The sequence below is a fragment of the Acomys russatus genome, chromosome 21 (assembly GCF_903995435.1).
Source record: "Acomys russatus chromosome 21, mAcoRus1.1, whole genome shotgun sequence".
Taxonomy (NCBI): Eukaryota; Metazoa; Chordata; class Mammalia; order Rodentia; family Muridae; genus Acomys; species Acomys russatus.
The window spans coordinates 48,346,648-48,490,826 of NC_067157.1; the positions used below are offsets into that span (position 1 = coordinate 48,346,648).

Below are 144,179 nucleotides of genomic sequence, written 5' to 3' on the forward strand. Positions count from 1 at the left end.
GCTCAAATGCACTCTCCTTACAAGAGCATAGTTGCGTTGGATTGAGCCAACAGTAATGGCTTCATTTTGATGTAAGTACCTCTTTAAAGACCCAATTTCCAAGTTTCCCCCGGGGTGACTGGGTAGGACATCTGTTCAGTTCAGGCCCCATAACATGCTGTGTGTCTGGTTTTTGGCTTCTCTTCTTTATTTCTCACCCGAGGTGTCCTGGGGTTGAATCTTCAAAATGAAGCATCAGTGGCTCAGCTTTCTGAGGCTGGCATGATGCTATCGATAGTTTCGAAGCTGTGGATCCGTCCCTCTGCTGCATCGTCAGCAAAGGCCGCCTTCCTATCAAGGTTAGCCATGCTGTATATAAACAATCTGTCAGTTTTGAAAGTTTAAAGGACATTGTCTTGTATATCATATCGCTTTCTGATGCTTACTTTTGTGCTTGTCCCATTGTTATCCTCTGGCCTCCATAGGTACTACACACACATGGTGCACAGACTTAGCTGCAATCCAAACACCCACCTATGCACATGGAAATAGGTAAGCAAATAAATAAATCATTTCTTGACATGTTGGTATTTTTATTTTGGGTAGTCTGCATAATACTCTCTAACACATATACTCTGGTATAAGGATATTGAATACTAATTTAACTGCACCTGCATACCAGGTCACAATACACACACACACACACAGAGAGAGAGAGAGAGAGAGAGAGAGAGAGAGAGAGAGAGAGAGAGAGAGAGAGAGATTCCAAGTGACTGTAGTGAATCAATTGAGTGGCTAACAGTTGCCAGCATCTCCCTGTGGTCTCCCTCCAGGCCATTTTATTAAATGCCCTTTGGATACTTTTATGTTTATCATCCTCTTGTTTGATCATTTATGAGAATTACTCCTATATTTTCCCTCTAATTTGTAGCTTTTATCTTATTTTCATTAAGGGTTTTTGCTGTGTTTTGTTTTTATGCAAAGAGGTTCCTCACTTTAAGGTAGGTGACTGAAGCAGTGTTTTCTTTTATAGCTACCCATTTTACTAGAGTCCTCATTTTTATTATAGTACTCTATAATACATACGTGTATGTATTTAAGTATGTATATAAAATCCTTTCCTATACGAGGGTAATAAAGAATACACCAACTTTGAAGTGGTATATAAATATAAGAATAAATAATAACAGGATCTTAAAATTAGTTAGATTGGAAAGATAATGGAAACATTGCAAACCAAACCTTGGGAAATATGGCAAAAGTAACAATTCAAGGAAAATGTACAGTCGCGACCATTATTTTAAAACTACATAGTATGACGTAAGTATTCAAGGTGAGAAATATGGGAGACACCACTGATCTAACCAGTGTCCCTCTCTTGCCCTTCTGTGCACGTTCAGTAGCTCATGACACTAATTACTGAGCCAATGGGATTGTGTGTCCTTCCTTATGGCCTGGTCCCCCAGCCCACCATAGAGATAAGGCTTCAAGTTGGAGAAACAATAAGTCAGAATACCCAAGCCCCCCAAGTTAAAGAAAGGCCACTGTAGAGTGTCACTCAATTTGAGACATCCACGTAGACTTCAAGTGAGGATAATATACTTTCAATGTGGGGAGAAAACTGATATTTTGAAACTATTTATCATAGCATGACCCAGCACAAGTAAAAAAGGAAGAGAAGGAGAAGAAAAAAAGGAGGAGGAAGGAGGAGTAGGAAGAGGAAAATGGGGTGACAATTGTCACCAAAGGGAGTAGAATAAAGGAGAAAGTAAAGAGCAGAAACAAGTGAAACACAAAACCACGAAGGCCCAACAAGAGGGGCTCTTCCCTAGCCCTTAGGAAAGCTATCAGCCATTGCCAACTCTGTTCCAAGCCCTCTTGTCAAATCTACTTACACCTCCCCATGTGGTTCAAAACATAGCAAGAGCTTGCAAACAGCGAGCTCTATGGATGGCTGCACTGTTTCTTTATTCCTCCAACAGCCCAGGAAATTCGTCCCCTTCCTGGGAACAGACCCCAGTGGATGCTGTGGATAACTCTGGGGTAACCTGGAAGCCTCAAGCTGGAGAAACCATAGGATCTCCTTAGCTGCCCCACAAAGCCTAAAGAACAGAACAGTAGGCCGGAAGCCAAGAACTACAGGTGCAAAGTCCAGCGGAAGAAAGCCGCCCAGGGTGAAGGGCGGGGCTTACAGCAGCGCTCCAGGAGAAGGTTCTCTAGGCAGGGAAAGAGCAACACAGTGTTCTCATTAGCATGCATGCGCTATTTTCCCCTTCCAAGAATAGAATTCAATCGCAGTCCCCGGGAAAAGAATGAGGAGTCATCTCCATTCTCAGCTAGTTCTACAGAGTGCTTTTGATAACGGCACTCCAAAGAATTAATTGGGGAAAAAACTAAGCGGGACCCCAGCAATAATCAACATCTTTAAACACTATTTGCAAGCAGCTCCGTTTAATTGTCTTCCTTTAAATTTTCTTTTTCTTTGTTCAACTGCATCATAGCTGAGCCTCTCCTGGTGTCTGTCGTCTGTTTAGAGTCTAGGGTTCATGGGTGCAGAATTTCTGATGACTTATAGCCATAAAGTAGTAGATTAGCACCATTCAGAGACGAGTGGTTGTTAAAACTAAAATTTTGGTCTAAGGCAATTTCAACAGTGCAATTTGTTGTATCCAAAATATAAGTGACAATATTTTACATGGCCATATCACTCAATATGTCAAGGTCAAAGTTCCCAAAAACATTTCATATAGAATCAACAAGCTTTGAGAGTTTTAAATTTTTTAGTGTGAGGTGTGTGTGTGAGAGAGGGGGGGGGTGGGTGGAGGGAGGGAAAGAGGGAGAGAGAGAGAGAGAGAGAGAGAGAGAGAGAGAGAGAGAGAGAGAGAACGGAGGTCAAAGGAAACTTTTTGGACTTTTTGCTTTCCTTCCTCCTTTTTATGAGTTCTGAGGCTCAATACCAGCTTGCCAGGTTTGTGTAGCAAGTGCCTTCGCCCACGGAGCCATCTCACCAACTTAGTGCTTATATGTATACTTGTATTTCTTGGACCCAAATTACCCTCCTTCAAGATTCAGATTAAGAGTAAATCTGAAAACGCAAGGTCAAGGATTTAAGGAAAACATGTCTGCTAAATTTAACTAGTTCCTCCTTAGAACTAATATACAAAGCAAATGCACAACCTAGCATTCACATTTACTTGTCAGTTCAAGCCACTGAATGCTCCCTCGGGGCAGCATCCTTGGCACTCCTACAATGAGGGAAATCTGAAGACGGTGGAGTCACGCTTTGAAGTAAAGTGCAGTACTACAAACTCTCTTAGCCTAAATCTTTCTCCATCCACTTAAGAGTGCCCGAGGAGTAAAGGCTCTGCACAATCTTGGCTTTAGCTTCTTCTTAAGAGTCCTCTTCGTTTCTGGTCTAAGTGTCAACTGATCCTAGCTGGTCCTTGGGATAAGCACAGATCGCACAAGCAAGACATATCGTGACGTCATCATTGCCTTTCCTGACTGGTAGAGATTAGCAGTGGCTGATCTGGAGAACTGATACACAGACCTGAGAGGTCCTCAGCCGGGTGAGAGGTCCAGGGAAGCAATCAGTACAAAATGCACCTGTGATACGGAACAAAGAACAGTCTTGGGTTTTACTGGGGTGGGGGTGTAGATATTATTTTGGTTTAGGGGTATTTGTAACTTATTAGGCTGCATCTATAAGCTGTGGATTTGTACCGGTGAAATATGGCTAAATACCCAGCAAGTCGTCTTGTTCTGCCTAACAGATGAGGGGGCACAAATGCAGCCTTCTAACAATGAAGGAACAGGCAAAGTTACCATAAAAGGCATAGCCACAACCCTGCCCCAGTCTAATGGCACGGATAATTAAACTGATTTACAGGCGGTCGCCATATTCAAGACTTGTTCCAGGGTCAGCAGAAGGGCCCAGCATCTGCGCTAGCTAAGCTGCTGAGTGGTCGCTCAGAGTGGTTGAAACTGCGCATGCCCAGACTCTTGACTCTCACAGAGTGCTCAACAAACCAAACCAAAGAACCCAGACCAACAACCGCTCTTCGGTTCCTTTATTGGCCCCAGGGTTTCTTTTCCCCTTTGCCTTTCACATCACTCCTTAACAAAAACAAAGCAAAACAAAAAAAACCATAAAAATGGGGTGCCATTTTAAGACAGAGATGGTTAGCAAGAGTGATTATAGCCTCTAGGACTGGGAACCAGGCTCAGATTTCCGTTGTTTTCATCTATAATTGATGAAGGAATTTTGGGTGCAGGGGGGCGGGAGGAGATAAACTGAGGATAAGCCAAGCCCATGATTCAAACAGAACTCCAGTGTTCACAGTGTGTCCGATCATAAACGGCCATCCTTTCTTGGGTTCTGACTCAGCCAAGTATCTGAGAGACAAAGATACGTACCAGTGACAACCACACTGCCAAGCCACAGACTCCACGGCAGCCTCTGACAGTGGACAAGGGTATTATTTTGTGGGTTATAGACAAAATGGTGAGTAATTCCCCGTTGGCTGGCCCTGAATGCTTTATTTATTAGAGGCTAACATTAAAAAAAAAAAAAAAGAAAGAAAGAAAGAAAGAAAAAGAAAAAGAAAAAAAAAGCACTGCTGTTAAAGCAGACAAGTGTGAGCATCTAGATGCTCCGGAGAAGGGGCCTTACGTGCTCTCGGGCAACCAAAGAAAGCCTAGGCCGTGGATTCTAGCATCACTTCCACATCGTAGGTAATTGCAGGGCAGAGGTAAACAACGTGTTTCAAGACCAAAGCCTATAAATGGTCTGACTCCAAAAGCTAATTCCACAACTATTTCTGGTTCTTTGATGCCAATTTCCAAAAGTCAAAGCTTTCTGTGTCCATGTCGACTCCCCACACACTTCCTCTCTTACCCTGGCACAGCCTCCTTTGAGGAAATGGGATGCAGGCAGCTCTTAAACAAAGCCTGACATCTGCGAAATCAAAGGAACAATTTCTTACTTCACAGACAATATTGCTTTATATTAAACTTAATTTTTAAAGCTATGATGCTTCTTAAATCATCAAAATGATCCAACCAAGATATGTCAAAATGGTGAAGAAATATCTTCAACTAAAACGCCTTTCATCCCCCAAAAGCAAAGTTAAATTATAAACCCATTTAAACAAGTCTACTCAGCAGAATAACATTCCTCCTCTCCTTTTAATTACTTTTCTCTTGATATTTTTTTCTCCTTCATATCAGTCCTTACCAGGTACACCCTTGCTTATGATGCTCCAGGCAGGGGCTGGGGCTGGGGTTGGGGCTCTGGGGGACTCTGGTGGGGGGTGGGGGGGATGGGTAGGTGGGGGGGGGGGACAGTGAGATTCTCATTACTCTGAGGTGTCAGGACTTATTGCCTTTCCTCACTTTGTAAAATCCCTTCAGGTTTCTTTTTTAATCTTCTCCCATGACTTCAGTTCCACAACTTTTCAAAGAAACGTGACACTCAGGAAAGAGAGCTAGCCTCAAAACAAGCCTGTCTTCCTCATAGCACACAGGCCAACATACTCAATAACAAAAATGTAAGGTTGGCACCCACCACCCTTCACTGCGTCACCTCACGACAGTCCTATGTAAACAACATAAGCACACAGGACCCACTCAAAAGATGAGCTTCAGGAATATCCATGCCCTTTTACAACTGTGCACAGGCTTGTCAGGAGACAGCCTGTCCCTGGGCCTCAGGAAACCTAAACATGATGCACATGTTCACAGAGAGCCCCAAAGCTTTCAATAGACTACACAACAGGCAGGCCCCTGGATGTGTGGCATTATTTTGTTAGTTCCAGACAGAATTTAGTCTCTGTTCTCCAAATAGGTAGGACATTGACCATTATTTGAGAAGGAATGTAGCAGAAAAATTTCCTCCATAGGGATGGCGAACTACAGAACAAAAGAAATTAAGATAGGTTACACTGCCTAAAATTGGAGATAAATGAGACTTTTTGGCAAACCTCAATGTGACTTATCTTTTTTTTTCCTTTACTTACATTAAATTTCACACTGTGATATCAGCCCACTTCTAAAAATACTTCTAAACCCAAATAAATAGAACCCCTGTGGAACAGAGACTGAGAGCTACAGAGTCCATTTCATAATTCCCTGTAGGTTACCAAATCTGCGCTGGGTTCTGATAGGCCCGGATCATCCCACAAGGCTTTCCAAGTCCTGGAAGACACGCTGAAAAGGCCAGGCTTAAGGTACTCTTCAAGCTAGTCTTCAATCAAAAGATGTTAAAAATGTTCCTTTAGCTAAGTATGAAATACACAAAATGTCCTGCCCCCTCCCAAACTTCCTACACAGAGGCCTTGAGCCTCGTTAGGAACATTCTAGAAGGCAAGGCTTTGAGGTAAGCCCTTGAAAGTACCCTTGTAAGAAGGTTGCGGTGTGCTCTTTCCTCTCTTCTCCCTCAGCTGCTCTTGATCTTTCTCCTCACTCCTTTCCCCTCTCCTTCCTTCTCTCTTCTCTCCCCACTTCTTGCTCTCTCTCTCTCCTCACTCCTCTCTCCTCGACCACCCCGAGTTGCCTTTGTGCAAACCAGATCTGAAACTGTCAGCACCTTGGACTTGACCTCTGATTCTATACTTGGTTATAGGCAAAACCCAACCTAACTAAGACACACTAATTCACAAAATGAATATCAGAAACATTGGCCAAGCTAGAGCAGCTGTACCAAAGCATATGAATTCTTTTTAAGATAGTCACTTACATATAATCTAGGAAACAGCCTGGGTTCGCCCCATCCCAAAGCAATGAGGCAGCTTCCTATTAACAGTCTAGGAAAAAATATGAGCCAGTTATCTGTGCAAATGAAATACATATACAGCAGATGAAATATCTAAGCTAGGAGGCCTACATCTCTACTTAATATACCCTAGTCTGGCAAAGGCAGTAAGACGCTTCTTCATTGCTGGTAATATTTGAACTTTAAATAAGGTTTCAACTCTTGGGGGTTGTGGTGGTATGAAAGAAAATGGCTCCCATGGGTCCACAGGGTGTGGCACTATTAGATGTGGCTTTGTTGGAAGTATGTCACTGAGGACGGGCTTTGAGGTCTCAGATGCTCAAGCCAGGCCTAATGGTTCACTCTCTCTTCCTGTTGTCTGCCAATCCAAACACAGAACTCTCAGCTACCTCTCAGCACTCTGCCTACCTGTGTGCCACCATGTTTCCTCCCATGACGACAATGGACTAAACCAGCCATAGTTAAATGCTTCCTTTTATAAGAGTTGCGGTGGTCGTGGCATTTCTTCACTGCGGTAGAAAACATAACTAGGACAGGGATGAGAGACTCTGTCTCTGCAAATAAACCATAGAAGCTTGTGGAAAAGAAAATTAGGTGTGTTTAAGTGTATTGTTTTAGGGGGTGATATAAAAATAAAACAAAAAGCCCGCAAAATAGATAATAAAACATCAGCTTGGGCAGAGAAAGAAATGCACAGAAAACAGCAGGCAGAAAATGGATAAATACATCAACTGAAAACGCTACTTAACAACCCAGGACTTCCTTCAAAGCATTCGCTCTGAATGGGTGGTGCTGCCCCCTAGAGGCAGTCCTCCTAAATATACATGTTGACGGGAGTCTACTTAGCATTTACCAGGGTGGCATCACGAACATTGCAGGTAACCAATGGGTCCGGCCCTTCACAATGAAGATTTAGCCCCACAGCACAACTTTTAGTTGCCTTCTCAATACTCATTTCACTGCAAAGCCACTTCACAACGATCTGTGTAACTTCATTTTTCTGTTTCAATGCACAGAGGACTTTTAGTTCAGGCTTAACGTGCCTTGGATTTTTTTTTTTCAGGAATGCCAATTATTCCGTACATTGAAGTTCACTTGCACGGCAGTGATGACGAATGAGGATTCTGGAGCCAGGCCATCTTGATTTCCATCCCAGCTCTGCCACCACCAATGGCACATTCTTGGATAACTCCCTCAGAGGAAAACCGCAAGTGGCCATGGCACTCAGCTCATAAAAGCGTTACTCAGAACAGTGCCAGGGGCAGGGCCAGCTCTGTACAATGGCATCATGGACAGGCTCCATGGAACTTCATTGGGAAGCTTCTACGTTTTAGAAAATTGTACTGCTGACATCATTTTGGGTACCTAGTACTCAATGGCCAATGTAGCAGGCTGCACTGAGCTCCAGTAGTAACTTCCATAATCACATTTTTTTTTCTTTTTGAAAACTTTTATGTGTCTGTGTTTTGCCTGTATGCATGTAAGTGCCCAAGGAGGTCAGAACAGAGTTATCAGATTCTCTAAGACTAGTTATAGATGGTTGTGAGATACCATGTAGGTGCTAGGAACAGAGCCCAGGTCCTCTGAAAGAACAGCCTAACTGCTGAGCCATCTCTCCACACCGGTGATGAAGACTTGATACTGTGTATGTGTGCACATCGGGAACTGTTTTACTATTTAATTACAACATAATACAGTCATGGTAGCTAGAGCATTTACATACTGAAATATTTACGGTTTATTTCTTTACATTTTAGCTGTGCCAAATGCACCTGTGTGAGTATCGTCTTGTGACTTTCATTTGGTAAGTGTAGCAGTGTTATAAAACAGACACCCCCAAGAAAACAAGAGCATGAACAAAGCTGACGTGGCGTGGGAGTCTACAGGGGTCCGCACTGATCCTCTGCACCCCTGTAATGGCTCCCAATTTAGTGTTCTTATGGGACTCCTGGAAATGTGAGGGGGATTGCCGTGCCTCCTCTTGGGCATTTTTCCTTGTTGCTTTGTCTTTGCAACTTTACTGTGATAAAATTTTGTTTCTTCTTATTTTGTTATATATTTTTTAAAATGAGTGAATGAATGAAAACCTAGTCACTAACTGAGACTTATACCTGCTGTGAGAGGGAAAATCAGTTTTCTCCAATAGAGTGACACTAAGTATATAAACCACTGCAGGACAGGCCTCATGATCAGGAGCTGGCCAACATAGTGGACTCCACGGGTTTGGGGTGTGTGTGTGTGAGGTGTGTGTGTGTGTGTGTTATGTGTGTGGTGTGTGTGGTGTATGTGTGTGTGGTGTGTGTGAGGTGTGTGTGGTGTGTGTGTGTTATGTGTGTGAGGTGTGTGTGGTGTGTGTGCGCGCGTGCGCGCATGTGTGTGGTGTGTGTGGTGTGTGTGTGTGTGGTGTGTGTGGTGTGTGTGTGTGTGGTGTGTGTGTGTGCGCGCGTGTTATGTGTGTGGTGTGTGTGTGCGCGTGTGTGTTGTGTGTGTGGTGTGTGTGCGTGTGTGGTGTGTGTGTGGTGTGTGTGTGGTGTGTGTGTGTGTGTGGTGTGTGTGTGTGTGCGCGCGTGTGTGTTATGTGTGTGGTGTGTGTGGTGTGTGTGGTGTGTGTGTGTGTGTGCGCGCGCGCACTCGTGCTCTTATTTGACTACAGTATGGTGGGTTGGGTTTGTTTTTTGTTTCTTGGGTGTTTTTAGTCTTTGTTGGTTTGGAGCTTTTTTTTAAAGAAAGAACTTAAGAGTTGGGTGGGTAGGAAGGGAGGGAGAGAGGATTTGGAAGGAATTGGGGGGAAAAGACTATGATCAAACATTTACATTTAAAATGTGTATTAAATAATACAAAACAAAATATAGTTAAAAATTTTTAAGACAACATTTCTTAAGAAAGGGATGGTGTTGGGTGGGTACAACAGGACTAGGAGTCAGCATTAAGCTGCTATCCCATCCTTCCCCTTTCCGTGTTAAACCATTCCCACCACCGAACAGGGTAAGTGTGGAGCCCAGGAGTTTCCATTCATTCTGAAGAAATTATTTTTCTACTGTATGTATGCATGTCTTCATGTGTGTGTGCACATGCATGCACATGAAGACCAGAGGCTGACACTGGGTTTCTTCCTTGACTGCCATCCATCTTACATGTTGAAAATGATCTCTCACTGGACCCAGGACTTGAGCCTCCAGCTCGTCTAGCTAGCCAGCCTGCTCCAGAGTGCTGGAATTATAGTCACCACAGCTGCAAGGATCTGAGCAGGGACTGGGGAGCCACACTCTGGTGTTGACCTCGTGCAGCAAGCTCTTTCCCCTCCGAATTGTCTCCATGGTCCCATTTTGAGGAATTACTATTAGCTTTTGTTATATATTTCAAAAGTAGAGGTTTACACAATATTTTAGCAGCCATAGAGTTTTCAAACACAATTCAGGTAAAAAGCCTCAGATAAAGCACAAAGAAAAACAAATTTGTGGAGGCTGTAGAGGAAGCCAGAACTTTCCCTGGACTTCCTACAGAGTTTCCAGGAAGAACGTGGGAGGTACCATCTGCTGCAAGCATTTGATTTGAGCGCCGCCAAGAGTTAAGTCTGAGTTCTGAGAATCCATTCTTAGGACAGTCACTCGATTTGGAAGAGACACTTGTGCACACGAGAGAGCCACCCCACTATCCATGGCATCTGAAGCATTGTACACCATTAAGCAGTGCGACTGTCCCATGAAGAACCATCTTCCAGATCAGGGAGTGAGAGCACAGAGCACCCCAGACCAGCAGGAAACCGGCAGGGGCCAGCTCCCCTTGCGCGAAGCTCCTCCCTTGCCTCCGGAGGCCCTTTCCTATACTTTGCCTACATGTTGTGGGTTATGTACCAGACAAATCACCATGCAAGCCTCTTCTGTCCTGTTTGTGGCATCAGCTGGGGCCTGCACCCAATACAGTAGCTTCTTAAAGTCGCCCAGATGTTAATGGGGAAATGCCAATGTGAACCTAACCACACTAAGTGTGAACCCAATGACACTAACAGAACTGGCTGCTGGGTCCCTTAACACCACCAGAGGCATTTAAGATAGAGGGAGGGTGGGCCTTACTAACTCCAGGGACCTCTTGCGAACTGCATTTCAGGCAGGCCAGTAGATAATCCCAGTGGTATAAGAGGGTACGTGGGGGTCGTGCTACAGTTCTACCTAAGAATACTTTAGAATATTCCTTTTCTGTAGTTCCATTTCTGTCTGCTTCTTTAGCCCCACTACCACAAATTCATAAAATCTCAAAATGCTCAGGAGGGTTTATTTCAGCTTTTAATATTAGTGTCCATGCTGGCAATGGCCAGAGTGGTCACTTGTAAATCTGAAAACACTCTGAATGTTCCTTTTCTTGGGTTTCACGTATGACGCAAAACAGAAACATCTCAATTACGTGCGACTAAGAGTAAGAAAAATATACAACTCTATTTAAAACACTTAAATTAACAAGATAGCACTTTTTCCATTCTAGCAAAATATTGTACATTCGGTTTAAACAAGAATTAATATGAAGACACACATTTTCAAAATACCTGATGCTAGTTGAAAAATCAGTGACCATGAGACTTTCTTTTCCAACATATTTCTAATTAGCAAAAACATGTACACCTGGGAAGGGCTGTAGCCTTTCCCCGCCTCCACAGAAGATGGACATCAAAACAGGTCAGTAACGCAAACTGACCAACGTCTCATAACCCCAAATCTTGTTGCTTCGTTTTCCTGAATGATATACTTTGGCTCTCAGCAAATCTTATAGCTTCTTTCCCTCGCTGAACCAGCACATATAACTGCAACACCTCTCACGAAAAGCACACAGTTCTATGCATATACTGAGCCCCACCAAAGCGTGCTCCTGAGTTTGTGTCTGGGTGCGCCTACTCGGAAGCTGTTACAGAAAACGGTGGGGCAAGTACCTGTAACAGCTGATCCACAGGTAAGCCCTGCTCCAAAGAGCCTCACACACACACCACGCCATCCTGCAATGAACACTGCCAGTTATAAATATGGCCTATAGCTTTAAAAAATAAAAAATCAAAACAAACATTTTTCTCCTTCGGCTTTTTCAGATAACAGAAGTTGGACCACAAACCAATACATCTATGCAACAAAAGCCATCAATTCTAGTCCCCACTGCCCAAGAAAACAAATGTGAAAAATGCTGCCAATTCCTGACATTAAGTTGTTTGGCCAACACACAATTTACAGAGTATGTCGCCATGGTCCCACAATGGGGAGGCAAAAATAAGCAGGCTGTGCCGTGTCTGTCCTTCCTTCTGCCTCCACAAACAGCACCTAAGATCCTCTGGATTCGATGCCCTCCGCTGACTTCTAAGTTCCAGGATCGGCAGTATACAACCTTAAAAAAAAAACAAAAAATGGAATGACGTAAGGTTGTGGAGCACTGTGGGTGGAGTCTGAAGAAGCTGTCCACTGAGGAAGAAGGCACTTGCTAGCAGGAGACAGGCAGGAGGCTGGTGGAGCAGCCTCAGTGAGTCAACAGCTTGAGGCGAGTCAGCCAGCTAACCAAGAGTGATGGCTCCGCGGAGGACGCCTTGGCAGATGTGGAGGCTGATTTCTTCTTGTGCCCTTCCTCCTGGAACGGAATGGTGGCGCTGTTGTGCAGATCAGAGTTGATAAAGCACCTGCTCCCCCGGATGTAGTCCGCACCTCGCACCAGGTGCCGCTCAGTCGCAGGTCTAGAGAACCGGTAGACAGAAGAGCTTTCCTCTACGATGGGTGTAAGCCTCTCATTACTGAAGTACCGGCAGAGGGCGTCTTCCCCTGTTTCCAAACAAAGCACACGAGTCTATTAGAGCGAGAACCCCCAGATCTAATAAGTAAACACACAGCCAGCTCTCTGCCCTGCTGTGAAGGGCTTGGACTACCCCTACCCCGGGGTGTCTGCAGAGAGAACCGCAGAGGTTCGCCATCAGTGTTATGGTTCGATCAGAAATGCCAGTACTTCCTCACGGCCAATTCGTGTACTGAATGTGTCTCCTCAGCCCTGCACTGTGCTGGGGAGCCTGAGGAGCCTTTGGGACATGGGGTCTGGCTGGCAGACACAGCTCACAGTGGGAGGTCCTCAGTCCGTCCAAGTTGGCTACCTCATACTCCTCTGCCGCAGACAGAATCAGAATCAAAATCAACCTCCCTCCCTCCCGCCCGCCCGCCCTCCCTCTCCCTCTCTCTGCCACGCCTCCCCAGCTATGATTAACTAAATCCTCCGAAACCATGAGCCAAAACAAAGTCTGCCTCCCTGAGGCTGTGTCTGTCAGGTTACAGCAACAACAACAAATTCCGGACCAGAGAAGTGGTGTTTCTAACTACAACCTGACGGTGTGTTTCTTAGGTGTTTGGGACTTGAGAGAAAAAAAGTTTAAGAGTCTGGAAATGTGGGACAGCAAAGTCCCTTAGCAGGTGACCTGAGTGGGCGTTCAAAGAGCAGAATGCTGACAGGAAGGTTGGCAGCACTCGCGCCCATGAGGCGTTAGGTGAGAACATGCTCTGTAAAGACTTGGGCGATGGGCCCCTTCGGTTATGATTTGGTGAATAATTTCTCTATGCTCCGCCTGTGTCCTGGGGACTAACCCAAAATTGAGAGACTCAGTAAACTGGCAGAGGAACTTTGAAGACAGCGTAGCACTCAGGCTGGGGGGCTGCTCTTGCTGGCTGCTTCCAGCCTTGTTTACAGGGAGAGCGAGGGCTAAAGCAGAACAAAGACTTGAAAAAAATAAGCAAAAAAGAAAAATAAAAGCATCTGTCAGGGAAGGAGCATGTGCGCAGTTGCACAGAGCCTCCTGGTAGTTAAGACAGATAGCACCACAGAAAGAAGCTGTGCACTGTGCACTAGGATCATGAGCTCCTTGAGAACATCTCGAGGTACACTGAGCTCCCCATGAAAGGCTTTGAAGTGTCAAGCTGACAACCCATTTTTAAAAACTTTCCTTTAGATAAAAGAGCTCAGGACTGGTGAAATGATGGCTTACCAGATAAGGACGCGTGCCACCAAGACTGATGACACCGGCTCAACTCCTGAAACCCACATGGTGGAAGGAGAGAACAAACTCCTGAAAGCTGCCTTCTGATCTCAACATGTTCTGGCATGAATGCATGTGCGCGTGTACACACACGCGCGCACACACACACTTTTAAGAAAGAAAGCTAGCTTGCCTCTAAGGCACCCTTTGGAAAAGGGGCTGCCTAAGATAATGTTTTCCTGGTACTCAAGAGGTTGCTGCAACTGGGGTCCAAACAGGGCAAGGCAGTTCTCCAGACGCACAACTCAGCGTTGTCCACACAGAACTAGTTTTGCAGGCGCACAGGCAAACAGCATGTATGAATTATGGGGTCATGATTTTTTACACACAGACTGTTTTTTAAGGAAAGACCGTGAAGACAGCTGGTGTATAATATCATTGAATTCCCTGCAAGGAGCCCCCAAGATGCCCATATGTGAAGCTATGAATGTAGAACCTAAGTTGTACTGGAGACCCCAGGATGCTAAGGACATCTGCCACAGAAAGCTGCAAGGAGCAAACAGAGCCCTAAGAGATGCCCCGTGCCTGCAATCAGCAGGGCTGTGGAGCAAGGCGTCTGAGACCCTTGAAGCTTACATCATGTTATTACGCTTCTACAGTGATAGGCGGAGTCGGCCATGTTTGACTGGCTGGGTGTTAGTCTTGTGTTGTCCTGGACAAGTTTGCCCTGTAATTGTATACTGAAAGCACATAACTTCCCTTTTGGTTTCAACAGGGGCTCACAGTTAAGAGAGTTGTCCTTGGGTCTCACAATACTTTGAACTTCTGAACAGTACTGGACTACTGAGACGATGGGTTGGCACAGACACCTTGTGTGCTGTGTGGTGGGAAATGAGCCCCAGGAAGACAGGGACAGAATGCTGTGGTGAGACTGGGCCATGTTCCCCAGGGGCTCGTGTTCTTAGTACTGGTGTCCTGGCTTGTGATGTCGCTCTGAGGGACTGAGGAGCTTTAGGAGACAGGACGGTCATTAGGGGTGAGCTTTTGAGGAGTACAGTCCAGCTTCTGCATCCCAGTCTGTCACCATGTAGACAGCTTCCACCTCAAGCTCGGCCTGCCATGTCCGGAGCCTTGCCTCCCCAACGTGACCAGCTGAAACTGTGACCCACGTAAGCATTTCCCTCTAAAGCTGTTTCTGTCAGTTTTTTCAGTCACACGACATGAGTGAAACGGCCAGTACATTCAGGCTCCTTTAGCACCCAGAGGTAACTCAATGGCTCAGCAGGACTAGAGAGCCATCATCAGAGAGGCTTCCTCTGCAACAGACGGAACAGGTACAGAGGTTCACAGCCAGACACTGCACAGAGAGCGAGAGACCTTAGACCCCTTAGCACTATGTGCGACGTCTCCATCAAATCTCTCCCCTCAGAGCTCAGGGACCTCTATAGAAGAGGAAACTCAAAGAGTGTAAGAGCAGAGGAGACAGAGGACTCCAAGACAAGGTCCTCTAATTCAACATGAGCAAAGCAAGCACGAATTCAGAAAGAAGCAGCAGGCGCAGGCCTGCACCAGGTCCGCTGCATACAGATAACGGCTGTCAGTTGAGCATCTCTATGGGATGCCTGAGTGTGCTAGTGAGCGGCCCCTGACTCTTGCACCTTCTCTTGGGCTGTTTCCTTCTGTTGGTTTGTCTCCTTCTACTTCAATGTGATAGTGTTTTTTTTAACTTTATGTGTGCTTTTATTTCATTACAGTCTGGTGTGTGTTTTCACCTTTTGAGTGTGGTTTTGTTTTCTTGGCTGGGGGTGGTTGTTGTTGTTGTTGTTGCATTAGGTTTTTGTTTTGTGAGAAAGAACGTAAAGTTGGATGGGTAGAAAGGAGGAGAGGAGCTGAGGGAGGGGAAAAAGAATAATCAAAATATATTTAAATTTAAAAGTTGTTTAAAATAATAAAAGGAAGATATGATTTAAAAAGAAAAGCTTTAAAAAAAAAAAAAACTCCATTTAAAGGGGAAAGCCAGTATATGATGGTTCTAAATAACAGTTTCTTTGCTAGAAATAAAAACCATTTAAAAGTCAAGTGTTTCAGACTGAGAAGAAAACATGGCCACACAAAAGAACTCTCAGGTATGTCCCTGGGCTAGCAAACATCATGATTAAAACTGCCACTATAAAGCTGGGCATGGTGGCACATGCCTTTAATCCCAGCACTTGTGAGGCAGAGGCAGGTGAATCCCTGTGAGTTCGAGGCCATCCTGGTCTACATGGTGAGTCCAGGACAGCCAAGGATACAGAGAAACCCTGTCTGGGGGTGGGGTGGGGGGAATTTGCTACTGTTGAGCAGGAAGTTCTTAGTGAAAGCCTGTTTCCCAGCTCTTCTGACTAAAATCTTTTCACCTTGATATATTCTTACTGCCAGTTTGTCCCTTGCTCAAGTCTGAGAAATATCCTCTGCTACCATCACACGCACATGCATACACACATACACACACACACACCGCCATATGCTGTATGTGTCTATTTATAAAATTGGCAAGCTTGTGAACCAGCAGCTCTCCGGGGGTGCTAAGGAAGTTGCATTCCCAGGTACAGAATGCTTTAGAGGGTGATGGAAATATTCTAGAATTAGGCTGTGGTGTTGCGAATAGGTTAAAACCATCAAGTTTTACAGAGGATGTAGGCTCCAACCCAGGAACACTGCGATGTTGCTTCCTATGTAGCCGTGTTTGGAGAGACACCCTTACTTCTAAAGCAGCCCCAATCCCTGCGAGCCACCTCTGCATACGTGAAAGACAACAGGCTAGATTCACGCTGGCTCGGGAACGCCAAGGAAGATGCTAGAGTTGAAATCCAAACAAGGCCCAGGCCTGCCACCTGCTGACTGCTGCAGACTTTCCTCTGTGCATCTGAGGCCAGAGACTGGCATCTTGTCCCTTTGTTGTGTTGGCATAATCCAGGTGACCCATGCACACAAAAGCCAGGAGCCACTCACTAGGAAGGTTAGGCTTTCGGTTTATTCTGCTCTCTTTTAAAAATTTTTTAATTTAAGTAATTTATTCAGATTACATCTTATTTGTTATCCCCTCACTTGTATCTTCCCATTCCCCTTCCCTCCCTCTTTTCCTCTCCCCTAGGTCTGTGACAGAAGGGGACTCTGACCCGCACTAGAAGATCACAGCCTATCAAGTCTCTTCCTGGGAGCCTGCTTACTCATCCTCTGAGTGTCACCAGGACTTCCCACGAAGTAGAAGTGATGAAATAGGGGGCACCAGAGTCCATGTCCGAGTCAGTCCCTGCTCTCCACACAATTGTTTTTTTGTTTGTTTTGTTTTGTTTCCGAGACAGGGTTTCTTGTATTATCTTGACTGTCCTGGACTTGCTTTGTAGACCAGGCTGGCTCGAACTACCAGCAATCTGTCTCTGCCTCCTGAGTGCTGGGATTAAAGGCATGCACCACCACGCCTGGCTCTCCACACAATTGTGCAGAATGTGGTGTCCATTGGCTAGATCTGGATAGGGGTTCTAGGTTTACTGCACGCATTGACCTTGGTTGGTACAGCAGTTTGAGCTGACCTGCCTGGGTCCAGATCTGCCAGCCCTAATTGTCTTCTTGTACGTTTCTAGGACCCTCTGTATCCTTCTATTTCCCCATTCTTCCTGACCTCTCTCATCTAGAGTCCCAATAGGAAGTCCCAGTATGTATGCTAATCTCTGGGTACGTGAAGACTTTCAGGGGACATCTCTTGTTGGGCTAGTGTCCAATTATAAGTGAGTATATGCCATTTGTATCTTTTTGGGTCTGGAAAAAGGATAGCATCTTCATTAAATGGTGCTGGTCTAACTGGATGTCTATTTGCAGAAAGATGCAACTAGATCCATATTTAGCACCATGCACAAAACTCAAGTCCAAGTGGATTAAAGACCTCAACATAAAACCAGAGACACTAAATCGGTTAGAAGAAAAAGTGGGGAAGAGCCTGGAACTCATTGGCACAGGAAACAACTTCCTGAACAGAACACCAACAGCCCAGGCTCTAAGGTCAACAATTATTCTTCTCTCTCACAGCCCAAAACCCATATTACTTTGCCTCTCACTTGTTCTCTGTTTCAACATTACAAAAAAAGTGATGCTACAATGTCCACCCAATTTTGGTATTCAGAGCCTTTCTGACACACACACACACACACACACACACACACACACACACACACACACACACACACACACCCCACCCCACCCCAAAAAACAGGTAAAAGTTTTGGGTTTTGTTTTGTTTCAATACAGGGTTTCTCTGTGTAGCCTTTGACTATCCTGGACTTGCTTTATAGACCAAGCTGGCCTCGAACTCACAGAGATTCGCATGCCTCTGCCTTCCAAGTGCTGGGATTAAAGGCAGGTACCATCATTGCCTGGCAAAGTTTTGTTTTTGTGACAGGGTCTCAATATGTAGATCAGGCTGGCCTCAAACTCAAGAGATTTGCCTGTCCTTGCCTCTCAAGTGCTGGGATTAAAGGCATAGACAACTGTGCCCAGAAAATAAAAATATTTTTAAATATTTCCTTCAAGATAAGTGTAATAACTAGTAGCTGATTACAGGGTGAATCAAAACAACTTTCAGACAGTAACTATCCTTTAATAATTTAAAGAGGACGGGTTTGCTCATCAAAAGTCAAGTTAAAAAAAACGCTGTTCAATGAACGATTTGTTTAAAAAGTGGATCATTTGTGTCCAGAGCCTTTTAAAACGCCACAATGCTGACTAGATTTACAATTGCTAAGTAGGAAGATACAGTTTTTCCACTCTTCAACAGACCCGATGCCAAGCTGCGCCTCAGAAGAGCTAAGTGGGGTCTCCAGTTAGGACTACCACCTTCAGGAATAGAGCATGGGGGGGCCCGGGTCTGCTGACACCCTTCAGTGCTTTTGCTTCGCTGAGGTGAAACCTACCTTTCCTCCCATGACCTCGAGGTCTAGCAAAAGGGTCCACAATCCCCATCCAGTTCGCGTCTGCAGGCATGGACAGAGGCCGGGGCTTGCCTTCGGAGAGAGCAGATGGTGAGGCAAGGGTAGTGGTACTTCTCAACTCTAGACAGTACCTCCCTTCACCTATAGCCTAGGTCCCAACCACGCCCAGTTAAATAGAAGAGGTGACAAGGAGTAAAGGATTTTAAAAATAAGACTATTTTCAAGGCCCAGGTTGACATAAAAAAAAAAAAAACATCAGAGCAGAGGCATGCTGAAGCTGAGCCTTCTGAGTCTCCAACAGCAAAGTTAAAACTGTAATGTGAGCTCAGCCCAGTTGGGCTTTGATGCCAGGCAGAGCAATGACTCAAGGCTTTGCTTTAGCCAGATGAATAAAGAGCTCATACTTAGAATTTCATTGAGGTTTATGTTTTCCCCGGATCACCTTCAGAGTCTGCCAAGTTCATGCCAGAGCCCCAAATAAGGACGGGGTGGGGAAGAGCAGTGAAAAGAAAGAGCAGGACAAGACGCTCACTGAAGACCTTACCATAGGATGGCGTCTTCCCTCGCAGCTTGGTGGGCAGAACACTGGTTCCCACCGAATACGCCGGCAGCTGATCAGAATCAGTGATGGTGAATCTGCGTCTCTGGCTCTCCTGGTCCAGGAAGGAGTTAGGGGACTCGGAACCTTTGCGCCCGGACAATGGCTGTTTATTCTTACTGAGTCCTCCACAGGCAAAACTCCCGTTCTCTTCCCTGGAAGACAGTGTGCAGCCATTAGGGTGCTCACAGAGCAGCTCTCCTGCTGACGGATGAACGACAGGAGCCCAGCTATGCTGGGCACACATGACTTTCAGTCCTTCCCACTAGAGCAAAAGCCTTATTCAACTCAAGCTGCCCCTTCAAGTACATTCAGACTCCCCCGCGGAAGAACAAATGCCATGTCTGTAAACACAGCTCTCGTTTCCCCCACGTTCGGCCCGCTGGGTCAATCTGGCGCTCACGGCAATAGTCTGCAGGTGAGGTGTGAGCCACTACGCCAGTCTTCTCAAGCCAAGAGTAGGTAGCATCGTTGTCTGGATCCAGCAAAGAGACTCTTGACGTGTTTGGAGGATGTTAGATTTGAAAATTACGCTCTCAAACTCAGTACAAAACTAAGTTAACCAGCAATTCCACCCTAATCCTGCCGAAATTTCAACATATGGCAGAGCTCAGTTCTTTACCTGAGCCCAAGTTACCAGCAGAACAACTTCCTTTCTTTGCATTTGGCAAGTTTTGTGAGGCAATCAGTAGAAGCCAAGTGGGCAAAATACAGAATTAAAGAGGGTCATGGAGCCTGTTGCGTGGCATCCCTGGGAGAGCCTGCTACCCATGTGCCCTTGCCTTTTCGGAATTTGTTTTCTACATTTTAAACCTACCCTATAAGCTCCTCACTCACAAGCTTCTGTGCCACCTGACATGTTTATCTGACCCCCTGGCATTTCTCACACCTCAGAGAAGGTGCTCATCAGCAGCCTGTGTATCAATGTACAACCACGTGTATCCCTCACAGGGATTTCAAAGTCCTAGCTCCCTTCCTTCCTCTGTACTCAGGCCCTGCCAGAACTTCAGTGACAATCTCACTGAAGCCCAGAGAACACGATGGCTCAGGGGCTGCGGGATCTACCTCCCTACACTTCCTGACACAATGACCCACACCTTGGGTTCTGGGGTCCCCATATGTAGAGACAATACCCCCTGCAGCTTTAACCCACTCCAGATCTGTGCCACAGAACCCTGGGAACTGGGCAAGAGGCCCACCTGTGACCAGACGCCTCTGATCACCACGCCTGAGGTAAATCTCTACATGCTTTCCTTCATTCTGGGCAAGCCACGGGAAACCACAGGGCAACTTCTCTGTCCCCAGGCAAGAAACACAAAAGTAGCAAAAACTCCCATAACTAAAGAGAAATAAGCAAGGAACATTCACTACAACTGTTGTTCCAACTCTGCCTTGTGACACAGATGACTCTGCTCTCAGTTTGTGTTTGCTCAGATGAGTGAGACATCGGCGGTACTGGAGGCAGTACCCAGTCTGTTTTGTGCCGAGGGGTAACCTGTCCCTTCACTGTATATTCTGAATAAAAGTGACATCCTCTAATGCCACTGGCATATGCCGGTATGCGAGCCCACACGGGTAGGCCTGGAACACACACCTCAATCACCACTGTCCTCCCTGTGAACACTCTACCACATCACATCACGGGGAAGACCCAAAGCAAGAGTTGGTAACACAGGTACACACGCACCTTGTGCAGACATTTCAACTCATATCACCCCACAGTTTTTCAGAGTGCTATGGTGTGTGTGTGTGTGTGTGTGCATCTGTGTGAATATGTATATGTTTGTGTGTATGTGTCTGTGTGTGTGTCTATGTATATATTTGTATACATGAATGTGTGTGTCTATGTGTATATTTGTGGACATGTATGTATGTGTGTATGTGTCTGTATTTGTGTCTGCGTGTTTGTGTACATATATGTATGTGTGTGTGTCTGTATACGTCTCTGTGTGTATATGTTTGTATACATGTCTGTGTGTATTTATGTGTGTGCATGTATGTTTATGCCTGAGTTATATGTATATTTATGTGTCTAAGTATTCTTCTGTGTGTGTATGTATATGTGCATGTGTGTACATCGTTCTTGGTAAAATCAGGCTACAACTTTAATGATTCTCACACAAATACTTTTAGTGTCTTCCCTACAAATGAATTTATCATGAAGCTGGGACCCTCAGGCAGGCCCTCTCAAGGCCCCAAAAGCATAGACTTATAAATTTTTCACAAGTAAGATACGTTGGCATTCTTTTCTTAGAGGTCTGTCATTACCAAATGCGTAACTGTCAAGCCCCATGAAGCAAGACCCAGCCCTGCAGCTCCCACACAGTGAGCCATATCTCCTTATTTAAAGTGGTTCCCTGGTTCAGTGCATCTACCCATGTGAGCACACGACCAGTCCACTCTGTGACCCAGGGTTAACATACCTGGGCGAGTAGGGAACACTAGGTGGGGGAGGGATGTAAAGGTCCAGGATGGCTGGCTTCTCCTTCTTCAGGGAGGCATCCATGGTGCTCTCTGGGGACTGCGTCGTGGTGGGCGGGGGTGAGGTCTACAATGAGAGCCACACAAGGGATGAAGAAACAAAGGTCAACTTGGAGATTATTCTTGGTGTAATTTCCTCACCCCTCACCTCAGAGCCAGGCCTGATGCACGCAGAGGCAGAGCTCACCCCGACTCATGACAACTAACAGATCTCAGTGTCCATGCTTCCGTGGACCACCAACTCACAACAGAGGACCCTTAGAAGCCAAGGGCTTTTAGCTCTAGCTTTAGGAAACCCACTTTAAATTCCCTGCCTCAGTTTCCTCCTCTGTAAAACTGGCACTAACAATCCTGATGGCTGAGACAAGCATGCAGCACTGTCCTGCTAATTCAAGGCCAACAAGTCCACACTAGACCTTGTGAGGGACGGAGGCTCTCCTTTTTGATGTGATGAGTTGTGATGGGTTCCAGGACTCAGCAGCTGCTGTGTACAGAACCATGGCCACCAAGAGAGTCAATGTGACAGCTATATTCAGAAGGGACACAACAGCACAGAGGCATGGGCTCTGCCTGGCCATCTAGCATAATCTCCTAAACCAAGCCCTCAATGCAGCTCAATATGGAATTCACTGGGAACCAATAAATCACATCTGAAAACACAGGGACAAGATCCAGATCCTCAAAATCCTGTGAGCCACAAGTATTTCTGGAGCATTCCATGAGACATCCCCCACCCCTAACCCCCAAATTTGAACAAAAATGATGACTTCTGTTTAGAAAAGCCCTCATTTGTCAGTATGCAGCCTTCAAGCAGAATGGTGAACATCTTTCATGGGAAAGGGGACAACACTAGGGTATTGAGAAGGAGTAGATGACGTTCGTCCCAGCAGTGTTGAGCACCAGGCATAATGAACACTGAGGACGGAGGCGAGGAAACACCTGGGGTCAGGAGCTGAGCAAGCCTACATTCCTGCCCACAGTGTTTACGTTCTAAAAACAGCCTGGGTGAATCTCAAGAGCGCTTGGCAGCTGAGCTGCATAGCAGCATCTCCATCTTCACAGTGGTTACTTCCCTCATCCCCAAGCGGAGCCACCTCGTCTCCGAGGTCTCTCAGATCATTAGTCGTTCACAGGACCTCATCGCACATTTAGAACCTCCCCAGTTCACACCCACACATGCACAGCAGCCTCCTGCATGGTGATTTCTTGTGTCTAGATACTGTCACGAGCTGAACCGTGCCCACTTAAAAACTCTACGTTGGGGTCCCGTGACCCCTCGACCTAATACCTCAGTATGTAACTGTATTTTGACATCACATCTTGAAAGAAGTGATCAAGTTAAAAATGAGGAATTAGGACTCTCTAAGTCCAATCGCATCTGTATAAGATGAAGACACAGACAGAGAAAGGACCATGTGAAGACAAGAAAGAAAAGGTGGCTATAACCGAGCCAAGAGAGCGAGGTCTCAGAAGAGACCAACTCTGCAGTTACCTTGACCTTGAACCCCAACCACTCAGCCTGTAGAGCTTTGTTATGGCAACCCTACCAAAGTTAACACAGAGAAGAATACGAAACCAGGTACCAGCCTGCCACCTGAGGAGCAAGTCCACGCCCTCTACCCGGTACACCACCTCTGCTACTACCTTAGCCCAACTTTATCTCCCATCCTTGGCTCCAGAGAGTTTGAGATATTCTTTGCACCAGGGGCTGTGAAACCAACTTGGAGCCCCCGTACTGAGATCTGTCCTCAGCTTCTGGAGATATTAACTGCCAAAAGCCCACAGGCACCCTTTCTCTCGAGAATAGCCCTCAGCTGCTGCTCCTAAGAGGGGTCAACAGACTGCATCTGCCTGGTTACACAAGACCTTCTGTCCTGTAGAGCAGGCTACCCCTGGACTAGCCTTTTCTCCATTCACCTTCCCCTTCCTGTGTAGTGGCCGCCCTTTGGCAGGGGTCACAATTCTGCCTCTGCGAACCTAAGGCAACCTCTGCCTGAAGGCCAGAATGCCTGCTATCGGGGTTCTCAGGTTTAATGAGGAAGACACATCCTCTTCCATCAGTGCAGGTGCCTCCCACCTCACAGCTGAAGGTGCCCCCACCTCGTCAGCAAGAGTCAGCTTACCTCTACAGTCCCTACCACTCTCTGTCCCAGCTCTCTAGTGTCTGGTGTCAGGATGACAACAGTGAACCTGAAAACTGCTGGGAGGACAGACTGAAATATTCTCACCACAAACAAAGATGTTTGAGGACATACATGTGTTAATGACAATACATACAAATTTAAAAATCCCACATTGTGCAGTAAAGTGTATGTAGTTCGAGTGTCAGTTCATTGTTTCCACTTTTGATTTTACATATGTGAGTGGTTTGCTGCAGGTGTGTCTGCACCACATGCACTACAAATGAATTGCAATCTAAGATAGAAGAACCTTTTTGAGTCAAGGTCTCACTTTGTAGCCCTGGCTAGCCCGGAACTCACTAATGTAAACCAGGCTGGCCTTGAACTCAGAGATAGACCTGTTGGTGTTAAGGAAGCACACCTCCATGTTTGGCTTAAGGACCGTTCTGAAAACAAAGCCAAAGGTTTAAAATGTTATTGGGAAAAAGAATCAGTGGCTAGAGGGGGTTTTTGCTGAGGTTCAGAAGGGGTCGCCAGGCCCCCTTAAGCTCAGCTGAGACAATAAAGGCAGGTAACGCTTACAGAGGCCGTAAGTAACAAAGTTCACCTAATGGTCTGCCTTTTATGCACCAGCATGGGCCGGTGACTCTGAACTGTGCCTAAGCAAGGGTGTGGAGCTGCTTCCCGCCATACCTCAGCTAAATTCTCTGTCCCCACCCGACCCTCCCTCTGCAAAGTGCTGCTAAGGACTGACCCAGCAGCATGGGTTCTCTAACGTCAGGCTCAAGTTGTGTGCTGTGTCTACTGCCATCGCTCCACAGCTGAAACACTCCTCCTAGAAGGAAAAGGGGAGGCTCTCAAGAGCCAGAAAGTAAACAGAGATCCACAAGAACTTCCCTTCCCCCACAGTACATGGGTTATAACGGTTGCTGCCTGCCAGTCACGCAGGGAATCCTAAGGATGCAGCGCTGGCACGCTGTCGCTCATGCTGGGTGGGTGGGCTCTTCAGTGATGGCGCTGTCTCTGAGTGGCCATGCTCCTGGAAGGAGCCCCAGTGAACAGACTGTGTCATTCAGCTTGCTTGGCTGGAGTGACTTCTTAGCCACAGGTGCCCTCCCTGGGGTAAGTGGACATTTGTTCGTGTCTCCCCAGGAAAGGCCACAGAACATGCTGAGAAGACATGAGAAGATCTAAGGAGAGCTGTCTACCTATGCGGTCCGCTATGGCAGCTCCAGCCATGGGCGACCAATTCTGCATCTGGAGAGCAGCCAGTGAGGGAGAGGAACTGACCTTTCCATTATTTAAACAGTCACATATGGCAAGTGCTTCCCACACTGTTCAGCAAAGACCTGGAGTTTACACTTCCATCCAAGCAGGACTAAAGAAGAATGACTGGCAAGCCAGCTCCTAAAACTAATCACCTTCTATTTTAATGTTTTGTTTTGTTTTTTTTAATCTTTGACATAGTCCATTCTAGACGCAGGTCTATGACGCTCAGATACCTGCACGAGAGGCGGCTTCCACCGCAGGTTCTTCAAGGGCGCAGGAGTGAAGTTGAAAGCGCCCGAGGGCCTCTTCTTCAGCAGCAGCACCACGCCGGTGGGATTCTCTCTCAACTTCCTCACCAGATTCTTCAACTGCCACCCGACCTTGAAAGATGGAAGAGGATAGGGGAGACTTGCTCAAGAGCCATGAAAATCCGACCCTTATCGCAAGGAAATCTGAGTTCTGAGTAACTAGGTAAGTGTCAACATGTTCCTCTCCGCAGTGCCTCAGACACTGAAAGCACTGGGCACTGTGTTATTCTCGTTTTAGCGTGGAGGCTGTAGAGATGGCTCAGTCCTCCTGCACAGGACTGGAGTCGCCCATGTTAGGCGGTTCACAATTGCCTGTAACGACAGCTCTAGGAAGTTTGATGCCTTATTCTGGTTTCCATCCCCCCCCCCCCCCACACACACACACACACACACTCACTTTTAAATGTGACAATAATTAACTTTTCTGGAGGGAGAATTACACCCCAATAATGAACTCACCACAGTCTGTCGATTCACTTGAATGACTTCATCACCGGCGTGAATCTTCTGAGATCTGTCTGCAGGCGACTACGCAGAAACAAAGAGACCCGGCTTAGGTGTTTGGCCCTGTCTTTCTGCCAACAGTTCTTTCATTATCAGCTTATAAGTATGGCTTTAATAGGAAAGCATGAGTATGGCTACAGTAAGAAAAGAATGTAAGTCCAGGAAGGCGGCTCCATAGATAAAGCCCTACGGAGGCAAGAGAGGGGCTTAGGCCAGCTGTGATCCTACAGGAAGACGAGCGCCCAGGCCCACTAGCCTGGCTACTCTGGCAAACAACAGACCCTGTCAAAAGGTCAAAGGCAAGGACTGACACTCAAAATTGTCCTCTGACGATCACACACACGCACACGCGCGCGCGCACACACACACACACACACAGGAATACTCACACACACACACCCACAAGCTCACTGATATATAAACACAATTAAACATACACACATCATATACATGCATATATATACACAAACACACGTGTACTTACAACACACGTCATACACAGGAAGACTTTTTTAAAAGGAAGAAAATGTGAGGCGGGAGAGATGTCTCGGCGGTTAAGAACACTGGCTGCTCTCCCAGAGGACCTGGATTCCACTCCCAGCACCCACATGGCAGCTCACAACTGTCTGTAACTCCAGCTCCAAAGAAACTGGCACCTTCACATAGACATACATGTAGGCAAGACACTAATGCACATAAATAAAAATAAATAAATATTTTTAAAGTATGCTTTGTCCCTCCTGAGTTATGTACTGCTATTACTTTACAAAAGAAAAAAAAAAAGTCCATAAAAGGATATAAGAAGCCACTTGTCTGTCAAATGTGGTGACAAGAGCATTCTTGTTCATTAAGTGAGCAAAAGCTCCTCTTTAAAATGTTATCACATGATGAAGATGGAACTACAAACCTTTGGTTTCTAATTAGACATTATTTAGGTCAGAATATTTAATTTTGTAACATATATGAGTGGGTGAAACTCCAATTTACAGTTATCTGAAGACAAAATAGCACCTTTGAACATAAGGGCAGGCAACAAAACTCAAAACACACTTGCTGGGACTTTTCACACTCAACTGCTGTGATAGGCTCAACAAGAAATTAGCAGGCAGTGTTGAACTGTGGAAACACTGCCTCTGGTTTATCAAGGCTCAGCTGAAAGCACAGGTAACTATGATGCCAGTTATTTTCAAAAACATCCCAGATGTTGCCATAACAACCAGCAGTACCTCACCCTAGACTAGCAACCAGCTCAACACAGGGAGGAAGAGACCAGCCTGGAGTCTCTTCCTCTTTCAGTTGCTTTTTAAATATGAATGTTCCTGTGTGCACCAGGGTGTCGACTCCTGCAGTCAAGGCTGACCCTGCTGACCTCACAGTTATGTCTAACCCTTAACAGCACTGCGTGCTTAAACCTTCATGAGCTGAGGATCCATTTGAGACAAGCTTCATTTTATAAGAGACGGCCCCAGGCTAGGAAGTCCCTGTTTATAGACACACAACCTCAAAACACATCGACTACTGTCCTCAACTGACTTCACTTCTGAAGGGTCCCTGTACCTTCATTTCTCAAGTGTCCCATCCGAGTGACTCAGGGCCTGTATAGAGAGAGTCCGATACTCAAGTTTTCCCCAAGCCAGGGACTCTTGCTGATCTTCCCCATGAGCTGAGGCTTGCCCTCGGACAGGGGATGGCTTGGATGACAATAGGCCCACTCTCCTGAAGCACAGCCAGTTCCCACCTCACACAAGGGAGGAGGCTGAGGAATAGAGAGGGCTGCTCAGGCTCCCGAGTAAGACCGCAACATCCAAAAAGAAGTCAGACGAAGAGCCCCACGGAATGATCTGTCTGACCCTGACTGCTCAGGTCACCCTAAAAACATGCAGGGCATTGCTAGGAAAGGCCTGCTGGCTTGCTACCAGCCTGGAGCCCAGGGTGGAAGCACAGAGAAGTAGAAACGCAGTGGGTGATCTCGGCCCACCACGGCTCACCTTCATCCAAAGATTCAGTTAACCCCCCCATCCTCGACTGAGAGTTGAAGAGCTGGCCTGCTGCTGGCTCCTCCTGTTGCCAAGCAGGCATACAACATCCGTGAGTCAGTGTAAAGCACCCAAGTACGCCATTGAGAATGAGATCATAACTACTTCTCAGACACAGCCACAAGACTTAAGCCCCGGGTCTAAGCACATTCCAGGCCCTCAACAAACACATGCTGAAAGACTAAAGTAATGGACAATACTTTAAATGGATTACCAGATGGAATTAAATGAGCAGGATGGTAAACACCCCTCCTCTAAGGTGGCCTCCATTCAGTTCTGCATGGGAATAAAAAAATATGCAGATACCATAGGTCTGTCACCAGGTTTATGATTCCGGTAGGACTTTGGGGAAAATATACCATTATTCATATCTGACATTTCATTGGATTCAAAGGGAGCACTGTTGGGTCTCCCATTCAACCTCGTCTTTAAACAAAGGGGACAGAAGAGGAGAGCGAGTGACCTGTGCCTTCCGGTAGCAACATACAAGCACACCACACATTTGTCAGAGAGTAATGTGGCGCTAAGAAGACCTGGAAGAGTCTAGAACTGCCCAAGTCTGGCCGGACAGCCTAACTGCTAAATTACAAGACTTTACAACTTCATTCTGTAAAGACTGAAATGGTCTGCATCCTTCTGAGTCTGCCCAACCCTAAAACAAGGACTACACCAATTCCCCAACAGGAATAAGGAGTGGGGCAAACTACATAAAGGATTGTGCTTGCTTTCTTTGAAAGTACACCCAGATGAGGGCTGGAGAGATGGCTCAGCGGTTAAGAGGACTGGCTGCTGTTCCAGAGGTCATGAGTTCAATTCCCTGCAACCACAAGGTGGCTCACAACCATCTATGATGTAACCTGATGACCTCTTCTGGCCTGCAGGTTTACAAGCAGGCAGAGCACTGTATACATAATAATAAATTTAAAAATCTTAAAAAAAAAAAAAAAAAGTATGCCCAGATGAAAATCAAACCCATCAGTGAGATTCCTGGAGGGGGCTGGAGAGATAGCTCCACAGTTAGAGCACTTGCTATTCCTGCAGTGGACTCCAGTTTGAATCCCAGCGCCCATGTCAGGTGGCTCAGAACCACCTGTCACTTCTGTTCCAGGGGATTTGAATCCATGTGGCATCGGTAGGCACGTGATACATATTTTGGCAGATATAAACTCATGTAGGCACACATATACACATTTAAAAAACATAAGTTAACTAATTAATTTTAAAACTCCTTTACTTCCAACAGGGAATACTTAGGGACACACCATCACCCACTCATCTGCCTATCAGAGCTACAAGGTTGATTTAAAATTTACTCATTACCTCAAGCAATGTCATCAAAGCTCATGTCACACCTGATCAAAGGGTCTAATATGAAACAATATTAGACACACCTTTTTCACGACACACACACCTCCTCCTCCCTTTGTTGATTAAACAGACTTATGTCTCAGATACATGCTTCTTTTACATAAGCCCAGGAAAGTTGCTAAAACATTCCTACTTCATGCCAGTGTCACTCAAAAAGTAGCCGTAGCTCAGGTCACAGGATTAACACATTTACCTAGCTCTCCTTTTTTCAAAGTTACAGTGTCTGATAAGATAATGAGTAAGCTGGGGAGATGGCTCGGTGGGTTTACCTGGGACTGAGTTCAGATCCCCAGGGAAAAAGATCGCGACCCAGGGATATAGTCCTTTAATCTGAGAGTTATGTGAGGCAGAAGTAGGAGAAATCCAGGGGCTCGCTGGGCAGCCAGTCTAGGCAGTCAGTGAGCTCCTAGTTCAAGGAGACATCCAATCTCAAAATAAAGTGGAGAGCAACTAAGAAAAACAGCCAACATTTACTTTTATCCTCCACATGAATACACACGCGCGCGCGCGCGCACGCACGCACGCACGCACGCACATACATGTACACAAACACACTACACATACAACATATACTACATGCACACACAGGTACACAAGCATATACACACACAAAATTGTACACAAACATACACCGCACGCACTCACGCACACTTACATTATACATCTCACCACCAACCCCAGTTCTTCTGTGAGTGGCTCACAGCAACAAAGACATCCTTATTTTTTTTGTACTTTTGGGTTTACACCTCCATGGTGCAAAAGGAATAATTAGCACAAGGGTGGAGGCAAAAAAAAAAAAAAGGGGGGGTGGGAGATCAGGGCGATTTAAATAATAAACTGACAACTGGTAAGAGGCAGCAGCCACCAGCCACCAGAATAAACACAACAGGCCTTCACCTCAGCTCTCACTCACTCACATCAGATAGCACCATGCAGACAACCCCAAAGCCCAGAGCTGTGTCAAATGTGTCTGAGCACACAGGGGCTTCCACCCCTCACGGATGCACACTTACATTTTCTGTGGTTCCAGTGATCACATGCAATCCGTCATAGGTTGACTTGATGTACATGCCCTGGAAGGAGTCACCGACATAGTTACTCATTACTCCAGCCTCCGCAGAAAGCGGCAGTGCAGCATAAACTTTGAAAACACTGAACATTTGGAACACTGTGTGATTTGTTCTCCCTTGGCCTTTCAAAACACCAGAAAACTCAATTCAAAAGGGAGAGGGAGGGACGGAAGGAGGGAGGAAAGAAAGGAGGAGAGAGACTACACAATTAAACCCCAGCAGAAGAGGTAAGACAAGCGTTCTCAGTGATATTATGTGTGTACTGGACACAGAGGATTCTGCCACAACTCTAGGATGGAGGCATTTTCTCAGACTTCCAGCGTCAGCCAGGCATTTCCAACCTTCTCCCCAGAGAAACAATGCAGGTGGCTCTGTCTGGTACCCGTGGTACCCTTGGAGCTGACTGGAATGCAGGCCAGGGTTGCAGGAGAACCGTGTGAACAAATATGGCATGGATAGCAAATCAGCAACTGCCTTTGCTTGTTCTAAGGAAAGCCAAAGGATGAACAAATATGCTCTCCAAACAGACACCTTTAGGCAAACTGGGACAAAAATGCCACGTTACCAGATAAATGTCTCTGCAGTTTGACAGCCCAAACTGTAGACACAGAAAAAAGCAGGCTGACAGGATAAAACAGTAGTCTTACCTGAAATCTACACTGAACTTAGCCTGCTCTGTTGCCTACACTACTCTGCGAAAAGAAACTCACCGAATCCTAAAACTCTCAAGGTTCCTGTCTTTCCTCTCAAGGTCTCCAATCTTCAGTCAATGGGCTTCTGCCCTACAGAACTAACTGTACATCCCTCCCCAGCCATCACTAGGACGACACTATGGCATGGAAAGACGATTCCATCTCATCCCACTCAGGGCACAGATCAGACTCAATCCTCGACTACGAACTCACATCCAGGAATCTCTCCTGGTTTACACTTAAGCTATGCTAATCCATCCTTAACTCTGAAAGCCAAGTAACACAGTGTACTTCTAAGCACGGAGAATTTGGGCTTGTTGACAGTGATTTTCCTATTTAAGAGATTGCCTTACAATTCCCCCACAACAATGTATACATAATAATGTGTACACTGGTGGCTCTGAGCCCTCCTCTATGTCCATCACCAGCAGCAGCAGCTACAGCTACAGCCACCCACTGCTCTGTACTCCCAGCACTGGGATGTCTAGGGTCATCCATTCAGCAGGCTGAGAGAGAGCCTGTGTCGAAGCTCTCTGACTCAAAGGCTCTAAACTGGTCAAGGCAGCTCCCCGGTTTCTGCAGCTGTGGAAACGAATTCCCTGGGATACCTAGAGCCTGTGAGAAGTTACATGCAAGCGTCCTGAGAGCTCACTGTTCTATACCTCAAGCAGGACAAAAGAAACCTCTCTGAAATTTTCCTAGGAGTCATTTCCTTCTGCCAGGCCCCTCTCACTCCCATCTTAGGTGCTAACGGAGACTTCCAGAATAGCTGTTGTCTCGTTCCCACAGGCCATCTCTCCTTTGTGGAAATGTTTTATACTTCCTTGCATTGCTAAGCCCTAAAAATAAATCTGTTAAGGCAGGAGGGTACAGCTTTAAAATTTGTGTTTATTTTTATACTTGAAAGATAACCATCTTACCAGAGTTTAAGATGGCAAATCCCTAGCTATATAAAAATATATAACATAACATAACATCATAATGTAACATTAACTCCACTACTCAGAGCCACAGTGAGAAGAGTAAGACACAGTCTAATGCTTTAGGAAATGCTGGCACTCTGTCCCAGAAACCAAGAGAACTCTTACCAGGCCTTCCCCAGGTCTCACATTGGGTAGGTGAACTTCCTCCAGGCATGCACACTGGCTCATAACAGGATCCGTAGTTGAACGCATTGTTTTGTCACAGATGCCATTTAAAACCTTGACCTGGAATTGAAGGAGTTCAATCATTAACCAGGTTTGTCCCAAGCTAACTTTTAGAGAAATGCACCTCACCCAAAACCTCTGGCTCTGGCCAGGCCTCACTGTCATAATCCTGCTCAATAAATGCCTGGCACTGGGAGTCTGTCTACTGTTTCAGCTTTCTAAAAAACATGGCTTCTTATGACCACAAGGCAGGAAGAAACCCCACTGGCAGTAAAGGAGAAGTCCCCAGCCTACATTAATACACTCACCACTCATGCTCTCTTAGACACTAAACATTGACAAGGGAGAAAAATATTTCACTCTAAGTCAGTTTGGTGTTGTTGGTGTTGTTGTTTGTTTGTGACAACCTTCAGGCTTGCAGGATTTGGGGAAGAGATCAAGCAACAACAAATGCACTGTTTCCAGACTTCCTCCGTGCATGCCAGCTTCATCATCAACATCTATATGGTGCTGTACATTTGTATAGCTGATGAACCAGTATTTAAATCCGTGATTTTCAGGAGCATTTGCTTTTGTGGGGCATGGTCTAAAGGTTTTTGACAAGCATATAATGTTTTATATCCATTATCAAAGCATATGATTGGGTAATTTTATAGCCACAACCCCCACTCCCCTCCCCACCCCCAGTTAATGCAACAATCCATTTCACCCTTCCTTCCCTGGGCTCCTGGCCAGCACTGATCTTTTCATTGTCTCTACGGCTGTGCTTGCTCCAGAATGCCACCTGGCTGAAATTATATAGCATGTAGCTTTTTCTTGCTGGTTTATTTCAATTAACAATATACAATTAAATTTATCTTTTCATGATTTGATGGCTCAACTCTTTTTATTGTTGAGTAATAGTCTATGCTGTGAATATGCCATATTTGTTTATCCATCCACCTATAAAAAGACAGCTTGACAACTTCCACTCTGGGGCAATTAGGAACAAAACTGCTATAAGCATTATATGCTATGCAGGGCAGATCTCTGTTGGTTTTAAGTTTACAACTCCTTTGGGTAAACACCCAGCAAGGCAGCTGGTAGGACATGACAGTGAGAGTATGCTTAGTTCTGTAACTGCCAAACTGTCCTCTGAGCTGCTTCAACTCTTCATACCCCCGAGCAACGAGTGACCGTGCCCCACATCATTGCCAGCATATGCTCTTGTTGGTGCTGAATTCCAACCACTGTAGTGAGCATGTGGTGGCGTCTCCTGGCTTCAGTCTGTGATTCCCCAACCATGAATGAGCATATTTCATGAGTGTATAGCCTCCTCTGTGTCTCCTTTGGGTGATATATCTCTTCAGAGCTGAAGTATCTCTTCAAGATTGTTTTCTTTTTTCTTTTTCTTTCTTTCTTTCTTTTTTTTTTTTTTTTTCTGGTTTTTCAGGACAGGTTTTCTCTGTGTAGCCTTGACTGTCCCGGTCTCGCTTTGTAGACCAGGCCAAGATTGTTTTCCTATTACCAAATTTTAAGACGTGTTTATGTATTTTGACTCTATATCCTTTGACACATTTTCAAAATCTTCTCCCTCCACCTGTGGCTTGACGCCTCATTGACTTCAAGGTGTGAACCTCACAGAGAAAAGTTCGTGATCTTAATGGAATCTGCTATTCCTTTTTCTCTGATAAGACTCCTTTCAGTTTTCTACCTAAAAACGCCTCCGAGCCCCAGACCCCTAAATTTCCCCAGAACGTCTCAGTTCTATAGTTTCACATTTTGCATTTTAGCTTCATGGCCTCAGATCCCTTTCTGTCATGCTACAGAGTGACACTGAAACGCTACAGAGCAAGAGAGTGCACACAGGAAGTGGTCTTCCTCCAGAGGCCGCCAAGATGCATACACTCCTGCAATCAGGTCATCTCCCTTCCAAAATCAAATGACCAAAGCTATCCGGAAATTCCAAAGGGTGTCTTTTGTTTCCAAGGGGGAGAATCCAAGAGGTGGTACTTTTTCACATTCTTCTAGTTCTGCTTAGCTTCCCTATTTATGGAAAATATATTTATATCAGTTTCACTGCCAAATTCCTCAACCAAACAAGAGGAGGGTTTTATCAAAAGGGCACAGGCTGCTCGTGTCAAAAGGAGGAAGTGATGATGAATCCTTCCAGAATGTTCCTTACATAGTCATAGCTCATAACCCTCCCCCATTGTAAAGTTTTTGCCAAGGTATTTTTTTTTTAATCGAAATAGTTCTACAATGAAATATACACATCACTCTCACCCTAGTTTGCATGCTAAGCAGCTTGTGCATAACTAACTACACTCTGATGGAATTCCCAGAAAACAACAACAGTAAAAAAAAAAAAAAAAAAAAAAAATCAACCAGAAACAGAGACCCCAGTACAGCCAACAAGCACAGGGATTTTCATAAACAGTGGTCTCATTAAACAACCTTTGCTTTCCCATCTAAATTAACAGATTCAAATTTCAAAAGCTGGTGTCTCAAAGTTCATCTTGACATAGTCCGCCATAGTGAAGGCAGTTAACACGATCTCCATTGCCTGTAGAAGATGAGTTGAACAGTGGCTTCTAGGGAAAATACTTACCACATTTAAAACTTTATCCTCCATTTCTGCTACAAGGCAATCCTAAAGAAGAGAATTTTAAAAAATTTTTAAAAAGGCACTACAATGAAAAGCTCTTTAAAAATTAGCTCAGCACAACTGGTCAAAATACAGAAAGTAAGTGAGGTGTGAGGTGGAGCACCCAACCCCAGCTGACGTATCTGCAACACAACCTGACACGGAAGGCTTGGGGGGGGGGGGGGGAATCCAGCAAGAGGGAGCAGAAAGATTTTTAAGAGCCACTGATCAGAATGGCTGCTGCTAAATAATGTCTTACGGCACTCATAAATCATAACAATATGGTTGTCTAAACAAGACCCTCATGATGACAACAAGACAACATGACAGAAGAAACCCTCCCTGAGGAAAAAAAGCAATCAGGAGCTGCTGAGAGAAGAAAGACCTTTTTCCTTCCGGGATAAGCCAGTCCCAGTGGCCAGCCCTAGAAACATAACATATACTTATGTGCAATACTAAAGGAGTTCAGTGTGTGTGTGTGTGTGTGTGTGTGTGTGTGTGTGTGTAAATGTATAGATGAATGTCTGTATGTGTGCATATGTATGTATAGATGAGTGTGTCTGTGCATGAGAGTGTGTCTGTGTGTGACAGTATGTCTGTAAGTGAGAGTGTGTGTATAGGTGGATGTGTATGCATGTGTGTGTATGTAAGTGTATAGATAGATGTGTATGTGTGTGTATAAATCGGTTGTGTATGTATAGGTTGTGTGTTTGTATTAACAATAACTGAAGAGGTCATTAATTTGAGACAAAATAAGGGAGATCTGGGAAGATCTGAAGGGGCAGAGGGAGGGATGAAAATAATGTAAACTTACTATAAAATTCTAAGAAAGGTGATGAAAATAAAAAATAAATAAAATAAATCTTTTTAAAAAGAAAAAAAAGTGGCTTAAATCTTTCTAGAGACCACAAGTTTCCTGACATGTTTTCCATCATCAGGCTCTCAGCCTGAGCAGTCCTGGCTATAGAATTGAGGCCGGTCTGTAGAGCAGATCCCAGGCTCCGCTAACTGTGGGCCCACAAGCCAGCGGCCCTTAGCTCAAGCCCTGTCTGTAAGAATAGCTTTCAAGTAAGGTCTTCGGTAAACTCAGCCACAGAAGTTTATTTTAAGCACCAGTGAGATTAAATCACATACTTCAGTCCTTAGAAGATGAAAAAAGTTTAACAAAACATTCATTAACACACTGCCAAAAAAGCGGTCTTGAGGTATGCTATTGATGGCACTAAATAAAGGGCTGGAACGCAAAGCATTGTTTCCTCAGCTAGAGAAAAGGCTCAGAACATCGAGCCAGCAGGGTTGGCCGGTTATAGGAGTCACCACTGTCCTCTCCAGGAGCCGTCAAAGTAACCCGTTCACAGGTAACCTTCCAGAGCCATCTGCACTGGGGCATCTCAAACAGACTGAAAGGCAAGTGAAAGGAAATCACAGTTTCTTCTCTATTAATTTGCAAAATCAGATTTATTTGTTTTCTTGTATGCGTGAGTGTTTGGCTGTACATGTGTCTGTGAACCTGGTACTCTCAGAGACCAGAAGAGGGAACTAAGGGCCCTGGAACTGGACTCGTGATTGCTTGTAAACCACGAGGATGCTGGGAATCAAACAGGTGCTGCTCCTAAGTGCTAAGCCACCCCTCAGCCCACAGACTTAGTTTCTGTGGAGTTCATTTTATGCCACCTAGTACAACACCAAACTGAGCCAATCTTGAGAATCATGCTAATCGTTTCAGGTGTGTGAACAAATTCAAATCAGTACTGAATTTATCAGGTGATGATTTTCATCTAGGTTGAAATGTCACGTTTAGTCTGCCCTCCCCCAACCCCCACTACTACTAGAGAGGACAGGCATCAGATTCTTTCCTATATAGTTTCAGAATTGGCAATTCCTTTTCTTCTTAAAATTTTAATTTAATTTTTAAAAATCAGATAAAAATAGAAGGCACAAGAACAGCTTTTTTACTGCTCCCAAAATTGATGCTGACTCTAAAGAAAAAATGCCTAGGGAAGAAAAAAAATTAAGAAATGTGCCTAGGGAGAAAGAAAATGTAAGAAATGTAGAAATACAATTTCATACAAGCATGACTCTGATAGAAACCCAAGCTGCATGAGAAACTTTGTAAAACTTGAGTAAGTACAGCTTGAAGATGTATTTTTCTACCTGTGGTTCATGCACAGGAAGTAAACCATCTACTTCCATGACAGATCATCTGCTATTACCCCAGAGAGCTGTTACATACGCAGCAACTCTGGAAAATGTCTATTCGTGTGGCCTTTTGATGGCAATATAAATATCGCTCTATGGCTGTGGTCCTTACAAACTGTCCAAGAAAGATGGTCATCAGTCTTCCTTGGAGACCCTCAGAAGGCCACTCCTACTACACCAGGACACAAGAGTCAAGGCTGAGGTGTGACTATTGGTTCCCGATGCTTGATTCTAACCCTAACCCATCGATCCAAATGGGCTTCCCATCACGGAGACTGACCAACAGGCCAGCATGCGAAGGGACTCGCTCATTCCCTTCTCCCAAGGGCAAGGTGGCCTCCCGCTCCCATTCCTCCCCACCCTAAAGGAAACAGCTGCAGGCATGACTTCACATCATCTGGCATCACAGCAAGTGGAAGGAAGAATATGTTCCTGAACAAGTCACCCCCTCGTGTGTCACACACTGAAGCACAGCTTCATGACAGCCCTTGGTCACCAGGATCAACAGTCAGGGCCACCCAAGGCAGCTAGCAGCTCGCCCTGGGTGGGTCTCCTCCTACTTCCTTATGAACGGTGCAGACTTGTACAGCCTGCTAAGCCTCTGCCTCTCTTCCCTGCCAGTAAAACAAGATGGCAAGGCCAACATCTCAGAAATCTGTCAGGAGCCCAATGTGACTACAGGGCGTAAGCCATGAGGACACACCTGATAGGCACTCCCCACTCGCTGACGGTGTCTCCCTCCTCCCCACCGTGTTCCCCTGGGCTCAAGTACTGTGCCTTTCTCTATTTCCTGCCAGACAGGAACTCGGTCCCTGCCACTGCCCCTTCATTCCTGCACTATCACACTGTAAGTCATCGTCATGTCATTAAATGGGTGAGTCCAGTGGGAAATGTGGATCCCAATCCCGCGCTGCCTTTGTTTCCTTCATCTCACCTTTACCCTCAAAACTGGACAGGGAGACTGACCCTGCTGTTCAGTGTAGCCTACAAGCCAAGCAGCTTTACAAGAGCACAGAATTGCACAGAACCGTGGTGAGGGGAGGAAAGGAAAGCAGCGGTGTGTGCCCCCTTCAGCATCCCACACAGGGATGCAGGACATGTGCCAAAACAAACCAGTGAGGAAACCACCAGTCAGCATCTTAAAGAAGGAAAAGACAGAGGCTCTGGTGAAACATGCTCCTGTCACCAAAGATGCGACTCCTGTTCCTTCAAGTTGTGTCCCGTCCTGTCTTCGCCCCTCCCCCACTCCCCACCCCGGTCAAAAGAAACAACAGGGGATCAAATAAGAGAAAAGGCATAGTTTCTGCAACAGTTCATATAGCTGCCTTTCTACTGCACTGGAAATAACATTGAGCTCACTCACCAAGCTGTGTGTGTGTGTGCACATGTGTGTACACATGTACATGTGCATGTATGTGCCCATACACACTAATGACACTTGGCAAAGAAATGGTGCTTTCAATTACCACAGAAAACAAACTCTGGTCAAGAGTCAAAAGCATATCTTTCCCAAAGTTCAGAAAGTGACACTTTCGAGTATATTTACAAATCTTTAATCATCATCCTTAAAAAGGTGTAGTGTATGTATGCATATGTGTTTTTGTATGTATATACATTTTCATGTATGTGTATATATATTTATATTTACTCATATACATGTATGGATATGAATGAACTGTCAAAAGCCAAACTCAAAGTCATGAAAATGTGTTCAAATGTAAACTTTTTCAGTTCTAGAAAATGAGGGCAGTGTGTGTATGTGTGTGTGTGTGTGTGTGTGTGTGTGTGTATTCATTCTTAGTTTTTATCCTTAAATTATCAAGTCTGATTCTGAAAAATGATGTTTTCCAAAACTATCTAAACCCCAGGTATCTTCCCACCTGAGTGAGTTCTTTGGGTAGGTGCTATGATTTTGTGTTGTATCACACACGTCACCCTCAAGCAGTATGGACATAGGTACAATTTTTAAAACACTGCACATTGAACCAGGCATGGTGGCGCACACCTTTAATCCCAGCACTTGGGAGACAGAGGCAGGTGGATCACTGTAAGTTCAAGGCCAGCCTGGTCTACAAAGCGAGTCCAGGACAAATAGGGCTACACAGAGAAACCCTGTCTCGAAAAAACCAAAAAAACAAAACACTGCACGTTTTGCTTGAGAGTATAGCTCAGCACACTTGCTCTTCAGGTCAGCACCTGCCCCACTCTCTAGCCCCAGCACCACACACAAGCCTAAAAACCCGTAATCACTCAGATTATTTACAGTATCTAATTTTTCCATGTGTAAGTGTAGTCATATATAGGACTCTGACAAACAAAGCATCTCTCCCTCCTCCTCTGTCTCTTTCTTTCTCTCCCCCCCTGCTTCCTTCCCTCCCTCTTTTATAGATTACTCCCCTACACTCTCTATCTACCTTTCTCTCCCATAATAAATACAATTTTTCTATCAAATTACCAGCTATATTTACTTTTTCCTTTATCTATAGGTTTGTGGACATCTATTTTTATATACATGTATATATACATATATATATAAATTATGTATATATGCTCAAATAAATTGGGGGGATCTCTGTGTAGCCTTGGCTATCCTAGACTCACTTTGTAGATCAGGCTGGCCTTGAACTCACAGAGATCCACCTGCCTCTGTCTCCACAAGTGCTACAATTATAGGCGTTTGCCATCACCCCCTGGCTCAATTAAAAATTTTAAGCATCATTTTTCTTAACATCTTTAAAAAAAAAAAAAGAACCCTCTTATGTAGCCTGCCTCTGCCTCTGCCTCCCACGTACTGGAATTAAAGGTGTGCAGATCACAGGTCCCAAAGCACATGGGCTTCAAATTCAGTGGCTGCTTGGGACTAGATCTCAACTCACTAGTACAAATATGCCACACTTAACTCTGTGTTAGAGAAAGCAACACACACACACACACACACACACACACACACACACACCTGCATCTGCAATTGCACGATCAGGAATAAGGGAAAGATATATTTGCTTTTATCAGATCATCTATAGAGACAAACATCAAATGACAAAGTTTAAAAGAAAAAGAGAAGCAGAAAGACTAGGGGATTACTCAGTGGTTAGGAGCACTTGCTAATGCCACAGAGAACCTAAGTTCGATCCCCAGCAGCAGACTGGGAGGTTTCCGACCGCCTGTAACACCAGCTCCACGGGATGCAATGTCCTCTTCTAGACTCCAGGCCCCTACACGCATGTGCACAAGCACACACATCCAGGAACATACACACATGGGGGGGGGGGGGGAAGGAGAGATTCCTACTAAAAACAAAATCTTTAAAACCAAGTAGATATGAAGGAGAAAACGCTTTCTTTATATTCACAGCAAATTCTAAACTAATTTATAATAATCTGCTATATGCCGTGTGACATAACAGCAATTGGTCATAAGTACTCATAGTCTATTTTTCTAGCTAACATCATAGCAGCTAGACAAGTTCCAGGCTAATGTAAAACGTAACAAGCTCTCGCTAAAATATCCAGGTCTGCTATCTAGGTCTGCCCGAGGAACTGCAAGGGAAACCAGAACATGAGAACCACCAGGGCTCTCTGTCTCTCCACCATAGGACGGACAATCAAAGTGGCACTGTGAATGTTTGCAGTAAGATCTCCCAGTGGGATCCACTTACATATAAATATCCCAGGAACAAACTACTGGGGCTTGGAGTTATTTGTTACAGCCTCCCAAGCTGCCCCATCCTGACCTTCAATCCCAACAACAGAGGTCGAATGAAGTCGGAATCAGCAGGCACAGCAAAGCACCCAGAACAAAGACGAGAGCAAGACTTGGTTATGCCACAAATTCAGTTTCTTCTCAAAGCACTCTAACGTGTTAGAAGAAATACAGAAGTATTAGTAACCAGAAGACAGAGTAATCTCTGAGCTTGAGGCTGCTGGTCATTTTTCTCAGAAGCCATCGGTTCAAATTTAAAGCCTTCCATCTACACCAAATCCTGACGAAGTGGAGGATGGGACACTTTGTAACCATATGGTAACCCTTGGGAAAAGAAGAAAAGGGAGGAGGAGAAAGTTCTAGAAATTTATGATGGTGCGTTACTGACCTTCTGGACAGTCGTGGTCAGGTCCAAGCACAGCTGAATGATTTTGTTCTTTGTCAAGGAGAAATCCGTGACCCCCGTGAACGGAGCCCTGGGAAGGAACAAGAACTTTCGTTAACAGGTGGAGAAGAAAGCCCGTGAGAGTCGTCCCACCTCAGACACTGGCACGCATGGCTACACCGCAGGCTGGCCTATCGTGCTGTTTCTTCTGAACGTGTGATAGAGAAATCTGACCCCAAAGACCAACTCTTTATAAGAGCATCAGAAGGAGCCACACAAATTGGCAAGAGAGAAAAAGCAATCAGCAGCTCTGTCCACTTGAAGGACAAGGGCCGCCGTAGTCAAATGTCCTAAGAAACCCTAGAGGTAACTATCCCCTGTCTGGTCTAATGGCCTTGAAGCCTGCTCAGTAGGTACGACCTCACGCCTGGCACTGTAAATCTAGAAAACCACCTGTGGCTGGTGAGGCCGCAGAACCTAGAGGAGAAGCCACTACTGCAGCTTCCTAAACCGCAACAACGTCTTAACTGCGCTCTAAATGCTTGTTCTAACTCCCACCCCTCGTCAAATAAGCTCCTTTTATACTAGACAGAGATCATACAGAAAACCATAACTGGGTAAAATGCAGAGATCAACTGACTATGGGGCACCTGCCCCCAAGCGGTGCATTTGTAACACAAGAGCTACAGTCAAGGTTGGGGAAACTATGGAAGGACGTAAGGGGAGGAAATATAGAGGAGAGAGTGGATCTAGGAAAAGTTGGGGGGAGAAGTGGGGGGCTGAATATGAACAAGTTAACTGTATGAAAGGATTAATAAAAACACCATTAAAAACAAAACAAAATAAAAACAACAGCAAAAAAAAACAAAAAAAAAAAAAAAAAAAAAAACAGGAATCTGAATAGAAAAAGACAAGACAAAAAACAGAACTGAAATGAGCCCACCCAATCCACAAACTGCTTTGTACCATCCACATACTCCAGCGCTGATGGTTAACCTCAGTACAACAACCTTTAGCACAGTTTCACCCCCTCTAAACCTCTTGTTGGCCTTCAAAGTCACTTCCAAAGGAACCCTAAGATCTACCTCTGGATTCCAGGGAGGAGGAGACCCAGGGAACGATGGTGCCTCTTCCCGAGGCAAAGTTGAGGCTTCTGAGCGCCTCAGGCCCTCCCTGTGCCCCAGGGCGCATCGCACCACAGCTTACCGGTCCAGCCAAGCCAGCAAGGCCTTGGCAGAGCCAATGAGCTCCACCACAGAAGTAAGGAACTCATTGGGGGGCTTGCGGGACGTGTTCCCATCATAGGCTGGACTCTTCCGCCGGCTACTGATGTAATTCTGCAAATTGTGGCAAGACGCTCGCAGTTTCAGAACCAAGTTCTTCATGTTATCAGTTTCAAGGCCATAGTTCTGCATGAAACAAAAATCAAAGGGGGGAAAATTCAAAACTATCAGCAATGTCTAAACTCTCAAAATGACTTAGGAGGCCCTGAGTGGCCGGAGTAACTCATACGTTGCCCACTCCATCCCCGCCCCACCCAACCTTCCCACATAGCGGCCTCTACTCTGCTTTTCCTATAGCCTCCTCCTGTCTCCAGGGGTTTTATTCTCCATGTCCCCTTATCCTGAAACGCTCTTCCCACAGACCAAGGCAAGGCGAGTCCATTCCGATCACTCAGGACCGAATGGATGTCTCCCACCGCAGGGCAAGACTCCTGGCCACTCAGTCTAGACCAGACTTCAGCTAACTGGCGTGTGGTTAAGATGGCTCTAGGAAGAAGAGCTCCCATGCACGGCACCCATGTCAAGTGGCTCACAAGCATCTGTAACTCCAGCTCCAGGAGACCTGATACCTCTGGCCTCCTCAGGCACCTGAACTCGTACACATACCCTACTCAGACACACAAATGAAACTGCAAATTTTGAGAAGACTTAAGCCAAGTTTTAAAAGCTTTTATACAAACTTTGAACGAATACAAATTCCAAAATATTTCCTGAATTAACATCAATATCCTATCTAAATCTTACATTCATGTATTTTTTTCTGTCATTGGGGTTTTTTCCCCCCTTCCTAAAGTCTAAAATAGAATAGTGTCATACAGTGGAGAAGAGGAAATAAGGATACCTTTCCATCACGTCTTTCAATTTCAAAGCCTCACAAGTGAAGGGATAATGAGGCTACAAGGTAGCTTGTTTTGAAGGGAAGGCCTGCGTCTGGGTAGCCAAGGAAGGAAGCCTCCCTCCTCCTGTCAATTACCCAGGTGCCAATGCCATCAAGAGTGTTCACTAAAAGCAGGAGAGGCCAGCGTTCCGCAGCCAACTGTACCACTTTTTATTCCTTTATGACACTTACTTCTGGAGCCCAGTGAAGATTAAAATGCATTTTGCTGCTGCAGAAGACTTTTAAGCCGCCTTCCCTGGCAAAGCCACCACCTTACAAATAAAAGCGAAAGGGAGGAGAGTGTGCTCCCACAGCTGCCTCTTCCCACTTCCCGCTGGGTTTGTTCTAATTGGCTCCTTTCCCTCACGTAAGTCATACAACAAGAAAGATGAGGAGCTATGCATACACTTGAGCACAATTTTAAAAGAAGGAAAGGGCAGAGACCTTTTGTCCCCTCCCCTTGGTGTCCCTACTGCCCAACAAAGAGGATAAGGCATGAATTCTTTCTTTTGGAAAGAACCCTACTGTAGAGACATAATCGGAAAAGCATTGCTGACATCAGGGCCCCACAACCAAAGGAAAATGAAGACTTTCTCAGACCAGGTCTGATTGTTTTATTATTTTCATGAGTCTTTTCCCTAAAACCTGCCTCCTTCAGAAACTGCTCTTAGACAAAGCATCAAGAAGATTCAAACCGGGCCAAGGGCACAGCTCGCTGTCAGAGTGCTTAGCATGAGAAGAGGAAGAAGAGGATGAGGAAGAAGAAAAGGCCGTGATGAATAAACTGTTAGAAACGAAACACATCTTTGAAAACCTGCAATGGTTGCTTCTGCCTTGGAGTGACCTTATTAGGAGCCAGCCATCTGCAGCCCTCTCCAGGATTTGGTGAGAAGCCAGGTGAGAAGTGAAGGAAAGAAGTACGATTCTTACAACTTCTAGGGCCTTAAATTTACAAGTACTTTAAAGGCGCCGCATACAGCTTTGCTTCTTTCTTCTTCTCCCCAGTTCCTCAGGCTCTGGTCATGTTCTCACACGCCCGACCAAGTGACACAACATCAACATAAACCCCACTAAATGACAACCCAAGAGACACATCATTTATAGTTTTCTGTACATTACCAGCCTCCAGCAAGATCAAGTCAAACAAAACCTACCAGCAAAGATCCGCCTGCTGCCTCGCACCCCTCCGTCAGCGAGAGAGAAAACCATCTGAATGGTGTGCTATGGGTTAATGATGACCAATGCACAGCCTGCGGGGGACGCAATGCTGACACACTACGCTGATTAACACAGCGATTCTCCTGAACCACAAACTTGGGGTAGCATCACTCAACACTGGTACTGACTCCAACCTGTTCACACCTCAGCCTCCCTCAAGCCTTAAAACACCTGTGTCTTCCATCTCCATCTTCGGGAAGCCAGGGCTTCACCCACTGTGCAAAGAGCACGGGGTCTCCATTATGGTTCTTACTACTGTATGTTTCTAGCCAATGCTCGGGGAGAGAAAAAAAAAAAAAAAAATCAACATCTGCTAAAACAAGTTTACCTAGAAACCTCCCTCTCTACAGCGGCAAGGCCTATGGCAGCTTCACATTATCTGCCCAGCACATGAATTATTCAAAGCAAAACATTCTCACTCACGTAGCCACCCAGAGACGTGTACATCAGATGAAATGAACAGTATAATTATGCTGCTTTACAACAGTACTTTGCAGAAGATTATACGAAGACTAAAGATATTAGACTCTCTCCCACTTAAAAGAACACGTTCCCTTACAGATTCTGGAGCAAGGATGTCTCCCCCTCATCCCCCTGCAATGCAGTCAGGGTACCCTGCAGTACAGAGGAGATCCCCTGTGAGACTGAGGTCAGAGCCTGGCCTGCAGAGGAAATTAGTAGGAAATTGTAGGAGATAAAACACAGCTTTAGGTTCTGGCACTGGTCCAGTTTTGTTTAGTTTGGAGCAGTGTTTTAAGAGATAGGGAAAAGGAAAAAGCCAAGATACTACCCACAGGCAGCTGCTATTTCTCCTCTCCACAGAGATACACAATGTGCCGGCAGCCAACCTGTCCTCCTTGCCTTCAAAGCAATTTTCCTGTCCTCAAAGTATACTGCAAAGTCAAAGAGACAGACACAAAAGGCGCAGAACATTCTAGCAGAAAAGACTGCAAACCTGGGTTTCCCAGAAAGTGTAACAGAAGTAAACTCGAGTATGTTTGGCTCTGAAGAGCAGACGGCTTTAATAATAAACAGGATGCCTGGGCATATCTGCAGCAATGCAGAACACCCACGTGAGTCCACGGCCACATCTGAGGTGACCCTGACTGTACAGATGGGGGGAACAGATACCACATTCCCACGGGGGTCACAGAAGAAGTAGCCTGGAGCAGAGCCAGGGGAGAGATACAAAAATCCTGCCTCCCAGGCCAGCACTCAGACCACTTGGCCACCGTGTCTCCCTTGTGGCAGTTCATTTATCAACCACAAATTATTTCCCCGTTACTTTCCTAAACAAGAGCAGCGCATCCCAGAGCAGAAGACGGGGCTCTGTCCATTTTAAGACAAAGAATACTCACAGCACGGCGAGTGTTATATAATCGATGGAATGCAGGCCAGCAACGGCAACGTCACCACACACATTCGTTCCCACCGTGCTGGGTGATGTAACTGTATATCCCCTTGGCTCGGGTTCAGAGTATTGCGAACCCAGCCTGAATGCTGGGGAGGGTATCCAACCCTGACAGCTAAGTGAACAGCCTCCTAAGCACGGCACCATGCCAGCCAGTTTGTAAACAAACGCCATCACAGGTGTCTTGAGGCCACATCGGAATGAACTGCTTAGGGACCGCAGGTATTACTGCACAGGACTTGGGCAGAGTTCAAACACCCGCCATCTAGAACAAAGTTCGCACCCCTGCCCATTCAGCTGCCATTCCTTTGGCTGATTATTTCAAGCACAAACACCAGTTATTTAAACAGAGTATCTGTGAAACTCACAGTGCTTTTTATAGTAACAAAAACCAGACGTGAACATTTATTTAGCATTTCTCATTTGATTTAGAAAACGGCATCTTCATTCCCAGCTGTCCCCATCACTCTGTGCTTTGCAAAAGACTGGGAATAAGTCTAATACAGACACGTTCTGGTTTTGGTTTGTTTGTTGTTGCTGCTGCTGTCTGTAGTAGATAACACTCTCCTGTACTTGGTGAGACAGTAAACACTTCAGGTTTCGGAGGGACATGAAGGTTTCTGTTACAGACACTGCACTCTGTCCTTGCAGCACAAAGGCAGCCTCAAATAATAAATAAATCAATGGCTGTGCACACTGAGTTCTAATAAAACTTTATTTAACAGACAGGAGTGTCATGAGGTATATGTCGGTGGGTGTAGATGTGAATAAAGGCTGAGAAGACAGAGAGGGTAAAGACAGTGCCAGGGAAGGGGGAGGGGGGGGATGTATGTACCACCAAAGAGGAACAGATAAGAGGATGAGAGACAAGGGGTGGGGGAGATGAGGTGGAACAGAAGCTACTAAAATGTTGGACCCTGCTGTTATGGTCAAAGTCTGGCATTACCAGACAGCCCCTGAGCTCAAGGTTAAAATGATGGACTCCCTTTCTGAGCTGGGTTCTCTCCTCTCTGCCTGATCTGGGGAAATCCCAGATCTGCCGAGGAGTGACACATAGCCCTCAGGGAGAGTACAGGCCCAACCCTTTGCTGAAAAGAAACCCGTACCGTGTACACCTGGGGATTCCTAGAAATACCCTCCTCCATGCTAATAAGATGACTTGCTTGGAACTTTAGCTTTCAACCAATGGCCTTTTTCCATACCTCTAACTGTACCCGGGGTTCTTTCCTCATCCCCAATCCCCACTCCATAGGATAATTAAGTACTGTGCTCCCCTCCTTATGATAGGACTGTGCTGCTGGATGTAAATGAAGTATCCCTGGCACTCCCAGCCCCAGCCAATCAAACACCTGAAAACCCCTCCCACTGCCCCAGGTTTATAATGCCCCTGACTCACTAAATAAACTCTCTCTCGCTCCATTCCTCCACTATGATGACCCTCTGAAATTCATCATTTATTCTGGGGAAAGAAGGACTCCCCTTCTCCCTGAAAACTTTGCCTCTGAAGCCTGCTTGACTACAGAGAGCCGCTGACCGCCAGAGCAGCCCATGAAAAAACCAGGCACAGGCATCTGCCCATACCCTCTGCCCTTAGCTTAACCAAAGGGCCATAACACTGCAGTATCACCACTGGCTTTGGAACTCCAGAGTACCAGCAATCTCATTAAAAAAAAGAGCAAATTTTAACACCCTGGTGAGACCAAGTCTTGCACATGTGCGCAGACCTCCCTCTGAGCACTCTACTCCAACACTCCATCCGCTCCCACCCAGAAGCCGAACACTCGGACCATCCCGTGAGATGTGGTGCTCAGTGGCAACAGCCCAGCAGCATCGGTAAAGGTACAACAACACTAACATACACTTTGCTTAAACATATAGCGTTGTCTAATACCTTGTGTGCTAATCTTTAAATTCGTCCATTCGGCAGGGGGTGGGGCGGGGCGGTAGGGCGGGGTGGCGCCGTGGTCACGGGTGCTTGGGGAAGAGAGCTCAGCCAGTTGGTAAAATTCTTGCCTTATAAGTATGAGATCAATGCTGAGCACACAGATAACTGCCAGGCAGCATGTCACATACATGCAATTCCAGGGGTTGGGGGAGGGGGGTGTTTAATCCCTGGGACTTCCTGGCCAGATAATCTACTCTAACTGGTGAACTCCAGGCCAGTGAAAGACCCTTTGTCAAAGGTGGACAGTGTTTCCATGGATAACACTCAAAATTGTGTCCTTCGGCCTACACACACACACACACACACGATGCATGTGAACACTCACAGGTACACACATGCATGCATGCATTAAAAAGTGTGCCACACTGAGCTCATAGATTATCATCTTCCAGCCTTTCCTCTGGAAAATGCCTTGTTTTTCTCCTCTTATTTTCCACTGACGCTCCTTTTCGACGACTTAAGAACACGAGGACCCGTGAGGCTGGGGCGCTGAGGAGCATCACGGCACAGCAGGTCCCCTTCTCCCGGACTAACCAGTGCACAGAGGAGGTCAACAGCCTCCAGCACCAACTCCTGGTGTCCGATCCGTGTGACTCCCAGCTCCTCCAGGTCCTGGTGGGAGATCTTCAGCAGCTGTTCCCCATCTATCTTCTCCCGCTCAAACGTGTGCACGTAAGGCTGCAGGCAGTCATCCAACCCTATGAAAAGAAAACACCGGAAAGCCTGTTATTGTCATGGTGTCGCAGTACCACAAGCACTGCCCACACTTAAGTCAGCCTTAGCAAATCATCAAACACGCTGGCTGCCGCTGCCCTGCCAGCGCTTGGTCATCCCTGCACGTGTGCCCCTGACCAGCACCTTTCCTGGGACATCGTCTCATCTCCAACAGGTTGGACCCAGGCACTGCGGACCTCTCAAACGGGCCAGCGCAGCACACCTTTGTGACAGGCACTCCCCATCTCCTGTAAGCTACGGGGATCAATAACAACTCCCACTGATTTGAACGTCAGTATCTGTACTAACTGTATATTATCTGTTTGCTAAGCAACCCTTCTCCAGGGAAGGCGTTGCCCTTCCAGCAGGCCTACCAGCCAAGATGCCTGCCGCTGTGGTGGATGCACGGCCAGACGGGGAACAATGCTCCAGTGACGGATTCAGGGACAACCAAGCGACCTAAGCGGAGCCGATCCCTATCTTCCTGATACGTGATATGCAGATACAAGAAACAGATCCCAGTTAGAAGTCATGGGACGCAACCCTGGTAGTGGGGCAGGTCACGGTCAGAGCACTCTGGTCAATTTTCTGAGAGGAAGAGCAAGTGCTCTGATGGTGACCTGCGGTGCCCTGGATCTGCCTCCACCAGATATGCTGCCACCCCGAGAAATCTCCTACTAACACTGAAACAAATTCCCTGTCTGGCTTACACTTGCCTGTTTGTGCTGAGTTCCTGTCCTTTGTAACTGGGCATTTTGTGACAAATGCAGACTTTGAAGGACAAGGTACCAGCCCCGGGGACAGGGATTTCTTCCAGGTCACATACTGCAGTAATGTCTCATCTTAATGCTCTTCTTGTTGTTTTTTGTTTTTTGAGTCAGGGCTTCTCTGTGTAGCCTTGGCTGGCCTGGAACTCGCTCTGTAGACCAGGCTGGCCTAGAACTCTTGAGATCCATCTGCCTCTGCCTCCCAAGTGCTGCAATTAAGTGAATGCGCCACCACTATCCAACTTATAAAGCAACTTATAAAGCAACTAAAGTGAGCAAGACCAACGGCGCCTTAGGCATCTTTATTCCTCTACACGAACTTCTGGGTCACCTTCTTATCACAATTTTACAGAAGGAAAAAAAAAACTACTTCAAAGCAATTAATCTGTTTGAGCTTAATAAGAAGTCACCTTAATATTCCAGAAGGTTATGCTGATATAAGATGCAAAGAGACAGGGGATCCAAGATGGCGGCGAGCAGTGTGGACCGCGTTTGGAGGCTCCAGTGAACAATTCAGGGAATTGCACAGATTTCTGAGCCAGGAACACCGAGGTCCGAACATCACGGCAGCAGGAGTGCTCCACGGTTCGGAGGGACCAGGGTGCGGAGGACCTGCGTGCCCCTGCACACGGGAGGAGCGTGGTTTTTCTCTGATCGGAGCGGCAGCGGCAGAGGCGGCAGCACCAGCGGCACCAGCAGCGGCGGCTGAGGTTTGCAGCTCATAGCCTTCCGGTGGAGGCGATTGGTGTGGTGGCTGGTGGGAGTTGCTGCGGGAGAGGGGACTCGGGGCAGGATTTGGGTCGCGTGGAGCCTTTGGACCCAGACTGGACTCGGCGGACAGTTCGGCCCCAGAGTCCCGGGTATTGGCCCGGCCCAGCAAACAATTCTGCCTGAGGCACTAACTCAGCGTGGCCATAGCTCCCCTGCTGTGGCGCAGGCTTAGTTGAGCACGCTGCTCCACACTAGGCACCACCTCAGCTCAGCGGCAGCTCCCCTGCGGTGACACAGTCCGGGCGGAGCACTTGTTCCACCACTGGCGCTAACTCAGAGCAGCCGCAGTTCTCCTGCTGTGGCGCAGGCTTGGTGACGTGCTCGGTTCCATCCTGGGCACCACCTCGGCTCAGCGGCAGCTCCCCTGCGGGGACACAGTCCGGGCGGAGCACTTATTCCACCACTGGCGCTATCTCAGAGCAGCCGCAGTTCTCCTGCTGTGGCGCAGGCTTGGTGACGTGCTCGGTTCCATCTTAGGCACCACCTCAGCTCAGCGGCAGCTCCCCTGCGGGGACACAGTCCGGGCGGAGCACTTATTCCACCACTGGCGCTAACTCAGAGCAGCCGCAGTTCTCCTGCTGTGGCGCAGGCTTGGTGACGAGCTCGGTTCCATCCTAGGCACCACCTCAGCTCAGCGGCAGCTCCCCTGCGGTGACACAGTCCGGGCGGAGCACTTGTTCCACCACTGGCGCTAACTCAGAGCAGCCGCAGTTCTCCTGCTGTGGCACAGGCTGGACAGAGCTCTCGGTTCCACCAGCTCTAAGACTCTGGTTGGACACAGTGTACAGTTTGAATCCAGAATTCCTGGATGAGATTGGTGGTCAGTTCGGGCCCTGAGTCAATAACTGACCACAGCACGCACTTTGGGCCAAAAGGCCCTAGTGGAGCTTGGTGCGTAGTCCCAGCCCAAAAATTCTGGCTGGGCCCTGTGTGCATTTTGGGCCCAAAATCCCTAGCTGAGCTTGGCAGACGGTTCTGGCCCTGAGAATCTAGCTGAGTTCTGCCCGTGGTTCGGTCCCAGTGCTCCTGGCTGGACTTGGCAGGGAACACAGAAGGCTGTGGATACCTTGGCCTGACCCAACGCTCATTCAGAGACCCAGAACAATTGCAGGATCCACAGCAGAGGGGGACTGAGGATCACTGGCTGTGAGAGACCAGAACAACAGGGCTAACCTCCTAACATCCACACCAGTGAAGCTTTGAGCTCGCAGCCTAGGGAAATCGTAAGAAAACAAGTGAATCTATCGTCAGACACCCTCCATTCAACTCTGGAAGCTACCCAACAAAAACAAAGACGGCAAGATGTATAAAGGACAACGAAAAAGCATACGCAAAAAACCCCAAAACAACATGGCGTCTCCAGTTTCCAGCTATCCCAAAGAAAACCACCCAGAGAACTCAAATGCAACGGAAATACAAGAAAATGACCTCAAATCCTTAGTAATGAGGATGATAATGGAGGAAACAAATAAAATTCGTAATCAAATGCAGGAAGACGCAGACAAACAGGTGAGAGACATAAAAGAAGCACATAGAGTGGAACTGGAAAAATTGCAGGAAAATGCAAACAACCAGATGAAAGAAATAACTAAAACGGTTCAAGCTCTGAAGACCTATAAAGAGGCAATGGAAGAAACTCAGGAATATACAAAAAATCAGATGAAAGAAATCAAAAAATCAGTTCAAGATCTGAAAATGAAAATGGATTCAATGATAAACACACAGACAGAAGAAAAACGAGAACGTGAGACCTCAGAGAAGAAGGCGAGCAACACAGAGGTGAGCTTTTCTAACAGAATCCAAGAGATGGAAGAACGAATCTCAGGGCTAGAAGATACAATCACAGATATTGAATCAACCATTAAAGAAAATGCCAAATCTGGAAAACTCCTGACACAAAACATCCAAGAAATTAAGGACACCATGAAAAGAAGAAATTTACGGATAATAGGCATTGAAGAAAGAGAAGACATCAGACTCCAGGGCCCAGAAACTATTCTCAACAAAATCATAGAAGAAAATTTCCCCAATCTAAAGAAAGAGATGCCTATAAACATACAAGAGGCCTACAGAACACCAAATAGAATTGACCAGAAAAGAAAAACTGCCCGCCACATAATAATCAAAACACAAAACATGCAGAACAAAGAAAAAATATTAAAAGCTGCAAGGGAAAAGGGCCAAATAACATTTAATGGTAAACCTATCAGAATTACACCTGACTTCTCAGCAGAGACCATAAAAGCCAGAAGGGCCTGGACAGAGATCCTGCAAACCCTAAGAGAACACAGATGCCAGGCCAGACTACTTTACCCAGCAAAATTATCAATAACCATTGATGGAGAAAACAAAATATTCCATGACAAAAACAAATTCAAACAGTACCTATCCACAAACCCAGCTTTACAGAAGGTACTAGAAGGAAAACTCCATCCCAAAGGGTCAAGCTACAACCAAAACTACCCAGGAAATAGATAACTATCCCATGGCAAAAACACAACTACACAAACGCTCGACGGGAAACAACATCAAAATTAAGACTCTTAACAGTCACTGGTCATTAATATCTCTCAACATCAATGGCCTCAATTCTCCAATAAAAAGACACAGACTAACCGAATGGGTACATAAACAAGACCCAACATTCTTCTGCATCCAAGAAACACATCTCACCCATAATGAAAGGCATTACCTCAGGGTAAAAGGTTGGAAAAAAATATTCCAAGCAAATGGTCACAAGAAGCAAGCAGGTGTAGCCACTTTAGTATCGAACAAAATAGACTTTCAACCAAAATTAATCAAAAGGGATGAGGAAGGACACTTCATACTCATCAAAGGTAAAGTCAACCAAGATGACATCACAATTCTGAACATCTATGCTCCCAATACAAGGGCACCCACATATGTAAAAGATCTCCTAAAAAAGCTTAAACCACACATCGATCCCCACACAATAATAGTGGGAGACTTCAACACCCCACTCTCACTGAAGGATAAGTCATTGAAACAGAAACTAAGCCGAGAAATAACATCATTAACCAATGCCATGGGTCAAATGGATCTAAAAGATATCTATAGAACCTTTCACCCAAACAAGAAAGAATACACCTTCTTCTCTGCACCCCATGGAACCTTCTCCAAAATTGATCACATCGTAGGTCACAAAGCAAGCCTCAACAGATACAAGAGGATTGAAATAATACCTTGTATCCTATCAGATCACCATGCTCTTAGGCTGCAATTCAACAACAACAGAAATAACAAAAAGCCTACACGTTTGTGGAAACTAAACAACTCTCTGCTAAATGACACCTGGGTCAGGGAAGAAATAAAGAAAAAAATCAAGGAGTTTCTGAAATTCAATGAAAATGAAGAAACAACATACCCAAATTTGTGGGATACATTGAAAGCAGTGCTAAGAGGAAAATTCATAGCACTAAGTGCCTTTAAAAAGAAATTGGAAACATCGCACATAAGCATCTTAACAACACAACTGGAAGCCCTAGAAAAAAAAGAAGCAGAAACACCCAAGAGGAGTAGACGCCTGGAAATTATCAAACTCAGGGCTGAAATTAACAAATTAGAAACTAAGAAAACAGTCCAAAGAATCAACAAAACCAAAAGCTGGTTCTTTGAGAAAATCAACAAGATAGACAGACCATTAGCCAAACTAACTAAAAGGCAGAGAGACAGTATTGAAATCAACAAAATCAGAAACGAAAAGGGAGACATAACAACAGACACTGAAGAAATTCAAAGAATCATAAGATCCTACTTTGAAGGCATATACGCCACAAAATTTGAAAATCTAAGGGAAATGGACGATTTTCTTGATCAAGTTCACTTGCCAAAGTTGAGTGAAGAACAGATAAACAAGTTAAATAGTCCCATTTCCCCTACAGAAATAGAAGCAATCATCGATGGTCTCCCAACCAAAAAAAGCCCAGGGCCAGATGGTTTCAGTGCAGAATTCTACCAGACCTTTAAGGGCGAGCTAATACCGATACTCTTCAAGCTACTCCAAAAGATAGAAATGGATGGAAAATTACCAACTTCATTCTATGAGGCCATAGTCTCATTGATACCTAAACCTCACAAAGACTCAACAAAGAAAGAGAATTTCAGACCAATTTCTCTTATGAACATAGATGCAAAAATACTAAATAAAATACTTGCAAAACGAATACAGGAGCACATCAAAGATATCATTCATCATGACCAAGTAGGCTTCATTCCAGGCATGCAGGGATGGTTTAATATACGGAAATCCATCAATGTAATCCATCATATAAACAAACTGAAAATAAAAAACCACATGATCATCTCCTTGGATGCAGAGAAAGCATTTGATAAAATTCAACACCCATTCATGTTTAAAGTTTTAGAGAGATCGGGGATACAAGGCACTTTCCTCAACATAATAAAGGCTATATACAGCAAGCCAATAGCCAAAATCAAAGTAAATGGTGAGATACTCAAGGAAATTCCTCTCAAATCGGGAACAAGGCAAGGCTGCCCACTCTCTCCATATCTCTTCAATATAGTACTCGAAGTTCTAGCCAGAGCAATAAGACAACAAAAGGAGATCAAGGGTATCCAAATGGGAAAGGAGGAAGTCAAATTATCCCTCTTTGCAGATGATATGATAGTGTACATAAGTGACCCTCAAAACTCCACCAGAGAACTCCTAAAGCTGATAAACACCTTCAGCAAATTGGCTGGATACAAAATTAACTCAAAAAAGTCTGTAGCCTTCCTATACACAAATGACAAGCTTACAGAGGAAGAAATTAGGAAAACCACACCCTTCACATTAGCCACAAGCAATATAAAATATCTAGGAGTTACCCTAACTAAGCAAGTGAAGGACTTGTATGAAAAAAATTTCAAAACTCTGAAGAAAGAGATTGAAGATGACCTGAGAAGATGGCGTGATCTTCCTTGCTCATGGATCGGGAGAATTAACATAGTAAAAATGGCCATCCTACCAAAAGCAATCTACAGATTCAATGCAATCCCTATCAAAATAACTACACAATTTTTTAAAGACATTGAAAGTTCAATTCTGAACTTCATATGGAAAAACAAAAAACCCAGAATAGCTAAAACAATCTTGTACAATAAAAGATGCTCTGGAGGAATCTCCATACCTGATCTCAAACTGTACTATAAAGCAATAGTACTTAAAACAGCATGGTACTGGCACAGCAACAGGCTGGTTGATCAGTGGAATCGAATCGAAGACCCAGATATGAATCCACACACATATGGTCACTTGATTTTTGACAAAGAAGCCAAATCCATTCAATGGAAAAAGGATAGCATCTTCAACAAATGGTGCTGGTCTAACTGGAGGTCTATGTGTAAAAAAATGAAACTGGACCCATATTTGTCACCTTGCACAAAACTCAAATCCAAGTGGATTAAAGACCTCAACATAAAACCAGAGACACTAACTCACTTAGAAGAAAAAGTTGGAAAAAGCCTGGAACATATTGGCACAGGAGACAACTTCCTGAACAGAACACCAACGGCCCAGGCCTTAATGTCAACCATTAATAAATGGGACCTCATGAGGCTGAGAAGCTTCTGTAAGGCAGGAGACACTGTCAAGAGAACAAAGCGACAGCCTACAGACTGGGAAAAAATCTTCACCAACCCTACATCTGACAAAGGTCTAATATCCAAAATATATAAAGAACTCAAGAAATTAAACACCACCAAACCGAATAACCCAATTGAGAAATGGGGCTTGGAACTAAACAGAGAATTCTCAACAGAGGAGTATCAAATGGCTGAGAAACACTTAAAGAAATGCTCAACCTCCTTAGTCATCAGGGAAATGCAAATCAAAACAACTCTGAGATTCCATCTTACACCCATCAGAATGGCTAAGATCAAAAATTCAAGCGACACCACATGCTGGCGAGGATGTGGGGAGAGAGGAACACTCCTTCATTGCTGGTGGGAATGCAAACTAGTACAGCCACTTTGGAAATCTATCTGGTGCTATCTCAGAAAAATGGGAATAGGGCTTCCTCAAGACCCAGCTATTCCACTCCTTGGAATATACCCAGAAGATGCTCCAGCACACAACAAGAAAATTTGCTCAACCATGTTCATAGCAGCCTTATTCATAATAGCCAGAACATGGAAACAGCCTAAGTGTCCCTCAGAAGAAGAGTAGATAAAGAAACTGTGGTACATATACACTATGGAATACTACTCAGCTATTAAAACAAGGAATTCCCGAAATTTGTGGATAAATGGATTGAGCTAGAAATGATCATAATGAGTGAGTTAACCCAGAAGCAGAAAGAATCAAATGGTATATACTCACTTATATCTGCATACTAGCCCAAGGGGCATGTCCCACGAAAGCCTTCACTTACCAGGAAACTGGGACAGAGGGGAAGGCATCCTATTGGGACTCTAAATGAGAGACGCATGGGAGAACAGCAAAATAAAAGGATCCAGAGGGTCCTAGAAATCTACAAGTAGAACAATATGATAGGCAGATTTGGGCCCAGGGGTCCCGCTCAAACTAAGGCACCAGCCAAGGACAATACAGGAGGTAAACTTTAAACCCCTTCCCAGATCTAGCCAATGGTCAGAATATTCTCCACAGTTGAGTGGAGAGTGTGATACGACTTTCTCACGTACTCTGGTGCCTCACATTTGACCATGTCCCCTGGAGGGGGAGACCTGGTGGCACTCAGAGGAAGGACAGCAAGTAGCCAAGAAGAGACTTGATACCCTATGAGAATATATAGGGGGACGTAATCCCCCTCAGGAACAGTCATAGGGGAGGGGAATAATGGGAAAATGGGGGGGGAGGAATGGGAGGATACAAGGGATGGGATAAACATTGAGATGTAACAAGAATAAATTAATAAAAAAAAAAAAAAAAAAAAAAAAAAAAAGAATTAAAAAAAAAAAAAAAAAAAAAAAAAAGATGCAAAGAGACAATACTTACACGACTTCAAGGCCTACATGAAGGACAAACAGTCTACTGAATTGATGAAAGCATGTGGAAGGCAGCCCTGAGCCCAACACAGATGCATGTGGGTGGACACATGCGTATGCAGGCACACAGACATACTTGCAGGCACGTGCATTTACCTCATTCAACCTCTGTTTAAAAACTGTCATGTGGGTGGGTATTCCTCTAAGTTGGAAAAAGTATATGCAAATCCCTTCATTTGCTCTTGACAATACTCAAGTCCACAGGTCTTAAAATGGGAAGCTGAACTCTACCTCTGCCCCACAAACTCACACCACTTTCCTCCTGATAAGACCCACAGAAGGAATGAGGAGCTCTGAAGCATACTAGGAGGAAGACGGTGAAACCATCTCCCCTTTCTGAGCAGACATCTATACTGCAGAGGCCGTGTCACGGCAGAAATGCTGGGGACACGGGTAAAAAGCCAAACCACGCCAATGTCCTTGAGTGGTGTCTGTGGCACCTAAGTTAGGCAAGCAGTGGGGAATAAGTGCACTAACAGGTATGGAGACCGAAGCCCCACCTGGGGTCAAAGGCCGTCCTATCACTGGGCTGTCAAGTGTCTGTTGTCTACCAATGGATCTGTCTGTAGCAAGAAACAGTGACAAAGGGTAAGCCTGGCTGGCAGCTTCCCAGCTACCCTGCCTTGGCTTCCCAGATGAAGAAAGTAAGGCTCCTATCAGGCCTGTAAGCAGCCACAGTCACACATGGGGGAGATGCCATGGGTATCGGTGCTGCCTTCTTTTCAGAGTGGACCAAAGGCAGAAGCCCAAATTAAACTAAAGTCTGTGGGTCTTGCTCTTTCATGGTCTGCCTGGCAGGCGAGGCATTGTAACGTGGGACTATAAAACCCATCTCTGGCACCTTCCTCAATGAGTAAGAAAGTCTAATCAGAGTCATTACTATTGACCAATCACAGACTCTTAGTGGTGGTGTGTGGAAGGTTCTTCAGATCTCAATAAACAAAAATGGAGGAAGCAAAGACAAGGCCCTGTAAGATCTAGTCATCTCTAAGCCTTACCATGAGCAACCCTGGCACTCTCCTCTCCTCCTCTAGCCTACTCCAAAACTCTCAAAGGATGTTTCATTAGTCATACAGGTTCAGACCAGTTACGTTACACTTAAACCTTGTCGAGACTGAACGGTGTCCAACCAAAACTTGTTCATCAACAACCTAACTCCCAGGACCTCGGAATATATTTAGAGTCTCTGAAGAAGTAATCAAGTTAAAATGACGTTGCTAGCATCCTTTCAACCTCTGTGACTGATGGCCTTGCAAGAAAAGAAAGGAGGGGGTGGGAGGGGAGGAAGGCAGACAGCCAGCCACAGCCACAACAGAGACAAGCTGAGAACACTGGGGAAAGGTGATCATCAACAAGCCATGGAGAAAGGCCTTAATCCCAGGCTTCTAGCCTTGGGAACTGTGAAGATGTAAATTCACTCACTGTCTCATGCTCACTGTCACAGAATCTGTCACATGGGAGCCCAGGCCATGCAGACAAAGCTAACTAACTGCCTCAGCTCACACTCATCCACACATAGAATCTTTTATCCCACGGGCCCGTGGGCCTGATACTGATGCTCACGGTGCCAGGAAAGATTATTACTCAAAATTCAAGCACAGTGCTGACAGTCTGACTCACATTAGTTTGTATGGACAGAATGAGTTCCACCATTAAACCTACAACAAAGGGCTGGAAGTGTGGCCCGGACAATAGAGTGTTGGACTAACACACACATAACCCTGGGCTCCATCCCTAGCACCACATGAAGGCAGGCAAGGTGAAGCACACCCAAAGCCAGATGGAATACATAAAAACCTTTTTAAAAAAAAAAATGTAGCATGGCTACTGGGGTAAGCAGTGCCCCTAAGAGGTAAGAAGTGCAGATAAGACCAGAGTTCTCCTTGAATTCTCAAAACCCACGGAGGGAACGGGACGTCAGAACCAGAACAGCAGCCCTAAGGAAGCGCTTGGGGCATGGAGAGGCCTGGCTGGACTATAATGACCATCCGAGTGCACAGACTGCAATTATCACAAGTTGACAACCGAAGGCCACAGAACAGCGAGCCGGGCCTTGAGGATTCTAAGGGAGTATGAGCAGTGTGAGCGCAAGTCATCAGAAGCACAGAGGTGCAGACTATGGATGCAGGCCTCCTGAGGACAGACCCTGGCGTGGCTCCCACACTGTCCTGTAAGGTCATACTGAAGGTATGTACTGTAAGGTAAATGCTGAATAGCTGTGTCTTAAATAGCACAGCCACAGGGCAGTACTACCCCAGCACACCACGGCCTATTGTTCCTTTATCCTCTTGTTTAGAATACAATTAGGCATTCATGAACAGCTAATTTAAACTATTACGTACTCCCACAGGAGGGGTAGCTCAGACTGAGGAAACCGTTAGGCTTGGGAGCTTGCCACAAGCCACTCTTCTACTTAGCTCTCAAGTGTACCTGCTGTGCAATCCTGTTTCTGAGGAACTTTACAAGAGAGGTATAATTAAGTAAAATTAAGTGAAATATATGCAGCAGAGCGCGGTGGCGCACGACTTTGGTCCCAGCACTCGGGAGGTAGAAACAGGAGGATCTCTGTGAGTTCAAGGCCAGCCTGCTCTATAAAGTGAGTCCAGGACAGCCAAGGCAACACAGAAAGACCCTTCTTGGGGGGGGGGGGGGGGGGGCGGAGTTAAGCACATGCCATTTACCCAAGTCCAATTAAACACACAGTGAAATGTGAAGAGCCCATGGAAGGGGCCAGTGGTCTGGCCCTACTTCCCTTCTTACTGACATGTCTCCAGAGACAAGTGACTAAGCACCTCACTTGTAAAGAACTAACACTCCCCACTGAATAACTATAATGAAAACTAGACGCCAGTGTTTATACGGAGCATAACACACAACAAACCACATAACGGATACTCTGTAAATTTTTTAATTGAGAAAAAAAAAAAACATGATTTATTGGAGTCTTCAATGTTCTAAGTCTGAGTAGTTATTGCCGAGACACAGACGCTATCGGATGCTTACACGGTCCCCTCTAGAACAAAGTTAATTGGAGAGAGAAACATTCTTAACAGCCTATGTGACAACCGTGGCCAGAAGAGGTCCCCAAATTTGGGACGCAAGTAGTTGGTATCGTATGAAAATACTTGATTTATATCAGCACGTGGGCACCACAGAAAGAGCTTCTACTTGGTTCACAGCTTGCTCCAGAGGCACAGAGAACACTCGGTGTGGTCTGGAAGGGCAGCATCCAATCCATCTTATGGCTGACTGGTACCCATGGGTGTTGCTTCAATCAGAAAGTGGGTGTGCCCCCCATTTTGATTTAGAAACTTTTCTTAAAGAGGCATTTTAATTCGTGTATTAGTTTCATCTAAAGCTTATATAGCTCCACCTTCTCACTGGACTCAAGAGTCAGAGCCACTCTGTCCACTTCCTCTTAAGCTTAGCATTTCTGTCTTTCATGTCTTCAAAGGCTTCTGTAGTCTCCCCTTCATAAACAAGCAAGCAGCCCTCCCTCCCTGAATGCTGGGCTTCTCAAGAGTAACCACCTAGTAGCTCCCACCTAGGCCCCATGCCCAGCCTTCTGCTGGCTAAAATCACACAAAAACAAACACTTCCAAGGACCCAGCAACTGCCAAATGCCATGGGTGATCTACAGTCTTTTTCATACCCAAAAACAAAACAAAACAAAAACAAACAAAACCCTTGATTCCACTGCTGCTGTCCCACTCCTGTCAGTCCTCACGATCTCTGACTGACTTTACTGGCATCTGTGACAATCCCTCGGCTGCTCCTTCTCTGCCTAGTGTCCTTGTTGATCTATTTCCACACTGGCCTCCCCACCATCAACCCTAAACTTCACAACACGTTTCAGCCTGATCCTCTAGCCTCTCCTTGGTGGTAGGATGCAGGGCTGGGGACTCGGGGGGTGGGGACCGTGGAAAGGGTCAGGCTCTTATCAGCCAACAAGAACTTAAACTCTGTGTCCCAGTCTACAGAGAAGATTAGGTTTTTCCACATGGCAAATTTTTAAAATGCAGGAATTTTACTTATATTTCATGACCCAAAAACGTCAGGAAGAATTTCTGCTTTACTAACGTGACCCGACTCTGGGACGCTCACTGGGCTTGTAAGATTCTTATGTGTTTGGGATTGTAGGGACCCAAAGAACTTCTCTATGCTGAGGAAAGAAGAAAGCTAAAGTCTAAATGTCTGGTTCTGGCCTGTTATAATGTTTACTATTTACTTGTAACACAACTAGTTTTTGTCACAGTGAGTCGTAAAGAGAGTCTTACAGCTGTGGCTATACATCAGAGATAATGTAAAACAAGCTATTAAAACTATCAAATCAAGAATATCAACTGTTATGACTGCTCAGTGGATAAAGGCACCAAGAGTCTAAAGGCAACAGACCAACCAGCAAAGGAACAAAACCTCCAAAACCATGAGCCAAAACCAAGCCAGCCTTCCTCTTCTGAAGCTCATCACCTCGGGGACTCAGTTGTAGGACTAGAAAGGCAGCGCAACCTCATCCCTCCTTTCTCTCTGAACTGCAATGGTTACACATACCCCTTGCCTTGGTTTCTATAGGAATCCAAAAGCCAGGTGCTGTGCTCAGTCTCCTCCTCATGATCCTCTGGAAGACCCTCCATCAAACCCTCCTACAGCCAAGTCCCTGCTGAGCAGGACACCTCACACCCTCCTGCAAACGTCTCCGCCATCCTACCTTTTACTCACTCGCCCACAGGTAAGGCTGAGAGAATGCTCTTTATTGATGAGTTTCCTCAGAGCACCAACGGCAGCGTCACTCTCAGCTCAGCAAATACACATGAGGCCAAGTCCAGTGTGGGCCAGTCTCCTGAGTGACGTGTGGGTGGAGCACGGCCATGCTTCCCTTTGCTGGCTGCCTGTGAGCGGCAGCAATGCTAAGTGGGTGTGCTGAGGCTGGCTGAGCCTGGGAGCCTGAACTCCTCACTGCCTAGCCCTTTGTAGAGAAAGTCTGCAGGCCTTCACTGCAGCTCCAAGCAGTGACACATTTACAGTGGTGACACGCCAACCAGGCAGAAAAACAGACCCAGCCGGTCTATCTGAAATTAAGTAACCCTAATTATTTTCATTTATTTTAATGTATAAAGAATAATCTATGACTACAGTGAACTTTTAAAGATATGAACATGTTCCAGAACATTCCCTTTAACTTGTTATCTGCCTGAAGTTACCTACTGAAGAGTAATCTGTACACAATAAAATTTGACAATATTTGATATAAATTTTGCTGGGTTTTGACTGGTATGTACGGTCATGGATCCACATGGCTTTCATGAGCTAAGCATTTCTACTTCCCTAATTAAAGTACCCCAGTGTCCAGGCTTATCTCACAAAATGAGGCTGATTTGCCATCCAGGCTGAATGCCACATTACGTAAATGACAGGGTATGAGCTGGCTCCTGGCACCTTACCAGAAGATCAGCGAGCATGCAGTAAGCCAACACCCTCATGGTCTGCCAGTTGTAGCTCAGGTCTAACCCGTCCCCCTGACAGGCCATTGATTCAGGCTACTGTGAAGAAAGGGCACCAGCACCAGACACCAAGTCTGAAAAATGGGTGGGAACCTCCGAGGTGCTCTGAAGGTCTAGGAATGAACACTTCCACAGGACAGTAAAGTACCTTTACTTCTGCGGGAAGAGGAAAGAAACCACCCGAAACCCACAGCCCAAACATCGCCAGAGCTAAGAAGATAATTAGTAAACGGATAATCAATCCTCAGAAAAACCACCTCACAGCTGTCTGGAGGAGCCTGGCTTTCTACTGAGTCACAACCCATGTAAGCCAAAGGCTGGCATCCAGGTTCCATGCCCTCCCGCCTAAAGCAAAGACTCCCCCGCCACCCCAGCAGAGACAGCGGACACATGCTGGAGATGTAGCCAGTGACTGCCCTGGAAGCTCAGTGAAGAGCCACAAAGGCTCTTTTTCATTTCATTCCATTCTACAAAATGAGCCACTGACTTCTGAAGCAGGAGCACAGCACAGCAAGTTGGTTTTAGTACACCAAACTGGGGTGAGGGGTGGGGGGCGGAGTAATGCTGACAATAAAACATAAAACAGAAGTTTGAAGCCACAGCCATTTAGGGAAAAAATGCTTTGTACATCATGAAAGAGTTACTGAAAACACAGCATGCAGTCAACTGCTTGAACATAAAAAAGCAGAGTCAGGCCAAGTGCGGGGACAGCAAGTACTGAGACACTTTCGCCACAAAGCAAAGTCGGCTACATGCTGATAACCCACATCCTCCAAGGCTGAGGTCACTCTGAAGACATCAGAAAAGGCAGCCAGACTTTGGGATTCACTACGTAAGATGATATATACTTGAAGAAAATCTGACACTAGCCACCACATCGTCCTCACAGGACAGAAGCCTCAGCTTAGGATCCCGGTCAGCAGAACACAGACCCACAAGGAGCTGCTGGACACTGACCCTCGCTGAACATTTTCACAGAAACTGGCTGCAAAGGTGCAGCCTCTCACACCCAGCTGCCCCACCCAAGCAGATTCAACACAACCTGCCATACTACAGAAGGACCCCATCCTCCACCTCCCAGCATCCTCCATTCTCCTAACATCCTCTACCTCCCAGCATCCTCCATTCTCCAACACCCTCCACCTCCCAGCATCCTTCACTCTATCAGCATCCTCTGTGTTGATCATGGAGAGCCCAAAGTAGGGACAGGAGATAGGATGAACGTTGACATTATCTAAAATCATTTGGGAGTTTAGCTAAGAAATTTGTGCTTATTTAAATGACTAAAGAGCCACCATGCCAATCTGTCCACTAAAGTGCCAATAGTCTAAAGAGCGGATGAGAATCCAGACTCATTAAGCAATGCTCAGTGTGCAGCCCTCTTCCTTCAGACCCGCATCAAAACATGTGTAATGAACTCCAAAGATAATACAGAGTGGGGGGGAGGGGGAGAACATAGCACTGACCAGTAGATCTGCAGGCATTTGCACATACACGTGTGTGTGTGTGTGTGTGTGTGTGTGTGTGTGAGAGAGAGAGAGAGAGAGAGAGAGAGAGAGAGAGAGAGAGAGAGAGAGAGAGAGAAAACAGCTATCTTCTAATGGTTAATGTCAAGCCAAGAAAAGGCAAATGAGTTTTAGACTTCAGAAACAAGATCAGAATTGTGGAGATGGTCAGGTAAAAGAAATACCAGCTCTCAGAGGTTACTTGCTGTCAGTCAGAACAAGCCACTGTATCCAATCTACAGTGTTTGGACCGCAGTGGGGAACAGGATGGGGGATGGGGCAGCAGGAAAGAGATGAAAGGACTAAATCTTACAAGCATCCAGTTGTGCTCCTTGCAACTGTAGCATAGCTTATCATGCCCAAACTACAGGTTACATTAGATCAAAAAACAAAACAAAACAAACAAACAAACAAACCAAGGCCCATAAAATGGCTCAGTGCCTAATACACTTACTACACACCCTGATGACCTGAGTCCAATCCCTGGAACCCACATAAAGCTGAAAAGACGAAACCAACTTCACAAAGTTATTCTCTGATGCCCCCCCCCACGAGCTATGGCGCATACATACATGCACATACACAGATACACGCACACACTTAAAAAGTTTCTAGAAAGTGATAACAATAACATAAAGCCTCAACAGTGGCCACAGCTATGGCCAACGACCATGTTAGGCTGAATCAAAAGAAGTCTTCACCAGTCTCCCTACATCAAGGACAAGCAGCCCAGCACACAGACATAGTGGCCCCAGCAGCAAGCCTGCAGCCTGGGCCTCGCTCCTTGTTTGCTGTCAATCCTATCCAGTGGAAAGTTCCACACAAGACAGATCTATCCCCAGCCATCAGGAATTCCATGGAAAACTGCCACTGGATAAGCCTCTTCCAACCCAGTCGTCATATCAAACGTCAAGGCCCACATTTCTAGGCTGAGGCCTCAATTAACCTACATGTACAGGGGCTGTGGTGTTGCCAGGGTCCCTGCCTACAGGCTCTCCAGTGGGACCTAGGCGTGGCGCAAGGCACACTGGCTAGGCTACTATTGCACCACCTCAGTGGACTTCAATCACACAACCCACTGAAAGACCATGCCCAGCCCTGCCCTAGATTGTACAACGGTTTGAAGTTGGTATCTGAGGGTCTGGTGACAAGAAAGTAACACCCTGTGCAGTTGCTGCCTTCACTGCTCTGAGATGGCAGGAATGGGGAAGAAAGCCCAAAACGGCTGTGGGGCCAGAGAGAGCTGCCGTGGAGAGCAGAGCAGCTCAGCTCACATGGGTGGTGGAGACCGTTCTGTGTACATGGCTATACATGGATGATTTTGGGGGGGATGGGCTGGAATCAAGACAAGGTTTGTCTGTGTAGCCTTAGCTGTCCTGGACTCTCTCTGTAGACCAGGCTGGCCTCCCAGCAAACTCACAGCGACCTGCCTGCCTCTGCCTCCCAGAGTGCTGGGATTACAGGCATGCACCACAGCACCCAGCTTTACTAGGATTTTAATGAGATTATCCACATGCTGTACAACTCACCATGCAAGAGGCACAATCCATTGACTTTGAGTGTGCTCAGAGTCGTGCCACAAATTTAGACTCTTAACATCCTATCAACAAATTCTTGATTGAACATTCCACCATCACTCCCCTTGTCCCTACATGCTACCTCTGGACAACTGGTCTACCTTTCAGCTCTGAATTTGCCTGGATCTTTCACAAATATATGGTTTTTACACACTTTACATATAAGACCACAGAACAGGGGCCTAGAGGGGTTGCTATCGCACAGGACAAGTTTGGTTCCCAACACTCTTATCAGGAGGCACACAATCACCTGTAAGTCCAGATCCAGGGGATTTGACACCTTTTTCTTGCCTCCACAGGCACTGCACTCATATGCACATATACAGACACAAAAATAAAAAGAGGATCATTTTTAAAAAGACTGTAGGATACATCAAGTTCATTAATGCCTTCTTAACACAGCCTGAATGGCACTCCCTTGCTCCCAGCCCTGCCGGTTTCCTCCTGCCCTCAGGATGAAGTTGACAGCTAACAAAACCTATGATGATCTATCTGTTGCTGTGCTCTACCCACTATGTCAACCACCTAAGTCTCTCCAACAGCTTGACTCTCCCGTAATTCTCCTACCTGCAATGTCCATCCTCCAGCCTAAATTCTAATTTCACACCAGCAAGGACAGGTCAGCTGATCACAATAAGGCTTGATGCTTCCTTCCGGGGACCTCTGTGAGCCATAAAGGACCTATCAGTCCACACCCGCCTCCCTCCCTTAGACACACAGCCAGGTCCACTCATGCTCCCATGTTCACCATTGTATCTTGTGCACTGCCTGGTACAGAGGAACATACTTTCACAAGGGTTCAATGAATGACAGAGAAAAGGGAAAACCTGGATGAGGTAGAAGAGCTGGTTGGAGAGGTGGTGGTGGCAAAGGCTATATAGGCTCCACACACAGAGATCTTTCTAGATCCAATTGTCCGATAGGCTTCTTTTCACTTCATTTTCCCCTTATTTGTCATCTGTGCATGGCACCTCCCACTGGCTCTCGGCACAAAATCCCCACCTGCTGGCTGTAACCATGCCTTCAGGAATGCCAGCTCTCACAACCAGGGAGTCTGGGAAAGGGGTTATGAGGGAGTACATGTTTATACTGGAGGCCGGTGGTCAACGCCAGGTATTGTCTTTGGCCACACTCTACTTATGTTTTGAGACAGGGTCCCTTACTGAAGCTGGCACTCACCAACTGGCTAGACCTGCTGGCCGGCGCACTCCAGGCATCTGCCTGTCTCCACTCCTGCACCCACCGTCTGAACCTGGGTTCTCATGCTTTTATTTTAGATACACTGTCAGCTGAGTCATCTTCCCAGTCCCCACCACGGTGCCCTCATTCTACAGGACATTCTGTTTGTACCACACTCCAGGGACCAACACAGATGCCCACTGCCCCCTGCTACTCCAGGGATGCTAATCCCACATCACCTCTTCTCTCACTTCTGCCCTGTGACTCTGACTAGCTCTGAGATCACACGGTCACACAGTCACCCGTCCCATCTCCTCACTTCATTCTCCTCAATGCTGCCTTCTTTCCACCTTCACTCATCCTGAGCCCTGTGAACAGAAAAGCCCCAGCAGTATATGACAAAGCCAACCCCGTCACTAGGTGTCTTAGTTACTTTTCATTTACTGTGATGAAACATCATGCCCAAAGCTTTATTTGGGCTTATAATTCCAGACCCATCATCATCATTGCAGGGAAACACGCCAGCAGGTAGTTATGGCAACTAGACTTGGAAGGTGAGAGCCGAGGGCTCGCATCTCGGACCACAGATGGGAAGCAGAGACATCTCAGTGCAAACATCACATGGCTTTTCAACTGTCAAAAGCCCACCCCCAATTACACACTTCCGCCAGCATGAACACACTTCCGCCAGCATGAACACACTTCCGCCAGCATGAACACACTTCCGCCAGCATGAACACACTTCCTAAATCTACCCAAACAAGGTCACCGATTAGGGGCCAAGTATTCAGATATGCAAGAATGTGCATGCCATCTCATTCAAAGCACCACACCAGGGCAAGGAAAGGACACCACTTGCACCCAGTTCACCCACAAGGAGCATCGTAAGCCCATACAGACCCAGAGAGAGCAAGCATGTATAGTGTTATAACTCCCAGGTTCTGCGTTCAACTTAAATACCATTTGTGTATGCGGCATTTAATTACAGACAGCCAAGTTGTATGAGGCTCAGCTGAGCTGTGTGTAGAGATGCAGAGCCATCAACCTCCCAGCAACAGAGCCTCAGAGAACATCCCTCTGCTGTCCTTGCCCCAGAGCTACAGTAGGACAAGGAAGAGAGACCATGTATAAGAGGCTTCTTGAGCTTTGTTCACATGAGAAAAGCATCTGATCCATGGAAACATCCACGGGGCACACAGCCTTCATCCCATGCCAGAAAGGAGGCAAAACCCTGAGCCCTGGGGCCCTATGGGATCCAGCATGCAGGTGCGGCCCTCAGCGTACTCTGAGTTTGTCAACACTTGTCTCCATTGGTCCATGTGTGTAACTGCTGACCTACGTCACACTTATGTCTGTGATGCAAACTATGATGGGATCCAGACTTCTCACCAGAGACTGTGCTTTACAAGAACTCCATTTTTCTCTGATGGAAAATCCAAAATAAAGCTGGGCATTGGGGCGCGTGCCTTTAGTACCAGCACTTGGAAGGAAGAGGCAGGAGGGATCTCTGAGCTCAAGGCCAGCCTGGTCTACAGCGCAAGTTCTAGGACAGCCAGAGATATACAGAAACCTTGTCTCGATCAATGGATGGATGGATGGATGGATGGATAGATGGAATGAGTGAGTCAATAAATAAATAGAAAAGAAAAAAGCAAAGAAGATAGCTCAAAAGAATAAAGTAGGTTGGGAATCACCAACAAATAAACAAACAAAAAAAAACCACAATTCAGCAATTTAATGTCACCTTCCATCTGAGGGACACACATACATATAAAACCTCTAATCCTACAGTCCCCAGGGCTATAGACTGTGATTGCTCCCCTTTGGGGATGAAGAGCTGAGGCACCCAAGGGCAGGCAATGCACAGTAAGACAGGCACACAAACACACAACACCCTTGCACAGCCAGGGTTCACCTGGTGCCTTCCAGGGCAGATGTCACCCTCTGACCTCCAATACAGAATGCTTATGAGTATCCCTGTATGTGCTTGGGAAAGACAGTTTATGCAGAAGGGAAGGGCACACATCGTTTAAGCAGACCCTGCTCACTGTCCCTGTAGGCCACAAGGAGCCTTATCAGCCATGTACACAAAACTGGCTCCAGCACTCATGTGAGTCGGAGAACACACTTTCAGCTGAAAGGTATTACTTACAACCTGTTTGCTACAAAATATGACAGAAACTCGGGTAGAATTCTTTCTCAGTCCTTTTACTTCCAAACTCTGAGACAACCACAGAGCAGGAGTTACCTACGAGGGAAGGGGAGGGTCACCTCATATCACACGGTCTATTTCAAAGGCCTAAAACCATTGAAGGAGTCTTCAACTCTTTCCCAACTGCTTCCAAACTTGTACACCAAAAAAAGGGGTGTAGCCTTTTCTGGGATCAAGTAAATACATGACAAGTCAGACTATGCACTTGATGTTCTCTGTGTGCCATTACCATCTCAGGTCAAAAGAAAGACAGGAGTGTGTGGCTACAAGCAAGAGGGAGTGACAAGCAGCTGTCAACACAGCTGGGGGCTCCGTGTGTGTACAGCCCTACAGCGGCAGAACACGGACACTGGACTGTGTGGCTCTCAGGTGGCTGCGGCTCACAGACTGACTTGTATCACTGCACACACAAAGGAGAAAGAGCAGCATGAGCCAGGAACTAGGGAGTCCAGAAGAATGAATGACCTGGGGCCCATGGTCTGGGGCCCAGTTTGGGGCTCAAAGACAGCCTGTGATGGGGGAGTCAAGAGAGGATGAGGAAGGAAGACGGCTGAGCTGAGCTACTCTCCAGTGAGGAAAGTGAGAAAGAGCCCGGGGTCAGGGGTGACGGGGAACAAGCCAGAACATGGGAGGTAGCAAAGAAGGAAAATTTTAGGGACTTCGGCTATCCTGTTTCCATGGAGGATTCCAGAAGACCTGGACCATCACCCTCAACACTGGTCCTCAGGCAAAACAAGCAGCTACTGAAGGCTTCCTCGGGAACCTCCTGTCCTTTCCACCCTCTGCTTGGAAACTCACAGACTTTATTCACCTCTATTTCTTCCTGTTTGGGAAAGGCTCTTCCCACAAAACAAAAGCTTTCTGGGAGAAACAGACAGACGTTTCCCTCCACACAGGGGAGATTCCCTCTGAGTCAGCTTACTGTGATATCATCAGCAGAGGCGCAGCTTCAGGGACAAGCTTCTAGGACCGGGCACCAGCTCTCTTGCGGCCATTAAAATACAGTTCATATACCTTAAGATTTATCCGCTCAAGGCGTTTAACCCGGTGGTTGTTAGTGTAGTCAGTCATAAAGCTGTACAACCATCCCCACTGTTCAAGCTGAGAACATGTCCACCCACTACCCCCCAAAAAATGTTACCAACATTAGCTGTCCCCTCCTCAGTTCCCCTCCACTGATCTCTGCCATCACCAATCTGCTTAGTACCTTCATGGATTAACCCCATTCTGAACATCTATATACGTGGAAGTGTAACAAGTTCCTCAGCACCACAAAAACAAAAATTTAAATACACATGGTGGAATAGAACAAACAGTAATAACCTATACTTTTATACCTGGCTTATTTCACAAAGTATGCTTTCAAGGTTTATCTATGCTGTAACATGCATGGCCACTTTGGCCCTTTTTATGACTAATATCCCCCGGTATAGATATACATTTTTAAAAAATCCATCCATCTGATGGACATTTAGAAAGCTACTGCTTTTTTAATCTTATGGGCAATGTTGTAAATATTTGTGTACGGGCTTGTATGCAAGAATTTTTAATTCTCTTACTGAGGCATATGGTAACTTTGGTACTGATACATTTAGCTTTTTAAGAAACTGCCATACTATCTCAAAGAGTTGTTCCAATTTACTTTCCCATCAGAGATTTATAAAGTTTCCCAATTCTCTAATTCTTCAACACTCATCATCCATTGTTTTACTATAGCTACATGAAGTAGTACCGTTAACTATGTTGCCAGATTTTAACACACAAACAAAAGCAAGTATCAAAGGGCAGGAAGAAAATACAGACAGAACCAAAGTAGTGTTCTGTGGACTCCATGTCACTCCACAGTCTACTGAGTTATTAACAATTGATTCATGTGGGAGCTGGAGAGATGGCTCAGCTGTTAAGAGCATGTACTGCTTGTACAAAGGACCAGAGTTCAATTCTTAGCACCCAAGGCTCACAACTACCTGCAATTCCAGCCCCAGAGGATCAGACGCCCTCTTCTGGCCTCTGCAGGTACCTGCACTCACACATGCACATAGCCACACAATTAAAAATGATAAAGATAACTCTCTTTTAAGGTTTTTCCACTTTAATGCCATCTCATAAACTCCTTTAAGTCATGACTATAAATTGGTATAATTTGCCATAAAATATAAACACCATGGAACAAGGCAGAGATGGGCAGATATAATTTTCTCAATGGCTTCTCTGCAAAACTTACAAGTGAAGAAAGTAGCAATGTGACTGTTCTTCCTTTGACCTGGTCAGACCAGACAGGCAGGTGGCAACATTGTAAATGAGGCAGCTATACACAGCCACACATCTGCTCTTCCTGTCACCTGTCTACCACACTTTGGAAATCCCTACCTTTGTCTCCAGACTCTATGCTACTCTCATGTTAAGGAAGCCTACTATATTCGGCTGAGGGGTGTCCCCTGTCTGTGTCAACCAACTTTACTCACAAGATTTCTAATACATTTATCTGCCCATGCTCTGGCTGCAAGCACCTGGCTCTTCAGCTTTCAACAGAAACAACTTGAAGAGCAAATACAGGCAGTATGACTTCAGGTGGAGAGCACCTGCCCTGGGAAGACAAGCCCCGACAGCACCATCCGAAGTGACAAACTGCCTGGATGGGCTTTACTGACAGAACTGGCCTCAAGTGAGATTTTTAAAACACACACAGTGCTGTGGCTGCACTTATATGAAATGCAGTAGCTCTTGCTCAACCTGATACACATACTATTTACACATAAGTTAAATTAAAAACAAAAACAAAAACAACAGCAGCCTGTAATAGCACATTTGCTTACATTGTGATTTCAAGGCTAATTATTATCTGTCACCAGCCAAGCTTAATAAAGCACTGAATAGCATACTATGTGAAAAAGAAAGAAGAAGAAAAAAAAAGACTACTAAATGGGAAAATTCCCACTGGGCCTGGGCCTTCCCATTTAGCCTTCAGAATTCAGTCCAACTCCTGCACCGGGGCTAGCTGCCTGGCCTCCACACCACATGCCCCTTCCTGTGATCTCCATAGAGTGTCTCATTATGGAACTGAATGTCCCTATAGCAATGGCTTCACAACATCACAAGCCCAGGAGGACAAGAACCAGGGGTACTTGGGATCACCACCACCACCTCAACAGAGATGACTGTCAAACTCAGGGTAGGGTTTTATTTGTGGCCTGAGTTCACATGTCCTGGGCTTTGCTGGGTGTTGTGCAAGACTCGGCGGGCGCTGCGACTTGCTTGGTCTCTTCAAAAGCTCAGGTGGCTGCCATCCTGGTGGTGCTGGGAGGTGGAGCTTCATGGAGGGGATTAGGCTGTTAAGAGGGATAATGCCTTCTCATGGGACTGGATTAGTGACTGGGAGAGCAGGTCATTGGGGGGGGGGGCAGCTTGGTGCTGTCTGTTCTACACACCCCGTGGATCTTTTGTTTTCTACCCCTGTATGATGCAGGTTGAGGATTTTGCCAGACATGATCACCCAACTGTAGCTTTCCAGCCTCCAGAACCAGGGCTGGGGAGACAGCTCAGTGGGTAAGCTCACTTGCTAGGCAAGTATAAGAGCCTGATTGTAAATCCCCAGCACCCATACAAGGAGCCACACGAGACCACACATACCTGTGACCCCAACAGTGTTGGGGGAGAAGGCAAGAGGATCTCTGGGACTCATGAACAGACAGCCTCACTCCTGGGTCACTGAGACACGCTGTCACAGGATGGAGACTGACATACCAGGACACCTGACATCTTTCTCTAGACTCTGTTAAGGGCACATGGGTACATACACACGTCTTCATATACAACACGCACATACATAAGGACAATGAAAGAAACTACACAGCCTGGAACACTCTCCTCTAGCAATGAAAAACAGGGGAGAAGAGGCAGTATGGAACTACGACACATGGTACTTCCAAAGAGTGAGGAAGTACAGTGTGTGATTCTATGGCCTTCGGAGCTTCCTAATAACTGATGGTGGCCCTGTCCAGTCTTCTTCCTCCTCCATCATCTTATGTACAACTTCCAAATAATTAAGAGGTTGGCATCTCGCAGTAAGCTTTTATGGAGTGCCTGCTGGCCAGAGACAACGATGATGCAGGACAGGAGGAGGCAAGGAAACCAAGCTTGATGGACAGCTTGCCATGACCGCCACGTTCCAGACTTAAACCACCAAGAATCTGTGCTATCTGCAGGGTGCAGACCATACCTGTAAAGTTCAGCCCACTGCTCCAAGGCATGGGCCTGCCACACAGGCGGACATGTGTCCAGTTCTGAACAGGCTGGAAAAAATAGTCAAGTGCATGCACAGTTCAAGCAGGCCGGAAAGAACAAACAGGAGAGCTGAAGGAGGAAGCTATTCTGTTTACTAACCACGTTCCACACACAAAGCACAGGAAAGAGACAGCCAACTCAAGTCACTTAGTTTTCATGAACTCCCTGAGGCGGGCACTACCAAGTCACCACCCTCGTAAGGCAGAGAACTGTGGCTGCAGAAGTAGTCCAGACGGGTGAGTGATGCTGGTGGGTGCTTGCTGTGGTTTGAATATGAAACGTCCCCTGCATGTCTGTGTGTCTGAGCACTTGCTGTTTTGGGAAGTTTCGGAACCTTTAGGAGGTAGAGCTTGGCCAGAGGAAGTAGACCACTAAACAACAAGCTTTGAGGATTACCGCCCAGCTCTTGCTCTCCTGCATCCCCTCCCCCACACCCCCCCCCCCCCCCCCCGCTTCCCCCTTCCTTCCTGTTCCATAAGAAGGTGAGGCTCTCATCCCCAAGCTCCTGCCAACCCCCTCCCCACCACGACTCTCCTTATCAGGCATGTGGTAACAGACAAGAAAGGGAGGAAGCAGCAGTTAGCATTGCCATGTGTCTGGGTGTCACAACCATGTGAGCAGAGACCAGCTGCGTAGCCCCCACTCCCTCTCACTAACATGACAGAGAAGACAACGATGAAGGCAGAACAGGTCCCTAGAGTGCATCTGAGGTGCCAGGTCAGCTGGATTCAGGCACTGACACTGCAACGCTAAGCAGTAACTGAACATTTTTGCGCCTCAGTTTCCTCCTCCAAACAATGGTCATGTTGATGCTACTTCGTGATGTCACAGCGCTATTTATAAATGAAATGGCCTACAGTAACGACTTAAAACATTCCTAGCATGAACCAAAATGAATACATAAAAGCATTATGCTTGAAGCTTAATTTAAAACAAAAAACAGTTAAACATCAAAGATATGTCCAAGGATGAAGGGCAGAGTTCAGGAGTTTGCGAGGGATGCACACAGTGATAGAAGCTGGTACAATCAGAGATAGCCTCAGAAAGCTGCTCAGTGACCCGCATGTGAAAGCACAGGAGCTCAGTGGCGACAGGGATCTTACAATAGAAAGAGGGAAGATGAGATGACAAGAGCAGAGGCACCAACAAAAGGTGAAACCGATCAGATGTGATACCAAGAGTTCGGACCAGGTTCAAAGTCTACACAGCAGACAGAAGACGAGGGCATGAAAGACAGTGAGAAGTGTGGGAAGAGGGTGGTTTGTTGTCTGCCGTGCCTTCTGGGGTCACAGTGGATTTGGTGAATCAAAGAGTAGGCAGCCTATGGGCTCCAGGGCTCTGGTACAGGGCACTGAGGGAGGGCTGGCCTTCAGATGTTACCACTGACCAGGCAAATACCATGCTTACAAAATAAAGTGAACTGCAGTCCCCTATTATTCCGAGGAGCCCAGGATTGATCCCACTGTCTCCCTTTTACTTGTGGGAAAACTGAAACAAGCAAGAGGGACTAAGGGAACTGCTGACGATGACATAGGCAGAAAGTGGTAGAACCGGTATTGGAGGCCAGGTTCACCCAACCACAGAACCCACTGTCTTCCCTGGGAAGCTCAGACAGAGTACCTGGGCATGCAGAGTTCCACCGCAGGCTGGAACTCTACTGGGGGCCCTCCTGCCATCTCCAACCATTGGTAGCCTCTGCCATCCAGAAAGTTCCCAAGCTCCCTCCCAAAAAACCTCCTGACCTGCTGAGTCAGGTATGGAATCAGGACAGCCACTTGTTCTGGTTAGGTTTGTCACCTTGACACAGACTAGTCACCTGGGAAGACATTGAAAAAGTACCTCCATCTGATTAGCCTTTGAATATTCTGTGGGGGCATTTTCTTGATTGCCTATCGGTGAAGGGGGACCTGGCCCACTGAGGGCCGCCTTCCCAGGCAGATGCAATGTAGAAGAAGGGTAAATGAGCCAGGCAAGAGGAGGAAGCGAGGAGGAACCATTCCTTCGTGGTCTCTGCCCCTGCCTCCAAGTTCCTGACCTCCCTTCTCTCAGTGATGGGCTGTCACTTAAAAGTTTCTTTTGGTTACTGTTTCATCATAGGTACAGAGAAGGGTGATTAGGGCACCACCCACCTACAGACAGTGCTGAGCAGGCTGGATGCCCTTCATCTGCCTTCCTCTGTACACGATGTACGTCACCTTATGAGCCTCATCTCTTACAAATGCCAACCCTGAAAGTCCAGGACACTTGTTCGGCAGTGCAGCATCCCTGTGGCTGAGCCATTCTGCAGCACCGTAAGTCTGCATCCCCGCTCCCCATCTCCTCCAGACATAAGCTTCACTTTTTAGAAAGAAAATATTTCTTCTTGGCAGTGACTGTGCCTTACACAAGATGGATATCCAACAAACAATCACTGTCACCAAAGATAACAGGGGAAATTTTTAAAAATGGTCTGAATGCCTGCCAGCAGCACAAAGAAAAGAAACACCTTAGAAAGTTTGTACCCAAAATCGGGGAGGGGGGGAATAACAATGTATCTTGTCTTAGTATTATGAGGCTCCAGTGTCAGGAGATAATTCCCCAGCACCCTTCCCCTCACCCACACTGGACCCAGAGGGTAAGCAAGAGGACTTCTGAGCTTGCAGCAGAAGAGCTTGGCAAACACCATAGCCCTCCCAGAAGCAATACTATTAGAGTCAGTCTTCCCCAGGCTGTATAGTCCATTGGTACAGAACCCTGAAGAGCGCAGCGTGAGTGCCTGCAGCACACGGGAAGCCGCATCCTCCGGCCTTCGCGCGCACTGGCCGAGAATCCTTTGCAAGGCTGCCTGGCTTTCCCTTCAGAAAGCAAAGATACCCTCCTGCCTGCAAAAGGAACGAGTGGAATGAAACAAAGAGAGCCATCCTAAAGACTAAGGGTGGCAACTTCACAATCGTGACAGTCTTGAGGTCACTCAGCACGACAGGCGTGTGCAGTTCTCACACAGGTCTCAACAGGCCCTGGTCGTTAGGGGATACCTGCCACAATCGCTGAGAATATTTTATCCTTTCGTAAGCAAGGAATGGAGAAATCATCAGGCCATGAATGCTCTGAATGCCTGCCAGGACCACAAAGTAAAAAAAGGAATGCCTTAGAAAGACATCCACCCAAATCAGAGGGGGGAGATAACGATGTATCCAGTTTTAATATTATGAGGTTCCAGTATCAGAAATACACATCTATGAAACATAAAGAGGACAGCCCATCCCACTGAGTCTGGCAAACGCATGACACAGCCCACAGTCCTGCAAGGGACCTGCAGCCTGCTCCCTTTATCTGTCATAACTTTGCAAAGAGCCCAGCCACAAGCCTTTGGTGGCTAGAAGGTCAACATATTGACACCGATGTAAAAACCCAATTTTCCATAAAGCACCCCACTTTATTTTGCAAGCATTCACTGATTCCAAAGAAAACTTGTCCTTGAAACTTTTCTGTCACTAACCTATCAAAGGGAGTGGGGCTTTATTAACAGCACAACTCCTACTGTTGGTTGGCCATCCATCCATCGGCTTTGCAAAACTTGTGATACATACATACATACATGCAAGCACACACGTATGTATGTATGTATGTATGTATGACAAATTCCTCTATACAGTACAGCTTCAGAATATCTTTACTGAACAGCTACAGACAACTCACCAGGTCATGGAGCTTGAGACCATCAAAGACAGCCCCATGCACAAAACCGGTAAGTAACATGGTCCCTTCCCCTCAAGTGCACAGTCCTCGTGTCCCAAGAAGAACCAGCTCTCTCTGTATTCCTATGTCTTCCCAGGACCCCATCATACCAGTGTGGCTCCCCCAGTTTCCTTTCAATACCTCACCAGCCACTCAAAGGATGAGGTTCAAATTACCTTAACAGTCAACAGCACACACTGGTCGCGGTAACTCGAGGTCGGCCTTGATCTCTCATTCTCACAGGAATGACAGGATGAAACTGCACTGAACAAGTCAAGGGCTTTAAGAAGCTGGCCTGCAAGAAAGCCAAACTGCTCTCCTCCTCCCCCATCCTGCATGCCAGCTTTCTCCCAGAATACCTTACTGCTTGCTATTGAAATGAACTGTGCTGCTGTGCTGCTGTGCTGCCTGCTCTTCTGCGCCCTGTGAATTCATTCTCATCCTGTAGTTCTCCTAGACATCTCCTCTCTTCACATCCCAACACCTGTACCCTCTCCAAAGCCCACCCCCTGCCCTCTGCCATCCTGGACCTGGTATATGGCATACTCATTGGTCTCACTCCCTCATTGAGTGAAGGCTTCAGAGCTGGCTCCACACACACATCTGTGTCCATGGTACTAGGTGCTTCAGACGGCTGCAGCTCAGCTCACGGCCGCATGAAACATTTGCCTTCTTGTGCACAAAGCCAACACCAGCGTTGAGCAAAGTTCAGTGCCTAGCATGCACCCCAAGTTCAATCATCACCAAAAGCACAAAGAAGGAAAAACACTTGTACGTGCACACATGCATGCTTGCGCGCGCGCACACACACACACACACACACACACACACACACACACGCCTGAACACACAAATATTTAAGCCTACATAGGGGGGAAAATCTTCCTGAAAACAAAGCACACGCTTCCAAGAAGTCTTTCACAGAAAACCGCTGCAAAAATAGCTCGCTCTTTTTTTTTTTCTGCTAGAAGTTGGACGCTCCACATCGTTTGGGGCTCTCCCCCTATAAATGACCCTGACACCTAGCCATGCATCATGGTGCATGAGGCAGCTGGAACTGCACAGTTGGAAAAACATTCTGCTCAGAAGAAACTCCATCTGCCAAGACACAGGAAGACTGGCCGAATGAGAATGTCATATGGTCGCTGGGAAAGCGGCTTCCCTTCACCTCAACAGCCTGTCATCATTTGCCAAACTCAACTCTTAAATTGGTTAAAAGTGTTTACAAGAGGAGGGGAGGGGGCTGGAGAGCAGGGCTCAGCAGTCACCCTTACTGCTCTTTCAAAGGATCCAGCTTGGGTTCCCAGCACCCACATCAGGCAGCTCACAACTGCTGTAACTCCCTCTGCCTCTGTACCTACATGCAAGTGATGCCCACAACACACACACACATGCCCATAAAAATAATTAAATAAAATAGTGAAAGGCAGAGAGAGATGCACTTTCCCCCTTTTCTCTGTAACCTTTCACAAACTCCGTTACCTTTTCCCCAGCCTTGTACTTCTCAAACAGATGGAAAACTGGAGTGAAGGAGAAAAGAAAACATGTCAGGACATAAAACGCAAGGCTCCCAATAAAGGTGACAGGAGTTCGTGTTTTTCTAGTTCAGGCTCCTCTACCATTTCCTCATTTTCCAGGCTCTTCCTGATGGGCAAATGAACTGTAGACAAGAGGGGCTCACATTCCCGTGGGAGGTACTGGGTTCGGCTCCCAGGGAGGTTGTAACTTCAGGAATGTTAGCCTGACCTCAGGAGACAGCCGGAACCATACTGCCAGCTGTCCCTCCTCAAGCCCCAGCTGAAGCCCCAAAAGTAGGGGCTCATTAAAGTAACAGAGTGAGGGGCTCAGCTGCTGCATCCTAACTCAACCAGGCAGGAAGCAGGAGGGGGGATCGTTTCCATATTCCACATAAACACAGGGCAGCTAGGAATGGGTGAGTCACCAGGGCTGACAGTGATTACCCCTGAGCCCTCTGCCAAAGCTAAGAACAAGAGCGCGCAATGAGAACCCAGACTATGGCCGCCCTAACCAGGAAGCATTTCTGTTTATTATTTCAAAATGGATCCTTTAAAAATAATAATAATAATAAGATGTGCTTTTACATGGGAATTTTAACTTCTCTCCACTGCTGCTAGAGAGGAAACACCTGGAAAAAGACTTTCTAATTAAAAACCTGCACCAGCGTACCTTGAGAATTCATACTTGCGATTTACTGTAATGGTGTGTTATTGGTTCCATACTCCCTGAGCACCTCACGGTGGGGGGAGATTAATGCTGAGGCTGGACGAACAAAAAGGCAGATTCTGGGTTTGCTGAACTGCGGTGGTTTGTGGGGTGGGGGTGGACAGAAAGAAGAAGAAAAAAAAGAATCACAGACCGACTGCAGTCCCAAAAGAATAAGCCGAAAAGAAGCGCACTTTCCCTCTGCTGGTAGCCAGCAACAAACAGTTACCTATGGGTACTTAATTGAGAACTAAGCACCAGGTATCCAGTGTTAGGTCATCCTATTTCATGACAATTATTTATTAGATTTTTTTTTTTTTTTAAATACTGAAGACAAGTCTAAAATAGAGCAAGTGGAGGCAGGTAGAGGTCATATTCTGAAATGTAAGCTGGCACTCACTCCATGTGGGGCACCTGTCCCCATGCTACAGGTAAGAGAGCAGGCTCAGTGCCAAGCTATCAGGAAGGGTTTAGAAGGAGGATTCCGGAGGGGGTTGTCCAATATGCCCCAGGCTGGCTCTGCCTTCCCCCTGCAGCAGATGCCACAGTTCTGATAGTGACTATCCTCCCAAACGCATGTTAAAAGCACAGACCCCAGTGCGAAGAGATGGTAGATCCTTTAGGACTTGGAACCTAGTGCGAGTTGCTTGGGTCACTGGGGTCACGACCTTGGAAAAGATTATGGGATGCCTTCATCACTCCCTCCCCTCATGGCTCAGGGACCTACGTGGAGGAGAAGTCAGGAAGAGGCAGAGGCGATGGATGACTCCAAGGAAACAGTATCCTCCAGGCACAACAGGACACACAAACTCATAGAAACTGGGGCAGCACAAACAAGACCAACCCCAGCTCTGAGAAGGGGAAGTGGACACCAGGCCCCCCTTTTAACCAGGAAGCTGTTCCAAATGGATGCCTGCTGGGAAAGGAAAAACCAGGGGAGTGGAGCAGACCCCATGCATAGAAGTAGCTGGCCAACACCAAATAGAGTCCACGTTTTGTTTTGTTTGGGGGGGGTGGTTCTTGTTTTCTGTTTTGGCTTGACTTTTTGTTTTCCTTTGATTTGAGAAAGAGTATGAAGTTGGGTGGGTAGAGAGATGGGGAGGAAGACCTGGGAGGAACTGAGGGAGGAGGAAAAACAGGATAGACTATATTATGTGAGTATAAAACTAAGGAAGGGGGGAAAAAAAGCAACCAGGTCTTTCTTCCTTGAGGAATTTCCCTCTTTATGGAACCAACTGCAATGTGAAATAGAAGAGGCCTGTGCCTTTAAGAGCAGAGAAGGTAAAGACACTACGCATGGTAACTGCATCTCCTTCATGACATCATCTTCACAATGACTTCATCCTTACACCATGCTTTTATGCACGTCTGTGTCTTGCTGTTCTGAAAGGAGACAGAGCCACAGGTCCTGTATACCTTCAGAGCACAGAAGAGAAAGAACGGTGGCAGGTGGCTTGCAAACTGTAAAGCCAGGAAGGCATGCCGCCTCTCTGTCTCAGCAACAAGGACCAAGGTCACAACAGCAACTGCTACTCTAGGAACAATTGCCGTTACACATCAGGGCGTAGCCACAAACGTCAAGTCCAGGTCTGCTGGGGCTTGGCAAACACAAGCACACAAGGCAGTTTTAACAATTTGTCATCAGATGCTTCCCACGATGTCTTAGCCCATGACAGTAACGAAATAATGCCCAGCCCTGTCTCTCCTTCCCATCCTAGACCCCACTTCTCAACAACAAAACAGGAAGAAGTTACCCTGCCAGTCCCCATGAGTGCCTGTGTGTGTGTGTGTGCTATACATCTGTGTGTTCTGTGTGGTGTGTATATGTCTGTGTAGTGTGTGTGTATGTGTGTGTGGTGTCTGTGTGTGTATGTGTATGCGCATGTGTGGTGTCTGTGTACAGGTGGAAGATCAGATTTTGATGTAAAGTGTCTTCAACAGCACTCTCCATTTTACTTTTTGAGGCAAGGTCTGTCACTGAACCTGGAGCTAACCAGCTAGCTCTGCTGACTGGACCAGGTTGGAGGGATGCTCTGCCTTCCTAGTGCTGGGTTTACAAGAAGCGGCTGCCGTGCCCAGCATTGTATGTGGACAAGAACCGGCTGCCGTGCCCAGCGTTGTACATGGGTGCTGAGATCAGACTGATCCTGCTAGACCAGCACCACTGAGTCACCTCCCAAACCCCTGGAGCAATCTTCCATAAGGAAGATTTGCAAAGGTAGGAAGCAAGCCCTGGGGAAGTAATCCCCACCACCACCACCCTATCCCCTGCAACCCCCCACCTCAGCCTTCATTCCTCCTCTCAGGGATCTCACAGTTGACCGCAAGCCATCTCTCACTCACCTCTCACATGATGTCCTGGCACAAAAGTGACTGGACATTTTGAGCAGAGCTGGTGTGAGTCACATCTCTTGCAGAAGATCTGTTCCCCACGTCAAACTGACACAAGACTCTCTGCCAGGTGCCAGCCCAGCCTGCCATAAAACATCCAGAGTGCCCTGTCCACGCTCAGTGGGTGGCCATGGGGCCCACCTAATCCAAAGAGGCATCTAGATCTTCCCAAAGAAATCTAAAATATGGATGATGTTGATTACATTTTTGTGACATAAAAATTACTCCTAAAATGACTTAGGTTTGTCTAAATACAGTGATGGGAAGAGCTTTAGGACAGAATTCAACATTGAAGTACCACAGGGTCAGACTCAAAACTATGTATCAATCTACTTTTATAAAAGAAAACAGTGACACATGGGTAAGTGTAAACATGTACAGGAATGACTAAACCGGCTTCTGGTAGAGGCTGGCACCCATTCTGAGACAGGGATTAGCAGGGAGGAAAGGGGGGGCTGTCTTTTCCAACCTTTCTGCAGTTATTATTGTTTAACTTTCTACAAGAATGCACTCTTGGGTGTACAAGATGGCTCAGCAGGCAAAAGCTGTCAAACTTGCCGCCAAGCCTGAGGACTTGAACTCAATGCCCAGGCCCCACACAGTAGAAGCAGAAAACTGACACCCAAAAAGCTGTCATCTGACCTCCACAAGTATGCAATGGTACACATGAGTGAGTATACGAGGGCGCACATGCAGGCATTCCTTTTAGTTTTTAAAGAATGCACTCCTGATCATTTGATAAGTAAAAATAAAACCTACAGGCAACCGAAGGACAAAGGCGGGAAGGGACCAGGGTCTGAAAGCAAAATCGAATTCCACAGCTCACGAATGTCTAATCAGAGGCTTTCCCGTTGACATCCCTGAGGCTGCGGAACACCCTGTGAGGCCAAACTTGTGCCGCTGCGCTCCCGGCAGCTGTTTCCTACCCTTCATCCTGTTTCCTCCAAGGCCATGGAAACATTGAAGTGGTTCTGTCTGCTTCCAGAAGCTAAACATGCAAAGCTGCATCCACACCTTCACCGGCCTAGGCATCTTGGCCAAAGGACAGGAAGTCCCTCCGGCACAAATCTAATGGTAGAGAGGACTTCACAGAGGTTGGGGCCAAGGGATGGGAGAGCAACCAGCACAGCTGGGGAATGGGGCCCTGGGAGAAATATCTTCAACAGAGTCTAGAGCATGTAGTTCTGATCTCAGCTTCGTACTCCATCTTATCATGTAAGTCTCTGGGTCACAGGCCGTTATACTGTCAAATGCAACAATGCATTCACAGTGAAGAACAGCATTTGGGGTGCGCAATCTAAGGCCTTCTCTGCCTCTCAAAATTATAGTTTGTGGGGGGAGAACTGGACTCTGAGCCACAGAAAGTGCTCTTCCTTATACATTTCCCAAAGCCAAGAAAACCCCCATCTTCATGACAGGTAGGTTGACTTATAGTTCAGACTTAGACTCAAACCCTAGCATTGCCGGATACTAGTGTGCCTCCACTAAATGCACCCTCTTTCTCCTCCTTGTATCAGATCTAAGTATAAAAACACACAGAGAGACAGAGAAGACAGAGAAAGAGAGAAAGCAAGAGCGAGGAGTAGGGAGATAGAGAGACACACAGAGAGAGAGAGAGAGAGACAAAGAGAAAGCAAGAGAGCAGTGGACAGACAGACAGACAGAGAGAACTCTTCAAGCATAAATATTAAACACCTCATCTTAAATCAAAGCAAGGCCTCTGTAAATCTAACCCTGAGGGGACACTGACAGCTAAACAGGTCCTAACTCCGACAGAAGACAGCACATAGCCACACAGGCTGCCACCACAGCATCTAGGGGAGGGCTTTAGCCAGGAACTACCCCTGCCAACTCCCATAAATACACAGGCCAGCTTGCACCTTAACTCTCTGTGTGATGATTTGCATGCATGTTTTTTAACTGTGAGAGCAAACAGCAGACTTTGAAGTTTAAGAGCATCTCAGACACACTGTATATGAACCTACCTCCTGGCTCACGGTTGCCCCAGAGTTCTAAAGCCAACTTACTGGGGGGGGTGGGGGGGGGGAGGCGCCGGGGAGTTGATCAGCACACATAGCTTACAAATGTACTTTCATAAAGTACTCCTTCACACAGAAACAGCAGGTGCATCTATCAAGTTGAAAACCAGGCCTAGAGGAGACTGCCAGCCAACTCTCTCAAGGACTGAGCAGGCTTTTCTTCTGCTGTTGAGATGTTTCTCATTCTAAGGGAATCATGGCTGAAGTCCTATTCTGGAAGCAACCACGTGAACCAAAGATGCTTTACAAAATACCTTCTTCAGCATGGGCAGGCAAACCAGGTCAACATTTAAGCTTTTCAAGTAACCTCATGCCTCTCAAAGCAGACACTGGGCCAGAGCCTTGCTCACTGCAGGCTCGAGTTATCTCTGACAGTTCTGTACCTGGTCGTTCTTAACACACACCTAGCCTAGCAAGCTTCTCCTTGCCCAGGCTTGGCACCTCTCTGATACCAGTGGGGATCATTCATAAGAACAGTACACCTCCCTTTTACACAAGTAGCCTAAATCCTCTGAGAAGCTGGCAAAGCTCTGCAGCTTGGAAACGGAGGGATGTGACTCTGGTAACTAAGGTGCAGCAGCTACCGCCATCCTCTTCTGGCGGCCATCCCACAGGGCTTATGGACGCTGATCTTACAAAACAAGTTCCTGGCTGGCTTCCTTGACTGAGCTTGGCGAGACTGAGCACCCTCCATGTGGTGCTATTCTGCCAAGGCGATTACTCAGGCAATGTGCACACTATACCATGGACACACCCAAACGCCACACCACCATCACACCCACCAGTTATCAAGAGCCTTTGTAAAGCAGGAACAGACTCTGATAAAAGCAGAAATACAGCTTTGCAGGGCACCCAAGGTGGATGCCCCCACCTCTGCTGCTGTGGATAAGTGTTACCCACCAGGAGAGGCAGCTGTCAAGTCTCAGGAAGATCTGAGGAGAAGCACTCAAGAAGTTCACAGGTTCCCCCCTCCACCTAGAGGAAGCTAACAGGTAGACCTGGCCTCTCAGTGGCTTGCCACAGAGCTCAAAGTCAGCATGACCTGGTTTTCACCCTCCCATCACTCTGCGATGTAACTTACTATCTGCAAAGGGCAGAGTATCCTTGTTCAATGTGAAATGGAGGCTGTCCTGTTGAGGAGGTGACCTGTCTCTGCCAGGATGGATGTTCAGTCCTTGGTGAGCACATCGGGGCTCCCTTTAAGAAGCATTTGCTAAAAGGATGCTGGGGCCAAAGCTCACTCAACTCTTAACACAAGCCATAGGAGTTCAGTGACAGCATGAGTCCAACTTAAAATACACTAGTACATAAGCAGTGTGTGGCCTGTGTGGCACGGCACATGCAAGTGGGGACAGTAAAGGACAAGAACTTCTGCGTTACTCTATCAGACAAGTACATAAATCATTGTGCAATGCTGTGGCAGCCAGAGAGGAGTGAGAAAGAGGAGAAGGATCGGGGTAAGAGGGAAGGAGACAGACAAGCAGAGAGACACGGGTGAGTTAGGTAATGTATTTTCTCTCCAGAATATAGCTTATCTATGCCTCTATAGCAAGTAATTCCCTATAGGCCTCTGCTCCTACACCCCAGACACAGTGCAGTGACAAGCATGACCTTTAGAAGGCAATGCCTACTTTGTCTGGGACCTTCAGGATTAACTTTCACCTAGCAGGCCTTGATCTAATCATCAGAGACCATCTTTGACCATCTAAAGAACCAAAGGCAATACTATTTGCAATGGAGGTGAAAGAGATCTCCACTGGACAACAGAAAATCACGTAGAACGCCCTTGGCCTGCCTAGCTGAGCGCCCCTGCTACAGTGTGCCTTCTTCTAACTCTGGGAGTCTGCAGCAGGACCAATGCAGTCTGTTGTTACAAAAAAATTAAGATAGGTTTATTGGCTTCTGAAACATTGCAGTCACAGTTACCACCAAGGATGATAACTATCTACAGAGCCACAAAGCTGTCCCAGGAGCCTGTGGTGGCGATTAGGAGGGTCTGACCCCACCTCCTACCTCTTCCCACTTCATAGGGCAGCAGGGTCACACCCATCCCCCTGACTCTTGCAGGCAGCTTACACCTGTTTCTATGTTTCCGTCCTTTGCAATGATGCTTAGAAAAATGTTCCCCTCATCTTTGACTCACAAAACTTTGATTTTTGGAGACAGAATTTTGACAACAGAACCAAGTATTATCTATCATCTCAAGTTAACTTTAAAATAGGAAAATATTTTAAATTGCCAATGTGCATGCCTCCCTTTATCCCTGCCCCATGCGGGTGTGCATGAGTCATGTGTGTGTGTGTGTGTGTGTGTGTAGTGTTGTTAGAACCCAACACATGTCCTTGCACTTGATAGGCAATTGAAATATTTTTGCAAGAATTTTACTTTTTTAAGATGAAGGAGAAATTTTTTTAAAGACCTCAGTGTGAACATGAGCAAAAACAGATACAAAAGGAACTTACAGGACAGAATCATATGTTGCTGAAATAAACAGATAAAATGTGTTAAACTGGAAGTTAAAGCAGCTATACACATCCTCCAAGGGTGGTCAGAAATCAAGTTGAGGGAAGAATTGGCAGGAGCAAAAATATGAGGACTTTTTTAAACATAATAACTGCTAAGAACTAAAAATCTACTCTGTGAAACTGTTTTAAAATCACATTCCACTGAATTACAACTTGGGGCTGTTGAGAATGGATGTTTTAGCAGAGCTGAGTATATGTTTGACCCTGGAGAAAAGCAACAATGTCAGACATGCTGGAAAACAACAGTGAGACCCAGGCAGCCACACCCCCCAGATGTGACACCCTGGCAGTCTTTATAGCCAGCCTTAATCCAGATCTGATACTCCGAAGTGAAAACTGTGTCCTAAGGAGGCCAGGAACCCTGAAGTGGATACCCATTCGGCAGGGGAATAGTGAGGATGACTCACAGAGCCAGGGTCTGAGCCAGTCACAGCAGCTGCCCTCTACTCCTGGGGCGGGGTTAAAGCCGCTGTGCCTGTGCCGTACGTAGGCAAGTATGAAGACTGGGTACAAACACAGCAAGGGCAAAGGGAAGAGGGAGGAAGGCTGGACTTTGCTGCTCATTTCACAGGCAGGCACCTTGCCCTCGGGGCACACAGAAGCCCCCCCCCCCCCCGCCAGCCGCCACCCCCCCCATATTCCTTCCTGTTCACTTGTAGAGCATATAGCTGCGAGGCTCTGGCCAACCCACTGGAGTGAGGTTCTCTAGGCATACAAACGGTACATTCTGAGCTCCACGCTGTTGTTAATCATTAGCCAGAGGCCCACAGCTGATCACAGGGGATCCTGTCAAGGCACCCTGGACTCCAGGTGTGCCCTGGGGTCATACTCAACGGGCTCAGTCAGGGTTCCCTCCTCCACAAGCTGGACTTCCTCCCCTCTGCACTCTCCTGGCTTCCCTTTTCTCCCCAACCCCTGCCAACATCACCCCTACCTCCTCTTTTTTTCAGCTCCAGTCAGTGTTTCCTGGGTCCTTCTTTTAAACAAGGACCTTTTTTTCTTTTTTTTTAAATGTCTTTACACTTAAAGTCAGGATCGGTTTTACATTTCACAGATCAAAGGAAATAAACCCTCACAGGCTCACATTCCTTCCTCACAGAGCCCTCAGATGATATTTCCCCAAGATTCAGGGTGATAAGCTCTGAGGGGTCTGAAGTGCCAGGATAGTCACATGTTAACAACAAACCAAGGCTTGCCTGATGGAACTATGAACCAAAGAAATACTTTACAAGGGTCTGAAAACAACAACGATGTATACTTATTACATATGCATGTGAGTCTATAATATACAAATGCACTATGAGAGCAGTGCACACACGTGCACACACTTATTCCAGCCCCTCAGAGACACAAAAAGGGCCCTGGTGATCTAGAACGTCTGTGCCCCAGCTCTCCAGGCTCCTCTTTCTATTCTGCACGTCATCAAAGAGCAAGCGCGATGCCACACTGTGTCTTGACTCCTGGTTGTCTGCCAAGAGGATGCACTCCTCTCCAGGAAGTTTAGCTGCCTCTTGTGCATCCAAGGGTCTTGACCTGGATGCCTCTTTCTACAGGAGAGCTCCCCTTGACCATCAGTTCACGCCTGAGCTAGACACCACTTCCCTCCTCTCCAGGATGCCTAGGGGCTTGAATGCTTGTGCACTTGCCTGTGTTCCACGCTACTTGACTGAAAGTATCAAAGAAACAAGGACCCTTTCTTGTCCATTACACCCGGACAAGAACACTGCCAGTGACAGGTGCTCAATAAATTCTGCACAAATCACACTCAAAGTTGACTGGATCTATCCAGTTGCACCCATTTTCCTCTAACAAAGAGTTTCTACCCACGGGCTGAAAACATGGTTTATATAGGATCTCACAGCATTCTGGATGCCCCAGATAAGCCATATATAAGACATCACGGGCAATCACCAGCTGTGAGGACCCCCTGAGAGGCTTTGGATCTGACATTAACAAGTCTTGCCTGCTTGACTGGGTAAGCTACGGGGTGGGGTGGGGGGGTGGGGGGGTGGGGGGTGGGGGGGTTGGGGGGGTGTTACCCCTGGAGAAAGTGGAGGAGGAGGGTTGTGGTGTCGGCAGTGCAGTGGGAACCCCTTCCCACTTGATCAGCTACCTCACAACCACACAGTTACCTACTGCAACTGAGAATCCATCAGAGCAGTGTTTCTTTGGGAAGGTGCTTCTGGTTTTTGTTTGTTTCTTAGACAGGATCTCTCTATACAGCCCTGACTGGTAGTAAACTCGAGGCAATCCTCCTGAATCAGTCTTCTGGATGCTAGACTTAGAAGCTTGCAGTGCATAGCCGGTGCCATCCATTTGTGTCTAAACGTAATGAGCTCGCTGCTTCCACCAATGACTCTATCTAGTTCATTAAACCCACAGACAGAGGCAACAAGCAGTTCTCTTATCAGCCCAGCTGCAGCGCTGGGCAGCTGTCTGCCCCTCTTTCCAGGGAACCCCTTTATGCTTTCCTTGAGGATGCAAACACTCCTCCATCCTGGGAGGACTGGAGCTGTTTGCTCACTGTTGCTCGCCTCCCAGATTTCTTCCTTTGTTGTTGTTTTGCGTGCGTGCATGTGAGCGTGCGTGCGTGTGCATGTGCATGAGGTCAGAGGACAACCTTGACATCATTTTCAGGGAAACTATCTACCTCCTTTGATACAGGATCCTTCACTGGCCTGGAATTCACCACTTACTTTAGGCTGGCTGGCCAGCAAGCCCCAGAGCTTCACCTGTCTCTACCCTGCCCCTCCCCACTCCCCAGCACTGGGATTACAAGTGTGCACTACCACACCTGTACGAGTTCTGGGAGCCAAACTTAGGTCCTGGCCCTTACCCTGCAGGCCACTTACCAACTCTTCATCTCTCCAATGTGTAAGAGAAATCTGAAATGGCCCCAGGTCGTCACCACTGTGATCCTTCTATCCAATCCCTTCCCTCTCTCCCGCCCCCTCACTGGAGCTATCATCCAGTCTCAAGCACCAGCTCTCTCTCTAGTATTCGCACCTCCACTAGTCCAGACCCTATACCCACCCTCCTGCTTCCTATGTAGGTTAAAAGACATCATAAGTGTAAAACCCAGAGCCCCTGAGCCTGCTTCTCCCACTCCCCTACCTCACTGCGGTTGGCTACTCTACCTTTCAGTCAGAACAGTTTAGGGAGGTCTTCTCACACCCACATCTAGCCCTTCAGTAAATCCTACTAGCCTTTCAGTATGCACAAAACACAAGCTCCTCTCTGGGTGGCCACAGCTACCACCTGGTCTAAGCGTCCTCTTTCACGTGAGTATGGATAGTGTCTGGACTGGGGCTAACTCCACCCTGCACAGCCATTGCTACACCCTTAAACCATAAATCTGACGTCACTCCTTGGCTCGAAACCCTCCAATGGCTCCCCAAACACTGAAGTAAAGCCAAACTATATTTTATGATCTCTGAGGCACCTCACTATCTGCCTTTCCTCCTCCATCACAGGTCATCACACCCTCCTCTCACTCACTCTGCTGCGGCCTCTTCAACATGCCGGCCATACCCTGTCTAAGGGCATTGGTACTTGCTCTCCCTTCCACCAAGATCACCCTTCCACCTGTCGCTCACTATGCTCACTAAGTTCTGTCCCCGGTCACCCTGGCTAACACAGCTTCCCCTCCTGCTCCCCGCACCCATCTGTGGTCTTTCCATGCAGTACATATCGCATCTCTGCAACTAGTTATACCAATCAGCTGTCCGCCCCGACTAGACCATCAGCTCCAGAAAGAAAGAAGGTGTAGCCTTGTGCCGTCCACTACACCCTCAGCTCTTAGGACAGTGCCCGGCACATGAGCAGCAACCACTAACGTGAAAGCAAGTATGCCCATTGACAGGCTTGGCAGGTGAAATAGTAGGACACTCTCAGCTTGGGTGTGGATAGATACACAGCTCCTGACAGGTTCCAGGGGCACAGTGGTCATCTGAAAGCTTCATTTTTTTTTTTTTTTCAGGCCAAGCAGAAATGAGAAACTAGCAAGGTTTAACAGATATTAAACCAATTATATATAGCAAAAAACAAAACAAAACAAAACCCAAACCACACAATCTCTTATTTTATAGTAGTGATAGGACAGTCTGTTAACTACTTGAAAAAAATGACATCTGTTGTGACTGAAAGATTGGACAAGCGGATGATGAGTAGGAAAACAGGGCAGGTCATGCCTGCAGAGCGCTTCCCTGTGCGGAGCCCTCACCCTTCACCATCCGACTGCTTGCACTGGCAACCCTAAGAAAGCAGAACACTCGGAGAACCGGCTACCCTGTCCTCACAGCCCCTGCAGGCAGCAGGCTGTATTGGCCAGGGCTGCTGCCTCACTGAGCGATGGACAAGACCTCCTGGTCCTTCCAAGAGGCACGGCTTGTAGATCAGCACTACGGTTGTGCCCTGTTGAGATGCCACCCTGGGCCTGAATGTTCTATTCTCCTATTCTGTGGCCACGATTTAAGATGCACCTATGGGAATAATCGGGGTGTCATGTTCATGTATATTGCATCATTTCACACTCAACTTTGAGGACCTGAACTCCAGCTAACACTTCCCTGTATTCACACATCTCATGTGCCACACAGCATGAGGTGTGCATTCATTAAAACATGAGACAATTAGAGAGAGGAGGAGCTTTGTCATCCTAAAGGCTAGAACCCAGTAAGACGGTGCATCACACAAAATACACCACCTCTGAGGTGGGACCCCCCAAGATATACTCACTCCCCCAGAATTGAACCTTTATGAGCGTGGCATGGGAGATGTGCAAGTGAGTGTGGGCAGAGGTCTAGCTCGGGTGTCACTCTTCAGGATTTTTTGTTTGTATTTTTGTTTTTGAGATAAGGTCCCTTAAATGAGAACCAGGGCTCACCCAATTCGGCTAGACTGGCTGGCCAGCAAGCCTTAGGTCCATCTGGCCCTGCCTTCCCAACCTAGGACTGTAAGCACACATCACCATGCCCAGCTTTCAGTTGAGTTGGGGGCCTGACTTCAGGTGCTCCCGTTTATGGGGCAAACCTTACCCATCTCTCCCAGCCCCTCTAACACAGTGGTTCTCAGCCGTCCCGACACTGTGGCCCATTACCACAGCTCTTCATGTTGTGGTGACCCCCCAATGATAAAATTAGTTTTATTGCTATTTCATAACCGTAATTTTGCTACTGTTGTAGTGCAAATATCTGTATTTTTCCAATGGTCTTGGATGACCCCTGTAAAGGAGTCATTTGGCCTCCAAAGGGATCACAACCCACAGGTTGAGAATCACTGCTCTAACACCTTTTTAATGACACCACCATGCTGGTCACAAAACCCAGGCCTGTAAGTTAGACCCTACAGAAGTTTGTAGGTGCTCCTTTGGAGCGTGGCCTCACCTCAATTCTGCCGTTGCAGAAAGGACTATTCGCAGCTGGTCTCGCAGCCTGCACTCACACCACCCTCCGAAGGCCTCCTCACTTCCACAGCCCTTGTCAGGCCTCCCTTCCCAAGCTCTGTGTTATGGTCTCATCGTCCGGTGGACTAAGAGCAATCTTCTTCAACAGCAGTGGGTCACAAATGGTTTGCGAAGGACTGAAAAGTGGCGTACCTAGCCACGGGCACCACATGCAGTCCTCTGAGCTGCCATGCTACAGAGAGTCCCCACAAGCAACCAGTGAGCAAGTGCGGGCTGCCTGGGACGGGCTTCAAGTCAGTTAAAATCCTGCTTGTAGTGTAAAGCGGAGCAATGGAGTACAAAAGTGAACATCGGCAAGCCGTTCTTTATTTTAAGCTTTTAGTAAAAAATTAACAGTAGGCCATGAGACCTAATGAAGGCTCAACGAAACGTCATCAGTTTGTGCATATAGATAAACGTGTGCATACAATCTGCATTCACACATCTACTTAAGTGATCTATACACTTGCAGATCAAACTGAAAAGTTAAAATGGCCCATAATCTTTTGAGAAAACTTTTGCAACTTTTATCATGGGAGAGTGGCACTCCAATTTTTAATAGGAAATACTGGGGTCAGTGTTGCCTAGTTGTCTGCCAATTCAGAGCACTGTGGTGATAAAAAGGAGTTGAAGACAGTTAGTAATTTTAATAATCCAGTAGGACCCTCACTACGTTGCCCCCAAACTTGGAAACATGCTACAATTTAGATGGCAAATGAAATCTAGCAACACAGAAAGAAACAGCTCCTGCTGGGGGTCATGACCGAACAGCCAGTACTCTGTAGGTAAACTGAGCCAGGAGGACCCGAAGGCCTGCATCTTCACTGAACGAGAGCTACCCAGAGGTTTTCCTGGTCAACCAGGCAAGGGTAGTCCATCTTAGCAATACTGGCACGCATGCGACAGCATGTTGCAATCTTAAATAGAACGGAAATAGATAAAACTACAATGAAGCTGCGGGCTGAAAAGAGGCACTACTTAGCTGATGAATGAGTAAAGAGGAAGTCAATTTCCTCACATCTCATAGGTGTATTTTCATGGGAACAACTAACTTGGCAATGTTTTTGTTTGGTGAATGCCAAAACAATAACAAAACAACAAAACCCTACAAAGAGTTCTTCTTAAAACTGAGAAATATCTGTGGAGCAGTGGTGGCACACGCCTTTAATCCCAGCACTGAGGAGGCAGAGGCAGGCGGATCTCTGTGAGTTCGACGCCAGCCTGGTCTACAGAGCGCATCCAGGACAGCCAGGGCTGTGGCCCAGATTCTTAAGCATGTCAAAGCACATCCCTGCTGGAAGAGCCCTCCTTCCTAAGCACTCATCCCGCCTCCACCTAAAGTCACCCTGTCAGCAGGAGCTCTGTGGAGGCTCTGAGTAGTGGCACTTATTTCTGCTTGGTCCCTCTGAAAGGGGGCAGACTAACCCTTCTGGGCCTACAGCCTGTTCCAGAATCACCTGAAGATGCTGAGCTCCAGGGCCTGCCTGGTTTGCAACACACATGTGTCCTCAGGTGATTCCAAAGCTGAGCAAGCTGGTTCCAGGGCAGTGGGGCTCAGAGACTGGGAGGCAGCACAGGGTCTCTCTGTCAGGGGTCAAACACAATGATCCTGTAACTGCAGGTGCCCGGCATGTTTTCCTGTCCCAGAGCCCAGACCATTCCTGTCAGGATCCAAACAAGAATAAAGACTTTTTTCTCCACAGAGAGGTCTGACCTTACTTGCTGGCCTTCTATAAAGTGCTTCAAGCTGGCTGTGGTGCTCACACTTAACCCTCTTCATCCCTTACGTCGCTAGGCACCTCGCTAGTGTTGAGTGGATATGGTTTTGATGCTCATTATTAACATTTTAGGCTCCAGGGTAGACAGTCTGTCAGAACTGCTGCTCACAGGTGCGTCATCTGTTCACAGCTAGCGATGGCTCCCGATGATAAGATGTTCATGTCCCTCCACCACATTAAGTCATGCTCCCACAGGCATGCTCACTAGACTCTGCTGTTGACACCGTAATCTGAAATTACCTCAAGGGGCTAGGGTGATGGCTCAGTCAGTAAGGTGCTTGTCTTGCAGGCAGAAGGGCCTGCAACAAAAGCAGTCAAGCAGAGCGGCATATGCTGGTAATTCCAGCAGTAGGGAGACAGGCAGATCCACAGGCTCCCCCAGCATGGCCTAACTGCCAAGCCCCAGGACTCGGAGAGTGACTGTCAACAAACAAACAAACAAACAAACAAAGATGTAGATAATGCCTGAGGAACAGCACCTGCTCTAGTCCCATGGCGCGCACGCGCACACACACACACACACCCCTCTGAGAACACACAAGATTGTTCAATTAGTATATACTTAAGTTGGAAACACATTCACCGCCGCCACCACACCCAGCTCCCCCACCCCCGCCTAGAGCACTAACTAACTTTCCCCTACCCTGAAAACCTCTTAAAATAGGAAATAGATTGCTTCCTTTCACTGCAATCTTTTCCTCAGGAAAACATGACTCAGATGACCACACTGCCCCTCCTCTGACAGATAACACAGGGGTTTTCCTCCTGGAGAGTGACAGTCTCCTGGCCTCAGGGCAACCAAGAAACTGGATCTACAGTAAAAGAAGACTTGCGGGATCTTCACTTGCCTCCTGCTTGCCCTAGTGAGAAGTGAGACAAGTGGGTTGTTTTTTTTTTTTAATGTGTTCGTCTCTTGCTTGCTGAGAATTTCCCAAAATACCATCTATTCAACTAAAACGGCTCTGTTTTCTAAAGTAAAAATTAGGACAGTCCATCAGCAAAGCAAAATATTTTCAGTCGGCCCTGCCAGTTTCTGTGCTCCAACACTTTCAAAGTTTCCAAACACACACATTCTAATTTAATCCAACTATTGATCTCTGACTAAAAGGCTGCTTTGTCTCAAGAAGTACATCTGCATCTGCCCTCCTGGGCACAGGTTAAAAACTGTTCAATTTGCCATTTGATGTCAGAGAAGACGAACCAGGCCGAGCGCGCTTCCACAGAGACACTATTCACGGAGGAATGAGCAACTTCAGACACTGCAGCTCCAGCAGAACGCGCCAGGAAATAACAAGGATGTGAACACAGCGTGTGAAGACAACGCGTCAAAGGGAGAGTGACCAGCACACGTGGCAAGACTGAATCAGGGCAAGCAAAGGCCAGAGGGCTCACCTAACTCTGGCAGGAGGGAAAAAAATAGACTGGCATCCCAGTTTCAAATGCGGAGTTCAAAGTACTGAGATACAGAGCAGTACATGGACTGTCCTCAACATGTCTTCAGAGTCGAGCATGGCCTAGTCGCAGTCTAAAGCATCGCCTCCACACCGTGACAACCTCTGCAGCAGTGTTCTAATTTCACTGCTACCCCAAGAAGCCCATGACCCTGCTATCTACCGCAACTGTCTTCGATGCACATGAGCCCATGTGGCCTGACCTCTTTTCTCTCACACAGCCTCTTTCCCACTCCACCTGCTTCCTGTCAGACTTGATCTTCACAACCCTGCCATCCTTCCTTTCCTCACCCCTTGCCCCCCCCCAACAAGCTCATTCACCCCACAGGGCCTCTGCACGAGTGATTCTCTCACATGAGGCTCCTCTCCCTATTTCTCCCACAGCCAATTCCTTCCTCTCGTTCACACCTGTGTGCCGTCTCCTCAGAAAGGCTCCCCTGATCACACCATGCCAAGGGACCCTTCGCCAGTTGCCCAGCTGCTCTCCCTCCAAGTCTCTGCTTTGCTTTGCTTTTGCCTTTACACTATCAACACAGATATCTTCTCATTCATCGGTGCGGTGGCGGTTGCCTGCCACGTGTCGCATCCATCACACCTTCCTTCCCACAATGCTGACTAGAAGGGCCGGACATGCAGTCCCACCTGCGAGGGAGGAAGGAACCAAAGCCTATGAAGGCAGCCTCGGCTCCAGCCTCCAGATCCAGGGCAGCAAAGACTCAGAGATGTATGTGAAAGGCCTGTGGGAACGGTTAAAGGAAGGGGAACCTGGGAAGGCCCTGCAAAGCTCATGTAAATAAAACTGCACTTGCTCACAGGAGCCCAGAAAATGGCTAAAGCCAGGAATAAACCTCCAGAGAAAGCAGAAATTAAAACAAAACAGAAAAAGTGACATGAGACCACACATGCTCCCTGCCTGGCAAGCTGTGATGACCACACTGCTGTGGCAGAAGCACAGCAGACACGGGGGGGGGGGGGGGGAGCAGGAGGAGGCTCCTGGCTCCACCCAGTGAGGTGAGCTTAACAAGTGAGCCTCTGACGGCTGAGGCCAGACAGGAACAAAGTCACAGCCCAGGAGCTGTGACTGGCCAATGGTCCATCTTATCCTCCTAAGTATAGCTGAGCCACATGAGAATAATCTTCAGCCACGGAAAGCACTGACCCTTGTGGACCGCTCCATCATTCACCTTAAAGAATACAAAATAATAAACAAATCCCAAGTTGTTATGAGCGTTCTCAAAGTCCCAGGAGATAGATTAAAAAATCACAGGGGCAATGGCTCACTTACTGTGCTAAGAACTACCTGTGCTGTTGCTACGTGATGCTTATAAATAGAAACCTTCAGGTTGCTTTTCTGTCTTAATGAGTGGCCAAGTCAAGCATCCTCAAAGGACGGGGTACTCCTTTGAGTACTCCTGAACTCAAACACACAGCAACCGAACGAAGGACGAGGGGGCAGGGCCTGCGAGCTAAGTTTGAAAACGTGTCTTCGGCTGTGTGCTGCTGCAAGAGGGCGTCACCAACTGTAAAGGGTGTGTGGTCTTCTTAAAATACAGATTCTGATATGGAAATGCCAGAGAAGATCAATGCCAATGTTCACGGACCAGATGCCAGGTGGGTATGGGTGGGGGCAGGATGGGCCATTTTAATGATACGCTAGCTGGGTAGTCAAACGGATGAAAAAGTGTTTGCCAATCAAACATGAAGACCAAAGACTGATCCCCAAAAACCCAAGTGTAAAAAAAAAAAAAAAACAGGCATGGTGGTGCGTACCAGGGAGGGTCTCTGGAGTTTGATGGCCAGCCAGCTCAGCTAATACATGAGCCCCAGGTGCTAGCAAGAGCTCTTTTCTCAAACCGCAAGACGGACAGCACCTGAGGAACAGCATTGGAGGTTACCTTCCGATTCCACATACACACGAACATGCTCAAGTTCATGTACACATGCAGAAGAGAAGAGAAAGGCAAGCCTTTGCCACATTAACAAGAGGCACGTGGCATCCGCTGATCTAGAACATCCAGAAGGGCTACAGGTGCCACCCCAATTCCCTGACTGGTTGGCAACTGGCAGAGAAGCCTCTCCAGGAGAGCCCCGTGCTCCCCAGCACTCAGAATCCCTCCCCGGGGACCTCTCTGTTCACACCACAGTTCGTGACCTGAAGCTATAGGATAAAGGGAAGGAAGCAATAAAAACACAGCATAGCAATTTACGGAGCACTTACGTAAGATCACACAGTCAGAGGCAAACCCAGATGGCAACCGAGCTGACGGCAGTGCCCACGCTCCCGGCCACTCCGCTCTTCTGACTGGCGCGAGGCATCACGGAGATGAAGAGATGGGAGAAGGCTTCAAAGCACGCATTGCTTGTAAACCTATGGCCCGCCTTCCTGCCTCTGTTTCTTTAATATGGGTTACCTCTCTGCTTGGGTTTTCTGAGGACTCAAAGGAGGGCATCTAAAGCAAGGCTTAGAACCACATCTCCCGCGTAACAGATGCTTCATTTAATGTCTTCCCAATATGGCGATTAAGAAAACTATTACTGTGGAGGCAGGAGAGAACCAGAGAGGGGAGGTGGACATTAGCAAAGAAGTTCTGGACCTGTGGTAAAAATGATGACCCTACAGCAGCTGCCAACATCTCCCCCTTCCAGTGACCTCAGAGGCTAAAGGAAAACGTACGCCCTCACCTGGAACCAGGATGGCAAAACCCTGGCCCTCGGACATGTCGTAGGGAGGAATGACAGTGCCCTGTAGTGTGAGGCAGCACACTCTAGCTGACCTACAGTGTGAGACCCACGGCCCCTCCATGAGCACACAGTGAGGCCCTTTAAGGTGGCTAATGGGCTGTGCTCAAGCATTCCACGGAATGAGCAGAAGACAAGCAAATGCCTCCAATGCCGCCCGCTCAGCCTTGGAAGGGAAAAGCCCCCTTCACTGATGGAGACAGACACAGTGACTGATGCTAGCAAGGGCACTGGCTGGCCACGGGGAGGCTTCCGGCAGGAAGGCGGGGCTATCCAGATGTGCTCCCTCAGCACCACACTGACAAGAGAACTGCCAGTTCTAGCTGAGCATGCCCAAGAGAAAGGGGGGGGGGGGGGGCGCACACACAGAGCAAAGTAGTGTTTTCCTTCTTGAACGCAGTGCCCAGCAGTGTGAAGGCAGAAATGCAACTGGGGGGCAGGGCATATCACAGAACTAGTATTTAAATCAAGCTCAGGGACGAGGACCTCGTCTATTTTAAGGTCTTGACCCGAGGAGACTCAAGAGAAATGAAAATGTAACACTATGTCTACAGCAGCGCTGGCCTGTGGCCTGTAAGTAGAAAACTGGTTTGTGCCCCACTTGAGGTACAATCTATAACGACAGGTTCATGCTCCACGTTTGATACCACGTGGCAGACACTCATGCTGCCTCTCAATAGCTAGACACTCTTCCTTCCCTCCTGACCACACCCTGACTTTTCTTTTTTTTCAAGACAGGGTTTCTCTGTGTAGCCCTGGCTGTCCTGGATTCGCTTTGTAGACCAGGCTGGCCTCGAACTCAGGAGAGATCCGCCTGCCTCTGCCTCTAGAGTGCTGGGCTGAAAGGCGGGCATCACTGCACCTGGCCCATTCTCCTTTCTTAAGGCCACAATGTGCACAGTGGCAGAGCACCTACCTGCCTACACCTGCCTACCACCTGGGAGGCCTCAGGTTCAATTCACAGCACCACGCATGCACAAAAGGCAACCATTCTCACAGTGAGATGGAGGCCATATAACTTGAAGGGGTTTCCTGGGGAACTTTTTTTTTTTTTTCAAATCTTCTAAATTTTATGTGCACTGGTGTATGTCTATGTAAGGGTGTCAGATTCTGGAGTTAGAGACAATAATGAGCGGCCATGTGGATGCTGGGAACTGAACCAGGGTTCTCTGGAAAAGCGGCCAGTGCTCTTAACGGCTGAACCATCTCTCCAGCCCCTCATGGGAATCTTTTTTAAGGGGAAGCCTTGGCTGTCCCTGGGTGTGATCATAAGTTTTTCCTGCCTGACACTGGAGCAGAACCTGGGACAGAACAGCCCTCTACTCTGAGGTGCTACCTCACATGCTATGCCGCATACACAAGAGACCAGGATGACTGACGCCTCTGGAACAAGAGAAAACTGAAACTCACGCTTGCTTAACCCACTGGCTTTCTGTGCACACAACTCTCTGCCACACACAGACCATGTAGAATAAAATACATGTATGCTGCTGGTTCTCCAGCAGCACAGAATGTTAATACACTACATCATGACAACGCTGTGGGCCCACTCCTAAGTGTGCCAGAGTCTCGGTGTGCTCTCTGTACTGCCCTGGAAAGAAATTCTTGAGATGATGGATCAGACACCTTTTCACCACTTTGGTCAAAGCTCACCAACCCGCTGGTTGACACAGTAAAGGTATTTAGCTCCTCTGTGCTTCGTTCGGTTCCTCAACTGGAGAAAGAAATAGCAATTCCTGCCTCAAAGGTGGCTGTATATATTAAAACAAGTTGATGCTTACACTATGCCTATCCCTGAGTGCCAGGCATCCACTCATATCATGGTAAAAACTGGTGATGGTGTAGCCAAAAGTTAATAATAAAAGCCAGATGGGTGTGTTTATCCAGCACCCTGCATCCTTTTTAAACACGAATCTGTAATATTGACATAAGCACAAGCTGTAGATAGGACTGATTACAGATAGTGCTTTTCACAGTGCTCCTAACTGTCATGCTCACGGTCACACAACAGCAAGTGTGGCAACAACCACGCGACAAGCTGCTTGTCACAGGGATGTATTTATAAAGTGGGGCAGAGAGACAAGCAAAGACAGCTAAAAACAACCCCCTAAGCAAACAAGTGGCATATGCCAATTGTTTATTAAAAAGCTAAAAACCTGTACGGCATTACAGCAAGAAAGCTTCACTTAATATGTCACGCCGTCTGGAAAAGCATGGCCTCTTGCCATCCAAGAGTTAGGCAAGTACTTCCTCCACCCTTTATCTTTTTTAAAGATTCTAACACGAAAAGTATCCAGGTCTTCCTATGAGGCCAAAAAAGTCACAAAATTTGTAGGGTGCTGCCAAATGCCAGCACAGGTGTCTAACCTACAATATGTGAGTGTCAAGAGTCCTGAGTCACCCACAGTCGACCGTCCTGGGGAGCGCAAAACTTTTTCTAGATGAAAGCAGCCTCAAGCAACCCATAAGGCCAAAGACACCCCAAAATGTGTTTTAACTTTTCTTCTCTTAAATCAATGATGACGACGACGATGATGATAGAATTAACATTTTTCTCCCAATCTAAGAGAGGATGAAGAAGGGAAAAAAAAAAAAAGACACCCTCCTGTGTGTCTGTTACCATTTTTCTGGTTGTACATTATCAAGTAGGCTGGCAGAGCCACAAGAAAGCCCCTTCATGAGACAAGAACACTACCACGCAGATACAATGTGGACCACAAGCAAGGGGCACATCACAGCAAAACCATAGAGGCCATAATTAAGAAAGTAAAAAGCAAATGGCTGGAGTTCCTTTTAGTAGTAAATTGTGTTCAAAATACTATCACATCACTATGTATTAAGTACGGAAAGTGTTAATATTTTCTATCCCTTCTTCACACTGGGTCCTCAAACACCCTGTTGATTGCATACACAGCACATAACAATTACAACTGGCCACATGTCAAGGACGTGAGAGCAAATGTAGCGACTGGCTGGGCAGGTTCTGAGGATGCCTGGTTCAGAGAAATGGGCCATCTGCTCCGTCTCAGCAAGCTAGCTGTGGCACCTGGTACTGTTCATGTTTAGGGAGTAGGCTTAAAATAACCTTTAAGTGCCCTGCTGCTAACAGTGTGGTTTACTGCTTACCCTGGCAGGGTCACCGAGGCTTGTACAGTCATTCTTTCACCGCCACGGCTTTACTTGAGAATCCTGGAAATTCTGGCCACTAGAGAAACTACTTCCTAAGAAAGTACTCTGTTGTTCGCCTCCAGGGAAGCCAGGAATAAGTCGGGATACACCGGACACTTCCCTACTGGCACAGCCCCTTCCAGTGGCCTATTTAGGACTGGCTTGAGAAACGACAGGATGGGTTCCCAGTGTGCCATAGTCATGGGGAGGGCAGTTTGAAAGACGACCTGAACACACCGAACCACCTACTTCTCGTCCTCTTTACCGAGGTGAACAAAAGCAAAGACTTGGCCAACTGTGAAGCACTCTACAGTTCTGCCTGCTACTGAGAAAGGGCACCAGCCCTCACCCGCAAGACCAAGCAGAAGAAGGGAGAAAAGTAGCTTGAAACACACGTTAAAGTGGGGAGGTGGGACCCCTGAGAATCCACCGGTTGGTTTCCGTGCACTTTGTACCACTGGAAGAGGACAAAGAGAGTTGAGCCTCTCTGGCAACTGTCTCTAGCAATCCTAAGAGCTACAATAAAGTAAGAGACGCTCCCACGCTTGCAGCGCCGCCCAGCACCCACTGGTCCCGAGCACTTCACGGAACCCGACTGTGGTTCCAGGCACTCAGCTCCCGATCAGTGCTCAGCTGGCCTCAAAATGCTGCGCCCTCGGGGGTCCTGGCACCTCCGGAGCTGAGTCCCGGCCTATGCGGGAGTCTTGGCGCTGGGATTCGCACAGGCGCAGAAGCCAGTTCGCCCTCTCCAACCCAGACAGGCTAGGCTGGCCTCAGAAATCTCCGTCTACCTGCTCCATTGCCGGGTCACGCCCGCCGACTGCTCCCGGCCGACAGCCTTTACTAGATCCAGGGGCAGTCACCCACACAAAGACGCCTTGTGCCTCTACGTTTGGCGACAGGCAGCAAGTCGCGGGCACCGTACCCGAGCAGGGCAGAGAGCGTGCCCTGGCGCCAAAACCCCCAGTCTCACATGCCCAGCCCATCTTCAACGTAAAGACCATCCCTTTGCTCCACGGCTTAAACATGGGTGTCCCGTCGGCTGCACACGACGCGCACCCCCACCGAAAGGAACCGGTCGGAGCAGGCGCACCAGAAAGGGGCGCACAGGCCGCTCAGCAGAAGTTTGCTTTGTCGCCGGCAGGAGAGGCCGAGCACCCCAGTGCCCAACTCTTGGCCCGCCCCATCTCCCAGGCTGCAGGACACGGGGGTCCTCCGCGGTCCGCTCACCTCTAGTCCAGTCCACCACTTGTCTGGGGCTCCACTTGGTCACGGGCTCCATGGTAAGCGGCTTCGCTGTCCGATGGGCTGGGAAGTCGGCGGCGGAGTGTTGCAGCCTGCGCCCGCGGTTGTCCCCTGCGCGCCCCGGGCGTCCGTTCAAGCCTGCATGGCCGCGGTCAGCGGGCCATCCCGCTGCGGCTCAGCCAGGGGAGCGCGGCCCTGGGTCCCCGCGCACAGGACAGCTGTGTCCGGTGCGGCTGCTCCCCCGGCTACTGCCGTCCAGCTGCAGTTCCTCCCAGCCGCTCTCTTACACAGCTGCTTCCCCGCGACCACCGCAGCTGCGGGCGCACTGCTGCGACCTCAGACCCCAGGCCCGGGCTGCCCAGGCGTGAGACTCCTGGCCGGGAACTTCTAGCTCAGCTGCCCTACCACCCCCGTGGTCCCCGCTCCGCGTGCGCCGGCGCTCCGAGCCTTCCCGCCAGCCGGTCCCACCTCCTGCGCCACCGTCGCGGGCCGCCCGGGCGGAGAAGGAGAACGCGGTGCGTGCGCGCTCGGGTTGCAAAGTTTCAGCTCCGCTCTGGGCTCCCGGAATAAAAGAGAGGGTGGGGCCTAGCGGGAGCAACACGTGGGCAGGGGCGGGGCCGAGTGGGTGCAACACGTGGGCGGGGGCGGGGCCTAGCAGAAGCAACACGTGGGAGGGGGCGGGGCCGCGACGTCTTGGACTCGGTTTACTTTCCCTTCTTCGGCGCCTCTGGGGACTCCAGGCTTCCACTTTCCTTTTCCAAGGGCAGGCTGTAGTACCCGCTTCCTGAGTCCTGGAGAGCCGGTTGGCTCCGAAGAGGTCCCAGCTAAGTGGGAGGGCCGAACAGTCTTAAGTCCTGTGAACAGCTTTGTTTCTTAAGTAAGATACGTTTCCTAAAGTAGGCCAATTATGTGTGTTTTGGACAAAAAGTCCCCTCAAGGCTGCTACAGTGTATCGACTCTTCGCTTTAATAACAGCAGAGTGGCAGTTCTTTGAGATGTGTTTTTGCCATAATGTAATATTCATATCTTCAAAATGACCTAATGCTCCAGTCAGATTAGTCATTAACCCTGAGGCAAAATTTGTCAGCGAGCTACAAGAAAAAAGAAAGGAAAAAAAAAGAACCATCCCGGGTTTCAACCTCTGACAAGGGGAGGAAAGCCCTTTCCACACTACAAGCTTCAATTTGGAAGCAGAGCATAGGTCTGGGGAAACCCCTATAACCGGTGTTTACCTCCCTCCAGCCCTCTCGCTCTACCTCCCACATACATGAATAGACACTCTTGGCCCCTGGTGAGTCTTCTTTCAATTATAGTTATTGATTTCCATCTTCCCCTTGGCGACTATTAACCCTATCCAGGACAGAGGCTGCTTGTGTAGACTGAGCTGGATCTGTTTGCCCACTTCCGACTACCTAGCTTCCGGTGTGGGGGAACAGTTGGTGTTTATTCATTCAGTAAAAACCCGGAGATGTTTCCTCTGTTCCAGCCACTGCGTTCCTATTTGCTTGCTGTGTTGGGGTGCGCGCTGTTTAGTACATGTGAGAATCACAGCTAACACCCAGCTATCTGTTGTGTGGTGTGCTGAGTGTATAGTGTGCAAACTGCCTTAACCCACCCGAGCAATTCATTTATACAATAGAGAGGTGTGACTGTCAAAAATAGTAATTTTTTTTAACCAAAAGCAAATAGCCAACCCAGAAACTTGGCAAAGGCCATTAGAAGATTCCTGGTAGAGGAGTTGCCCTCTTTTTAAAAATGATCTTTGACACGTATCCTTCCTTAATCATCTTTATGGCCACAAGAGTAGAGAACTATCTTGACCTTTGCTCAGTGGGAGTTGTCCGACAGTTTCGACAATCGCTGTATAATTAGGATAGCCAAACAAGTAAGTCATCCACAAAACAGTGCTGTCTACGAAAGGGGGTGCAACAGTAACTTGGCTGACATAATATGAACCAGACTGTATAACCCCTGGAATCATAAAGAGAGTCAAAGGCCAATGATTCTGCTTGAGATTTTTACTTGTTTTGACAATATTCTCTCGTTCCTGTGCAATCGTTGTATTGGTGCATTAAAAGCTGAAATTCCAGAGTCCAGTTTGCAGAATTTCATCCCACAGGTAACACAATATACACTCAGCTTATCAACAGAATATGCAGAGAAGGCCAAGTTTAAAATCTCCCACCTGAAAGACCAATTAACTATCTAAATGAATTAGCGATATATGTTTACCCTCCCCGGTCCTGCACGCTAATTACTATGTAAATAAGGCCTTCTACCTTAATTACAGCTGTTGCTATGTGAAAGTTCTAAGGTGTGCTGACTGCCTGCTGAAAGGCAAACTTTACATAGAAAGTTTGGCATATCAAAGAGATGGGATTTGAGATGAGTAGATACGGAAATTGATGTGTACGCAAAAAAAAAAAAAATTTTTTTTTTTTCATTTATACGCTCACCAGCTTTCTTTCTGCTTGTCCCTGGTGGCCTTGTTGCTTTGTTCCCACCCTCTTCCGCTGGAGCGCCCTTCCTCCTTCCCACCTTGTTACTTGCCAGGCTTCCTCCCACGTAACTAGGAACTTCTCTTGGTTGAATTTGATGTGTTACAGCGCCAACACTAGGACCCATTCTTCTGTGTTTTCCTCTCGTTTTCTCAATCAACAAAAATATCTTGTGAATATCTGTAGCAATACTGAACTGAGTATGAAGATTAAGGAACTCAGAGCTAGAGGCTCTTGGGTGCCCTGGGACTTTCCCAGGGCACATTTTCTTCCTGTTACCTTCAATCAGCAGACAAAGCCCAGAGGGAACAGAGGGACCCGGACAAGGGAGTCTGGGAATCAATTTCACATTAACAACTTAAGTCTCTTCAAGACTTGCTGTTATCTTTATTGGAGAAGTCGGAACTAAGCACTTTGGAAGCATAGCTATTACTGTAACCACTGGATAAACGCAGGAGTAAAGACCTCAAACCCTCTCCCAGTTCAAAACACTTTGCGTGATGAAAGAAACATGAAGGTCAAATGCCACCTGCTCCAAATGCCTTTCCTTTCAGCTGAGGCTCCTTTCTGGGTGGTTATTTTTCTATTGTGATGGTTCTTTTTCGTACAATTTTCAGAATATTTAGGATCCCTTAATTTCCTCCCTCATATAAATTGTCTGGTGGTGTTTATCTTTTTAGCTTGAGAGACAGCAAATAAGTCTGCGGATTTCCACCTGGGAAATCCGATAGTGGGGCAAATGTTCTTATCTATGACGTCGCCCGGCTACAAAGTCATCAGTTAACCCAATTACCCAGGCTGCTGCTGGTCTCCCACTCAGTTCCAATGGGTCTGGGTTCTTCACGCCACAGTAACGAAATTATCTCCCTAAATACACAAGTGTCCCATCAGATAATCCAAGTGGTAAAGTTCCCAAACATTTTTTTCATTGAAATACATGCGGCCTTACTTGTTTGAATTCTTCATTTGATCATCCAAGAACCTTAATGATGTCAGCTGCAGACAGCAGGAGAGCTAATGTTGAGCTTTTTCCTACTCCCACACATATCTCACAGACCAACATCAATTGAATAAAGAGTCAAAGGCCTCGTGGTGCTTGTTGGTTCTTATTGTTTCATATTTATTTATTCATTTTGTGGTACTTGGGGTAGAAAGTAGAGCTAGCAAATACTTTATCATTATTCTGTATCTCCAGCCTGCTTTTGATTCTTTTTTTTTTTTTTTTTTTTTTTTTTTTTTTTTTTTTTTGGCTGGGTCCGGTTAAGTTGCCCAGGCTGACCTTGAACTTAGTGTGTAGCCCACAAAAGCCTTGAACTTCTGATCTTTTGCCTCAGGCTCCAAACTAGCAGGGATTGCCAGTGTATGCATGCTTTCATTGATCTGTTTTGCAGTGGTTAGGAAGGGACCCAGGGCCTTGCACAAGCCAGGCAACTGTTCATCACTGCCTCTGCTATTTTTCATGTTTGGAAGAACTGATTCTAACAAAGAAACACTGACCCTATAACTGAATTTCAAGGATCTAGCTCAGTGGTTCTCAGCCTTCCTAATGCTGGGACCCTTTCATACAGTTCCTCATGTTATGACCCCCAGTCATAAAATTATTTTGTTGCTACTTCATAACTATAATTTTGCTACTGTTGCAAAGTGTAATGTAAATAATAAGCCCATTTGCAGATCATGCAGGACCTCTGATAAGCGACCCCAAATGGGTCACAGCCCACATGTTGAGAAACACTGATCTAAAGACATATTTTGGAAGAGTTGCTACGTGACGCAATGCCTGCAAATAGTTAAGCTAAAGCAGCTAACAGGGAGTGCACTGCATAGACAAAGAACAATCAGTCTGGTACCCCCACCCCCACCCCACCCCTTGGATGCATGATATTTTCTTGTTAAAACTATCAGGTTGCAGAGTGTCTAAAAAGAACAGAACGTCATTCCCACCTGTTGTTCCTGCAGCTCCATGTAACTCCTTAGGACCCATAGTCTCTGGACAAGGAAATATGACACCATCAGTTTCTGACTCAATGACCCTTGTTACAAACACAAGCTCTAGTAGACAGAGACAGACAAAAGCATGGGGTGAGAAAGCAGGGGGAAAGCAGTGTAAGTCTCTTTTAAAATTAAGTTACTCCAAGTGAGTAAAACACAGGTTTGACTGTCATAATTCTCTGGTGTTAACAAGACCGACAAAAAAAAAAATAATAGTTTCTGTACTGCTTTGTGTTTTCCTTTTTTGATTTGGCTTAACAGAAATATTTTATTAGACCATTTCAAGTGAAATAGAAGCTAGGCATGGTGGCACACACCTTTAATCCCAGCACTCTGGGAGGCAGGTCCGAGGCCAGCCTGGTCTACAAAGTGAGTCCAGGACAGCCAAGGCTACACAGAGAGACCCTGTCTCAAAAAACCAAAAAGGGGAACGGAGATCATCTCAAAGGTCTCATTGGATGGAAGGTTCTTGCATCTGCCACTGCGAATCCCCAAAATGGTGGCTGAGCTCCACATCCAGCTCACAAACGACGGCGATAGATGACAGTCACAGCTGTAACATTTCATTCTAGAAAAACCCCAGGAACCAGTCTTTTGTTTATTTAAGTCCCATGTAAGTTCTGCTTCTAGTGTCTGAGGCGGGGGTGGGGGGGCCTAGGGGGTGACAGGGGGGATGTGGGGGGTTGGGGGATGGGGTTAAGATGTTCCTTGTCCATTTTCTTCCCCCTTTCTGTGACTTAGTCACAAAGAAGCTACTGAGGCGCACAGGGGAGGGGAGCCTAGAGGAGCCTCAGTTTACAAGCCAATGGGAAGTCCTTTGGAGACAGATGGAGGAAGAAGTCCCTGAGCTCCCTGAAATCCTCCTGCCTAGGGTGGAGAGAGGCCGAGAATGGACCTGAACAGCTAGGGCTTCACTTCTGCCAGCTCCAAATTATGTCCCCTGTTAATGTCACAGACCTGCCAACCAAAACACAGTATGAACAAGAGGGTGCCAGCGATGCTGGCTTCACCAGCGGGGACCCAGCAAGCCTGCTGCAAACTCTGGTTGGCCTGATGGTGTCCTCCATCCTCCTGGCCATGACTTTTGATGACATAGCACCATCTGTAAGGTACAGGCCTAAAACGTCCCTTTCCTAAGAAAATCCATTTTGAGGTCCCAACTAACTTTCATATCCCACTGCCTCAGCCAAACTATAGGCAGCTGTGTAACCCTGAGAAAGTCAGGATTTGCGTCCTAAGGAATATGACAAATTCCTTTCTCAGCCAAGTGTGGCAGCACACACTTTTCATTCCAGTACTCAGACGGCCAGAGGCAGGCATATCTTTGTGAGTTCAAGGCCAGCCTTGTCTACATAGTGAGTTTCAGGATGGCCAGAGATATGTAGACAAGCCAAACAAATTTTCATTCACCTTAAATTTCTTTGTTGTCACAGTAAGACACCAGTTGTTGAGGTACAGATTTTCAAGCAACCGCCTGCAGCAATTTCTTCCTGAATCTATACATCTATCTACATGTTTTAGCAGGGTGATATAAAAGCACTTGCTAAGCCAGTTCGAGATGCATTGTCTTTAAAAATAGGAAATGTGGGGCTGGAGAGATGGCTCAGAGGTTAAGAGCACTGCCTGCTCTTCCAGAGGTCCTGAGTTCAATTCCCAGCAACCACATGGTGGCTCACAACCATCTATAATGAGATCTGATGCCGTCTTCTGCAGGTGTGCATGTAGGCAGAGCACTGTATACATAATAATATAAATAAATCTTTAAAAAAATAGGAAATGCTGCAGTGATAAGAAAAGATGCATGTAGTGTATGCTTTTTGGTTTGGTTTGGTTTGGTTTGGTTTTGGTTTTTCGAGACAGGGTCTCTTTGTGTTGCCTTAGCTCTCCTGGACTTGCTTTGTAGACCAGGCTGGTCTTGAACTCACAGCAATCCGCCTGCCTCTGCCTCCTAAGTGCTGGGATTAAAGGCGTGTGGCACCACACCCGGCTCTGCGTACATGTTCTGGTGACTTCCTGTGCACGTGTGTGCATGTCTGGAGCTCAGAGGACAACATTAGGTGACATTCTTCTTATGTGTTTGTTTGTTTGTTTGTTTGTTTGTAGATATGATCTCTCACTGACTTAGAACTCACCATGCAGACTAGACACTCCAGCCAGCAAGCTCCAGGAATCCTCCTGCCTCTGCCTCCAGAGTCTGGAATTTTGACATGCACCATCACACCTGAATTTTTCTGGCCTGGGTTCTGGGATCCAATTCAGATCCTCTTGCTTTCAAGACAAGAGCTTTATTGACAGAGCTTTCCAACCAGCTCCAGAACATTGTATGTTTTTGTGGATTTTTTTTCCCCAGTGCTGAGGATTGAACACAGAGCTTCACACATGCTGGACAAATGTTCTTTTAGTAAGCTGTATCCTATGTCCCCCATCTTCCTAATTAGAGTTTAACACAAAATGAAGATATGCAAATACCAGAACTATGAAAACTGCAATTATCACAATTCATACCTTGGTTATCAAATTGAGAATTTCACTTCTGTCAGCATTAATTTTTTTCAGAAGTCATACTTTTTTAAAAAATAGAAGTATTAAGTATACAGAAGAACTCAGTGTCATTATTAGTCATCAGCTACAAACTTGCTTTTTGTTTGAGGGTCCAAATCCATCGTTAATTTTCAGTATCACTAGATGAGCTAAGGAACACTCAGAAAGCCAGTAAAGCTCCTTTGCAGATGTGTCTGAGACAGTCTCTGAAAGAAATTCACATTAGCTCAGTAGACTAAGCAGAGGCACTCCCTCACCGACCCACCAGGAACCTTATGTTTTGCCGAGGGCCCAGGTAGAACAGGAAGATAGAGGAAGGCTGGGTTTCCCTCAGGAAGAGAGAGCATCTGTCGCCTCCTACTCTTGGCCTCCTTGTCAGTCTAGTTGTCAGCTCATACCTGGAAGGGTCTCTGATGTCCACGATGCCGAACTTCCAACCGATGTGAAGGAAACTGTCTGTCCCACCCCCATCTTGTTAGCATGGCGTTCCATCCAGAGATTCTTAATTTAGAGTGAATATAGAACAGAGTTGGTACAGTCTGAAGTTTATCTGATTATTTTTAATACACTTTTCTCATTTCCTCCTGTGCTACTGGGTTCCACAGTTGTTTTTCGCAAATAGGTATAATTCAAAGAATGCTTTTAGCTTCAGTTACTAATTAATACACTAAGAAACTTAAAAGCATTTCCTTCTGGGAAAAGAGATACTTACGTCCTTAGCCAACCAGAGGTAAAGTCTTGATCAATGCCTAGCCAAGCTGCTATACTTTTACAGAGTCCGTTTCTGAGTCCCTTGCTGCGTGCTTATAATCCCAGCTCTCAGGAGGTAGAGACAGGTGTGAGTGTGAGGCCAGCCTGGTCTACAGAGCGAATACTAGGACAGCCAGGGCTACACAGAGAAACCCTGTCTCAGAGAGAGAGAGAGAAAGAGAGAGAGAGAGCGAGAGAGAGAGAGAGAGAGAGAGAGAGAGAGAGAGAGAGACCCTAATGCCTAAGTGCCTTCCGTGGAAGACTGCCCAAAGGAATCCAGTTGTGGAGACAGGGTGAACTTGATGAACCCCAGATTCAGCATCTCATTCATTGAGAGGTAAGTCCTGTAACTGTCGATGCCTATGGGGCCACGGGGTCTGAGTCTCTTCTCTTCCCTTCATGTATACAAGTCTCCGCCAAGCAGCCTGACACTACCTCTTTGCCCTCATTTCTTTATCTTATTTTATCTTCTGAGGAACCATGCATTGTCTCCTACCTGCTTTCTGGGCTCAAATGCAGCTGTCCACTATTTTAGATGGTTAGCACATTTTAGAGTATGTATCTGCCAGTAATCCTAAGCAAGCCTTTTTGTGTAGCTATTTCCTCTTAGTTGAAACATCCCATCCTGAAAGACATAAAGGGAAGGAAAGGACTCCGGGAGCTAAGGAAGCCTCTGGGCCTCAGGAGGCTCATCAAATTTAGGAAGGAAGCTCAGAAGGTGAAAATATTCACCCGCCCCCTCTCCAACATTAAGCAAGCAGAAAGTGATTGCCCGTGGAGAGAGGGCTGTGCGGTTGAACTGATTTCAAGGTGGCCAAGGAAGCAGCTTTCATAGCTGTCATCGCTACTGGTGTGGATCTTTCAGGGACACAGCTGCCTTTGAGTCACTACACTCCTGTAAGTGACCTCACTAAGCTCACTGGTGCACCAAGATTCACTTGGGTGGAATAGTTTCACTGATCCGTCACTGGTGTCCAATCAAGGGTGAAAAACTTGTTCGTGTCTCTCCAGGAAGAGTTGCACAGTGAGGTTCCACACCGGAGCTACACTTTCAAGGACCTCAGAGGATACACTATGAAAACCTTTTGCTTTGGGAACCACAGGAGGTTTTATTATAAAAACTGTATATGTTTATCCTATTCAACATACTGTCTTGATTATGTTTGAATGGTACGCTAGCTAAATCCAAGTATGCAAGGATTTTATTTTGATCATAGACCATATGGATGAGTTGCGGTCAATACAAATGTGAATTAATGATGTGCGTGCTTATGCTCACCAGCTCTCTCAGAGATGAAAGGGAACATATCAGGTAGCTTTACTAAGGAACTCTAGATAGGTTGTATACTAGCAACCAAAGTAAAAACAAGAAGAAAGCTCAGGCTCACACTTGCTAGCTTTGTTATACAGGCCCAAGACTGCCTGCCTAGCGATGGTGCCACCCATGGTGGGCTGGGTCCTGCTATACCAAGTAACAATCAAGATGTCCCCCAGCCCCAACCGTGCCCACAAGCCAATCTGGTCTAGCCTATCCCTCCATCCAGGCTCTCTCTCCTCAGCTGTCTGTCTCGAAGCTGTGTCAAGCTGACCGTTAAGGCTGACTTGAAGGCAGAGCTTACACTGCGATTCCGAAGCAGATCATTTCCTTTGTTTTTAAGCATATCAAGATAATTAATGTAATACTGAAACATATAAATATGTTCATAGCTGGGTGTGCTGGTACACATCTATAGTCCCAGTGCTCAGTAGGCTGGGAAGGAGGATTATAAATTCTAAATTAGCCAGACTATCTAGCGAGATCCTATCTCAAACACTCACTCTCTCTCTCTCTCTCTCTCTCTCCCTCTCTCTCCCTCTCTCTCTCTCTCCCTCCTTCTCTCTCTCTCTCTCTCTCTCTCTCTCTCTCTCTCTCTCTCTCTCTCTCTCTCACACACACACACACACACGCACACGCATGCACACAGGGAAAACTCCACAGGAACAATTTGGTATGGCAAGAGGGACTGAAAGGTCTTTCAAGTGTAATGATAAAAAATGCAAAGGAGCCGGGTAGTGGTTGCACACGCCTTTAATCCCAGCACTGGGGAGGCAGAGACAGGCGGATCATTGTGAGTTCGAGGCCAGCCTGGTTTACAAAGTGAGTCCAGGACAGCCAAGGCTACACAGAGAAACTCTGTCTCAAAAAAAATAAATAAATAAAAAGCAAAGGGGCTGACCATGAGCATAGTGTGGTAAGTCTTGAGTGGTCAAAATAAACCATATAGCTACACATCAACACGGGCAAGGCCCCAGAGATGGGACGGTGAGCTTCCTTTGTCTCCTCAGCTCTCTTATTTGCATCCAAGGACCCAGTCAATGGATCTAATTCTTTTCCACCATGTCCAGATGAATAGCTTCTCTACTAAATTGGTTCTTTATTCAGTAATACAATTTTCTCTGTGTTTGTCTGTGGCCGTCATTGTGTCTTCTACTTTCTTTGCATTCACGGGACCCTGAAGAACACTGTCTGTACAGGCTTACACAGTATCTTGTCATTCAAGTCTAAAGCATCATTTAAAGGAATTGGTTGTCTCATTATCAATCTAACAAAGAGTTGGATGTCTACCACCATCCCCCAATGTACAAAAGGCATCAGTGAAGTACTATTTATATAATATAGATATTTTATAGATAGATTATATATTTTCCAAAAAAATGAAATGTAAACTGCTCAAAAAATGTTACTTTAGCACACTGGGCCATTACCCTAGTCTGATGGTAAGTGGCTGAAGAGGTCGTGTGTGGGGCTGGATTGTGTCAGAGAGAAGCAAACTATACAAGCTTTAGCAAATATGTTACAAGGACAAAAAGGTAATGTCATGCCTTGTGTGGGTTGCTTAAGCCAAAGCCAGATTGGCTGACATATCACTAAGAAAACACTCCTGGAAAGCAGTAAACAAATAAACAAGTGAGAGTGAGTGGAGAACATGAGAGTGCATGAGTGGGTCAGAGACATGAGAACTAAAAAGTATTATCATGGGGGTCCAGTCTTAAAAATGACAATTAAGCTATTGCTGCCTGTGTCCATAAAGAATGAGTTGGCAGTCTTACGTTTGAAAGAGGTGACAGCCGGGAGGAAGCCATGGATATGTACATGGTGTAATGGGATTTGTCAAGAAACAGCCACATTTGTCCTTTGGTCAGTCATTTCAAAAACTAAAATACAGGGAAAAAAAATAATGAGCCAGGTTCAGATAACCCTGAAAAAAACATAATATTGGTAAGAAGAAAAACTCATTTTACAAAGAAAACAACTTGATAAAATATAGTCTCATGAGTTTTCTTTGCCACCTAACCCTCCTCTAGCCCAACAAAATTCACTACTCTGTTGGAGTGAACACTGTTGATAGGCACTGTTGCTCGTGGACATATGCAATAGATAGATAGGTGATAGACAGACAGAAAGACAGACAGACAGACAGAATTATAGATAGATATACATGATTGATAGATGTTAGAGAGATAATAGATGATATATGATAAATTGACACATAAATAGATGACAGATTGATTAATAGATGTTAGATAGATGATGGATAGATGATAGACATATAGATAGATGACAGGTAAATAGATGATTGATAGATGATAGAGATAGGTGATACATGATATAGACAGACACATAGAGACAGGTAGATATAGACAGATGATAAATAGGTAGAGAGAGAGAAACAGATTAGATAGAGGATAGTAGATACATAGATAATAGACATTTGTGTAGAAAGTATCTATATGTGATATATAATATTAATTTTTCACATTAAACAAGTACATTTTATTAAAGAATTAAATGGGAGGGGAGAGTCTGACTTTAACCCACATATTTTCCTTTCCTCAGAATCACCCTTCCAAGGGTGAGGCACAGAGGAGCCAACACTCTGGCTCTGTTCAGTGGTTGATTGAACTTTCCAGAGGAGAATAGGATTCCTTCCCTGGCATGAAGCAGTTTACATCAGCCAAAGAAAGCTGTCGAGACAGACAGAGGTTGCCGCTGGCAGTCGGTCACAAGCTGGCTTCCTCTGAAATGGCAAGGCTGAAGAAAGGGAAGGGCAGTGTTTGCTACAGTTACTAATTACATATGCCATGTTATAGAATACGCTGCCACCTGACACATAGTGTGGGGTCCCCGCAGCCCTTCTCTGGATCTGACCCTCCCAATGGGAAAAAAGCAACTACAGACCTAATAAGAGAGACTCACCTAGAGTCCAGACAAGCCATCTAGACTCTGTGCCAAGAAGTGGAGCCTCAGAACATCTCAATGAAAGGTAGGCCGAAGTCCTGACCCCCTCAAGGGGAGATGCCTCAGCCTATGACCTTATTTGGAAATAGTAAAATATGACCAAGTGAAAAATGAGATCAAAGTGAGTCCTAATCTAAGATGACTAGTGACCTAATCTTTAAAAAAGTAAATTTGGACACAGAAACAGACAATGGGAGAAGGAGGATAGTAAAAAAAAGAGCCAGAGAGAAAATGTCTGTCTCCGAGCCAAGAAGAGCATCCTTGGGAGCCCAAGAAGGAGCTGAGCCTGGAGCCATCTTGACTTGGATGCTTGCCTTCAGAACCATCAAACAGTAAGTCTGTTTGTTGGTTAATTTGCTCAGTTCATGCTACCTTGTCTTGACAGACTTAGCCAATCTGCTGGGGTCTCTGAAGGAAGCCAGAAGAGGAAACTCAAACAGGGCAGGAACCTGGAGGCAGGAGCTGATGCAGAGGTCAGGGAGGGGTGCTGCTTACTGACTTGCTCCACATTGTTTGCTCAGCCTGCTTTCTTGTAGAACCCAGGACCACCAGCCCAGGTGTGGCACCACCCACAGAAACTGGACATTCCCACACCAATCACTAATTCAGAAAATGCCACAGAGCTGGATCTTTTGAAGGCATTTTCTCGATTGAGGTCCCCTCCTTTCAGAGGACTCTAGCTTGTGTAACGTTGACATAAAACTAGCCAATATAGACTGCTTATTTTACAGTGTGTTATTAACATCTGCTGAACAGATTTAACGACAATCGGTTTGAAATAGCAAATCCTATATTAAGAAGTTAATTAAAATAAAAGCTGTCCTGTGCATTTCCTTGCTTTTCACTTTTAAATGCTAAAGTTCTTTTCCGACCACAAGTTCTTCTATGCCCACTTCTAGAGCAGTAGATTTACTCTCATATAATAGCAAAGGAAAGGGGTGTGGGATGTAATACATATAAAGTTATATAACATTCTTTGTGAATAGTTAGGAAAGTCAGCACAGTGAGTTGGAAGTAGGGAAAATAAAGTAAAAAAGAGCTGAGGGTACTCAGGAGGCAGAGGCAGGTGGATCATTGTGAGTTTGAGGCCAGCCTGGTCTACAAAGTGAGTCCAGGACAGCCAAGGTTACACAGAGAAACCCTGTCTCGAAAAAACAAAAAAAAAAAAAAGAGCTGAGGGTTTCAGTTTCCTAGAAAGATCCTGTGCAGATCCCAGAGGGAAGGTTGGAGAATACGGAAAGTTGCTCTCAAAGCTGGCTTCCTCCTTCCTGGGAAGGCAGGAGTCTGGACCGCTAGAAAAATGGGCAGAGCTGAGGTTACATAATCTTGACCTGGTAGCAGAAAGGCTTCACTGTTGAGTAGCAAGACCAGGCTTCTCCGAGCTTTTCCTACCTCAGCATCATGGTCGGCACCTCCCAGAAGGATGTGAGAAGCTAGGAGAGCACAGCTGACAGCTCAGGCTCATGAATGACCGCGCCGGGCCGATCTTACCCTAGCATCTGTTTTACAAAGTAAGATGAATTTTCTTAAGATCTGAGAGAAAGAAGAGAGAAAAAATTTCTAGACCTATACAACATGACAATGAATGGCTTGCCGCTAAGCCTCGCATAGATAATGGGGCCCCCCAGATATTTTCATTTGGTGTACTCATTTTTTTAATTAAGTGTAAAAGTACTCATAAGGGTTCCTATAAATGAAAATTTTATTATGTGAGGCTGTCACCAAACTGGATCTTTGTCTGCCTTGTCTAGAGTTAGTCTTTTTTTAAGCCTAGAAGAAATTTCTCAGTCCATATACAGACAGCAAGTGTTGCAATTTGAGATTTGATACAATAGTGATGAAAATATCACGTCTATTTTAAGAGAAGAATATTGACATCTGGCGCTTTATCCCAGGCTTAGACTATATAGAGACACACCATACTCCCCCCACAAACACACATACACACCACACACTACATCACACACACATTACACCATCTACACACACTACACACACACAGTGCATCACACACACACACATACACACTACACACACACACACTATCCCACACACACATCAAACACACTACATCACACACACATACACTCCCCCACACATACTACACCATACACACACACACACCACCCACACATAAACACAGTATATCACACACACACCCCAAATCCCTGAAACACATACACCATACCACATACAATCACACACACTACAACACACACACACACACACACCACATACTTATACACACACTATACCACACACATTCACACACACACTCATTCTACATCACACACACACACACACACACACATTTAGATAATAATGACTTCCTTCACAACAGCAAACCTTCCCTTTGGCTCTTTTCTACAACAGATTTTTTTTAATTTCCTGAGAAAAACGCAAGCATGGTTTTTCTAACACCAGTCTTCTGACCCCTGGACCTCTAGCCTTTCCTTGCACAGGATTCGCGTTCCTCTGGGAGCTATTGGTGACCCCACACTTCCTCTGTGGCTTGACAGGCATGTAAAAGCACCCCTCCTGATAAAGTCTGCACCAGCTTTGTTTGGTGCCACGTCCAAAAGCATCTCCTCAGAATCAAAACCTCCTCAGAGGCTTTGCGAAGTCTTCTCACTAGACTGAGACAAAGGAAGTGGCCTTGCAACTCCTGCTGGGCTGTGGTGATCTTCTTCCGCTGCCCAGCTTAATCTGATGGCCATTCAGTCACATTTAGTAAATCTAAGGATAGAACATACTGAATCATTACCCCACCACCCCAGTTTTTTGTTCTTCCAAAAGATGTTAAATGTTTTTAACTAGAAAGTTTTCTAGAACTTAAGTGTGAGAGAAATTTATGTTGAAAGACACAGCATACACCTGTGGCTTTACACATGTGACGTCTCAGCATTTGGGAATCTTGGGCAGGAGGCTCTTGAGTTTGAAGCTACCTCAGGTTATAGAAGAAGATGATCAAAATGTGTCAAATTGAAACATGTAAAAAGTCTATATTTACTACATTCATATTCCAGGGCACTAAGTATTATACAGTGCATGCTTACTATAGATAGATGATAGATAGATAGATAGATAGATAGATAGATAGATAGATAGATAGATGTTTAGTTTCAGGCATCCCTGGGTCCCTACCTGCTGCAGGGTATGGCTTGCATTCCCTGCCCTCTATCCTGAATTCCCTAGCCCAGAGGTGGGGCTTCCCCACCCCCAGAAACCCTTTCTCTATATAACCCTCATATTTTGGTTTCCTCTCTGTCTTCTGCTCTCCTCTTCCTTTCTGTATCTCTCCTCCTCTTCTACTTTATCTCTCCCCTGCATGACACTGGAAGCTGCTTCCAATAAACCTGCATTTATTAATATGTAAGTTCTTCTTGCCATTAGCTCATTCCAACATTTCAGTCAATAGACAGATAGATAATTCTAAACAGGCATTATTTTCTTTTAATAAGCCATTACTTATTAAAATGATTATCACTCAAAACTCTTATAAGGTCTACTGCTATCCTTTTTTCCAGATGGGCAGAACGAGGCTCAAAGATGCTCAGTGCCTAATATAAGGTTCCTCAGGGGAAAAAGTAAGACAGAATTCCCACCCAGGGCACAGATGCAATGACTTCACTGTACCCCTGTGCCTTGTTAATTTATTCAGTCCAACATGTGTTGAGCAACTTCTTCATGCCACACTCTGTTCCAGATGTTTCCACACACCGCACAGGCCAGATAGACCAGGCCTACATTTGGAACTTACACTGTAGTGTAAAAGGTCTGAAGGCATGTGGAAGAGGGAGCAAGGAAGAGAGGCTGGCAACTGTACAGCTTTCTGATAACGCGGGGGTCAACCACGTGAGAAGAAACAGCCAGGCTTGATAAAGCTGCTCCACGTTGGGTTCCAGTTTCTCGGCTGGCTTCCACACGGTCACTCATTACTGTGGCCACGGCAAGTTCGTTTATAATTTCTATTTGAGAAAGAATTTCTTCCAAAAACAAAACTACCAGATGGAGTCACAAATCAACCTGATGTAGGAAAAAAAAAAAAAAAAAGACAAAGAAATTAGCCCTTGGTTTCCGAGCCCTATGACCTGGACACCAGCTGTGGGGGTCTCTCTGTGGCACCACGCACACAATGCTGTGCCCTGATGGCCTCTGGGGGCCCAGGACATCCACCAGCTATCTGGCAATAACAAGTTTCCCAGATGGCCTGTAAGTGATCTATCAGGCTTCTCCCCACCCCCACCCACTGTGGAAAGGCCAGCCCGATCCTTCCCTGCTGTGCTGGTGAAAAACAAAGTAAAAGGCTTCATTCTGTTTTATAGCCCAGGGAAAGCCAGTCCTGACGTCTTCACTTTCTTCTTTCTGGGAAAAAAAAAATGCATTTTATGGTGGTGGTGGGGGGCTCATATCTGACTGAGACAGAAGTAGAATTCCAATATATTAGACATTTGTAACAGAGAATTGGGCTATCTCCTCTTAAATGGCTTACTCAAATTTATGGCTGTTTTTTAAAATGAAAGAAATAGAAAATAATATAATACATATCTGGGACATAGTTTTGTAACCAAAGTGCACTTGTTTTTTAAAAACAAACAAGAAGCATATTCTAGGTCCTGGCTAGAACTTGACCAAAAGTAAACAGTGACATAAACATTCAGCAAGTATGTGACATAATGCGTTGCTGTAACTGCACTATCAGACGCCCAAGGGAAGAAAGCTATAGGCAAAACTGATTCTCTAGTCAGAACCAGGGAGAAATAATTTGAAATTCCCCCTTTTAATTAATGGCTTGCTTCAAATACAACAGAAAGACTAAATATGGTTGCATTAAAGATTGAGGGGAAAAAAGTTGAATAAAAACCGTATCATCTTAACTGTAAAAGGACATCCAATTCTAATAACGTGATTCCAGCTGTATGTAAGTTCACTTGGTTGTATAGATTTGGGGTCTGGTTAATTTTGGTGTGTGATGTTTTTATTTATTTGCAAGGTTATTTTTTAATAATGAAAAAAAATTTAAATAGTAAATGCCACTAAAAACTCTGTCCCAAGAATTCTTTGGGTGTCAGCTTATATGAGATTCTCTGTTTATGTTTTCCCGTTTGGTGCTTTGGTCATCCAGCTGTTGTTATTGCTTCCCACTGACCCTAATTTAAACTAAAAGTTCTATCCGGAGACTGGCTCTCATCAGAAGACACTTCCGGGAAGGCTCCAATACTACAATACTACATTTTGGTTTGCCAAACAAGTTAAATTTCTCACATTCCTCTTACCGCTTTAGTGCAGTTGGCATAAAAGTGCATTAAAGTAACACCTGAGCTGCGTCCCCACCTGAAGATCCCACAAAACTTTAATACATTAACTCACATCTTGTTTGGCCCAGCCTCTCCTGGTGCCGTGAGAGGTTAAACTTCCCTCTGCCAAGCAGATTAAGGTAAGAAGATTAAGCCTTTTTTGCACAGGAAAAGACGTCTCCGGGTCATTAGTTCCCAACGGTGATCCTCAGACAATGTGCAGGCTTAGACATGCAAATTCTCAGGCCCACCTGGACCAACCTCTCCAGAGCATTAGGGGCTGCCCCGTCCCCCAATCGATTCAAAGGCACACTAAGGTTTGAGAGCCACAGATTCAGGCCAACCCTCTCATTTTTACGACTGAAGTGTCCACGCCACAGGCAGGTTAATGATTTACCCGAAATTGTTAAGGTCCGAAATGGAATTAGATTCTACGGCTTCAGCTTCAAGCACAGAGGAGGAACAAGAAAAACCTTGGCTTCACACACACCCCCCCACCCCGCCCCCTTGTCCTGACTGGTTTAGCCGCGGCTGGCTCAGGGTCCCTTGGCTTCAACCAAGGCTGGACTCTGCAGCTAGAGGTCCTTTGCAAACTCATTCCCAGTCTGTCTCATTGCCCAGACCTCGCCCTTCGTGGCGGCTGGCTACTGAAGAGTGTATTAAGTGTGCACAGGCGTGTTCCTTTTGAGTCCCGGCTGGGCCCACTGAGGCCTTCAAAGGGTCCTTTCCCTTCTCCTCTTTGTTTGTCACCCTTGGAGGAGTCATCTTTGGTCACATTAGAATTTGAGATGCTACAAAACACAGGTATTTCATGGTTCCCTGACTTCTGCATAAACGTTCTCCCTGTCATCCTGCCAGAGAAAATAAATCCATTTCTTGCTGACCAGAAATCTACATTCCCAGGGCTTTTTATTTATCCCTTTTCTCCCATCCCAGCTCTATGCCCTTTACAATGGCTACCAGGCTGTCATTTTTGTGTTAAATTATGATTTAGTTTGGATCAGAAAACAAGCTTTTTCAATTTCTTTTTTTATTAGCCCACAAAACAATTAGGTTTCACTGTGACCTTTTCAAATGTAATTTTGTCTCTGTTGGTCTTCTGTCCGCTTTTCTCCCACATCCCCTGTCCCAATTATATTCCTTTGCTGTCACTTGTATTCTTTTTTTTTTTAATTAATTTATTTATTTATTGTATGTGAGTGCTTTATCTGCAGAAGGCATCAGATCACATTATAGATGGTTTTGAGCCAGCATGTGGTTGCTGGGAATTGAACTCGGGGACCTACTGAAAGAGCAGGCAGTGCTCTTAACCACTGAGCCATCTCTCCAGCCCCCTGTCACTTGTATTTTATTACTTACCCACCACACACACACACACACACACACACACACACACACAAACACACACACAAAGCTAGGATACACATTTGAGTCAGAACATGTTGAGTTAACTTGCCTTAACATATTTCACAGATCTACCCATTTTCCTGTAAACTTAATAATTTCATTAGTGTGCAAAACGTAATCATAAAAAGATCAAGAAGGAAAAAACTAGCAAACAACAAGAGATTTCAACTTCTTTCGGGAAGAAAACTATAATCTGTCGGGAAATTCCACCATGGTAGACTTGGTCACGCTCCACAAGACTGCAAGAAGAAATTTCAACTTGCTTCTGGTGGTGTTCTAATATAGGCTAACACACAGCAGCCATTGACAGACTTGGTTTGTTCTCTCGACATCATGTGTTTATACAGGCGTATACCTATGTGTTCAGTTACCTTTACAGCCACATAAATAATGTACAGCTTCACTTCGACAGGACAAGAATAATCCAGAAAGGAGAGGAGACAGAAAGGGAATGTTAAAGAGAATGCAGAGCTAAGCTGTCTGAGAGAGCTTTATTCTGAGGAGGGCGATCCCATTGCTCTCTGCTCACTTTTTGTTGTTGTGTGTTTTTTGTATTTTTGTGTGTTTTTTTGTATTTACTTATTTTTTAGGTATACAGTGCTCTGCCTGCATGTACACCTGCAGGCCAGGAGACCAGGAGAGGGCATCATATCACATTATGGATGGTTGTGAGCCACCATGTGGTTGCTGGGAATTGAACTTAGGACCTCTAGAAGAGTAGTCAGTGCTCTTAACTTTGGAGTCATCTCTCCAGTCCTCTGCTCATGTTTTTGAAGCCAATGATATTAACATGACATTGGCATCCAAATACAGCTGCACCCTTGCACCTTACAGCAGGGACAAGGCATCATAATTTCCCAGAATATTGTCCCATCTCCTCTTAGGAACCTCTTAATCATTACCACTATAAAAAAGATCACTTTTCAGGGGGAGACTCAAAACCCTGCATTGTGGACAGTCTCTTTTCTATTTACCAACAATAGACGTTGCTTCCTAAATTAAGCCCAAGTCTGAGGTCATAAATTCTAGATCTTTAATTTCTTTGGCAGAAAGCTTTTTATAAGGAAACCTTGACACATACAGAAATAAAGGTGTCTCAGGCCTCAGAAATAAATCTGAAAGCATGTGATGAAAGGAAAAGGAAGAAAAAAAAATAGCAGAACTTGAGGAAACTTCACAAGTTGTTTCACTAAAATAAACTTCATCAATTTATAGAGAAGAGAAACTGTGAAATCAGTATCACTCAAGATCAGATTAGCCGTTTTCGTTAGGATGTTTGTGAGAACACTTATACACCTCTTACATAAAGACACTAGGTTTAAATAAGTCCCATTTGTTTGATAAAAGCCTCTAAAGAGAGCGGGCATTGAGAAAGCAAAAGCATAATATTTTAGTGAGACAACAGTGTACAAGCAAAGGAAATGCCTAGAAAAAAAGCCAATTTTTTTTTTAATGTATGTGTGTGTGAGGGGAAGCACAGGCACCTGTATACAGATCGAGAGCAGAAGACATTTAAAAAATTAATTTTCTGTATGTACATTGGTATTTTGTCTGCATAAATGGCTGTGTGAGGAGGGTGTTGGATCCTGGAGTTACAGACAGTTGTGAGCTGCCATGTGGGTGCTAGGAATTGAACCCAGGTGCTTTGGAAGAGGAGCCAGTGCTCTTAACCACTGAGCCATCTCTCCAGCCACAACATCTTTTTTAAAAAGGCTCTTCATTTGCAAGAGCTCACCAATTCATCCTTGTCTCTGTCCACCTCCTGCACCTCATCTTCTTTAGTCTTCCTCAGAGCCTCCCCTCTCCTGCAGTCCACAAACAAACTTTCTTCAGCCTGTTCATCTACCTGTGTAGGTAACTGTCCCACCCCCTCCTTGGGGCTCAACTCAAGTGTCCATCACAGAGAGGACCTAGTTTCTAGGAAAAGTAAGTGCTCAGCTGCATTTTCCTGTATATGTATTCTCAGTATGCTCCATGCCCAGCTTGCTTGTTAGAATGGAGGTACCCTAAGGGCTGGGCTTGTAAAATGCCCCCTCCATTAACAGTTATCCACAGAAGAACAGGCTGTATGTGGCTACCGAGAAGCAGTTAAGCCCTGAGCTCCCTTCCTCCCAGCTCACACTAACATGCTGCTCTCTCTCAAAAGCATTTTCGCTTCCCACTAGGAATTCCTAGTGCCAAAGACTTGCTTCAAAGAGCACTCCTTCTATCCGTCCTCACCCACCTCGACTTAACTGTTGCTGTCATACGCAAAGCCACCATGGGCCTTCCTCATGGGTAAGTCCCATGGCTTCCTGCCCAATGCCTTTGCTATTTTAACTTTTTAAAAAATCTATGTTTCTTTTTTTCTTTTTCTTTTTTTCGTTTTTGTTTGTTTGTTTGTTTGTTTGTTTTATTTGTTTGTTTTTCAAGACAGGGTCTCTCTGTGTAGCCTTGGCTGTCCTGGACTCACTTTGTAGACCAGGTTGGCCTCGAACTCACAGTAATCTGCCTGCCTCTGCCTCCCAAATGCTGGGATTAAAGGCGTGTGCCACCACACCAGGTTTTTAATCTCTGTTTCTACAGAGCCTGATTGCATATAGGATAAATGGTGAGTACATGATTTTTCTTAATATATTACAATTAGTCAATTTAACTAACCCAAACTGTTATCTACCTTTTGTTCTGTTTCGTCTTGTTTTCTTAAAGAAAATAAAAAAGACAGGGAATCATGTCGCTCAGGCTGGCCTCAAGCTGACTATGTAGCTCATTGTCCTCCTGCTTCCACCCCTCCGGTGCCATAATTAGAGGCATGAGCCACCACACCCTCCACTCTTAAGTTCTGGGTACCAAACCTAACACTATGTTCCCAACCCCCTTGTCTTTGAAATGCTCTCTCCTTTTGCCATCTACAACATTGCCTGGCTTCTTCACAGCTGGTTCTTTTACCAGCCTTCTTCTTCCTGCCTCTTCTACACTGGCCTTTGGGTGACCAACCACGTGTGATCCTCCTCCTGTTCGTCAGAGGAGAGCCTGCCCACTTCTCATCCCTTGACTGAGGACCCTGAGTTGCATTTCTTGGTTTAACCTCTTGTTTCAGTTCCGCAAAGGCATACCCACCTCCAAGATACACCTTTAGATTGAAAAATACATACTTAGGGCAAGTGACACTTGTCCCAGCTCAAAGACACCCTAGTCTAATTTATACCAGCAGTGTGTTGCTTTAATCAGTTGCTGGACCTTGGGATGTCTCCACTTTGCTTCCATTCCACACTTGCTTTCCAAAGCATCAAGAGAAAGAGAAGTGGGTGGGCTGGGAAGGGGAACCCAGAGTGCCCTGCACCAGCTCCCTACTGTGGCTGCTTTTGCCTGAGTTTTACACACATAGCAGGCTTGCAAAAATGTCTCACACACTCCAGCTGAGATGTGAAGAAATGTGTTGTTTCTTTATTTTGGTCTTTTTCCGAAGTCTCCAACTGCCCACTAATAGGAAAAACACATCAGTCAGTGTTCTAGGCCATTCTAAGCATGATACCGTCTAATCATTTAAAGAGACCATTTGAGGACTACCAAGGTTCCCCTGGAAAAATAACTGGGCCTCTGAGAAAGCTTTCCTTGAGAGGTCCAGGTATGGGGGCAGGAAGGGATGTGGTTGACATGGCTGTAGTCAGGGGGAGACACATGCTCTCAGACCCCACAATGTGGCTCCAGAGTCCCTTGTCATGTCAGCCCAGAGTCCCTTGTCATGTCAGCCGTTGGTAGAACATATGGTCTTGCCCCTTGGGTTTGGTCAAGAGCGCAAGGTCTCTGCAGCTGATCTCACCTCACTCTGGCCTCTTCTGGATGTTTTCTCTGTCGTGGTATCCTCGCTGTGCCTCAGCTAGCTGATTCTGTCCCACACAGGAACGGAAGATAAACTTCAGAAGATTCCCTCGCTAGCACATATCTCCGGAGCTCAACCTGGGAAGGATATATTAGCTTTGTCACTCTTGACTGTGGTGTCACTCACTGGCTGAGCACAACCCTACCTTCCCAGGAGCCTGGGACTGACCCCTCAATCACCTTTCCTTTCTAATAAACATCTTCTTTATCTCTTTTCCTCCTCATAATCTTTACTGCCACTAAAACAGGGTTGTTGGGTTGGGTTTTTTTTCCCCCTCCTATACTTTTCTTTTCTGCTCCGTGGGTATTGAAGGGCTTCAGCTCCAACGTGGAAGACTTCCGTAAGCCCACTTCTCTAACTAAGGTGGGAGCATGCTAAAAGAAACTGGAACTTATTTTTAAACTGGAACTTTCTAAAAGTAAAAGGAACTGGGGGAATGTTTTCTCACCGCAGACTGGTACACGTGATATAAATTAAAGCTGATAAGGTGAACGCTACATACTGTGCTAAGGAATTTTGGTTGAGCCTTACAGCAACATGAAGAGCTATTAACTGTTACAAGCATGATTCAATTTACTTCGAAAGATCTCATTGGCTGGGGTGCAAAGAGTGCATTAGACACAATGCTTCTTAGATGCTACATCCACAACACTAATGGGAGATGCTAATAGCGTGGCAATGATGCAGGGACAGAAGAAATGCAGATCTGGAAGGCAGCAAAGTTGTTGAGATGAAGTTGCAATGACTCACACAAGGCCCAAGCTTTCAACTATGCAAACATTAGTTCATATTTCTGGATGAAAGTATGGAGAGGAGCGAACGGATCTGGAGGACTCTGTCCTAGTTACTTTTAACTGGCAACTTGATGAAGGGTAGTTTACCTGAGAAGGGAGCTTCCATGGAGGCATCACCTAGACCAGATTGGCTGTGGCACTGTCCAATGACTTCTTTGCTGATTGATGTAGAAGAGCTCCATCCCCTGTGGGCAGATGGTCCTGAGCTGTATAAAAAAGGGGAAAAAAAATCAAGCTAAGCACAGGTCTGTAAGCAAACCAGCAAGTCCCATGCCTCCCCAGTTTCTGCGTCAGGTTCCGGCTTGAGCTCTTGCCTGGACTTTCCTCCAGGACGGACTCTAACTCGTGAGCTGAAATAGGTTATTTCATCCCTCATGTCGCTTTTGGTTATGTTGTTTGTCAGGGCAGCAGAATGACAATAGAACAGATACCAACTAAATGGGAAAGGGGGCATGTAGTTTCATTGGTGGTCGGATAAAAGGTGGTGCCGAATCATGAAGGCGTTTATTTCCACAGCGGCGGGGAAGAGGCTACTGTTCTCTCTGATGCAAGAGCAGCAGTGCAGGAGAGCAGAGGGGCTGCTGATAATATGGTTTTGAATGTTTTCCTAAATTAAGAAAAGAACCCAAAGATCATGTCAACATATGTTTTACAGGCAATAATAATCTCTACCTTTTTTTTTTTTTCAACACAGGATTTCTCTGTGTAGCCCTGGCTGTCCTGGAACTCACTCTGTAGACCAGGCTGGCCTCAAACTCAGAGAGCTAACACTGCCTCTGCCTGCCAGGTGCTGGGATTACAGTCGTGCACTGCCACCACCACCCAGCTAATAGCCTTTTCCTTTTTACTGAGTATTTTATGTTTGTTAGGATTTATGATATGATTGTGTTCCCTCCTCACACACACCCAAAAAACCAATTTATATATTGAAGTTCTAACGTCAAACTTAATGAATTCCTGAGGTAGAACCTGCAGAAAGTAGTTAGGTTTTATTTCTGTCAGCAGGATGATGCCCTGTGATGGGGATTAGTGCCTTAGATGAAGGGAAAAGCAGGGTTTGTGGTGCAGCTGAGTGGAAGAGCCCTGCCTAGCATGCACAAGGCCTTGGCTTGTTTTCACTTTTTCTTAACTAAAGAAAGAAAGAAAGGAGTCAGGCATAGTGCTGCATACGTTCAATCCCAGCATTTGGGAGTCAGAAGCCAGGGGGGAGCTCTGTGAGTTTGAGATCAGCTTGGTCTACATTGAGGAGCTCTAGGACAGACAGGACTACATAGAGAGACCCTGTCCCAAAATAGGGAGGCAGGAAGAAAGAGCAAGAAAGGAAAAAAGAGAAAAAGAGGGAGAGAAAAAAAGAGGGAAGGAATGAGGGAGAAAGAAGGAAGGAAGGAAGGGAGGAAGGAAGGAAGGAAGGAAGGAAGGAAGGAAGGAAGGAAGAAAGGAAAATAAGAGTAAGACAGAAAACTCTCCATATGTAAACACAAAAGAAAGGTCATGCAAAGACAGAGGGACGACAACCACCTCCAAACCAGGACGCTGCATCTCCTAGCATTTTCATCCAAAACCGCCATCTAAACCCTAGTCTCCAGGACAGTGAGAAGCAAACGTCTGTTTAACCACCCTGTCAAAGGCATTTGGGATTGCAGGCCAAGCAGACTAAAGCGGCCAGCAACCATCTAGTTAGGCTCCAAACAGCATCTCATTAACCCAAAGAAAACAAAGTGGTACCTGCCAACATCCAAGAGTGAGGGAAGGGAACCCCTAAGATGGGCGGGGCTTGCCTGGGAAACTCTGAAATTCAGTCTCAGAGCATAGATTTGGATCCTGACCTCTCTCTTCCCAAGACCAGTGGTTTTTAGAAAACCCTCCCATGCCTGGGAAGAGAGTACTGTAGTTTTTTTTTTTCCCCAAAAAGTTGCAAGTCCATGTGTGTGTTTTAGCTTCTCCAGTGGCTCCGTTTCATTTCCAAAGTCATAGAGCCGGTTACCAGAGAGCCGAGATTAGATCCAAGGTTCTGTTTCACCTTCCGGCTTCTTTCCACAGCCCAGCCTCTTACTTAGGGTACACTCGAGCTGGGAACCAGTGAGACTGTCTGTGGCTGTGGCCTGTGGCAGGCCACATTTTAATTGTGCCATTTTGTGTACACCTGTAAAACCCTCCTGGTGTCCTTGTGCTGTGCGAAGCCTCTGCCCCCAGTGGTCCATGCAGTATTGTTGGAACCAGTGGGGAAATTAAACAACTTCAGGTCATGTCTGTGTCTGTTCTGAGGTAGATTTTCTTCCTTCCTTCCTTCCTTCCTTTTTTTCTTTTCTTCTTCTTCTTTAACCTAATTTTATAAGCTATGGTTTTGAAGGTTTGAAAATGATTTTTATAATTTTTATCATTTTATTCAAATAACTTCTTTATCTTTTCTCCATCATAGCAAAAGACACAGGTGGGTCAACAAATGCTCAGTAAAGTTCAGATGATGTCATTTGTCTTTCTCACCATGCCCTAGCCTAGGGGGAATGACTCTTTTCACTCATTATAAAAATCACAGCCTTATGCTAGGTCTAAGATATGCTAGGAGATATGATTTCACTTTTGAAGTATGTCATTTCTGATGCATTAAGCTTAAGTGTGCTAATGGCGTGTGCTGTTGGCACAAGCCAATGCCAACTTTACCGTCAACACAGTAGAATTCTTTAGATGCCTCGGCACAATTAAGGGAACTGAGTTGCTGCAAGGTGCTTATTCAAGATGGATTAATGTGTAATCCCAAAGAACAGAAAATAGTTATGGAAAATGTGAACTCCGGTGTATTAGAGAGTGTGAGTTAGGGAGAACTCCAGAGCTGAGGCATGGACTCGACCCATCTGGATGGGCACAGGACACAAGTCCATGTTTTGGGTATGACAATTTGTAACACTCCCAAATTCTTCAGTTCTATCAAGAACCCCCTGCACAGCCCAGTCCAGTCCTTGGCCTACCAATATGTGCAAAATATTTTTCTAAATGTGATCTCATTTTTCTAAGTGAAGGGACGTCCCTTAGGGGTGAAACTGGTAATTTTCCCTACAATGATCAGTATTTATTTCCTGGAGAAGAGACAGGATTTTTCCACTTGTCTTTCTCTTCTCCTTTCTCTATACTTTTATCATGTCTAAATCACATAGCAAATCGGAGAGGTCTTGTTAAGGATATTTAGAGAGCAACTCAGAGGGTTTTTTTTTTTTAAAGATATATTCAAGTTATGGATGGAAAACTCTGACAATATTCTAAAAGTTACTGAACTGCATATGCACATAGGTGAATTAAATGTTACATAAATTGCACTTTAATAAAGTTTCACTGTTAAAACTGTGAAATTAAAGTCTTAAACAGCTTCAGAACTAAAAACTGTGTACACCAAGCTCAAGCGTGGATGAGAAGACTATTGAATCTGAAAGAAAAGGAAAGAGTTAAAAAGTCTTATAAAATTCATCCTAACTCCCAGGAGAGCCTCATGAATCATCTCTGTACATCCACAATGTAATTCAGGACAGACATTTAGATTTGAAGCTATGACCTCATAAACAACAAATCAAGTTGGATAAGCTGTTTTATTCAATCCATCAGTTTTTAAAAAAAAAAAAAACAGGTAAAATAAAGGGCTGGGAGATAGCTTAGTATGTAAAGTGCTTGCTGTACAACATAAGGACTTCAGTTCAGAGCATTTTTCCCCACCTCAGCAGACTATGCTGAGCTCCTATAAGCCAAGAGCTGGGGGCAGGGTAGGCACTGGGGAGGGGGTCGACACAAAGGATATTCATAGAGTTCACTGCCCCCCCCCCAGTCTAACAGAAAGCCCCTGATTTTGTAAGAAAGACTTATGGATAAGGTGGGCAATCATAAAAGACACCTTTGTCGACCTCTGACCTTTGCCTCCACACCGACATGTACACACACAAAAGCAAAACATAAAACAGGGGAAGGGGCCTAAGTACATTCACTTTAGCTGGTCGTGTCTTAAACAGCTGTCCAAGTAGCATTTTTGTGGTGCGGCTTCGTGCAAACAAGCTTTGTGGATGATATTTTCAGATCTTTCTGCCTGTGCCAGCTGTAGGACTTAGCAGGAAACTATCCTCCAATCTGGGGACATGTCTAAACCAAAGCGCCTGTTTTACTCACATTTCTTAGCCAATTAGATTGCTGCCAGGAAGTGCAGGACATCCAGGAAAATTTTAACCAAGTCCCCGAAACCTACAGGGATGCTTTTCTTTCAGTAACTCTGTGGCTACAATGAGGGGAAATGAGCCACTGAAACAACATCCGGAGCTACCCGAACGTATCACTGCAGACCTGGTCAGCTTTACTGTCACAAGGCGGTGACATCATTTTTCAAAAATACATTGCGGCTTAAGGGCCAAGTGAAGCTGGAAATGACAGTTGGTACTGTCCTGTGTGGTGGCTCACCCACATTTGTCTCCTAACGTCCTGCAAAGTAATGTTTGTTCCTTTGTGTTTTTGTGACCAGCTGATTCTATGTTCTTACTCCATGAGCCAAAACCTCACCTCACCCCCACCCCAAGATATAAAAACAAGAAAAGAAACCCTCAAATCCCGCAATTAACAGACCAGATGGCCTCTTGTTCAGCAGAAATCTCACTGAGGTGAACTCAAGTGACCTGGCCTCCAGCTGGCAGCATATTAGCTGTGTATGTGAATTTAATTGGGTCCAAAGATCCGAGGCCTTTAGTCTTGTCAGTTCTTAAATGGGTCTACTTGTGCGAGTCTCTTCTGATTCACAAGATGAGGGTAAACAGCAAAGCAGGAGCATCTAGGTCTATGAGTTTTCAACTAAAGGAATGAACAGGAGAAGAGGGAATGCGTTGAAATCAGTACACAACACATGGACAACAGTTCTCTGAACTCTAACATTTCCTACCTCAATTCAGTTACTCAGTACCTCCGCCCTGCTACTCCCCTTCATGACTTGATATAAGCAAGATCTCACCAGGATCAGATGCTGTGGTAAATTTAAATAAAAATGGCCTCCATTGGTTCATAGGTTTGAACACTTTGGTCCAGTTGGTGGAACTGTTTGGTAAGGATTAGGAGGGGTGGATAACTTGGTGCCATTCTCAACCTAACTCTCAACCTATGTCTTTGTGTCTCTGTGTCTGTCTGTCTGTCTGTCTGTCTCTCTCTCTCTCTCTCTCTCTCTCTCTCTGCCTTCTTGTTATTGTCTCAAAAAAGTGTGAGTTCTCAGCTACTGCTCTAGCACATGCCTGCCTGCCTGCTGCCATGCTCCCCCCCACGATAGGCATAGACTCCAACCCTCTGAAATTGTGAGCACCAATTTAAATGCTTTCTTTCATAAGTTGCCTCAGTCTTGGTATTTTATCACAGTTGTAGAAAGTAACTAAGGCAGATACCACAAGCAGAAACAAAGGCTACCCCTCAAGCATTATGGGAGGAGGCATTTCCTTGACTCTCTTATGAAGACACTGTGTAGTAGGGGTTGGGGATTTAGCTCCGTGGTAGAGTGCTTGCCTAGCAAGCGCAGGGCCCTGGGTTAGGTCCTCAGCTCTGGAGAAGAAGAAGAAGAAGAAGAAGAAGAAGAAGAAGAAGAAGAAGAAGAAGAAGAAGAAGAAGAAGAAGAAGAAGAAAAAGAAGAAAAAGAACAAGAAGAAGAACAAGAAGAAGAACAAGAAGAAGAACAAGAAGAAGAACAAGAAGAACAAGAAGAAGAACAAGAAGAAGAACAAGACGACACTGTGTAGTAGTTGAAGAAAAGATTGATCCTTTCAAATCCATCCTCTCGCTTAACCATCTAAATAGCCTTCAGTACCAGTTCACAAATACCATGGTCCATCTTTGAGGTGTGTGCAAATGTTGGATAACAAATGACACACAAGACAAGTGCTCAATGTATGTTTGTTTTTGTTTTTCCATGTAGCTTTTGTAGACACAGATTCTTTACTGGGGAAAACAAGTAGCATGTTGAGAGAAAATTGTGGTTCCAGGGAGTTTTGTATTGATTTATCTCTAAAAGAATTTTAAAAGAACATTTATTTTTTTATTCATTTAGCAAGAGCACCACAGCATCCATGGTGGAGATTAGATGACAGTTTTTGGCGAGAGTCAGTTCTCACATTCTGTTATGAGGGTCTTGGGGATTGAACTCACGTCCTCGGGCTTGGTAGCAAGTGCCTTTATTCACTGAGCCATCTCAAGAGGAGAAAAATCAATGTGAGCTTTTGTCAAAAGGGTCACATATCTCAGTCAATTTCCGGAACTGTGCACGAAGTCCTGAGGACTCCCACAGGCTCTGTGCCTCTGCTTCCTCATTCAGGCTGTATCAGGCTGGCCTTGGAGTGAGGCGCCTCTGCTGTTCATTGACCTCTGCAGTCTGGGGGAAACGAGAGAAACTTCTTAACTTGAGCCTCCACTCGCTGTTTGGCCTCTTGTGTCCCGGTTTTAATAACAAAGCACTCTTCTTCTCGACGAACCTCTCACAGACTGAACATCGTTTCAAAATCTGCTTATTTACATTTCTCATGGAACTTTCTGTGGTACGCTATGTTCGGTAGGAAACATCTGCCTTTGAATTTTTGTCACTGTGAGGCCACTTACTGCACGGTGCGGTGCGCCAAGCGTGGGTGCAAAGATAACTGCCACCGGAAGTGACACCCCTCACCCCCATCCCACCCCAACCCCCACGCACGTTCGCGTTCACCCGGCATCTACAATCACGTCCCAAGCGAATGCTCATGTGCTCACTGGCAGACAACATATAAAGGTGCGGGCCAAAGTGGAAACGTGCCCAGGGTCCCTCAGAAAGTGCCCGGCCTACTGCTAGGCTTGAATCGGCAACCTTGGGAGGCACTATTAACACTGGGTGCTTTTATTTACAGTGGGCCCCATTCTGGGAATTCCTGCTCACTATGAATATTAACTTTCCAGGAACACTTTGCGTTTTCGTGGGATGACTGCGTGGGAATCAGCATGATAAATGCTTCTGTCTCACTCCTGAAGCCCTGGTCTTCCCATGGCAGATTTGCAAGAGAAACCCTGCGCTGTCGCAGTTTGCATGCTGGCTTACATAGGACGTTTGCTTGCGAGTCTGTGATGCACTTTGAGCGGATTCCCCTGAGCCCGCCCTCCCTCCGCCCTTCCTGCTCATCCTTTTCTTCTCTCAGACAGATTGGCTTCTCACTTCATGTCACACACACATTCATGACTTTATGTATTCATATAAAACCAGGGAACCACAAACTTGAGAAAATGTGTGTCTTGTTTTTTTGTTTTGGTCTTTTTGGGAACTAACTCAGTTTACTTAATACAATTATCTCTACTTGCATCATTTTCCAGTAAACAACATAATTTCATTCTTCTTCCTGGCTGAAAGGAGAATTCCAAACTTCTGCATTTTAAGTTTGTTGTTCCAGGGGCAGCTTGAAACTGGGTGGGAAGGTTACTGCATGGCAATAGGTAGGTACAAGCCACACACTGGATCTTGATTTTTTTTTTTTTTTTTTTTTTTCACGGACAGGTAAATACCTAACACTCACATCTTTCATGATAGGCCTTCCCGCTAGGCTTCTCCGTGCGAAGCGCGTTGGCACACGAGGCTGTTTGACAGTCCAGATATAGCTGGGCCTTTGGCAAGGTGGTGAGCAAAGAATCAGGGGCACCTGGGCTGGAGGAGTCTCTATGAATTGAGGCTGGATGGTCAAGTCTTCCTAATGGAGAAAAATGACTACCTTAAGGGTGGGTCATTTCTTTCCATTCTATATTCATGGTTTTCTTTCTAGCCTAAACCTTGGATTTTATCAGTTTTTCCTCCAGCTTTTAATTCTTAAATCCATTTCGGCTTTGTAGATTTTTTTTCTAGATGTTTTTAATATCTCTACCACATCATGATTGTGTTAGGTAAGGTATTAATCACACTGAGTGAACGCAACTGATTATCTATATACGCTGATTGAATTATTGCTGCTGCCTTCCTGAACGTCTTAGGAAGGATGCCACCAATATTCTCCTCTGGGTCACTGACACAGATGATGAGAAGCCAAGCACAGTGTCTTGGTTTGGGTTCCCTCAAGGAATGGACTTGGAGACAGATGCTTTAGAGGTGACCCTGAGATGTGGTGTGTGTGGGTGAAATGCTTGCCTAGCTCATAAGCAGCTCTACGTTTGAGCTGGGCAGTGATGGTGCAAGCCTTTAATCCCAGCACCATATAAAACCAAGTGCCGTAGCCAATGCCTTTAATTGCAGCACTTGAGAGGTGGAAACAGAAGGATTGGCCATTCAAGGTCATCATCGGCTACATTGGATGCCGAAGGCCAAGCTAGGCTTTGGCAGATCTTGACAAGAGGAGGAGGAAGAGGAGGAGGAAGAGGAGAAGGAGGGGGAGGGAAGCCAGGGATTCAGAGTGTCTAAATTGAGCTGGAAGGAGAGAAGGTCATAAAGAGTGGTCGGCCAGCACTGTCACTTAGGGAACTACTTACTAGCTCAGTAAGTATTTATTCATTGTCATTAACTCATCAAATATTTACTGACTATATATTAATTCCAGGCACTATTGTAAATGCTAAGAATATAACATGAGCTCTCATAAGCTTGCATGCATTCTAGTAGAAGGAGACTTACACACACACACACACACACACACACTTTATTTAATTTTAAAGGAATCATACAAACGACAGTAAATGATGGGTTATGAAAAGGCATACTTGGATTTGTGTGTTAGATGCTATGTGTTAGTTGCTACGCACCGTGAGGAGAAGTGAGGAGGGTCCAAACTGACACAACGCAATGCTTTACACTTTACTTCTCACGGTCAATAATCCCACTCAGCTTTGGCTGCTCAGGGAGCTTCATGACAATATGGTCCCTGGCATGCTCTCTAGCACATGTTAGCTTAGAAAAAGTAGAGCCACCCACACCATATGTTCTAACCCTGTACAGGGAAGCTGAAGGGAGCTGGCCTGAAGCTTCTGGACAGTGCTGCCTCCTAGAGCTGTGCCCCGGGGTCCCTGAAAATGAAGAGGCGGTGTGAGAGGGGGGGGGGGACCTACATGTGTACCTAAGTCCATTCTGGCTGCCCCATTTCAGCTTTTTTTTTTAAGTTATTGTTGCTATTTTGTTTTCTTTGAGACACAGTTTCTTTGCCCTGGCTGTCCTGGCACTCAGAGATCCACCGGCCTCTGCCTCCCAAGCACTGGGATTAAAGGCATGTGCCACCAGCACCTGGCAATTCCAGCTATTATGAGAGAGATTTATCTCTAAAGAAATTACTACTTCACTCCCTAACCTGATCTGTCTGAGGGGATCATGAATGCAGCTCCAAAGCCTTATGAAGATGAAACAAGATCACAAACACACAGACAGACTCATATGGACTAGGATCAGACCATTCACATGGGCAGAAGCTGTGATTTGTAAACTTTTAGTCTTAACAAAAATATGTAAATGGACCCTTGCAAGGTTGGAGCTTAGTAAACAAATAAGCTGGAAGGAGCTCGTAAATAGATCTGACAAGCCAGTGTAGTCCAATTATCCCAAGATACATACTTAGTGACCATGAGAAACTGTTGGGGACCATGGGGACACAGCGGAAAGAAAGGTCAGCAGGTGTGAATGGGTACCTCCTCACATTGCCCCACAGGGAGACAGACTGATGATCGAATGCAGAGACAGGAGCCTCCAATGTAGGAATGAGGCTCCCGGAAGTCAGATCTCAAGGCAGGGAGTGGGAGTGGGGAAAGTGATGAGCCCAGGAGCACACGCCTGCTGTCCCTCAAAAAGGAAAGCAGCCTCACCTCATCAACACCCACGCAGCAAGCAGAGCCCTAATCATCTTTTACTGTCCCATAGATCACAGGAGCCGGCATGCCTCCCAAGCCCCAGGAACTACAAGGGCAGTAATTCACATAGCCAGTTTGAGACAGCTACGCAGGGACTTCCCCCAATCGAGACCCTCCCCCACTCCCCACCCCCACCCCCCAGAGAAGCTGGGCACCTTACACCTCCCTTCACTGCTTCTCGTGGACCAGATTAAAAGTGACATAGACTAGACAGACAGAAAGCAAGATGATACTTCCAAAAGGGCAAGGGAGATTGGAAATAGTCGTGTAAGCAACCGCTTAATATGTTCTGATCAGAAAAAGCAACAAAACCCACACCGCATTCAAACATCAACGCCAGTGAGCTGCAGATGCACTTCCCAGGTTTTTGGAGTCTTTCAACAGGCCACTGGCCCTCTGTGCTATATGCTTAGAGAGCAGCAGCGTGGTTTGTTACCATCCTTACAGAAAAGCCATGAACAATGTTATTAAAATCCTTCTTTTTAAAGATTAGGCCACTGAGCCTCGGGGGGTGGGGGGTGGGGGGAGAGAAGGAGAAAACAAACATATTTACCCCAGGACCCATACAAATTAGACTCCATGTCATGGCACCGAACCCTAGGCTTCTGACAAGTTTATTTTGGTGTTCATGTGTTCCTCCTCAGAACCAAGCTCCAAATGCCACAGCCATACTGAGCTTCTGCTGGGGACAGAACCCCCACTGAGTTGGGACCTTACGAGAGACTTAGGCCTTCCAATCTGTCCTGACCAGCAGAGTAGGCACTAGCACAGAACTCAAGTTGTCAAATCTAAGGGCAGAGGGAGCTTCATCAGGCTAGAAACTCCTCCAAAGCTGAGGTGATCGCGACAGGCAAATGTCTTGTTAGACAGAAGATGTCAGGCGCGTCCAGTGCCCAGTAGAGCATGATGCAGTGGGTTGACCATCATCATCACACACTAAGATTCTTATAACCTGTTGCACCATTTAACGGGCATGTGTGATATGGAAGGCCTCTTTCTTTATGTTCAAAGCATGTGTGGGTATTTCCTTTGCTTCCCTCAGTTTCTTGCTGAGGGTTCTGAAAAACAGATAAGCCCATGAGGACAGGAATATATTGCCTGGACCATCCATGCCTAGGACCCATTGGAAACTCACTGAATGGCTAAACTGTGAAAATGGCAGAAAGATTCTCTCTCTCTCTCTCTCTCTCTCTCTCTCTCTCTCTCTCTCTCTCTCTCTCTCTCTCTCTCTCTCTCTCTGTCTTTCTGTCTCTGTCTCTGTGTGAGTGTGTGTGTGTGTGTGTGTGTGTGTGTGTGTGAGAGAGAGAGAGAGAGAGAGAGAGAGAGAGAGAGAGAGAGAGAGATGTATAGAGATGTATATATGTGCACATGGTTACAAAGGGGAGTCCAGAGGATTACGTCAGCGATCTTCCTCTATCAGTCTCTGCTTTTCTTATTTTTATTTATTTTTTGAGTCAGGGTCTCTAATTGAACCTGCAACTTCCCAGTTTGTCTAGGCTCAGCAAGCCTCAGAGAACCACTTGTTTCTTCCCATGACACATTGCCTTTTGTCAGCATTTTACACTGGCTTTGTGTGTTTAGAGGTTAAATTAAAAATAGATTCAATTATTATAAAGTACAATGATAGCATTGGCCAGGAAATGGCAAACATATCTCCCTTCCCCTGGTAACAGGAGCTACAGCTAAGACCGCACTGGCTTCTTTCTTTTCCAATAGCATGTAGGCTTCGAAGCTGCTCCATGGTTGAGCATACAACAGATGACCTGTGAAGGGCACTGATTGCGTAGACAATGGTTTTCAGTAAGGACCAACGTCTTCACACAGAGCCACGAAGGACTCCTCTGTAAAGAAGTCTATTTCTGTTTTTCTTCCTTTAACTACATTCTATTTTCACTTCATTTAAATACTTGTGGAATCCCCTATTACACAAGCTGAGGGAAGAATAATCTTGGTTTTGTTTCGAAATTTACCAAAACCTACTGACCATTGAAGATAAGGACCATCACCAAGTAAGTGCTCACAGTGCGCTGATAAAACAGAACCACCGCAGTCTGTCTTTGAAATGGCAGCCTTTACTATGAGGGCACATAAACACTCAATCGCCCTCAGTGTGGTGGTCAGTTTTTATTGTCAACTTGGCACAACCTAGAGTCGCCAGGAAAGAGGGAGCCTCGATTGAGGGATTTCTCAGATCAAATTGGTCCACAGTATGTCTGTAAGTGATTGTCCTGATTAATGGTTGATATAGGAGGACCAAGCCCACTGTGGGCAGCACCAACTCTAGGCCTGGGCTGTATGAAAACATTAGCTGCACATAGAGTGAGCTGGTAAGCTGCATGAAAAGATTATTCCCATAAACTGATGACAAGGTTGAGCAATTCCTGTTATAAGGTGTTATTGTAGCTGCTGTCATGTCTAGCACAGGCCATCACATGCTTATGATGCAGCTTTGGAAGCAAACCTATGACCCACACCATTATGTATAGTGCCTAATTCCTGATAATGATGATAAATGCTGTGCTCTTGGCTTATGTGTTTACTTCCTGTAGGTTTTGTCATTATTCAAGAGTGCACTCACACATACATACATACATACATACATACATACATACGTATATATATACATTCATATATAATGTGCATGTATGTATATATGTACATACAAATATACATACATATATTTAACTGTAAAATAGCTTCAGGGAGGCCCTTCAGGAGGGGTTCTCCAAAATGCCACTGTTGTGACAAAATATGACAGCTCTATGCATGTCATTGCCCTGAAGACCTCTGGGTATGACAAGGATGGAGGTGGGACACAGTGATGTGGACAAGCCCAACTTTGTATAGCTCAAGGCTAATGTGAACATAGTGTTCCGTTGTCATCATTGTTGCGTTGTTTTGTTTTTTTTTAGATAGGAACTCCTCTTCTATGGGCCTCTAGCTGGCCTGAAACTTGCTATGTAGCCCAGGCTGGCTCTGAACTTGCTGTAATTCTCTTGAGTACTAGCAAACATAGGTGTACACCACCGTATTTGGATGTGTCTGTTTTTAAACTAAAAGGCATAATAAGTAAAATAATAATAATAATAATAATAATAATAATAATAATAATAATAATAAAGAAGACCATCAAGGCTGGCGGATCTGGACCCAGGGGGCCCTCACAAAACACTGCACCAACCAAGGAGAATGCATGCAGCAAACTCAGACCTCCTATTCAGATCTAGCCAATGAACAGCTCATTCTCCAAGGTTATGGGGAGAGCAGGGACTGGCTCTGACATGAACTCTGGTGCCCCTATTTGACCACTTCCCCCTTGGTGGGGAGGCCTGGCAGCACTCAGAGGAAGGGGAAGCAGGCTATCTGGATGAGACCTGATAGGCTGTGATCATATGGTGGGGGAGGGGGTCACCTTCTGTCAGAGGTCTAGGGGAGAGGACAAGGGTGAAAAAGGGAGGGAGTGGGGAATAAGAAGATACAAGGGAGGGGATAACAATCAGAATGTAATCTGAATAAATTATAAAAAAATAAAATACATGGATTCCAAATAAAATAAAACAGAAAAACATTATATAATAAGGATATAAATAAATAAAATATTTTTTACATCTCTGTAACATGTTTGTAACTTAAGCTAAGTGTGAACGGTGTATGAAAATGCTTAAAAATTTAAAAGTCTATAAAGCAAAATAGTTAGAGTCAATTTATGCCCATTTTTAATTGAAGAAAGAAGAAAAACATTTTGAGGCACGGTCTCGCTATGCAACCCTGGCTGTCCTGAAACTCACTATGTAGACCAGGCTGGCCTCAAATTCACAGAGATCTGTATTATGCCACCACAACCAGCAAGAAGAAAAATTAAAATTCCATGTAAGCTCAGTGTGTGGTGTGCACGATGCCTACAGCTGTTCCATGGTGATGCGCTGGCCTTCAGAGCTGTTAACCACCCTTCACTCACCTCAAGCAACTTCCAGGACGGTAAGCCTCCAACAGCCTGTGTCCTATGGGTAGGCATGTGATGGGCTGTACCGCCTGGGTTTGTATAAAGTTACCTAAGAAGAAATCACCTACACTGCATTTTCCCTTCTCTTTTTCCTTTCTCCCTCTACGCTTTCTTTATTTTAATTAGTTTATGTGTGTGTATATGCATGTGTGTGCATATGTGTACATGTCTGGGCAGTTGTGTGCATGCATATGTGTGTGTGCATGTGTGTGGTGTGTGTGTGTGTGTGTTTGTGTGTTTGTGTGTGTATGTGTGTGTGTGTGTGTGCATGTGTGTAGGCCAGAAGACAAGTGTCAGGAGTCAACATCCAAATGCCATCCTCTTCCTTTGAAACAACAGGGTCTCTCATCGTCATGACCGGAAATGACAGCTCCGTGACTGTCATTGTCATCAAGCTTTCCTTGTAGGGGCTTGCGAGAGGGAAGAAGAAGAGAAGAAAGGACAGAAGAAAAGAATAGGAGGAAGGAAGGAGGGAAGAAAGGAGAGAAAGATAATAAAGCCATGGCATCATGTACTGTGATTAGCCTGCCCAAGCACCTACATAATTAGAAGGCACGTGAAGCTCAGCTGTGGTGAGCCAGGACCGCACAGAAGTGGTTGGTGCCTCCTCATGGCAGCACCGTGTCCTTCTGTGTCCAGAGCTGCCTTGTGTTGTGTCATCCGACTCATGTGTGTTTTGAGCAATTGACCTGGAACATAGCCTGAATATTCTAGCCATCACAAACTCCACTGCTTATCTGTACAGAGCTAAAAATAATTGCACTCATTTGCACCTCGTGAGAACAAAGTGTCCCACAGTTTCCCTGCATTGATAAATCCAAGGGTAGGTCCCCACCTTTTGCTAAGTTTCCAGAGATGTTGTGGAAACTGGTTCTACAACCTTTTAGGTCCTGATTCCCCACCACCACGACCACCACCACCACCACCACCACCACCACCACCACCACCAGGCTGGCCTCAAACATATAGATATTGGCCTGCCTCTGCCTCCCAGGTGCTAGGATTAAAGCAATGCACCACCACTGCCTGGCTTTTAAAATTATATATATTATATGTATTATATATAATATATATTATATATGGATCAGAAAGGAATATATTATATATTAAATTATATATAAATATATATTCTTTTCCCATTAAATATGATAAATATTCTTTTTCCATTCAGACATGTAATGAACACAGCATTTCAGAAAACTGAAAGATAAAATATATCGAAGCCTAACTGATGGCTTTACTCCTTCAGTAATTCCAGACCTTCACCAGGTAGCCTATCATATTCTTCGATAAGAGCCCTGCTATCCAAAACCACTTCATGTTTCCCAGTCAAAAGGAGTTTTACTAACGTGTAATCATAGGTACTTATTAATAGCAACGGGGAAGGGACATTTTCCATTCATCAGATCATCTTCATTGAAAATAAACTGTTAAATACACATTATTCCTCAGTTCTGAGAAGATAGAGGACCAGGAAATAAACTGGGAGCTAAAAATGGATGCAGTTTTGTAGGGTCAACAAAGTGTGAGCTGTTCCACACATCCACTTCTGTCTACTGCGCCCACATATTTACCCTAGGAAAAGGAGGTAGAGGGGACCTCAAGAGCAGTCACATGACCAGGATCACACCCGGCACAGCAGGCAGGGCTCGTTTGCACACCTGCCTTTCCTGGAAATGTTCGGGTTCCTTGTTTTCTTAGATTCACGTGCAGTTTCTCTGGGTCCTGGAAACACCTACCCTGTGTCAACTGTATCAGCCCAGGGAGACCAGGCCATTTCAGAGGGAGGAAGTGGGGGGGGGGTCACGGAAGCCACCAAATCAGGGCCTATTTTAAATGCATCTTCTGTCTCCAGAAAATGAATTTAAAACCCCGTTAAACCATTGTAGAAGCCCTCTCTCACTCTCAGATTTGAGCTGTGGGGTTTTTGTTTTGTTGGGTTTTTTGTTTTGTTTTGTTTAAGAAAAGGAAAATAAAAACCTTCTCAGTGGCCACTGGACATTAGCTTGTGCTGGATTATCAGGGACATAGCAACAAACAACTTTCATTACAGAAGGTTTTTATTTTATTTTTTATTTATTTTTTTTGGTACTCTTTAATATAGTTTCCTCACGTTGTGGTGACCCCCGACCATAAAAGTATTGTGTTGCTACTTAATAATTGTAATTTTGCTACTGCTATGAAGCATAAGTTAAGTATCTGATACACAGGCTATCTGATATGTGACCCATGTGAAAAGGTCATTTGACACCTCCCCTGACAAAGGGGTTGTGACCCACAAGTTGAGAAGCACTGTTCTACAGCATTTTGCATTGGATAGGTGATATTTTGTGACCTGAGGTAATCATAAATTGCATCAAGAAATATAAGGACTGGGAACATAACACGGCGGCAGAGTGTTTGCCTGTCAGGTACAAGGATGTGCATTTGATCGCCAACACTAAAACCGAAATTCAATCTTTAAGTCAACAGGGGAACCATTGACTTTAGCTCCTCACAAATAGATACTTACATACACACAGTTATGAAGTACATTACTACAAACTAACAGACTCACACTTACATTGAGAAGCGGTGCTGCCTAATTTGACTGAATCACACGGAAAGTGAGTCTTAATAAGGAACCATCTAGATTATGTTGGCACGTAGGCATGTCTGTGGGGGTTGTCTTGGTTGTTGATTTATATAGAATGACACAGACAAGGGTGTGGATAGCACCATTCCCTTGTCAGGGGGCCGAGGCAGTGCAAGAGAGGAGAAAGTTAGCTGAGATCAAGGCAGCAAGCAAATGAGATCTATGCATTTATATTTATTCTTTTTGAAATGATTTATTTAATGTGCATAGGTGTGAGGGCATCAGATGCCCTGGAACTGGAGCTGCAGACAGTTGTGACCTGCCATGTGGGCACTGGGAATTGAACTCGGGTCCCCTGGAAGAACAGCCAGTGCTCTTAACCACAGAGCTATCTCTCCAGCCCCTTATATTTATGCGTTCCCCACTCCTGGCTGTGGATGTGCTACTTTGAGTTCTTGCCTTGACTCTCTGGCACTGTGAGCCAAATACACTTTTTATGCCCTCATGTTGGTCTTTCTTTCTTTCTTTCTTTCTTTCTTTCTTTCTTTCTTTCTTTTTTCACAAAGGAAATGAAATTAAGTCAAGAGGCAAAGAGATGGACTCCACCCAAATGTGGGCCAAGCAGGGAAAGGATAGAGGGAGAGCTTCCTGGATACAGGGGGCCACTGAGCATCAATAGAACAGCCAGAGCACTGTGTCCCTGACAAAGACGGCAACTAGCACTGAAAGGCACTTGGAGTCAAGGCACAGTGGCATGGTTAATGTCATCCAGTGGGGCCTGGGGTGGAGTTGGATGAGTGTTTAATATTGCTAGAACATACACTGGGACTCAAACGAAGCTTGAGGAAGGAGCCGAGGGTGATACGGAAGGAAAGAACCATAGAGAAGCCTTGCCCTCCACCATGTTGGGAACAGGCTTCTGTGTTAGGAGACACTGCTCAATAGACCACAATAAACCCAATTACCAAAGGCTCGGGAGAGAGCTTACCGAAGAAACAGCCAGCCACCTCAATACCCAGACAGGATATTAGAGGCGCTTTCATATTGAAAACCCGCCCTTAATTCTCATCCCTGTGATACTGTCATCTAGTCTTCATTTTCAAATTCAAACTACTTAGACCTAGTAGCAATTCTGTAAGCATGTACCAAAGCAAGTAGAAACGATATGAAATCATGACAAGTATCTCAAAAATCAAAATAGTTCATGAGGCGTGAGTTCATGAGGCGTGGGTTCATGAGGGGTGGGGTGGGGATGGGGGTGGGGTGGGAATGGGGGTGGGGTGGGAATGGGGGTGGGGTGGGAATGGGGGGGGGGGGGGGATGGGCGGGATTCTGCTGGAAGTTTGCCCACTGAGTGCAAAGAGTATGACAGACGTTAGATTAAAGAGAATTCCTATTTGTCTTAGGCAATTTTTCCTCTAACTTTGAGAAGATGGAGGCGTTCCCTTTGTGTGCAAAGATGAGCTTCGACGCCTCTCAGAAAGCCCAATGCTCAGTAGAGAGAGGTGTGGGTCTCTCCCCAGCCTCATAGTGAGCCGGGTGTGCTGTGGTGTGCCTGGGTGTGTGCTGTGGCTCTTTGCCTAGAGAACACAACACCACACAAAGGGTAAACACTGCTCTCTAACTTTATAAAAATCAAAAAATTCCTCCAGCCAGATTGACAGAGATTATGATTTACCAGGCAACAATGCCTGTGCATGTCTGTGCTGTTAACATAAGCATCAATTTTTATTGTGTGTGTGTGTATGTATGTTGTGTATGTTCCAGAGTGCATGTCCAAGACTCATCAACAGAGCCACTTCCTTCACCTATGTTTGTATTCCTGAGACAATGTTTCACTCTGTAGCCCAGGCTGGCCTCAGACTTACAGCAAACCTCCTGCCTCAGCCTCCCAAGTGCTGACATTATAGGTGTAAGCCAACACACCCAGTTGCATTGGCTTTACTGTTAAAAAAAAAAAAAAAAAAAAAGAATTAGTAAAGTACAATATACATGGGACAGGATGCAAACACCCCATGTGGACAATCTAACCAGAGGGAGGCTCATGCCTAAGAACCCAGCTCAAGCTGGGCGTGGTGGCACACACCTTTAATCCCAGCACTTGGGAGGCAGAGGCAGGCGGATCGCTGTGAGTTCGAGGCCAGCCTGGTCT

General features: G+C 46.0%; 1 protein-coding gene across 2 annotated transcripts; it reads right to left on the reverse strand.

Annotated features, from left to right (window-relative positions):
- Nucleotides 1–10,931: 10,931 nt before the first annotated feature.
- On the reverse strand, nt 10,932–102,709 carry Cnksr3 (CNKSR family member 3). Of its 2 annotated transcripts, none has more exons than XM_051164444.1 (13): nt 102,181–102,709; nt 48,475–48,638; nt 42,413–42,615; nt 41,210–41,297; nt 34,885–34,926; nt 32,235–32,354; nt 30,398–30,457; nt 25,936–26,004; nt 25,402–25,548; nt 21,722–21,846; nt 19,245–19,453; nt 18,683–18,772; nt 10,932–12,455 (listed from the first exon to the last, which is right to left on the reverse strand). In XM_051164444.1, the coding sequence occupies exons 1-13, from the start codon at nt 102,230–102,232 to the stop codon at nt 12,271–12,273; spliced, it is 1,554 nt and encodes a 517-aa protein (XP_051020401.1). In that variant the 5' UTR covers nt 102,233–102,709; the 3' UTR covers nt 10,932–12,270. The 2 variants fall into 2 exon arrangements, with proteins under 2 accessions (XP_051020401.1, XP_051020399.1); XM_051164442.1 differs by having other exon boundaries at nt 10,933–12,540; nt 102,181–102,708.
- Nucleotides 102,710–144,179: the final 41,470 nt, after the last annotated feature.

Bases quoted from the DNA above. Each gene is read 5' to 3' on its own strand.
- Cnksr3 (XM_051164442.1), bottom strand. From the start codon at position 102,232: ATGGAGCCCGTGACCAAGTGGAGCCCCAGACAAGTGGTGGACTGGACT. The intron at 18,773-19,244 runs GTAAGGTCTTCA...CTCTCTCCGAAG, and splicing joins AGGGAAGACGCCATCCTATG to GCAAGCCCCGGCCTCTGTCC. The intron at 12,541-18,682 runs GTAGGTTTCACC...GTTTGGAAACAG, and splicing joins TCGAGGTCATGGGAGGAAAG to GGGAAGACGCCCTCTGCCGG.